Genomic DNA, 144,179 nt, shown 5'->3' with positions numbered 1-144,179 from the left:
ACTGTATCTGCTATTTCCTCACCAGGAAATATTCTTCCCCATTTTCACCTAAATACCTTCTTTGAGGTGGCCTTCAGATTTCAGATAAGATGGCTTTTCCTTAGTGAAATTTTCCCAGGCCAGTCTTCTATCTCTGCTGTGTGCTCTCCTTGGGACAGCTTATTGCAATTGTACTTAAATAATTGATTGAATAACTTGTTCAGAGTCAGTTCTTCTACTAAAATGTAAGCTTCAGAAAGCCTTAAAAATAATGCCTGACTTCATTTCCATATGCAAGGAATTCAGTAGTGCTATTGGCTATGATAAGTTAAGGGGTTTTACTTTGAGTTGGATGTTAGCTACATGGTGTTAGTCTTCGAAACCATCAGTTCATGGTACCTTTCCCTGTGTGGATGTCTGGTTAAGTCCAAGTGTTTGTTACCTGGAGAGTACACATAAATTTCTTTGTAATTGAAAAAAGAGCATAATCTAAATATGGTGTCCATTTACAGTTGACTGCTTAATGTTCATTATGATTTTTATTGACACCAGATTGAAAATAACAAAGAACACCATTCTATTATTTTTAATATAAAAATGCATATGGAAACCAATAGTTTTATTAGATCAAGAATTTCAAAACATTCTATGTCTATTTTATTTAAACATGATTAGTTTCTCCTAGTGAAAAAATTATAGATTTGCAAACAAAAAACTTGACACCTACTACTACATCCCATCTGCAAAATATGTCACATCTGTAAAAATCTTTCCCTACAGGCTTATAGTGACGATTAAATGGGTTACCATGTTTGAAATTTCTTCATATACTCTAAAAAATCATGCTGTTGTTAGTCACTATTTGTATGTCCATTACAGAGAAGACATGAAATAATTATATTTTATGTTCTCAGTGGACATGGACTTGAAACACATTTATTAGACTGTCAAATCTTCCATGGGAGTTATGCTACATAAAAAACACAGTGGAAATGCATTATTAGACCCAAAGGAAATCTTTGATTCTTAAAGCTCATGTGCATGCAGCAACTATAAATGTGCTTGACTTTTCCATGTATAAGGTATAAATGTACACGTGTACAATGCCACAAGTTTAATTGCTTAAATTATGAAATCTTTATGTGACACACTGAAATTTCACACACATACACACACAACCTCTGACAGAACTGGATCATGTCTATTTTTCATCTTCAAGCTAGAGAAAGGGTGCTGATTGGCCTACCCATAAAGTTCAGGTTTCAATCGCACTGTGGGATATTTAAATTGCCTGGTTAATGAGAGAGTAACGCCTATTAGTGCAGAATCTAATGATTCTAACTATTATTAATATAGACTGCTGCAGCAGATTAGAGAGTATAGGAACAGCTAACTTAATCACCTGTGCTATGCCCTTTGAAAACCAGGAAGATCTGTTCTCCAGTCTCCCCCAGGAGTGTATCCTAGATGGGAAAAGAAGCATAAATTTAGCAGGACTATGTCCTTTTCATAAAATGCCCGAGTCACCTCATTTTTGTCTGAACAATGATGCAAGACTAAGGCTCTGGCCAGCCCCACAGCATATAGAATCACTGCAGGAGAAATCTTCATTTCACATACCTGTGACCGGTCTCTGATTCTTTATTTAAGAGGCACCCATTCATTTTGTATAAATGTCGATGATAAGCTAAGCTTCAGAAGTTATTTGGGGGAAATAAGGTTTGGCATAGCCCAGATGAAATTAATGAATATCTAACCTGTGAGCAGCAATATCAGAGCTGACAGCAGCAAAATTACAGAATCAGAGAAGCCAAAAACATTAAGGCGTAAATGGATGACATCCTTACGCCCAGGATTTTAAAGGGTGGCATGGAATTGTGTGCATATCAAATTAGTCATCAGGTCAAATTGCAAGTGAATTCACCTTCTGTGTAAAACTTTGGAATTCCCACAGAGAGGACTTGGAAGGAAAATGTATCCCTAGGTGAGCAGTCATAGCACCTGATCCTGTATAATTACATGGAATGAGAATTTGATACATGACAGTAATTACCTAGCTGAAGGTGCAATTAGCCATTTGTGACCTCATTCTGAGTGGCAACTAATTAACCCTTAATGTCAAAAATGTCAACCTTCATCAAGACACCAAAGAGAAGTACTACATGATCAGCTAATACTTGTTGCAACCTATTAATGGCTGGATCTGTCATTAGAAATGTGAATATATCACTTTTACATCTGCATTTATATTAAGATGTAGTATATGTTTCATTTCTTTTATTTTGCTGCTGCATTTTCTTTTATATCCTTGTATGGGTATAAATCCTTTTCTAAAATAAGAGTAAGTCTTCATATGCATATAAAATCATCTCTCAGTGAGATAAAACCCAGTCAGTAGGTATAAAAAGAACTATAACTTGTCAGTAGCATGTGATATCTCAGGATTATGGAAATGGTACTGAATCTGAAAAGATTTCTAACTATGCTATCATTGTAATTATCACTTCTTTTCAACTCAAATATTGGCCTCACTGGAAATTGATTCTGGTACTTTGTTTTGTTGTAAATGATAAAGATAAAAGAAATATTCTCCGGGATTGTATGGAGAAGACTAAGATCAAGATCTTTTTTAAACCACCCAATACTGGCCCATAGCTATTTGCTGTCTATTTACTTCTATTTACTTCCAACTAAGGAAAAACGCTGTGTATTTTCTTTTTTTTTAATATATTTTTTAATTTATTTAATTATTTTTCAGGTACAGTTTTCTTCACAAACTAAGGTTCAGAGAAGTAACCTCAAAGTCAGTCTTTCAAATAATTAGCATGGAACTGTACTCACTTATTCTGAAATAAATCAAATTATTAAATAAGATCAATGTGACAAATATTTGTATTGCAGATTGAAAACAAAATCTACCAGTGATGTTTCATTGTTTGGGACTCAATACTGGAAGCTGGTGTGTGATGCTAAAACTCTGTAGACTGTGTGATTTGATTCTTTTCTTTCTTCAATATTGTTTTAAAGGGTCTAAACTCAATCCCAATAATTTCATTTTTAAAAAAGAAAAGCAAACTGTTTTCTCAAGCACCTTACAAACTCGTGTTTCTGAAGCAGCAAGTGAAATATGATGAAAAAGTACACAAGTCTGGTGTCCTGTTCTTTGACTGGGTTGTGTGGCACGTTCAGAAAGGGTAGCCAATTATAGCTTGTTTGAAATTACATTGATATTTTTTATTATTTCAAATCACTCTAAAGACCTATTTTGGCCTTATAAATAAATACAAGAGCAAAGACATATTACTTCAATTCTCTTAAATAAATTCTAAACTAAAATATTTCTTCATGTGTGCTACATATAGAAAGGTATTTCATAGTGTATCAATTTGTCTGAAGCTGCCACAGGAACCTATGTATAGATGGGAGGTGTTATGTTCACCTCTAAAAATTCAGTAATCTTTCAAACTAGAAAGAAGGTAAAACTTCTTATATAGAGAGAGAAGCAAGGAGTGAAAACAAAGAACAAAAACCAACTATGACTTACTAATCAATGGATTACAAAATTCCTACTCAAAAATCACACACAAAGTCATTTAGTTACAGGTGATGCTCTACTTCCAAGGAGTTACTGAGTTTTTTCCATTTTTATATTTGTTCACGTTAGAAATTAAAACCATGTAATACAGATTGTAAGCTCAGCCACCAAGGTGGCACTTGAACCAGCCATTTCCACTGACTATTCAGCTTTCACCTCCTCATCTCCAAGGCCCACACCAAGTAGGTCTGCTGCTGGACTGCTCATCCATTCTGTTCCTTTTCAATGGAGGGGAGCCATTCTGGGCTCTCTGAATGAGTGCTAAACTCTGCCACTCAACAAGTGTGACTAACCACATATTCCAAAGTATACTTGTTTATTCAAAACCATATATTTTCATGTAAGAGTATGTGGGCCAGTAGAGAAGTTTGCATGCCAAACATGTATCTTAGCAATTGATTTTGGCTTTTCTAATTGAATCACACATAATAAAATCTGAGAAGCTTGCCATAGCCACTTAGTTTATGTGTGAATATAAGTCATTTTTTCATCAACAAGGTTTTCAGTGTTATTACATTTAATGTAGATTTTTAAATAATCGTTATTTCTGAGTATATATATTACAAAAATATAAAATATTTTAAACATCTGGCTAGATATTTTGAAACACTGGCTGTGAATTTGTTTTACCACTGCAAAAAATTATTGCCAAATGTACAACTTTATTATTAGTAAGAAATTATAAATTATTTTTAGATTCACATAATTGAAGAGCATGTAAGTTGTAAAAACTTACAAATAATGTCTTCATTTATCCAATTTTCAAAATATATAGCAGCATTTTTTAATTGATAGTTTAGACATTTCTAGTCTTTTTTTTTTTAAATAATGTTCAGGTTCAAAATAGCAGGATAGGTAAGCACGCTCACCTGTTCACACAACCACATCAAAATTACAACTCAACTATAGAACAACCATCATTCAGAACTGTCAGAAATCAAGCTGAAAAGAAGTCCTACAACTATGCAAGAAACTACAAGGTGACTCGTAGGAGGGGTGGAGATGTGGAAGAGGCTGGTACCACACCCACAAATAGCAGATAAAAATCGGGAGGGATATTTTGGGAGTAAAAGGTCCCTGACCAACACCAGGCCCCTAAGCCCAGAGTTCCAGTACCAGCAAGATAAGTGATAATTTCTGGCTATAAAAACAATCAGGGATTGAGGCTGTAGAAGTTGAACTGCCAAAGTCTCAGCCAGTTCCTCTTAAAGGGCCTGAACTCAGACTTATTCAGACTCACTCCCCCTGAGCCCCAGCACAGAAGACGCAGCTTGAAATGCACCAGAGATAATATCTGGGAAGGAATTGAATTGTCTAGCATCAAGGTGGGGAAGAGCTTTCTCCCAGGCAAAGTGCTAGAAGAGGCTGCTTTTCTGAGCACACCCCCACAGAGCCACAGAGCCTGCAGGTGGGCACCATATCTGAGATTCCATCGACCTGGCTCACACTGTTTGCCCCACCCTGGTGATTTCCTGAGGCTCCACCCCAACCAACATTTGGGTCCACCCAGGCTGTTTCCAGTGGTTTTCCATACAAATGACTTGCCTTGACTGGTGCTTCAGCTTTTCCTAAATTCTCTCAAACAAATAGCATCTGGCCTCCATGTGCCCCATGCCTATTGTTTAGTGGCCCCAAGCCCACCACTAGCAGCAAAGCAGCTGGCCTTGGCTCATAGCATGGACTCATTTAGGCACCTTCAAGCCCAGCATAAGTATCAGCCAACTGCAGATTTCTTTGTAGCTTATTTGGATGGCCCCAAATAGAACACAAGGATTAGCTGACTTTGGTCTGCATTTCCCAAAAGGCCCCAGAGCCTGTGAGCCCGTAAACAGCTACAGACCAAATCAGAGCAAAATCACCCCATCACCTCACCAAGTGACACACTCAAGGGGTGAACTCAATGGATACCAGAGCCCGGCTGAAGAGAGTCTTTCTGTAGAATAGATCCCTGCACAGCTAATCATCCACGGTACTTGAAGGTTGGTGGTCAGTGGTCACTGCCATATATCGCAGCTGATTGGTCTGGCTAAATCCCTCTGTTGACCTGCCAATAGCACTCAAGGCTTGGCTGGGGAGTGTGAGTGTACACAGCCCACATGATGGGTGCACTTCAAGTGCCCAGCCTGGGTGATTAGGGAGGCTGTGCTACTGAACCCTATAAGACAATCACTACATTAGGCCGCTCTACTAAGCTAGGGAGTGATAGCAGCTCTACCTAATACATGGAAAGAAATGCAGGGAAACTGCCAAAATGAGAACATAAAAAAGCATGTCCCAAAAGAAGGAATAAAGTGAAACTCCAGAAGGAGAACTAAATAAAATGGAGGCGAGCAGTCTGCTAGATACAGAGTTCAAAACACTGGTTATAAGAATGATCAGGGAACTTACTGAGAACTTCGACAGCATAAAAAATGGCATGGAAACAATAAAAAGAACCAGTCAAAATGAAGGATACACTAACTGAAATGAAGACTAGTTTACAGTAGAGGAAATGGTGCTGAGAATCCAATCAGTGATTTAGCAAAAAGCAAAGCAAAAATACCTAATTACAATAAGAAGAAAAAAGAATCTAAAACAAATGAAGATAGTGCAAGGAACCACTAGGACAACTTCAAGTGTACAACTTAGCATCATGGGGTTACTGGAAGGAGAAGAGAGTGAAAAGAAATCCTCTATCCAGCCAAGCTATCATTTAGAATAGAACAGATAAAGAGCTTCTCAGCAAAAAAAAAAAAAAAGATAAACAAGTTCATCCTCACCAAACTATTATTATACAGTTAAAGTCTTGAAGTCTTATACAGTCTTGAAGAAGAAGAAAATATGAACAATAAAATGGTAATAATCACATATCTCTTAATAACTGAATCTACAAAAAATAAATGAAAAAGAAGAACAAAAACAGAATCATAGATACAGAGGATGTTTTGATTTTTTTTTAATGTTTTGCTCGGGGGTGTTTCAAGGGTATGGATGAAAAAGTTGTAGGGATTAAGAAACAGAAATTAGTTGTTACAGACTAGTCATGGGGATCAAAGTATAGCATAAGGAATAGAGTAGCCAAAGAACGTATGCAGGACTCACTGACATAAACAACGATATAACGATTGCATGAGGAAATAGGAGGGGATTAGGGTGGAGTGGGGCAAAGGGGGGAAATTTGAGAAAACTGTAATAGCATAAATAATAAAATAAAATTTAAATAAAAATCTTCACATTTATTCATTGGATTAAACATTCAAATTCTGGGTATATAATTTATACTTATAGCACATATTTTAGTAAGCAAAAGATCTGGATTTCAAATGCAGGTGGCTGTGATTATCTCATTTGCAAATAATAATATTTTAAAAAACCCAAAACTTAAAAATAAAAAGTCACCCCTACACTTGAAATGCAGAATTTGTTATATTGTGTTTCTTATGCAGAATATCCTACAGCAATCTACTTTTTTATTACTTGCAGGCAAATCAATGTACCATAGAGACAGTTATATGCAAAAATTATATGGAGATGTATGAGTTTGGAGATGCATACCTCTAGCTAAGATATTCTCATCAGTTGATATTCAAAAGGGTGAGGATGTTTACTATTCTTAAACATATTATAAGTGTCTTCCAGATGGTGAGAGGAAAAGATTCAAGGAAAAAATTGCTTTTGAGAAAGTCTTGATTTTAAAGTTCATCTAGATTTGAACAGTATTATCTGCATTAGAGAAATGGAAAAAGAATGTTTCTACAGGGAAAATAACGTGCCTGTATATATGTGCATGGATGTGTTTTGTATGTGTGTGTTGGCATGGAGAGTTGAATACAGAGGTGAAGTTCAGAATAGGTAAATCCATAGAGCCAGAAAATAAATTAGCGTTTTCCAGAAACAGATATTACAGACAATAAGAAATTTTTGCTAATGGATAGCAAACTTCTTTTTGGCATGAGGAAATGGTTAGGGAATTAGGTAGTGGTGATGATTGTGTGACCTTGTGAATATACTAAAACCAACTGAATGGTACACTTTGAAAATATAAATTTTATGGTATGTAAATTGTATTTCAAAAAATAGATATTTGATTATGTACTGATAGAAATACATAATTATATAATTTAATTAGTGGAAAGCAAGAGAGCTCTTCCCTACAGTGCAATTCCAGTTAATAAGTGTATAGGGAATTATGGAAGCAGGGACTCATTACTTGACAAATACCATGGTAATAAAAATTTCAGGAATATAGTAAAAATATACTATAGCTAATAAGCAAGTTTATGATTAGACACATGATTACTTGCACTGTGGAAGTATCTGCCCACTAAACAAATCTAAAAGTAAAATAAATATTTTTTAGATGTTTCAAGGGACATCTTCTCCCAAAAATGTATAAAAGGATCCTCTTCAAACAACAACAAATTTACTCTTAAGCTAGGCTTATCATATGTCATAGCTAAAGATATCACTACATTTAAAATTTATCATCTTCCATCAATTATGAGAACGCTCTTACACAAAATTATTCCTATCTTACTGTATTATAGTGAAATTCATGTTTTCAGTTCCATAAGACTTAGTGGAATTTCTTCTCATTTTTGAATCACCACAGGCATAATATTCTCTTGACTGGAATCTTCTACTTCCAATTGTAGAAGCATGTATTGGGCTGGCCCAAAAGTCTGTTTAGTTCTTTTTTTTTTTCATAAAGCAAAAGACATATTTTTTTTATTTTTATCAATAACTTTGTTGATATTTTGAATATGTTGGCCTTCTTCCACTATTGGTTTTTAGAGACCAACAGTGCTGCTAAATATCTCCCAATGCATAAGACAGTCCCATAGCAAAGAATTATTTGGCCAAAATGTCATTAGTACCAAGAAACCTCTCAAACCACTTTTGAGAGGCTCTCTCCTTATATTGCACAAATATAGCCACAACACTCTCTCCTTATATTGCACAAATCTTTTTTGTGTTTCAGTTGCGTTTTTACCTTTCTTAAAATAATAAAGCATAATAATTTACCAATTTTAATGTTTTTTAAATGCTTGCTGATATGACAGCTGTCACAATACAATCTAACAAAATTGTCTCACATGAATTTAAAGATAACTAAGCACTACTAGAGCCATCGTATAGGGAAACTAAATGAACTTTATGGCTAACTCCACATTTCCTTCTGCTGTATCTAATAGCCCCATTCACTCAGTGGTTTAGATATAAAAAGTCCCCAGTACCAGTTTGAAGATTCTACCACATTCTTTGTTACCTGGACTTTGTTTTTACAATTTTTATATAATGTACAAAGAAAACATTTAAAATACTATATTATGTTATCAAATGTCTATGATATAAGAGGAAAGCAACATGAGCAATCTTTTTTATTTTTTATTGATTAGGCTATTACAGTTTCCCAACTTTCCCTCTTTACCCTTCTCCACCATGTCCCGCCAACCCTCCAGCCTTCCCTCCTCCTTAGCTCATGTCCTGGGTTGTACATATACGTTCTTTGAGTTGTCTGTTTTCTATACCATTTTTATCTCTCCCTGTCTATTTTATGCCTACTAATTATGCTTCTTCTTCCCTGTATCTTTCCTCCCCACTCCATTCCTCCCTTCCCCCTGCTCACTGAATTCCCTCCAGGTGATGCTCATTTCTCTGATTCTGTTCCTGTTCTAGATATTTGCTTAGTTTTTGTTTTCATTGTTTTTCTTTTCTTTTAGGTTTATTTGTTGATGGTTGTGAGTTTGTTGTTATTTTACTGTTCATATTTTTATTTTCTTTTTCTTAGATGAGTTCCTTTAATGCTTCATATAATAATGGCTTGGTGATGATGAACTCCTTTAACTTAACATTAACTGAGAAGCACTTCATCTGCCCTTCCACTCTAAATGAAAGCTTTGCTGGACAGAGTATTATTGGATGTAGGTCCTTGTCCTTCATGACTTGGAATACTTCTTTCTAGTCCCTTCATGCCTATAAGGTTTCTTTTGAGAAATCACCTGATAATCTAATGAGAACTCCTTCATAGGTAACTGTCCCATTTCTCTCGCTGCTTTTAGGATTGTCTCTTTATCTTTAATCTTGGGTAACTTAGTGATGATGTGCCTTGTTGTGTTCTTCTTTGGGTCCAACTTCTTTGGGACTCTCTGGGCTTCCTGGACTTCCTGGAAGTCTATTTCCTTTGCCAGTTGGGGAAGTGCTCCTTTATTATTTGTTCAAATTAGTTTTCAATTTCTTGCTCTTGTTATTCTCCTTCTGCCACCCCTATAATTCGGATATTGGAATATTTCAGGTTGTCCCAGAGAATCCTCAACTTCTCTTCATCTTTTTTTGGATTCTTGTTTCTTCATTCTGATCTGGTTGGATGTTTATTTCTTGCTTCTGTTCCAAATCATTGCTTTGCATCTTGGTTTCCTTCTTGTCACTGTTGGTTTTCTGAATATTTTACTTTATTTCATTTTGTGTATCTTTCATTTGTTCTTTCATTTTTTGACCAAGCTCAATCAGTTCTGTGACCATTTTGATTACCAGGACTTTAAATTCTGCATCCAGTAGGTTGGAAATCTCCTCATTGCTTAGTTCTCTTTCTGAGGTTTTGCTGTGTTCTTTCATTTGGGCCATATTTCTTTGTCTTGGAGCAGCTGATAAGTTGTAAGGGGGTGAGGCCTTAGGTATTCACCTGGGCAGGGCAAACTTCTCTGTTGCCCTTTGGCACTGCTTATGTGGGAGGGGTCAGCAAGGGGACAGAGCAGGTGGCCTGCTTGTCTCTAGTGTACTTTTCAAGGAACTCTTGTGTAAGACTGGGAGAAACTCCTACCTTGGCACCTACAGCAGTAGCCCACAGTAAGCTCTGAGACTAAGTTTTCCTCTTAAGTAAGCCTCTCCTGTGCAGCCTGGGAGTTCAGCAGCCAGCCCTGCCCCTCAGCCACTTCTCCAGCTGTTTTTCTGAGTTGGTCTGTTCAGTACTTTGCCCTACCACTCTGGTTGTTCTGGTGTTGGGAACTGCTCTGCCTGGTTTTAGGAGTTGTAACTGCCCCCCATGGCTAAGGCTGAGTGAATGACCTCCAGAATGTGAGCCACTAAGGAGAAAAAGCTTGTCTCTGGCAGCAGTGCTGCTTCTGCTTCATACCCTGCCCTCCAAAGCTTGGTCAGTTAGTCCATGACATGTATGACCCCTCAGAGGGGGACAACCTAAGCCAGACATGATCACTTGGGAGGCCATCAAGAAAGGACTTGGGGGGCTGCAACAAAGAGGGAGTGATGGACTTTTGCCCCCCAACTATTCTGACATAACTGAGTCTCTAGTTCCATCTGGGAGAAGCACTCCCTGGTTCTATCCATTTAAACCTAAAAACCTGTGAAGGGGGAGGTAGTGCAGCCTCTTTCCAGCTAGAGTGGGGATCTGAAGTGATCAGGCATAAGAAAGAATCCCTAAAGTCCTCTGAAGCCTGCTTTGCTAAGAGTGCTTCCATTCATATGATAAGGGTCTGAGCAAGAAATTAGTATGTTTCCCAAAGTTTATGCAACCCCCTTACCTGACAGACACTGACTCAGACTAAGCCCTTAGATTTCTTTGAAATGTTATCTACTGTTTGATCCTTGTCACTTGTATTCTGTGTATTACAACCCAATAAAAGCCATTGAGGAAGGGGCTCTTGGCCTTTCTTCTCTGAGAGACTGGCCACCTCTCCTCCTCAAGCATATCACATCCTGGTAGTGTTGCTTTCATCTGTGGTGGACAGTGGGACTTGCTGGCAAAGTCGCCCCCACATTGTGGTTGATTTTTTTCTTTAACTCCTTGGTTGTTGGAGTTCCATGCAGTTTGATTTTATGGCACTTTTGGTTGCTTATTGATTTTAGATTGGTTGTTGTCGTCCTTTTAGTTATGCAAGGAAGCAAAGAGTTTCTACCTATGCCTCCATCTTAGCCAGAATTCCAATATGAGCAATCTTATATTTATTTTTTTCCAATAATGTCTATGGAAGAAAAAAGAAAAACTCAATCAAATGAAAATTCTGCCTTTATTGGATTTTTCATTTTTATGTTAATTTCTTCAGTTCAACTTCTATTTCATTTTGTAAACAAGCCAATACATTAACATGTACTTGTGATTTTAATTATGAAAATAGTTATAATACAAAGATAATAGTAAAATTTGATTATTGTGATTAAATAGTTATTCCATGAGCACTTCCACAATCAAATTTGATTAATTGAATTCAATTTCATGTGTTTTATAATGTTAAAATAAAACACAAGATAAGATAAAAATAAGATAGTATTCACATTTTAAGGATTTTGTAATGCAATCAAGAGCAATAAGAAATAACTAACCAAAATGGCAGATACTGTTAGTTGTATGTCATTTTAGGTCTATTTCATAAGCAAAAGAGATTATCCTGTTATTGCTTTATCACTAAAGCTAGGTTCTGGTGATATGATTAACTATTTAATAGTTATGATTAACTATTTATTTGGGTAGATATCTGGATGGCATACAACAGATAAAATATTTTTCAAATATATACATTCTGACAAGCAGTTTGCATTTAACTTTTTTATTGTTGTTCAATTACAGTTCTACCACCTGTTCCCCCATTGCTCTCCCCTCCCCCACTCATCCCCCCACTCCCACAGTAAGTTTGCATGTATTTTCAGTATTCCACAGCATTCAAAATGTCTAATAATATTTACTGCTGAGGCATACAAGTTTTTCTTAGAATATACCTATACAAATACTAGTCACATTTAATAATATTTAGTTTATAATATGAGATAATATTATAGTCCAAGGCAGCATAGTTCAGGGCAAAATAAAACTATAGAAAAATAATTGAAAATCAAAAACCCAATGAAATTTAACAACTTCAGATCTTTAAATAGAAACTTTCAATAAAAAAATTCAGAGAATAAAAAGTAGTAGAATTTTATATACACAAATATATGTTTGCATATATATTATATATACATATGTGTGCACATAAAATACATATATTTATATAAATTATATATAAAAGGTTAAAGGGGGAAAACGGGAGCATCCATATGTTGCCTAGAGTTTTCAAATCTCTGCATTCCTGTTGCAAGTCACATCACCAATCAAGTAACCTCCTGCCCCACAAGCAGAATCTCTATTTCAGCTTGCTTCATTATTTGTTTATTCTCCATTACAGTGGAACTCCTCTACACTTGTAATATTGTTCACAGATTCTTCTTTTTATGTCCATAAACCTCCCTTTCAACTTCCTTTACCTTTCTAATAGTTTTGGACCATATTTAAAATATATTTTCATTATCTTCTGGAATCATTCTCTAAGGATATCAACCAATAGTGATTTCTAGAATTGTTGATCTCCCATAATAACAATTAAATATAATTTCAATTATTTAGTAAGTTATATCTTCCTTTTACACTTATAGTATTTTAAGGTTTATGTTTCATTCCAACATATTTTAAATTCTTCAAGAAGAGTGAATTTTATTTTATTTTTTATGTTCCATACAAGGTATATACCACATAATGCTATGAACAAATATATGCAAAATGAGTGAATGAGCACTTCTGGCCAAGATGGAAGCGTCAGTACTTACACTTTGCCTCCTCACACAACCAAAAGGTGGACAACAACAAATTTAAAAATAAAGAACAACCAGAATATCCAGAAGATAGAACTGTATGGAAGCCTGACAATCATAAAGTTAAAGAAGAAACATTGGTCAAGACTGGTAGGAGGGGCAGACACAGGCAGCTGGGGAAGAGAGGACACCAGTAAGGCAGCAGCTGGAGGAGCGGGCAGGGGAGATGGTGGTTGGCAGTCCCACATTTTCATTTAGATAAACCAAGAGGAACAACTGGGGAATGAGACACACCAAGTGACCCATGGTTCTGGTGCAGGGAAATAAACCCCAAAATCTCTGGCTGTAAAACCCTGTGGGGGGTGAGGCAGCAAGAGAAACTCCCAGCCTCACAGGAAAAATTATTGGACAGACACACAGGGTCTTAGAAGGTACACAAACCCACCCACCCAGCAGTCAGCACCAGAAGGGCTCAATTTGCTTGTGGGTAGCACAGGAAGTGAATTAAAGTCAGCCGGCAGCTGAGCAAGCAGCATTGTTCCCTCTTGAAACCCTCCCCCATAGATAGACCACAATACAGAGACTTGGTTTACCCAGCCCTGGTGAATACCTAAGGCCCCGCTCCTTATTATGTAACAGACCAGTCAAGACAAAGAAATATGGCCCTAATGAAAGAACATATTAAAACTCCAGAAAAACAACTAAGTGATGAAAATATAGCCAACCTATCAGAGGCAGAGTTCAAAACAATGGCAATCAGGATACTTCACAGAAATGGTTGAGTATGGTTGCAAAACAAAGGAAAAAGTGAAGGCCATCAAAAGTTAAATAAAGAAAAATATACAGGGAACCAAGACTGAAGGGAAAAAAACTGGGACTCAAATCAATGATTTGGAGTAAAAGGAAGAAATAAGAATTCAACCAGAACAGAATGAAGAAACAATTCAAAGAGATGAGGAGAGGCTGAGGAACATCTGGGGCAATTTTAAAGATTCCAATATCAGAATCATAGGGGTGCCAGATGAAGGAGAGGAAAAGTAAGAAACAGCAAACTTACTTGAAAAAATAATGGAGCACAATTCTGATCTGGCAAAAGAAATCGACTTCTAGGAAGTCCAGGAAGCCCAGAGAGTCCCAGAGAAGTTGGGCTCAAGGAAGCACACACCAAGGTACCTCATAAATACCTGAGCCAAGATTAAAGATAAGAAGAGAATCTTAAAAGCAGCTAGAGGAAAGGAGACAGTTACCTATGAAGGAGTTCTCATAAGACTATCAGCTGATTTCTCAAAAAAAAACCCCTTGTAGGTAAGAAGGGAAATGCATTGGTCTGGATATTCAATTATTCATCTAAATGTGCACCATCATGTGTAGTTTACTGCCAAAGAAGTTAGTTGTGATCAATTCAACATATCTGCAACTGTGCAGTTACAAAGAATGTGTGCTGACCCTATCAATCAAGCATCATGCAGGCAATTAGTGTAACTACAGTTTTTAGCCATGAGTTGCTTACTTGTTGTCTAACAGTTTAGTGCTGTAAGAGAATGGAAAATTAATACTGTGTCAGATGATGTTACTGTTTGTTGGCTGAGCAGTCTATAAGAAAATGTAAATGTTTAACAATAAGCACATTATAAGTAAGAACTCTAACCTACTTATTCTCTTGTGTCTGTTACACATTTAGTAAACTTCAACTTGCAACAATGCAGTTTCACAAATAAATGAAACTGGATAGAAGGCTAAAGGAATTAAGTTTTAAGGCTTTTCTTTTCATCAGTATCAAGCAATTTAACAGATTAAGAAAATTACACTATTGAAAATATGTGTATAACTTTCAAAGGAATAAAATACCCAAAACTAAAATTCTTAGAAAAAAGTTGTNGTTGTCTAACAGTTTAGTGCTGTAAGAGAATGGAAAATTAATACTGTGTCAGATGATGTTACTGTTTGTTGGCTGAGCAGTCTATAAGAAAATGTAAATGTTTAACAATAAGCACATTATAAGTAAGAACTCTAACCTACTTATTCTCTTGTGTCTGTTACACATTTAGTAAACTTCAACTTGCAACAATGCAGTTTCACAAATAAATGAAACTGGATAGAAGGCTAAAGGAATTTAGTTTTAAGGCTTTTCTTTTCATCAGTATCAAGCGATTTAACAGATTAAGAAAATTACACTATTGAAAATATGTGTATAACTTTCAAAGGAATAAAATACCAAAAACTAAAATTCTTAGAAAAAAGTTGTCAACAAATTGCAATTGGTACCTTTAAAGAAAAGACAGATTTTGGGAGGTTAGGGGGGAAGGGGGGAATGTTCCCTTTTGTAGTCTACATATTAAACGTTAGTATGTCAACGGCATTGAATGGTGGTGAAGACCATAGTCTCTGAAGCCACACCATCTCGGCTACATCCTGGCTCTACCACTGATAACTGTAGGGCAACTGCCGTAGTTTCTTCAGCTGCAACATGAGAACACAATACTACTTATCTGTGGCAAAATCTTCTGCTTCACACCATCTATTTTCTCTTTCTTTATTTTAGTAACAGAAACATTTGGATTTCAGCTGGTCACATAGCATTCTACAGAGTTGAACTCCAAGCCTCCCTTGCAACCAGGTGCGGCCATGTGTTTGAATACTGGTCAATAGTAGGAGTGTTCTAGGTCTTCCCTTAAGGACAGATACATTGTTCAGTTTCTTTGTTTGCCCCATATCACTAGCTAGTAATTGTCAATAATCAGAGTATTTGCACTTTATACAAAGGTAGAAGTGCCTATTGAGGATGACAGAGCCATTACAGTAGTCTGGTTCCTTGCATAACACCATAGAATAGAGCTTATATGCCCATCACAAACTATTAAACAAGAGGAAAGTAGAATTTTGTCTTCTTTAAGTGCTACAACTTTGTTCTTTTAGTAGCTTAACCTATGTTTGTGGCATAACTACAACACAGCATTGTGATGAGAATTAAATTATCTATTATGTGCAAAGTACATAGAACAGTGTTAGGAAAACACCAAGTTCTATAGAAGTGTTTGCTATAATTATTTCAATTATTATTATTAGTTTTATCCTCAAAGCAATAATAAAAATACTACTGTACTAATAACTCATGATAATATACAAAATTAAATAGAATCCCAACACCTAAGATTAAACTACTCACCTTTAACTTATATGATATAAATAGAATAATTTTATATCTCACCATGACATGAAAGGCAGGAGAAATAGATGTGATACTTAGAAAAAAGCATTACATTTAATTTATTTTGTTTGTTTCTAATTAATGCATAGAATGAGAAAAATGAAAATAGTGACTTGATTAACAGGGTGATCTTTGGGAACTTAGCTTATGTCTTAGCTTTGAAATTTACTGCTTTGTCAAATAATTTGATTTTTCTAACCTTCAGATCTGCACCAATAAAATGATAGAAACCATAGTAAGTAAATAGCAGGCATTTCATCCCCTCTTCGCATTTTGTGCTTTCCTGTTCCTTTGTAGCAACCTTCTCTCAGGTCCAACAGTGGGACAGATCAGTCTGAGCCAATATGAGTTACAATTATTTCTTTGCCACAGTGATTAATTCATGCAATCTAAGCCAAGAAGCATATGGGTTGTGTGTATGTGCATGTGTGTGTATTTGGGGAGGGGAAAATCAATGAGAAGGCTGGTATTGTATGATGGTGTGCAGAGAAGCATTGCCTCTCTTTCCCCATGTGACTAAGAAGGTTAGCGCTCCAGTGGCAGCTTGAAGTCACTTCCAAAGCTACTGCAAATTTAAAATCCCCACAAAAGCAGAGTCTAGAGAGCCTTATAATAACAAGGCCAAGTTGCTTATTGACCCAGACAGCCTTTGGACTTTCAGTCTTATAAATTGCCTTTGAGGTTTGAACCAGTTTAATCTTGGCTTTTTTGTTAGACAAAATCAGAAGCAGTTTAACTGTTTTATTGTTTATTGTGTATAAATAAACTGCTATAGGAAGTACAGTGATCTGCATATTGTATAAACCCATTTACTACTAGCTTTATAGTGAAAAACAAGAGTAATTACATTTATATTCCCAAGATATTTTTTAATGCTATTATTCTTTGAAAGAACATTCACCAATATAGAATGAAGTTGTTACATGTTTTCTTTAAAAAGTAGCATATGCACTTTCTAAAACACAATATATTATATCCATTTCATGTTTTCTAAAAGAAATTTCATACACTGCCTAGGTCATAGGACGAGCTCACCCCCACCAAATGGTGCTTTTCTATTTTATACATTAAATTCCACTGAATCCTAAATCAAACTAAATCTAATTTCAGTTCATCCATTTTTAGCTGGTATTGGCAGTTACGTGTATCTCAGGAAACCTCCTGTCTAAACATGGAAGGCTTGAAAGTGGCCAGTTTGAAACTCCACTTCTGAAACTACTCAAAAACAACTCACATTGTGTAAGTAATGCATAGGATAGAAGTAAATGTATTCCATATAATGGTGAAATATAAGATGAAGAGCAGAGGAATACTAAAAGAAAGGAAGCTTGACTTTAATAAAATGGAGCTTTAGAAGTTAAAATGTTTTAAAAGCTATTTCTGAAAAGACAGATCCAGAGGGTGAAATTTTATTGAGGTACAATCACAAACTTTGCTGAAAAGCACACTGTGAGATTGCTTGCACAGATGTGAGCTCACGAATGACAGATACCTATCACATAGAAGTACAGCCACATCCCCCATATTATCTTCCTGGCCCCACTTAAACACAGAGTAGAAAAATAAATTCATTGTATTGGCTATGCATTTGTTGCCTTTTCTTGTTTGATAAATTGACCAACTCTGTGACTGCCACAGGCTAGTATGTAAAGATAGTGTATAGATACTGAGTTCCACAATTAGGAATATTTCAGGTGGAAATTAGGGTGGGAATATAAGTACCATACATGGAAATAGAAATATTACTTTGTTTAATGAGCTAAAATGACAAGTAGAGCAGGTATTAGTAAAGGACACATTGAGAGAAAAAACACGACACAAGAAACTGATATTTTTGAAAGAAATAAAAAAGTGTAATGTCTTGAATTTCAGGTGTACAATCAACCATATCTATGTTCAGAGCAATACTAAAAACACCATGGGGTTTGGGTTTAGACAATTTAAAATTCTCTTCCAGGTCTTTAATTTTCTGGTTCTGTAATAAAACCTCTCCTAGTACATTCACAAGACAATAGAGATCTCTCTTTTGGGCTTGCTATAAAGACTAAGTAAGAAAATGGGAGTATAATGGTTTGGAAATTAAAAGTCACTTAATGTCTCTATAAAATCCTCTCTCATTGAATAGGAAAAAATGTCATTATCATTATGTTGGTTAGGGAAGGACTGACTCCAGCAACAAAGAGTCCAACATTGCAGCGGGTTAGCATCGCTATTTATTTCCAACTTATAGTCTACAGTGGATGTTCATCCTGTAGAACATCCTCTACATAAGTACTCAGGATCCATGTTCATAACAGCTCCACTGTGTTCAACACTTGGTTTACAAAGACATTCAGGCATCTACAACTCAATAAAGCAGAGGGAGATAAAGAGTATGAAGCAGCTCCTTGCTTTGCAGGATATTTTATAGAATAGGCTGCTCTCATCCAATTCTTAAGTGGACCACCTACCACCTCCATTTGCATGGGATATGGGATTCTAGCTATATGCCCAGAGGAGAGAGGAACATGATATTCTTGGACAGTGACTGATCTTTGCCACGGCAGCCTCTAAAGTCAACAAATATCTATGTGTAGTCTTATTTCTATGAAAAGCACAGATAGTCCCGCCCAAGGGAGATAAGACAAAGTCCCTTTCCTTAGTCACATCTACATTCTAAAGTCTCTGAGTGAGTCACAATCTTTTCCATAAGGTCTGGTCAAGGTTCTTCATGAAACAACAATTTATAAAATAAAATGCAAACATTTTGCTTTACTCTACTTTCAACATGCACATTACAAAGGATGAAGCAACTGTGAATAAGAGCAGTAAATACATTCATTCTGAAAAGGGAAGATCAGAAAAACTTAGTAGGTACGAGAGTCTTTTTAAAATTTATTTAGTTCTTGTTCAAGTACAGTTTTCTGTCTTGTATTCCCAGCCCTGCCCCCCAGTGCTCCCCACCTCCCTCCCATTTCCGCCCCCCACCTTAGTTATTGTCCATGTGTTCTTTATACTTGTTCGTGTGAGTCCTTCCCCTTTTCCCCTGTGATTCTCTCCCCTCTCCCCTCTGGACCCTGTCGGCACGTTCTGTATTTCAGTGTTTTTGGTCATATTTTGCTTGCTTGTTTGTTTTGTTGTTTAGATTCCTGTTAATGGTGATATCATATGGTATTTGTCTTTCACTGCCTGGCTTATTTTACTCAGCATTCCATCCATGGAAGTTTTCCAGTTCCATCCATGATACTGCTCCTTCTTCCTTTCTGCAGCATAGAATTCCATTGTGTAAATGTACCATAGTTTTGGCCCATTTATGATAAAGGTACTCAGAAACATGGGAATAGAGGGAGCATTCCTCAATATAATAAAGGCTATATATGAAAGACCTACAGCCAATATCGTACTGAATGGGCAAAAACTAAAAGCTTTTCCACTAAGATCAGGAACAAGACAAGGTTGTCCACTTTCACCACTTCTATTCAATATAGTATTGGAAGTACTAGCCACAGTGATCAGACAAGAAAAGGAAATAAAAGGCATCCAAATCAAAAAGGAGGAAACAAAACTGGCATTGTTTGCAGATGACATGATAGTGTACATGGAAAATCCTATAGACTCTACCAAAAAACTGCTCGAACTAATAAATGAATTTGGCAAAACAGCAGGATACAAAGTCAATATCCAGAAATCAAAGGCATTTTTGTATACCAACAATGAAACAGCAGAAGCAGAAATCAAGAAAAAAATCTCATTTGATATAGCAAAAACAAAAATAAAATATCTGGGAATAAACCTAACCAAGGAGGGAAAAGACCTGTATGCAGAAAACTACACAACACTGAAGAAAGAAATCGAGGAAGACACAAACAAATGGAAACATATACCGTGTTCATGGATTGGAAGAATTAACATCATCAAAATGTCCATACTACCCAAAGCAACTTACGGATTCAATGCAATACCTATTAAAGTACCAATGGCATATTTCACAGACATATAACAAACACTTCAAAAATGTATATGGAACCATAAAAGACCCTGAATAGCAGCTTCAGTTTTGAGAAAGAAGAACAAAGTAGGAGGGATCACAATACCTGATATCAAACTGTATTACAGGGCCACTGTAATCAAAACAGCCTGGTACTGGCATAAAAACAGGCACATAGACCAATGGAATAGAACAGAGAGTCCAGACATAAACCCAAATCTCTACAGTCAGTTAATATTTGACAAAAGGGGCAGTAACATAAAATGGAGTAAAGATAGCCTCTTCAAATAGTGTTGGGAGAACTGGACAGCTACATGCAAAAAAATGAAACTCGAGCACCAACTTACACCATACACCAAAATAAATTCAAGGTATTAGAGTCTTAATACAGATGGACTTCTGCTGGGTAGCTTCTGCTTTTAAACCCTTCCCCTGACAATGGGAAAGAACCCTTGATTAAATCCACATTCTACTCCATGCTTCACCATTGCTTTACTTTCTCTCATTCTCCAGAAATTTATTCAATCATGGCTACCTACAGACTGTCTGAGGTATGGATGCAAAGAAATTACATTTATTATTATCTATCCTTATGCTTGCTACATAATAATAGATAATATGTTGAGTCTCTTTTCTAAATGAAGGTTCTTCAAAGCCTTTGTTTCTCAAGCATTTTTTACTTATATTTCCTGACACTGCGGTGTATTCATCATAGATTTTCTAATAATTTGAGGCTCTTTGTCGAAAAATATTTCACATTTTGAATCTTTGCAATTACTGGCAGAGCCTCTCCTTTTTTTGCATTGCACTGCTAAAAGGTGCAAGTTTTTTCAATAGTTTCCTGAGTTTTTCCACCCTCCTTTCATAGAGTCTTGAAAAATACTTAGACCACATTCCAATTTGTCAGAGGCTCAGTTTTGCCAAACATGTTGCCATAGGACATGGGTCACCAAATTTCCAGCCTGCTATAAATGTTTTTGTATAGCACAAACACTAAGCCAATGCAGGGCATGTTAGTATTTTTTACACTTTTTATTACAATCATTTTCTGCTTCCCGCTATAAATATCATCAAAATAGTCAGGGTTTGTTAGCCTCTAAACTTCAGTAGACTCCAAAATTCCATTATCTTAATACCTTATAAGTTCATTCTCTTCCCATTTAGTCCTTGTGTGGATCAAGTGCAATGGAATACTTTTCTTAGCACAAGGAGACTAGAATGCAGTCTGAACTCCAATGGACTAAAACAAAGGGTGTTTTAAAAAATGTGGGTGAGGGGGAGCACATAGGCCATCTGTGTTTTCTAGTTGACTTTACTCAAAGGAAAAGTAAACTTTTTCTCATCTTCATGGCAGGAGGCAGTTTCAATACTTGGATGAAGGCACCTCCTCGAATCTGGTCAAATCTGGCTCTGCCCTCTTTTAGAAACTGGGAGATAGTAGCTCTCCCTTCCTCTATGATAACATTTCAGAAAGAGGGCCTCTGAGTCTTGGGGAAAGGTATTCCTGGATTGTAAAACTGGCAAGAATTTTTTTTAAATTTACATCCTGAAGGGCCAGAAAAAGAGCTTCCTGCTACAAATTTTCTAAAGTAAATGCTCTAAGAAAGAGAGGTCTGGAGACTAAAGTCTGAAATAAGCTGTCTAGAATTTAGTCAAGTTGAAGAGAACTTTAAGGCCTTCTTGAACAAGAGTTACTCAAGTCGCCAGGCTGGTGGCCATTCTACCATCTTTAATACAAGGCTGCCAAGGTCATTCTGGAAGGTCAACAAAAATACAAAAAGCATAAAGAACCTCAATAAAGATTTTTCTCAGTTCTTCTGTTGGCATGTCATTAAATATATATTTCATCAGAGATAATTTACTAACTTCTCATACCTAACTTCAGGGAGGATGGGGGTGCATACTTTATAAAAGGGATTTTGATAATGCAATTCTCTGCCATCATAAGTATGGGGGCAACTTTACCCACAAGTTCCCCCATTTGCCACAAATGAAAGTGAAACTACCAAAACATGGTCTGCTTGGGGAGGAGAGGTGGCCAGTCTCTCCGAGGAGAAAGACCAAGAGCCCATTCCTCAATGGCTTTTATTAGGCTGTAATACACAGGAATACAAGTGAAAAGGATCAAACAGTAGATAACATTTCAAAGAAATCTGAGGGCTTAGTCTGAGTCAGTGTCTGTCAGGTAAGGGGGTTGCAGGAACTTGGGAGACATACTCATTTCCTGCTCAGATCCTTATCATGTGAATGGAAGCACTCTTAGCAAAGCAGGCTTCACAGGACTTTAGGGATTCTTTCTTATGCCTGATCACCCCAGATCCCCACTCTAGCTGGCAAGGGGCTGCACCACCCTCCCCATTATAGGTTTTCAAGTTTAAGTGGTTAGAGCCAGGAAGTGCTTCTCCCAGATGGAAATGGGAACTCGGGATATGACAGAATAGCTGGGGGGTAAGGGTCCATCACTCCCTCTTTGTTGCAGCCCCTCCAAGTCCTTCCTTGATGGCCTCCCAAGTGATTGTGTCTGGCTTAGGCTGTCCCCCCTCTGAGGGGTCATACACATCATGGACTAACCTACCAAGTGTCGGGGGCCAGGGATGAAGTAGAAGCAGCATTGCTCCCAGAGACAAGCTTTGTCTCCTTAGTGGCTCACATTCCAGAGGTTGTTCACTCAGCCTTAGTCATGGGGGACAGTTACAACTCCTAAAACCAGGCAGAGTGGTTCCCAACAGATAAGAAACAAAACAGCCAAAGATATAAAAAGCTGTAAAATTGTTTCCTCTTTCACATGAAACAGCAGCCAACCTGAGGAAATTAGTGAAAACTTAAGCTAGAAAGGAATACTGTGTGATTTTAGCCACCATCAATAGACAAATCAAGACAACACGACACCTTTACAGACAATAGACTTCAGGATGACACTGAAGAAAATAGTACATATTGAAGATTATCTTAATTTTCAAAAAAATCAGTTTTAGGTAATCTAAACAAAAAGGGAAACTATTTGTTTTAAAATATTAGATAGCGGTAGGGTAAATGGAGGCAGTCTGGCTTCCTTACAGTCTGGAGGTGTCTGGGTAACTAAGGGGAGCAGTGTTCCCATACCCTTGGAGGGGCCTGATAACTAGTGCTCTCATAGCCTTGAGACTGGGTCCAATAAACTGTTCCCATAACATGAAGTGGACTCACATGCACCGAATTATGTTATGTTATGTAAGGTTCTGGCAGTTTTCTGGCTTTTTCCCCTCTAGTACTTACACAGGTAGGGACTCCTTGCTGGGGGCAATGATGATGAGAGACAGGCTAGGGGACAGGGCCATGATGGGTGCCATGATGGGGAACAAGGGCGATGACATGAGACAGGCAGATAGACACACTGCTCGCAGCATGCGTGGCTGGCCCACCCATGAATAAAGGCATGTCAGACATCCCAGTGGCTCTGTGAATATTTTTCCAACTGAACAAATACCATGAACCTGCCTGGCCTTGAGCAAATACCCTGAACCTGCTTGGCGTTGAAGTAGCTTATTCAATCTATAGAAGTCTTAGAGAATATTCCAGTAAGAATTATTCCCTAACTACAAACAAAAGTGGGTCAAGGAAGAAATCTGCCAGAGGCCATGGTTTTCCTGCTGATTTTCTCTGCACAGGTGGCCCTATAATGAATGCTCCTACTGAATATGGTTGTTGGATATTGTTGTTGCTACCTCACCCAATTTTAATGTTTGCTTCGTTGTGTGATAAGTGACCCATTCAAAATATGGAGTGGATGTATCTAACTGGTAAAGAGCAGATCACAGTTTCATATTTTAGTTGCAAAGTTAGTCTGTGAAATTAAGTACCTGGCATTTTTATGTATGTATCTGCAAGATGCAGAAAAAGATGATGTGGTAAGATCAGCAACCTTCTCCTGGGAAGAGGAAGGTATAAGCTATAGGACCCTAGGACCCTCAACTGAGGGCACCCAAGCACAGGTGATGACATCTGAGTCAATGAGAATCGCCTCATACTTTCTAGAAGCTGAAATGCTACTCTGTGAGGCCATTTTCCTATCCAGAATCAGTCCTGGTCACAACCTTTTCTGGATAACAGCTAAAGATATCAGTCCTGGGCAGGTACACCTCATCAATCTCAGTGTTAGGCAATGCTTGATGTAATTTCTAGGTGCTGTGCACAAAAAAAGCAAACCTGAACAAATTTCCTACACATCACTTCCAAGATGAAAAAGCTCAGGTAAGCTCAGAATCTTCACAAATTTCCCGTGTTAGGATCAGAACACACATAACAAAGGAGTTTCTTAGAGTTATGTGAATGAGCACTTCAACCACCTATTTGGGTGGTAGAAAGATAGAAAATTAGTAGGAAAAATGAATAGTTTCAATAAACTAAATATTTTAAGTATCAAGGTAAAGCAAGGTAAACTATTTACAAACTGACTATATACATCTAAATACTTAAAAAAAACTAATAATATAGTGCTTTGTGTAGTGATTTACACTTTTCAAAATATTTTTGTGCAGCAAATTTCTGCATAGGAATTTATTTAAATTGTAGAGCAAACTTAATTCCCTACCTGGTGGACAATGCACTATAATGCATAGTACTTGACATAGATTCCAGGCTAGCTAGCAATCGAAGGATTCATAGATAATTCTGAAGCAATATTAGAATAATGAATCTCAGGATAGTTATTATAGTTACATTTAACTTATTCATGCTATGGTATAACAAGTAGAATTTCATGGTTTCTGACTATACGTAAGAAGAGTTAGAACTATTTCACCCCAAAATAAACTTGTTTGTTATTAAGTGGGTGGCACATCTAGGTTTAAAAAATGTCATTCATCTAAACAGAGTGGATAAAACCTATGCTAAGATGACTTTTTAAAATGTAAATTTGTATACATTTTAGCACAGATAGAAATCTTGACTACATTTTTCCCAGTAGAACTGCTATGTGGAAATTGATTAAAAAGTAAACTTCCCAAAAACAGCTACTAAATAATTACCAAGCAAATTTTCAAGTGAAGAGCCAACAAAAGGATACTACAATAAAATTGGTTATTCTTCCGTAGTTCACTACAATTAGGTTTATCCATGGGGCCCTTCTACTTTCCTATTAAGTGCCCTCTCCTCTGCCTCCTAAATTGTACCCAGATCAATATTCCCCAGTGACTCTAAACTAATACACAGTCAAGTATTATCCCATAAAGGTCTAAAATATTAACACTAATACCAAAGGGTTGGGCAAAAGTAGGTTTACAATTGTGAGTATATACATCACAGTTTATTTTTGCATCATTATATATTAATTACTGTATTATTTTCCATATCAACTACTGTAAGCCTACTTTTTCCCCATTGTGTATTTGCACTTAATAAGTAGAGGCTATATAATGGCAATTAAACAAAGAATTTTTAAATTTTTGCCCTTTGAGACCTGGGTTTCATGAAACTGCTTTTGCTTAAAAGTTCCTATTAGCACCCTTAAGATTATACAACCTAATAGCTTACTAACTACTTATAAAATTGTGTTACATTTGGAAAACAAAGAGAAAAGGTGAGCAAAGAACAGAGATAGAAAAATAAGACTTTAAACAATAAAATACATAGCTATACCTTAACAAGTTCCATTTAGATGGGCTTTCACACATTTATTAAATTTTTTACAATGAGTTTGTTGTTTCGTCCTCATGTAAAGACTATGGAAGAAATAGGAAAAGAAAGAAGACAGACCCATGCTAAGCAGGTGTAGGCGACACCTACAAGGAATAATCATTCCCATTTTACACCTGATGAAACTCCACTTCATGTTCAACAAGCTCCTACTGGGAATTTATTGCATATCTCATGCTGAGTACTTTTATATGCATTGTTAGTGTAAACCTTTATGACAATCTACAAGTTAGCCATTATTCTCTCTATTTTACAAATGATTAAGGCAAAAACATAAAGGTCCTCTTTGAGAAAATACTTAAAAAAATTTGATCTTGTATCTTCATTAACCAAATTTCATGAACTTATAGTCAGTCACACAGGTTACAAATGAATCAAGGAAAAATTTTAAATCTTCTGACTCTATAAACAGTGCTCTTTCTACTACACTTTGTCAGAACAAGTCAAACATCTCAGTAAAAGGAGAAAAATTAGTGAGGCCCCTTGCCTGTAAGAAGCCAAACATCTGGACATTTTAAACCAACTGGATGAGTAACTGAATATTTTATATTTTACCCAAATATAAAAAGTGAGTTTATATCTTTTATATAGAGAGTTATAACAACAAAGACAAATATAACCAGGATAAAAAGCAGAGTGAAGAGGCATTTTATACTGTTTTAGCTGAGATAAAAAAATATCATGCATTTAAGATCTAATTTATGATACTGTTAGCCAACATTTTAACACACAAATAAACAAACTAAAGGCCATGTAAACATCTATTAGGCAAAATTAGAACTGATAAATAATATTATAAACTCCAACTCCTATATGCTTTTTCACCAACATAATTTCTACCTAAAACAAAAAAGGAGACTTACTAAGGACTGAGCTTCAAGGACAAAAATGAATAAACAAGAGAAATAGCCAGCATTGGACAAGTAATCCTGCCTAGTTCTCTAAAGGATTGTTTTCTCATTTTATTTTAATGACTACTTAATCAAGATGTATTAATTTTTCCCTGAAATGGTCCAAAATTCAGGACTAAAATTAAAGCAATTTGAGATCAACTGGAGAATATTTTAAGAGTACGAAATCTTAATAAATATGATTGATGAGGTGACAAATTCTGCAGCAGCTGAGGTAAAGCAGAATATGAGAAAAATTTAAACAAAATATGCATTTAGGACTTCAAATAACAAGTCACCCACATGTGCACTGTGTAATAGCCAACCCTTGGGCTTATGAGCCCAGCTCACTGGGACTCCAGGGAGCTCTATGTTTTCCCGAGGGAGGCAATGAACCCCTCAAAACATTCTTAAGATAAAATTAATGTTTGTAGATATGTATGTTGTAATAATATGAAATCATAAAATAAAACAAAGAAACCATTAGTCATAGCATATGAGTAATTATATTACTTGGCACAATACTAAAAACATAGCTGCTGTCAATTAAAATAATTTTCAATGAAGATATTAAATGTCCAAAACCCTCGAGTATACCTAACCCATATCAGAAATACTACAGGCTGACAGTGACCAGAGGGGAGAGGGGAGGGAATTTCAGGGGAAATAGGGGAAGGATTTAGAGGAACATATATAAAGGATACATGGACAACAACTGAGAGGGGTGGAAATGGGAGTGAGGGGGGAGTACAGGGGGTGGGATGGGATGGGAGTAATAGACAGAAAACTGTACTTGAAAAATAATTAAATAAAAATTTGTTAAAAAACTAAAAATAAATAAAAATAAAACTTCTAGACAAGAAAAAAAGAAATACTACATCACCTTTTATTCAGTACTTATAGGAAACTGTCTTGACTATTTAAGAATGATCTTTACTGCAATCTGTTTGCAATATATTATAATGTCATAGAAAGTAACTCCTTTTTTAGGAAACACTAAGAAAGCTAAGCTTCAGAGCAGTGAAAGTTCTTTTGAACATTGCAGTTAGGCAGAGTAATCCAGCAAGAAATATTTCATACAGGTCTTGGTCTCTTACATCAGACAGACTTGACCGCAAATCCTAAGTATACCAGATATACCTCAGGTCCATGTTTTTTTTTTTTTTACCTAAAATCCTCCAAGAATATGAAAAAGAAGAAAATATGAAGTAGGAGAAAATGTTTTCCTAAATACAGGTGAAGACAAAACTTAATGTGAACTAATGAACCTAGTGAGGTATGCTATTTATTGTGAATACTCATCTACTAATGTGTTTGATTACAGGGTATACTGAGAATATACTAGGATGTTTGATATTATAAAGCATATACTCTATTAGCTTTCTGAATGGTGAACAATTTTGATTTCCTAAACATATTGATCCACAAAGGTACATAGTAAAGGGCAGGACCTTTCTTGGTGTATGACTGTTTATTAACGTGGTGATCTTGGATAAGCAACTCTACTTGCTTCTGGGATAACAGTAGGATTTGGGGAGAGTGGACAAGGTCATGTTGAAAAGTACCTGGGACACACTGTGGACTCATTACATGGCAGCAATTACTACTAACTGAATGCTTGAAAGTATGGAGGCCAAGAGTTACTTTTCCTCCATAGACAGAAATTCTTTCCTTTATTCATACAAATTATATTTCTTGAACTACTGAGTTGCATTTTGGAGATACAGTATAGCTCTCACAGTTTAGAAATGGAAGATGGATGTTTATGACCCATGCCTTGAAACTACATGCAAAGGATATTTTACGCCAGGTGATTTGGAAGCTCAGAGACAAGATTCTGGAGGTTCTGCCTGAACTGAATTTCAAGAGAAGAGTTAGTTGGTAGGAAGAATGCTCTAGATGAAGAAGAAGCCATGTCGTTTCTCAACACTGACCAAGTATCAGCAATCTCCCTGACAAAGAAAATAGGGTAGCATTGGGGTGATCAACTTTTCTTGTTTTTTAAGGACTGTTCTGGGAAATCCCACACCCCTGAGCAAACTGAGATGGCTGGTCTTCCTAGGTGGAAGCAGGACATGATTAAAGACAGTGAGAGACTAAACTGGAGAAGTAGGTGAAAGGTAGATAAATATGCAAACTTTTATTTGAAACCATTTTAACACAGATATATGGCTAGAGAAAAAAGTCATGCATGCCCTCTTAGGGCTTAAAACAAGAGAGTTTACATACTCTGCTTAAAAAGGAGAGCCAGTGTTCGTATCTCAGAGCATCACAGTTGGTAATCAGAAAAATAAAAAGCTACAATAGGGCCAGAAGAATAGAGAGAAAGCAGTCTCATAGACTACAAACTCAGAGAGAAGACATGAGAGAAATTTGTGCTTTAACCAAAAGATAGTATTAGAAAGGTAAGAAAATACATTACCAGTCATAGCTTGGTTAGAATGTTGTATTTCTCATGTAAAATGAAGGGTTTTAGGATGACATCACAATTTTCGTTCTTTCCTTTTTTTAAAAAAATGTTTTTGGTCCAACAATTTGTATACAGAAGAAATTATGGTATATTGAATACTTAATTTGCACCATACATTATTTTCAATTATGCTATGTGGAAACTTGATAACTGACACAAAAAATAAAAACTATAATTATTCAGGAACATCAAGAGATATTAGTGGTCATAATTAGGAAATAAAATAAAAGTTCCATGTTATGTGTAAGAAAACTACCACATTCCTCAGAAATATAGCCTAAATGTTTATCTAATGAGAAAAGCTTCAGTATCTAACCACTAGGTCACAGATGAATTTGAAAGATTTTTGGAAATGTACTTGCCAGATTTAACCTGCTTTACTATTGAAAGTATCTCTAGGATCACATATGTTGCATGTTATTAGGAAGAATTTGTAATAAAAACTGTAGTCCTGGACTAGATCTAACCTAGGATAAAAAGGTGATGTTGAAGTACTTTACTCTATTTTCTTTATACATAATTGCTTTACTCTATCTACTTGACTTGGAAAAATGCCTACCCTTTCTATATAATCCAATTTAAATAATTCTTAGATCAACACATTTCACCATAATCCTCAATGTTACTCCCCATGCAGAGGGTAGACCCCCCCAAAAAAAGAAATTTAAAAAAGAAAAGGAAAGAAGCAGCTCAGTGTGGCATGTTGTAGTGACATGAATATAACCAATGAGAAACCCTCGACCCAAACTACTATGTACTCTCTTACCAAGCTAGGATGTATGTGTATGTTTGCTCTCCCTCAACAGGAAAGCAACTAAAGGTGTGAAGCAGGACCATAATTATTATCGGAGTTAGGGCAGTAGTATGGTAAAAGAGAAAAGAAAGGATTAATTTAGAAGACATGAGCACAATATAATCAGTAGCAACAAGGGGCAGCCTGCATGTGGAGAGGAAAGCTAAGGTTTATTCTAAATACTAGGGCTAAGTGCCTAGAAAAACACCTATTTTTCTTTTAGAAGAATATAGAAATGAAGAGTTATATTAACTTAAAAATGTATCGAGACAGGGATTTTTCCTGTTGGATTTTAAAAAGTTAAAAACAATGGATTCCATTTATTGAATACTTTTTAAAAAATACTAATAACAAACAGTAATGATTTTTGAATGTCAGTTGGTGATCAGAAATCCCTAAAGATCTCAAGAAAAAAATACAGATTCCTATGCCTCAATGTCAGAGATTAAAATTTAGAAATTAGGTGAGAGCTCTGGAAATCTGTATTAAAAACAAACCAGAAAAACCCTCAGATGATTCCAATATGCAGTCAGGAGCAGAAAACACAACTATGGTGCCTCTGCCTTTCGCCATGCATTTAAAAACTGTGAGGCTGTTTTTCATGAGTGAGGGTGCTGAATTATGCAAAATAAAAATAACAGCAAACATGTGGGTATCAATAAAATTTCATGAGTACAGTATGATTTCGGAAGAAAATTAGATTTGTCTTGACACAATTAGAGGTATAATAAATTTAGTTTCCATTTCCTTTTTATTTTGAATTTGGAAAAAAATGATTCATTCTTATTTCTTAATACCCTTTTAGTCTGAAATATCTGTTCTTTAATGAGTTAGAGCTTTTATTCAAAATTTTGTAAAATAGCTGGAGGCAATTCTTTGTTCTGAAAAGGTAGTGACTCATGAAATTGTCATTTTAGTAAATGCTACCATTTAATATTTATTGAGTACAAACTATATGTTAGGTGCTGACAAACTCTAGCCCCTGAAAATATAGTATAGTTCTTATGCTTCAACATAAAAGTCTTCAACCCTTGCTTGGTAAGCCAAGAAATCTTTTGGTATTTACTCTAAATTATTCAGTCCTGGAATCCTATTTGTATTCATCATGAAAAACTTTACACTTAAAAATAAGATGATATGAAAATGGAATAAAACAACCTTTTAATTTCTTGGAACATGGTGTAAAATATTAAGGAAATGAGGGCAGTTAGAAAAGGCATTAAGAACAAATTGTATTCATTATATCCTCTGGCGTTATTCCAAATGGAAATTCTTTTGATAAGAACAATCAATGTGATTATTAACCAAGAATAAAGAGTAGTCAGCTGAATCCAGGGAGCTGTTATATTTTAGAATGCTGAAACAGGCCTGCCTGGGTAGTTCAGTTGGCTGGAGCATTGTCCTGATACACTGGGGTTATGGGTTCAATCTCCATCAGGGCACATACAGGAGTCAACCAGTGGATGCATAAATAAGTGGACAAAAATATCTCTTCTATTTCTCTCTTTCTCAACTTTATTTATTGTTTATTATTTTTATTTTTAATTGGTTATGTTATTACAGTTGTCCCACTCTTTTCCCCTTCAACCCCTTTACCCATCTCACTCCCACTACCGTATCAGTCCCTCACCACTGTCCATGTCCATGAGTTCTTCATATATGTTCTTTGACTAATTCCTTTGCTTTCTTTCAATCAATCTTCCCCTTCTTTCTCCCAGCTTACAGCTCTCAGTCTGTTCCATGATTCTATGCTTCTGGCTCTATTTTTCTCATTAGATTCCTCTTATAAGTAAGATCATATAGCATTTTTTTTTCATTACAATGCTGGGGTTTATTTGAGAAGAAAACCCACTTCTGATGTCTACAGGCTGCATCCATTTAGATATCTTGACATTAACCAAGATTCTACCAAGCACAAACCTCTTCAGCTAACACAGAGAAGTCTTCAGGGCGAGGAACTGGAAAAGGCTCTCAGCTTCAGCAGAAACTCTGACAGGATCATGACAAGAACAGTTAAACTCATGAAAGAAGAAAATGACCCATACTCACCCCAGAGCCATTTCAAGCTTTCCAAGTATACATTCAAAATTACATCTATTGATCTACATTTTCAGGGGCAGATGACACTGGCTTTCAAGAACTCCTTAAAATTTGTGGAGTAACTGTAAACAATATCTTATAGATGTATTTTCTTTTTGAATAGAGTTTCTAAAATGGAACAGGAGGTCTTTCACCTCTGACAATGTGAACAAGCAGACAGACACTGTATTACTCTGTTGCCAGTGGTCATTAGTTTTCCTAGTCAGGATGACCAACTGGTCGGACTCCAGTCTGAAGGTCAGGTCATAGTCAAGTCTAAATTTTAGCATTCCCTATGACTTTTCTATTAACCTTAGACAAAAAATGTAAGCCATAGCAGAGTGGCCCAGCTTAGGGTATAAAGTAGAACCCATGCCTATTTCCAGACATGTTGCAGACTGGTAGTCTATTACTTTTTGACTGAAGGAAGGTCAAGAATATCCTAAATTTTGTCAGGAGAATAGAATGGTTTGTGTTTACTAGTTAGACTACAGGACCAGATATGTCATTCTATGGACAATAAAAGGCAAAGGGTAAAGCTGACAGGACCATTTTTACAAGGTGACAGAGAACAGCAGGAAGTGAGTAAGAAGAGAATTCTCTTAACTCTGTGCAGAGTTCAGTGGCAATGGTCCATGAACTGTCAGAGAACTGGCCTCTCACAGAAGCTGCAGGGGAACTTTTTCCAAAAGTTTGAGAGCATCAGTTTATAAAACTTTCAGAATGGAACAACTTAAAACAATGTTGAGTGGTCAATTTTATAACATCCCTGAGTATTTCTAGACTCAACCAGCTAGATTTAGTTGGGAAAGAGATTGGTCTTTAATAACAGAGATGGGGTAAGAAATTAGCAATGGATTTCATTATTACTTACAACGGCTGAGGCCCAGAACCAATTTGGATTGTGAAATTTTCTGGATGTCATCTGTCACTGTAATAATGATAATGATAAATTTCTCATTACAATTTTTAAATAAACATTTTATTTTGGAATAATTTTAGTACAGATTTTCTATGTAATGTCAGACAGTCTTCCCTACTGCTAACTGTTAACTTCTCTAACATTATACAACTGCTATATCTGTCAAAATTAAGACAATAACATTGGCACATTAATATGACCATGAACTTTATTCAGAAATCACAAGTATTTTCTATTAATGCCTTTTGACTGTTTTAGAATTCAATCCACCATAATACACTGCATTTAGCATTTATTTATTTATTTATTTTAAATTTTATTCTTATTCAAGTACAGTTTTCTGTTTTATATTCCCTGCCCTGCCCCCCAGTGCTCCCCACCTCCCTCCCATTTCCACCCCCCACCTTAATTATTGTCCATGTGGCCGTTATACTTAAATAACAGAGTAATTAATACAGAAATAGATATTGTGTACCTAAATAGTATGTGAGACAAAATCTCTGCCTTCAAGAATATCATAGTCTATAGTGTTCTATATAAAATAGTATAAAGTTAATATTTTAGAGCATCTGTTTATTGTCATCAGGTATGACATAAAGTATGCCCTCTAAAAATTAGAGCAGGGACACATACTGAGTGTATTCACCATCAAAAATGGAAAAAAACTCACTACATTAAACGAGAGAAGGAAATAACACGAAAAATCTACATTTTGAAATTTGAAAATCTACACATGAAATAATTTACATTTGTGCCAGTTGAAAGCAGATCAGATATTGTAAAGCACAACTTCAGTGGCAGGTTGTACACACTGAACAGCCTGTCCAGAACATGGTAGGAAGAAAAAGGAATGAGAGCCTTGGGAAAAAAAGGGACACTTCTGACACAGTTAGAACTGTGTCCCAAATTATAAAATGTACATGTTTTCAAATGGAAAGAAGAGGAAATAGACTAGAAGCAATAATCAACTATACAATAGGAAATAAGGAAGAAGAATTTTAAATTTACAAGATAAAGGATTTTAATATTATAAAAGCAAAGTTTAAAAAATAATCAGGTAAAACATGTCCTTGTAAAATTTCAAAATTAGGAAAACATATAGGTAAAACAAGCAGAAAAGTCAAATTAATACAAACAGTAAGGTTTTTCTCATAATTATTGCCTGGAATATTATCTTTTCTAAAAAGAAAGCATTGTTTCTGAAATTAGCTTGATTTTTTTATCTTTATTTCTTACAGATATTTAAATGGAAATAATCTGTACACACATTAAGAATTCACACTGTACATTAAGGAGTAAAATTAAAATTGAATTCCCTTATTCATTCTCTGGTCCCCTGGTCCCTGAACTGAAGGTAACCAATATTAGCAGTTACTTAGGTATCCCCCACTAAAAACAGTTCATACTTACCTGTAAGATAGAGAGATAGATGCAGTTCATATGCTAATATATGCTTGCATAGCATATACTATTATCTGAGAACTGTTACAAGCACTTTAAAATTATGTGGAAGTGGGGGTGGGCAGGGCAGTGGAGAGCAATGGTGAAAAATGGGGGAACTATAATTGAACAATAATAAAAAACTAAGTAAAATAATCATCACAAGTTATATTATTCTCTTAGACTATTTTGCATTGCTTAAATATAAATTTACAAATTTTTGTTAGCGGTTTGTGTTATGATTTAGATTCTATAGATTTTTATCATTCTTTTTAACAGTTCCAGAGTATTTTATGCTCACAGAATTTTCAAAGCCAAATATTATAAACCTAAATGTTATAGGTAGTCAGCTTATTATCATTTAATTCTGAGGTTAGCAGAAAACCTTATTAAATATGCAATTCGAAAATGTGTCACTCATATAAACTTCTTGAGAAAATAATTCATATCTTCAGCAAGAAGTAGTCATTTCAAAATTAAGAATGCAATAGTGAGGAGACCATATTAACAAAGATTAAAATGATTATTCATACTAATTAAGTTATTGGTGCCAATAATTTAATAAAACAATTACAGATAATTTATTGTTAATGTTGCAAAAATAATAGAAGTCATGATATATTACTATTTTATTTTAATAGGACAATTCTTATGTAATATGAAGCTCTTGGCTAAATTAATACAATCTCCAAACTGGTATACTGTGCAAAATTACTTATAAATAAGAAGAAAGTGTCAATTGTTTGAATTTCTGCAACAATAAAGAAATACAGGTTTAACAATAAAGTTGAAATATTTCAACCTAAACCACAGGAGAATTAAAATTATAAATAAATAAAACATGTCAGTTAACCGAAAAGTATTTATTAAAGTAAGCATAAGAACAATGGAAATGGGAAGCAAGTACAAAAAATAAAAGCAAAAAAAGATAAAAGAGAGAGAGATTATGACATAAATGTTGAAAAATATATTTTAAAAAGTTTGGAAGTGAATATAAAAGTTAAACTTTTATATTAAATTTTTGAATCACTTAATTGAGTATGAAACAAAACTCTCCATANAACCGAAAAGTATTTATTAAAGTAAGCATAAGAACAATGGAAATGGAAAGCAAGTACAAAAAATAAAAGCAAAAAAAGATAAAAGAGAGAGAGATTATGACATAAATGTTGAAAAATATATTTTAAAAAGTTTGGAAGTGATAATATAAAAGTTAAACTTTTATATTAAATTTTTGAATCACTTAATTGAGTATGAAACAAAACTCTCCATATATTATCATAAGAGATGTACATAATACAAAATAATGTAGTAAGTATAAAAATTAAAGCATGTGCTAACCTATAGCAGCCTAGCACAAGTAAAAAAGAAAAGTAACATTATTAATATTAAACAAAATATAATTTAAAATAAAAGAAAATGTGAAAGTATTCTATAAATATATAATAATCATAAAACCATATGTTCTGAAAGCACAGAATTAAATGTATCTTTAAAAATTACTCAGAATGTTAGACTTGGGAGAAACACAATTTGGATAACATAATTGATAATCACTGACAGATCACTTAGGATATGAGCTGAATACACACACACATATCATCAAGAATACTTATGTATTATTAATTCTCTTTGTAAGTGCCCTCAAATAGGTAAGAAATGTGGAACAAACATTTTCTGAATGCAATGCCATAAAACTATGACTGCATGATAAAGAGATAACATAACTCAGGATTTACTACATATGCCGGGCATTGTTCTTGGCACATTATATATATATATTCATTAAAATCTAACATACTAGTAAGAGGAGACTGACAATAAACAAAATAAGGAAAAATATATAATTTGTTCCACAGAGATGAGAACCACAAAGAAAAAAGGCAAAAATGAGTAAGGGGGCATAAAATTCTAAATGATGCTAATCTGAAACATTTTCACTGGGAAGTAAAAAATAACTTTTTGAATTAAAAAAAAGTTTGAGTAAAATAAATTTACATTTGAGTAAAAAATAACTGAAGAAGGTGGAAGATTATTTCAGGCAACAGAAGTAATTCAGGCACAGTTAAGAGAAATGGAATAAAACACATCCTACAGTAAAAACTGAAAAAGATATTGAAAATTTATGACTTTAAAAATTCTATGTTTGGACAATTTATTATTTATAAAAGCACAGTTGTTAGATTTCTTGGCACCAAAAGAGAACACTATAACTAAAAATTATATATATGGTTAAAATGTAAGTATTATATAAAAGGAGGAATTATTTAATTCTGCATGGTACCATTTAAGCTGGCTTCCAGACAGGTGATGATTTAGTCTAGAAATAAAATACAAATAGGAATCTCTAAAGAAGATCGGGAAGTAATGTCAACTTAAACACATGATGTTGAAACATGAAGACACAGAGAAATAAAAATGTATGGACATGTCTAATGTCACACAGCACAAGTTACATATGGTGGATGTCAGTCTACATTTTGTAATCTACTGAGGAATGGAAAGGAGCATTTTAAGTAAAATTTCCTTTTGTATGCCAATTATCAGTTATTTTATGAAGATCTATGGATTTTTGATTGAAGAGAGGGAAATATGATTGAAAAGGTTAGATAAAAAGATAAATATATTGTCTTGGTGAGAAATAATAAAATCATGGCCTCAGTAGTAACTAGAGGAATATATTCATTAAAAACGACTGCCAACCTCTTCACACCTGAAGATCCACCTCTGTCAGCACTGTTGGGATCTCCTTGTGTGAACATAGCCACTTCCACAAATCACCTTTCTATGGGGAGTCTTCCTTTACCAAACTTGGAGATCAAGACAAACCATGATGAAACTTCCAGATGTTCTGAAGCCATTTGCACCACCCTCTTTCATTTAGTTGGTTTAACATCTGATTGATTTCTGGCAGAAGAAAATGAAATCCTGTATGTCCATTTGAATAGGTCTGGACAACTATTGAGAGCCCACCAGCACCTGGCTAAAATTCTCATTCTTCCTATTTACTTAAACAAATGCCCTAGATCTATGATAGGACATCCATGAAAACTCTTTCTGCCCACATTATGTCTAGTCAAGGAAGACAAGTTCATAATGTCAAAATATCTGCAGTCATGGAGTGGGAGTGTCACACTACAATCAAAGAAGTGCAGGCATACTTTGGATTACTGATGATACTCATGAATCACCTTTCTATTTAGGAGGTCTGTCCAGATAATATCCAGCCACTGTTAGTATAATGAGAACAGTTTGCATAATGTCAGTGTAAACTCGAAGCCAAGGAGAGTGGACTGGAGTGTGCGTGTATGAAAAATAATAACATCAAAGTAACAGTCAGTGAGCATGTGTATTGTGTGACCATCACATTCAAAATGACTGAGCAAGTAGAGCAATGAATCTGCATCAAATTTTGCATTAAGCTTGAACATTCCTTCATGGAAACTGTTCAGATGATTCAGAAGGCCACAGCTATAGGCAACTGGTGACTGGCAGCTTCATCATGACAATGTGCCCACTCATTCATCACATCTTAGGCAGAGTTTTTCAGTGAAACATCAAATCACCAGGTGACTCAGCCCCACTACAGCTCAGATTTGGTGCTCTGTGACTTCTGGATTTTCCCAAAACTAAAATCACCTTTGAAAGGGAGGAGATTTCAGGCTGTCAATGATATTTAGGAAAATACAACAGGGCAGCTGATGGCAATTGGGAGAATGGTGTAAGGTCCACAGGTGCCTACCTTGAAGGGAGCTGTGGCATCATCGTCCTATGTGCAATGTTCCTTGTATATTCTTCAATAAATGTCTCTATTTTTCCTGTTACATGGGTAGATATCTTCTGGACAGACCTCAGGCACATATCTGACAATCAATCTGTTCTAAAAGGACCATACCATGGCCAGAATCCTTCCATCATGTCCCTAAACAGTAACTGGAGAGAAAATTTTTCAGATACGTGGAAGATTCTTCACTAATTTGGAATAATGTGTAGGAAATTCAAGATTTAGAAAAGGGTAGAACAAGATAACTTTTAATGCCATTTCCAATTCTCTGATTATGTGATAAGCTGTCTTATAAAACAGGAAAATTTACTCTTGGAGATGGTTGAAAATATATCTACATACATCACTGCCATTATTTTATAGGAAATAGAAACTGCACAAGCTGTGACCAACTCAACATGCCAAGGGATTTAATGTGATATATGGCCCAACTCATTGGTCTAGACTACTTTATTGCATTCCCCAATATCAGCAGGCTATCAAGAGCTGAGAGTATGTTACAGCTACTTTAGGCACAATGCATTAAAGAAGCAGAAACATGTTAAATGCTATAACCTCTTCTCTTATTTTTCTCCTACCTGCCCCTTGACATGCCTGCATCCTCCAATGCTCCCCACCATATACAAAACTTTATTTACTCTACCTTAATTTGGACACTTGTTAACACCTCTTTTAACTTTTTTGTTGTGAGAATTTCCATTCCTACTATACAAAGGCATTCTTTTTCTTTTTATAAAGGTTTTTTTAAAAGATTCTATTTATTTATCTTTAGAGGGGAAGGGAAGGAGAAGAGAGAAATATCAATGTATGGTTGCCTCTCGTGAGTCCCCTGCTGGGAACTGGCCTGCAACCCAGGCATGTGCCCTGACTGGGAATGGAACCTCGAACATGTGGTTCACAGGCCCGCGCTCAATCCACTGAGCTACACCAGCCAGAGCCAAAGGCATTCTTCTTTTAATGCAATTTTATGTCTATCAAAAATATACATCCATATGGTTTTAGATAAGTCAAATAGTTCTCCAAGGCTTCAAATAAAAGGTAGCTGTTCTCTTTGTCCCTGTCTCTGAACTTACTATCTACTTCTATGTTTCTAAATAACAAGCTTATTGGGCTGTTTCTCATTTTTGTCCCATTTTAGATATTATCCATTGATGTCCCACTATGTAAAATGAGGACTTTACCCTGTTTTTCTCCTCCCTTCTCACACACAAAATCCCTATACTTTGTCACTCAATGTTGTCATGTCTGTGTTAATAATCAATATTAGTATTCACTCTGCCTCTGCTTTACCTTTTTTTTGCTTTTCTTGGCTATATCTTCTCATTATTACATATAATTATAGTTCTATTATCCATTCCTAAACTTTCAGAAATAGGTAGATTCTGCCTAAATACATTGAAAAACATCAGTTACTTTAGAGATTGACTTTCAAATAACCATGCTTTTAACTATCTGCACCTTAATTTTCTTAAATAATTGGTATTTCTGATTCTTACATTTTCTGGCATTCTGTGGTGTGAACCCACATGCTTCTGAATGCCTCCTACACCACCAAGTCTTCCATTTACCTGCACCAGCTAACTTTTTTTCAGTTTCTTAAATTTTGTTGCTATCATCTCTTCCCTCTTTTCACCTCTCTTTTCTTGATTTAACCCTTTATAAATCCTTTTAAAATATCAAAGTTTAATCTTTTTCTTTTCTTTTTAATTGCAAATATTCTACCCAGTCTTGGGCATGCCTCTCTCATGCAATAATTGTCCATTGTCTATTGCAAATTTAGATTGAGCATCTTAGACACTCATTTGCTTAGAGCAAAGTTTAATTTACTGTTTCTTGATTTTTTGTGAGCATAGGTTATTAGGATAGGCAAAATAATGCAATTGTTTTAGTGCCTACAATAAGTGAAGGTTCTGTTTACAAAAAGAGATAGATAAAATTTGGTACCAAAAAAGGTAATAATAGCAGGTAATATTATCAAACATTCACTTTATTGTAGGTATTTTTCTTAACTGCTTTATAGGTTTAATTAATTAATTAATTCACTTGATCCTCATGGCAACCTCAGGATCTCAGGGTTTACATTTTTTGTCATTTCCATTACTGTAACTAATTAATAAAACTCTGACGTATATTTCAGACCTGATTTCAAAACTTTTCTGCCTCTGGGAAGTTTGAGACCTGCTTTTTCATGTATTCATGGCCAGCCTTGTTCCTTCTTTTGGACAACAGAAGGCTCCAACCTGACCACATCCAACCACTCAAGGATTTAGTAGTGAACATTATTTGCTAGCTTGCCACAAGACATAAACAATATTTCAAAACATCTGATAAGCTAACACATAGATTTTCTACACAAAATATATCAGCCTTAATAAAAACACACAAATTCAACTTACAGATACTGGATATCTCTGGTGAGAAACAATTTATCACTACTATTCTAGTATGTGCCATAGGCAATACAGTGATGTGGTTCAAATCTCAGCCCTGCTATTTCCTAGTTGTATCAGCAGCAGCAATTTATATAGCCCCTCTCTGTTTCAGCTTACTCATCTATAAAATGGAGTTAGTAACTCCTATCTCATACAGTTGTATTATGAATAAAAGATGTTAATCTTACATGACTAACATTTAAAACAGGATTTACCACCTAGGGAGAGTTTAGGCTTTTACCTAAACTATTGGCAAACCTCATAGTAACTTCTGCATTTCTTTCTAAATGAGCCTTAAAGAGAGTACACTCTGCCCCCTAACTCCATGGTTTCCAAGTAGTAATTTGTTCAGAGCTGCCAGTATCAGTTAGATGAACTGAATAATATATCGCTTGTGAAAGAAAATTATCTTCTCATAATATTCTAAGTGGAAGAACATGGAAATGATGAACTATGAAGGTTTAACAGATCCTAAGTTTTTCTGTTTTGAACAAAGATTCTGAAAAAATGTAACTCTGGAAAATAAGGACAGTTTATGTAACAATGCTATTACTCAAAACTGATTTTCAGTATTAATACTTGAGGACATTTTCTGAAATTGAAATGTTAATTTTTAGTCATGCCAAGCTATGCTTAACATATGCTCTTTTCTCAAACTGGAATGTGTTCCCTTCTCACTCTTCACGTGGCAAATATTTGAAACAAAGGGTCCTGATATAATATATGATTTTGATTTAATATGAAGCCCCAGATCTTCTATTCAGTTTCTTCAAAATATACCCTGCAAGCCTTAGCCCTTTCACTTAAAGCTCAGAAGTTGAAGCCAGCAAAACAAACTGAATAAAGAAACAGACAACTCCTATGTGGTTCGTGTACATAGAGCAAGAATGAACATCAAGAGATGAGACTAAAGGACATCGGAGGGGCACAACTGAACATGACTGTAGTGACAAAATGTGTGTTTAATAGTCACTAACACCTGAAGCAGCAAGAAACAATGGTCATTCCTTTACTAAGGGTCCCAAGCTATAAGTTTCTGTTAAGCTACAAATAACATCTTGACCTCAGTTAAATTTCATCTCCTGAGCCCTAAATGGATGACCCCCTGCCTCCTTTCTCATGAAGTCAGATAGAAAGATGCCAGAAAAGACCTCAGAGCTGTTCTCAAGGCCTGAAACAATAATTCATTACCCTAACTTCACCTCCAACCAATCAGCTGTCAGCACAACATTGGACCCCTCAACCCACAATGTCTGGGATTTTGCCCCATATAATATATAATATACACTTCACTGAGGAGCCTAGTCTTTAGGGCATAAGCTTCTCATCTTCATATTGGCCAATCCAATAATAAACTATTTTTCCTAGACTGAAAAATCCTAGGTTAGTGTACACAGGCAGATGGACTAAAAAAAAATAACACTGGAATTCTAATACATTAAGTTTCTTGGAAGTTTTGTTTATAAGGCTAGGTTTAAGTTTTACTCTCCACTTACTGTTTTGATTTTATAGAAAAAGAAAAAAATCATTTGCCATTAAAGAAGTCAAGGTGGGTTTCTATTTAAAATTATTTTTATCTATTCTCCAATCTGTTTGAAGCTGAAAATAATTCATATTTTACAGAAATATGACTGAAAAGATCTATGTACTCTGCAAAAGTTTTTCAAAGTTCCAAGCATCTCTTCCATAACAAAAACCCTTCAGGTAAATGACCGCCTTTTCTGTGTGCCGATCTGACTCTGTAAGAAAATATTTTACTTATTAATGCTTAAGGGAAAAGTCAGCAACACTGGGCTTTCATGGTTAACCAATTGTCCCTGTTATACAGACGTGTAAACATGCAGATGAGACAATTGGGATTCATTTTAGAGATCATTAGAAAAGAGGTGAGATCGACTAAGTGAAATTTTAAAAGTCACTACTCAATCAAGAGCACACTTGCCAAAAGACAGAATAGAATTTTTATACGACACACTAAATATCAGCTCCAGGACTATTACTGTAAAACAGAGTTGATTCTATAACTCCCAGCACACTCAGACAAAATTTACCACTAAAGTCTAATTTGATTTTCTGCCCTGGCAATTAGTATATTATTAAAAATTCATGTCAGGATCAATCTCCTGTTGATTTTGGGAATTAAGGTATGTTCTCTCAGTTAAACTAAGGGAGTTTTATTCATTTCTAGGGCAAAGTTCTTAGGGTGGAATATTTTTACATAACAAAACCAAGGTATTTATTGCCATATGTGTGTGTGTCTGTGTTTATGTACTTTTTTACTTTTAATCTTTTGAAAAGTTCAAGCTAAGAATCTAGCAATAGATGCCCAGTTCTTTCTATTAACTTCTCTGCTCACTCATTTTTTCAGAATTATAGTAAATAAAGTTATTTTTATAACATGCTGAAAGCTTAGTGTTTCCTGAGAAGGTACTTGTTGCCTGTCACCAAGGAAATACACGTTAGTGAAAGCCAAACTTTAAAATGTTGACAAGATTGGTTTAAATAAAGAAAGACAGAAAGAAATGTTTTCTAGATTGTATTTAAATTTCCTGAATTCACAAAATTTAGCTAAAGACTTCCTCTTTAGAATTTTTTGTGGGGGCAGTTAATACTTTTGCAAGTAAAGAACAATTGCTTGTGGGAATCCTGCTTTAGATTTTAGATCCAGAAAGTTCAGAAGTATGAATTAACATTTTTAAAGTTTAAATTTAGTGATTATAGAAAAGTGTAAGGGAGGAAAAAGTTTTCCTTGACTCTCTTAGGTCTCTTAGGCTGGATCTGAAAATTAAACTGAAAAGACAGATTATCAGGAGAACATATAGATTTCACTGAAAATTTACATGCACATGGGGATCTTCACAAAAGAATGAAGACCTGAAGAAATAACCAGAAAAGGAAATTTTTATACTTTTTATATAAAAATATTCAAATACATTTGTGAAGAATTGACAAGACAAAGGGATTTGGGAAAAGGTAAGGAATGATGCAGAGATAAGCAGGAAGACAAGGGACATTTTAACAAGGTTTGTTTACATAGCCTTCCAGGCCCTAAATTCCCTCTTCTGTGGTAAGGATGCCTTATATCCTTCTGATATGGGGAGGGGACCTTTCCCATGGGAAATTTATCTCCTGCTTTTAGGGAAATGGACAAGAATATGGGCAGAGTGGGGAGGTCAGAGTGAACTTTTTGCTTCTCTTTCGCAATTCTTTCATCAGAAAGTATTCCATATGCCAAGGTGTCATATTTTGGGGTACTGTTTCCTGAACCTTATTAACAGGCTCTTTCAGTTTATTCTTTCTGTTTATTATCCAATATTTACTAAGAACCAAGCAATATAGAAGACAATGAAGTCAACAAGTTTACTACATAGCGAGCCAACTAAATAAAATAGATTATATATTTAATAAAGAGTACTTGAATATAAGCCATGACACCATTAAAGTCCTGGAGGAGAACATTGACAGGAAAATATCAGATATTTCACACAGCCACATTTTTACTGATACGTCCCCTAGAGCAAGAAATATAAAGGAAAGAATAAACAAATGGGATCTCATCAAAATTAAAAGCTTCTGTGCAGCTAAAGAAAACAGCATTAAAATAAAAAGACAACCAACTGTATGGGAAAACATATTTGCCAATGATACCTCAGACAAAGGTTTAATCTCCAAAATATACAAAGAACTCACACGATTTCACTCTAATAAGACAACTAACCCAATTAAAAATGGGGAAAGGACTTGAACAGACACTTCTCCAAGGAGGACATACAGAGGATCCAGAGACACATGAAGAGATGCTCAATATCGCTAGCTATCAGAGAGATGCAAATTAAAACCACAATGAGATACCACTTTACACCAGTCAGAATGGCTATCATAAACAAAGCAATAAACAACAAATGTTGGAGAGGGTGTGGGGAAAAGGGGACTCTGGTCCACTGTTGGTGGGATTGCAGACTGGTACAACCATTATGGAAAACAGTATGGAATTTTCTCAGAAAACTAAAATTGGACTTGCCTTTTGACCCAGCAATTCCACTGCTAGGATTGTATCCTAAGAACCCTAAAACACCAATCCCAAAGAACATATGCACCCCAATGTTCATAGCAGCACAATTTACAATAGCCAAGAGTTGGAAGCAACCTAGGTGCCCATCAGTAAATGAATGGATCAAAAAACTATGGTACATATACACAATGGAATTCTGTGCCACAGAAAGAAAGAAGGAGCTCCTACCTTTTGCAAGAACATGGATGGAACTGGAAAGCATTATGCTGAGTGAAATAAGCCAGATGTTGAAGGACAAATACCATATGCTCTCACCTTTAACAGGAAGCTAAACAACAAAACAAACAAGCAAGCAAAATATAACCAAAGACACTGAAATAGAGAACAGGCTGACAGTGACCAGAGGGAAGAGGGGAGAGAATTTCAGGGGAAATAGGGGAGGGATTTAGAGGAACATATATAAAGGATACATGGACAACAACTGAGAAGGGTGGAAATAGGAGGGAGGGGGGAGCACAGGGAATGGGATGGGATGGGAGTAATACACAGAAAACTGTACTTGAAAATTAATTAAATAAATTAACCTCCCCCCCTCCAAAAAAGAGTACTTGTAAGCCCAGATATTCACCTCTTGGGGACAATAAGATGAGATAGTATTTTTTTCTAGGTAGACTATTTTTTCTAGGTAGAATATTTGGTAGAATATTTAATTTTTATGTCTGGTTTTTTCCAAATCACCTGCAATTCATCTCGAGGAAAGTGAAAAATGCAAGAAAAACTATTAACAACAGCATTCATTGCTTAACGCTACTTCTGTTTAAATCTGTATCTCTTCCAAGATTTGGGGTGAGTCCATGTATTTCTATCAGCACATAGTAGGCATTTAGTCTATGTTTGTGGGAGGAATGAAAGAAGAAAGGAGCAAAAATTAGTATGCCTTTGATTTTTTTAATTATTTCATTTTATTAGGACTCAGAAAATTAGTATATAAATTATACACTATTTAAAAAGAAACGGGACTCTCTGAGCTTCCTGGATTTCCTGAAAGTCTATTTCCTTTGCCAGACTGGGGAAGTTCTCCTTTATTATTTGTTCAAATAAGTGTTCCACTCATGGCTGTTTCTTTCCCCCTTCTGGTACCCCTATAATCCAGATGTTGGAACGTTTAAAGATGTCCTGGAGGTTCCTAAGCCTCTCCACATTTTTTTGAATTCTCATTTCTTCATTCCTTTCTGGTTGGATGTTTTGTTCTTCCTTCTGGTCCATTCCATTGATTTGAGTCCCAGTTTCCTTTCCATCGCTATTGGTTTCCTGTACATCTCCCTTCATTTCAATTAGTTTAGCTTTCATATGTTCCTCCAATTTGTGACTGTAATCAACCAGCTCTGTGAGCATCCTGATAAACAGTGTCTTGAATTGTGCTTCTGAGAGGCTGGCAATTTCTCGGTCGCTGAGAGTTATCAGCTCTGTGACTTTGAGTTCTTCTTGCGCCATCTTTTGGGCTGTTTGTGCCTGTTAATCCAGGAAGCTCAGAGAGTCCCATAGATGTTGGACCTAAGAAGGAACACACCAAGGCACATCATAATTACATTGCCCAAGATTAAAATGAAGGAGAGAGTCCTAGAAGCAGCAAGAGATAAGGGGACAGTCACCTACAAAGGAGTACCTATCAGACTCTCAGTGGATTTCTCAAAAGAGACCTTACAGGCAAGAAGGGGCTGGAAAGAAGTATTCCAAGTCATGAAATCCAAAGACCTACAGCCAAGATTGCTTTATCTAGCAAAACTTTCATTTAGAATGGAAGGACAGATAAAGTGCTTCTCAGATAAGGGCAAGTTCAAGGAGTTCATCATCACCAAGCCCTTATTATATGAAATGCTAAAGGGACTTATATAAGAAAAAGAGGATGAAAAATATTAACAGTGAAAGGACAGCAAACTTACAGTTATTAACAATCACACTTAAAACAAAAGCAAACCAAGAGGACAGCTAGATCAGGAGTGGAACCATAGAAATGAAGAACACATGGAGGGTTAGCAACAGGGGGGTGGGAGGAGGAGAAGGGGGGAGAAGGCACAGAAAATAGCATAAATGGTAGGTAGAAAATAGGTAGGGGGAGGGCAAGAATAGTGGGGGAAATATAGAATCTAAAGAACTTGAGACACGTGGTTATAAACTAAGGGGGGGAGAATGATGGGGGAGGGAGTGTGCAGGTGGAGGGGAATGAAGGGGGGAATAGAACAACTGTAATGGTATAATCAATAAAATATATTTTTTAAAAAATAAATAAAATGAAATGGATTTTCTCAATGGCAGTTAATTAATGGAGAGTAAAAATATTTTTGTTTCCTTAATATAATATGCTCCCCATTTTACATAATTACTTGATGTATCTCCAGAAACAATTTTCTAAAATCAACACCTACTTTCTCAAAGTCAAAATTTGCATTTAGACCCCAGTAATAGTCACTGATACATCATTTAGTATGGACTGTAAATGATCATAGCTATTATTTGATTTGTTTTAGAATCCTAGTAAACTAAATAATTTTTCAGGGCTATTAAGTAAAATATACTATAACTTCTGTTTATTCCTATTCTTTATATACCAGCTCTGTCTGGAAGTAGACCATCTATTGTTTACATAACAAAAATGGTTTGTGTTACATGGATGTAACCTCGCAGTGAAGGAGAGTGAACTGGAGTGTGCACCTATGAACAATATGTACCAGTCAGTGAATGGGGCAGTAGCCCCTGTTGAGTGAACATGTGTATTGTGTGACCATCACATTCAAAATGACTGAGCAAGTAGAGCAATGAATCTGCATCAAATTTTGCATTAAGCTTGAACATTCCTTCATGGAAACTGTTCAGATGATTCAGAAGGCCACAGCTATAGGCAACTGGTGACTGGCAGCTTCATCGTGACAATGTGCCCACTCATTCATCACATCTTAGGCAGAGTTTTTCAGTGAAACATCAAATCACCAGGTGACTCAGCCCCACTACAGCTCAGATTTGGTGCTCTGTGACTTCTGGATTTTCCCAAAACTAAAATCACCTTTGAAAGGGAGGAGATTTCAGGCTGTCAATGATATTTAGGAAAATACAACAGGGCAGCTGATGGCAATTGGGAGAATGGTGTAAGGTCCACAGTTGCCTACTTTGAAGGGAGCTGTGGCATCATTGTCCTATGTGCAATGTTCCTTGTATATTCTTCAATAAATGTCTCTATTTTTCCTGTTACATGGGTAGATACCTTCTGGACAGACCTCATACATGCTTCCATTTTTAACTTTAAAAATGAAAGTTCCTCAATTTGATGTAGATTTTCAAAGTAAGTAATTATCCACATTTTATAGAAGCACATGTGGGAGAGGGCAGAACAGTAAAAGATAAGCAACCATGCTAAGAATTTATATAAAATACTAGAAAACATTATTAAAAGTGGTTCATTGTTACTCACAATTGGTCATTTTTACCCTGTCACATATTCACTACAATGGAGATTTCCACAAGATAAAATAAAGGTAGAAATAATTTTTGATTTAAAGTCAGGGCAAACAGATTCCTTTAAGGTGCTCTTGGAAGAATGCTCATCTGAACAGGCAGAGAGTGAATGATTGACACTCTGCATGAGGGCTCTGAAAGTCAAGACACTGGTGTGTCATTAGTTAGAAACCGTATTATAGTAACTGACAGCCATACCCAGCAGATGCACCATAGAGATGTTGTGCCAATTTCTCTCCTAAAAAAACATTAAAAATTGTGAATTTTAATATGGAATATTTGGCAGCAGAACCCAGTAGTGCTATTTCTTGTTGACAAGGTGAGAACTAAGCATCATGCACAAAATTCTAAAAGGTATAAAGGTTACAAGTGAAGAAAATCATATCAAAGAGTTACAGGAGCTCCACTAAGCCAGATGATTTGAGAAGTGGAAAGAATAAAAATTTAAAAGTACAGACTTCTTTTATGTATAAGAACATCATTTTGAGGGACAAAACTTGAAAATGGCATTTAAAATTTACATTAAAATACCAGATTGCACAAAATGTTTTATCACACATATTAGGGGCATCTAAAGAATGGATGCATTACACAACCCCAATTCACTGCTGAAACAGAGATTTGCTTAATATTCAAACTCAAGATGGTAGCAGCCAAGAAATAGTGTTTAATCTTTCTCCTACTTGCTGAAGTAAAAAAAAAAAAAAAAAGATCCCAAAGAAAAGATGAGAGAGACTACACTGAGATTTTGTGAAGGAGAATTGAGCAGCCACACTGATCACCTTTTATCACCTCTTCCATTTCCAGAACCTGTACTCTATACTTACGTAATTTGCATAGCTTTGAAAGTGATGGGTTTCCGAAAGTGGTACATAAATGCTGCTGACTGCTTATCTTTCCATTAAAGGGAAAGTGTGGGCATGCAGACAGGACCAGAAGAAGATGAATGAAAAGAGGGCAGTGCTTTTCAGCTCGTACTGGGCAAACTGTAAAGGTAAGCCTATTAGAATACATACTGTAATCTTCTTCCTTGCTCCATCTGCACTAACTTAGGGTGACAAGAGCAGCATTTGAAACCGAAGTGGTTCTGAACAGGCGTCCTCCTCAAGCTGTGCCACTTTTGTGTGTCACTTATTTTGAGCTGGAGGAAACCATACAGGCTCCTGGGAAACTTTTACCTATCTCTTCAACAACTTAAGTTTGGAGCATTGACCTTAATAAGAGTCATCACCAGAGATAACATTTATGACCTATCTATAGGGCAGGGCAAATTATTAGTTAATGAACATTTGCTCTTCCTATCGTGCTGGGAATAATGTTCCTCACCTATGAAGCCCCAATGTGCTTTACTCATCCTTGGCAGACATATACACCATATATGCCATATACACCCAATTTTAACTTTGTCTCTCAACATCTCATATATGTAGGGTTTCCATTATAAATTTGTAACTAAATTTGGTTGTTTTCTGTTGTTCATCTGCCTCATGTTGATTTGATTATGAACCCCTGGAAGGACCTAGATGGGTATAGGAAAAATTCTTCCTTCTCTACAGCACACTACAAATGTTCAATAAATATTTGTTGAATGAATAAGTTAATTTAATACTTTGTTTTAAAAAATGGTATCACTGCTCCCTGTGGCTTAATCCAGTGATATTTCTATGACATTAGTTGGAAACTGAGTCACATTATAATTGGGTGAGTTCTGGGACACACTGGGATAACCACCCTGCGAGACCTTGCCTGCTAATTTTTTTTTCCTCTAAAAGTAGTTTTCCACACCACACCCTTTGGTTTATATAGGGGAACATAGCATCTGATTTAATATCAATTTCATTTAGCTAATATCAATGCATGGAATAACTGTCTGGGAAAAGTCAGCCATTTTCATTTCATAAGACTACTAGAATGTTAAAAGGTAAAAATTAATTCTTGCCTATCTGATAGCAGCAATTTAAATTGATACTTGGACATTGAGAGGAGGGAGTTTCCTAAGGTTGAAAGCTCGCCTCTGATCTAATTACAAAGCTTTTTAAAGGCCTCATTGTGGTTTTCACTTAATGGCTTATTGAAGCCATTATGCCCAGTAAAAGAATCCTTAGACACTAGCACCCTGAATGCAAGCCTAGAAGGCATGTATCCTACTGATTAACTAATGAATTAATTAATCCAAAGAGCTTGCCTGTGATCCTCACCTAAGATCTATGTATTTTAGGCTCAGATAGTGGGGGGACACTCAAGAGGGAGACAGACTACAAATGTATAAAAATATAAGTATAAAAAGTCAATTTTTTCTACGAAGCCTAACCTGCACAGACAAGAGCATAACCTCTTTGCTGCAAAAGTGTTAGAGGTGATTTTGAGAACTTTATTGCTAGTCCTTGTGCTCCTCCTATCTGCATGTAACTTTTTGATTAGGGAATTAGCTTACAATACCACTAATTAATGCTAATTTATGCTCGTTTAGTGACCATAAAAATGTGTCACCAAATTTTAATTGCATAGGGAGGGTCGATAAATGAAAGTACTAAAGAATTAATGTGTCATTTACTGAAGAGACCTTTAGGAACAATGAAGACCATCTGCCCTGTCAATCTTCATACCTTGGAGACAACCCTACACCTTACGATCCAATGATAAATAAAATTGTCTGCCGTGGCAATGAGGGTAAATGTTGCTCTTCTTCATTATTTGTGTCAAACCAGGATAGGTGGAACTTTTAGAGAGACAGCTTGTTGCAAATGCTGACTGTTCATTTTAAAATTAAGTTTTACGGGTAGCAAAGCATTTTTATAGAACAAAGGTGACATCTATTATCCACTTAGGTCTCAAGAGTACATTTTTCATAGGTTGTTAATTAAATAGTTCAGAAGGCAGTTTTTGAAATGCATCAGGTGAATTCTTTATTTATGTATGCCCCAGATTCCCAATATTCATGTACTTAAATGAGAATTCCATGTCAGTAGGTTTTGCAGACTGCAGCAATGCTATTTCTAGGTATCTCCTAAACTTTTCTTTATATTTAACACTTTTGGCTTCGCTAGCAACTGACTTCAACAGATAACAAAGCACACCTGCTGTTCCAAATTTCAAGGAGGTTCAGCAGGCAACAGAAAGCATGTTTTATGCCTTGCGCCTAGTAAAGAGCCTGACATGTGGTACAGGCTCACTAAGTATTTGCTGCATAAGTGTGTGATTGGATGGATGGATGATTTCAACCATCTGCTAACATGAACTCTATTCTCCCTAATAATTCCCGACAATCTGACAGTTCTACCAGGCTCCTCTAAAAGCAGGAAGAAAAATCAATGAATATGTTCGAAGTAATGATAACTGCACCCAAGACGCTCACAAGTTCCTATTAGGTTACACCAAGTTAATAATATAATTGCTGATGTCTTTGGTACTTTACCCCCAAACTTTTTTTTTAATTGGAAGGATTTCAGATGATTCAAAAGTTTTTCTAGCTTTAGTTATTCACAGGGAACCAATAATATCTCCACTCGTAATCTCACAGCCTATATTCCCAGGGACAACTATTCCTGAAGCACTCTTTTCTGCGCCTCCATATCATAGCCCCTACCCACAAAGAGTGGACTCAGAGCCCTGGGATATCACAATGCTCCTTTCCACAGCACCAACACCAAGAGTTGACCTCTCTGTCCCCATCCAGGGTGACTCCAGGCATCATATGCAAGCCTGTGAGTCTCCAGATTTGGGGATGTAGTCCTGAATGACAGAATTGTCTTTTTGATGAGTGAGGAAGCATTAATCTAACCTAGTGCTTGCTTGTATTGAAGTCTGGTGACAGTCTCACAGTAACTGGTCAGGGAAGAGATTTCCAGATGCTCAAAACCAGCCAAGGAGTTCCAGAGAAAGGGCAGGAGCCAGGGCACCAAGGGCATTACATTTTTCTGTTGGGGAGATCTGCTAAGGTGTGACTCAGAATGGCATAACATTTTTTAAAGACCAGCTAAAAAGAGTATGGCTAATATGAGCACAATTTTGTTTAAAAATATGTATGCAAATATATATTTTTCCAATTTTTATTCTATCTATCTATCTATCTATCTATCTATCTCTAAGCTTATGCAACCAAATCATAGAATGGTTATTTCTGGGTCATAAAAATAGAGATATTTTTATTTACCTCTTAATATTTGAAATATATAGAGAAAATATATATTTTAAAAAACAAAAAGTGTAACATTGATATCAGTGTCTTGGCCACAGGGAGCAGAGAGGCAGGGGTAAAGGAGTGACCCCCCAGAGGCAGGGGCAGCATCACATTGCCTGGGTAACCAAGATAGCACTGCACATATGTACAGATTACTTGGTGCAGGAGGTAGTCATTGCGCTCAGCCTGCATGAGAATAACAAGAGTTGCTGACAGAGGGAAAAGCCTGCTTACCCACTTCTAGGCCCTGATTGAAGGGGAGAAGAGAAAACATACCCACACATGTACCATAAAGGTTAACATGGTAACAGGGGGAGGTGATGCCCTATCAGTCTAGCCTGGGAAAAGGATGGGATTAGCCAGGGGATCTGGCCCCTCCCAGAGCTGTGGGGAAGTTTGGGCTAGAAGATTTAAATAGGTGGAAGGGAAAAACACTCTCTCTTCCCCTTGGACATACTTCACAGACATGTGGGCCAGGGCTAGAGGGACCTGATCGTCCTACAAGCTGTGGGGCCCATGGCGGCTCTGAAAAGGAGGGGAGCCCCAGGCCCAACAGTGGCAGAGAAAGAAGCTGAGCTGCTTGGATGATTGTGCAACAAGCCACCTGCGATTCTCAAAGGATGAAACTTTGAAGGGGAGAAGGAACTCTGGGTACAGCCTTGAACCGGTCTGGCAAGGGATGGCTGGGTTTTTGTCTGGCTGTTCTAGAGGGATGGGATTGAGGCAGAAATCTACCATTCTTCCAGATCATGCAGCTTTTGAATAAAAGACTTCTTTCCTTTTTACACCAAACCTCTGCTTTCTGAATGTGCCCAGGGGTGACGGTGGGCATCTAAGCCCCACTGTCTCTTCAATGACAACATTATTCCTCCACAAATGTTTTTACTACTTTGAATAGCACTAATAATAATTTTTAAAAAGTATTTGGTGATTAAGATGTTTGGTGATTCTTGGCAATGATCTCCCTAATTTTCTAACTTTAGAAAATAAAAGTCTTTATCTGGAGGAAAAGGAAAACAACCCCATCCCCCCCCCCACTTATAACCTAACATTCAGAAAATACAAATTTGTTAATGGTGCAAGTAAGAAAAAAAGATTTCACTATGTGGTTTCTTGGTATCACTTTAGAAGCGCCAAAATTTTATCAAATCAATTGTCTAATGTACATTTACATTCATGTTATTTCTGAAACTCTGTCCTGGTTTGGAAAACTACTTTAAAACCCTCAGTGGGCACCTATATTACCTGGCTTTTGGAATGCCAGACCCGACTGACAGCACTGCTGACACAGGAGTGCCTATGAAACACAAAGAGCAAATTATGCAACTTTACATGTCTAAAACCAACGTCTCTCACTTAAGTTCTTTGACACCTAGGCATTTTATAAAATATGCTTTCTTTTCCAAGCATTATATTCTTTAAACAAACTGGCACCATCATTTCTGTTAAAGAATGTGATCAAAGTTATTTTCTCCCTATTTTGAGGAGTCCTTTTTCTTAAAAGTTGAAGTCATGCAATGGCACACATTATCATCAGGAATTTTAAGGCCATTTAGCCTATTGTATTTAGTCCCATATGACTCTAGAGCTGTATCAAAGACATAAAAAGAGCAGAAAATGAAAAAGGTGAAACAAAACATGATCAAGGTAATCTCAAAAATAGACAAGAAAAAGAAAACAAAGGAAGATTTTCTTACCCCTTTTAACCAAATTCCCTTGGGTACAGTCTTTAATGCTCTAGAAGGTCTTAGGAAGGAAGAAAGGTTATCTTATTGGCATCAGGAATGCTATCCTGGGGATATTATTACAGGGGAAGTGAAAAGGAAGCCCTGATTCTTTATCTGGCTCAGGGTCACCTCTGTCTGTGCTGTTCCTTATGGCTGGGAAGAAGGAAAGCACATAGCACCTCTCAAACTACTTGCACTAGTTAATGACATGAATAGTAACTTAAACTTTAAGAAATAAACATCATATTTAACTGATTCATAAATATTTAGAGGACATTTCACAAATTGTCCTCCAATAAAAAAAACTTTTCATGCCTATAAAAATTGTTTGTTTGTTTTCTATGTGCTTACTTTTATTCTTCCTTTTCTAGCACAAGGTCATTTTTATGCAGACAATATATTGTTTCTCATAAAAATGAAATGGTCCTTCTTCATACATGTAAGCTATAACTAAAACACATCAAGATATGTACGTAGCAGCAAACTTTAAGACACTGGAATATGACTGCCTGTAACAACTCTAATCACCCTGTGAAGAGACTGACAACTAGAATTTCACAGTTGCTGGCATATGGAGATTGTGCTGAGATACATGTGAGAATACAAGTAACAAAGAAGTGGCAAGGAATCTGAGTTGTGGGGCTGAGCTATCTAGCTAACCTCTAGTTATCTGGACAGGAACCACATGCACTCAAATTGTTTATGGCTCTTAAAGGATTAAGTGTTTGGAGACATATGATAACACTGGTTGTCACATAGAGTCAGTAAGGATATACTGATGAAATAATATTACAAAATGGCCCAATAAGCAAAAGAGATATTTTATTTATTTATAGTCATGAATACTCTGAAATTTGCTTTCTGGCTTGCTTGAAATTAAAGGAAATACTACTAAGTATATGAAGCAGAGAAAATTCAGGCTGAGATAAGAAAACATAAGAAAAAAGTGAAAGGAATGGTTTCAAGTACAGGGAATAAAACAAGAACACATACAAACACAAGGACTTTCAGTTCATTATGTATTTCATTCTTTATGAAGATGGATAAAGGAAAATTAGAAGACAGTTCAACAGAAATCCTTCATTGTAGATTGCTGACCACAAAAAGAGACAACTGAAAAGATCTTTTAAAGATCAGATATATGGTGTGCAAACAAAACAGGTTTAAATGATACAGCCCAGGCAAATATTAGAAAATAAAATGGTAATAGCTGAGAGCCTGTTGTTAAGGAACGTTTATGCAGTTAGCTATTCTGTACTCTCTCTCACACACACATATACACACCACAATTAATTAACATCTTGTCCTTTAAGCTATTTTTGTTGTGGAATAAGGAATGATATCACTAGCAAATAAAAGAAGAGAAAGAAAAAACAGTAAGGTCTTACAATGTACTAAACTCATAGATAATTCTCTAAATAGAAGTTTGAAAGTGTTAGGAAGTTTCTTATAAGTTACTATAATACTTTCAACTCTTGATCATGCACATGGTGGATCATGCACATGACATACTCTAAAATGTTAATTTTATTTTTTTATTATATTTTATTCTGTATAAGTAAATAAATAAATAAGTACTCTGTATTTATTTCTGAAAAAAAGAATCCTGATGATAAATATGCTTCAATAACATGCAATGCTAGACTTAGAAAGAGAATGGGGAATATTTAGTTTTCTTGTCAAAATTTTCTGCAGCTTAATCTATATAGGAAAAGAGAATATTGCCTCTTGGATTACTGTCAAACATCAATCTAAAATGACTTGCCTTTTTTCATTGTCTAACTTTTTCTGGAAAAGGTCTAATACGTTTACATTTCAAAGATATTTTCCTTCTAAGAAATAGGCAGGTAAGAGTAGAGAGGAAAAGTGCAAGAGGCAAAGGGTGATTTAGTCGGAATGAATGATACTATCGTCAGCCAAAAAATGGTTTCTGAACACCTACTAAATATCAGCAATGTTAGTACAACAAATAAACATTCTCTGGGTGTTCAAGAGAAGTAAAAACCCATTACAATAATTAGAAAAGTATATTTAAAAACCATATGATAAAGTATAGTAATTTGAAAAAATGTGTTCAGATAGCAGATCTGAGATATGTCATGCCTGATACAGTTGATTTCAACAAGTAGAGCAAGAAAGAAGATAATTGTAGGTAAAAATAAAGTACAGATTGCAGGAAACAAGAGAAATATTTGCATAATACTTAGAAGTCTAGTTGATTAAAGCATTGGAATACATACAGGAAATACTATAAAGAGAGAAAAGAAGCTAGAAAAACTGATAACTGAAAACTCTTCCAGAAGACTTGATGATACTGAGGATGTCCACGATAAAATAAGTTTTGCTTTTCTCATACTTCTCTGATTCTGCTGTTTTTCTAATAATCCCCATGGCTATATCATTGGCCCAATATTCAAGATATTCTCCATGGCTGCATGGATTAATACTCTTTACATTCAATCCCAACTATCAATGACATCCTGATGACTCTCAAAGTGTTTTTTTTTTTTCATTTTGAATGTCCAAAACCCTCTTCTAAGCTCCAAATTCATGTTTCCAACTACATAATAGATTATTTATCTCAAATACTCCTAACACATTTCAAAATCAACATGACTTGGTCCCTTCCCTGGATTTTGCAAATAACACTCTCATTTTCCAATTAGGACAGCAGATTCCCTATTGAGCTTATCATTTGTGCACTGAAGGAGACTAATCTATTAAAGGAATAGGCTGGGAAAATTTATTAAGGATAGAGGACCATTTTTATCAACCCTGTAATCTCCTCCTTTTCTCACAGGGGATTAAATCAGTGGTTATCTGCCAAAGGGTAGCTCTTCTGTCTGGTGGATAGTGGCCTAAGTGGGAAGTTGGTGCAAAGCATTGAGCAAATAGAGAAAACATTGACCAGATTATTTAGCTAACTTTGCAGGAAATGAAATTGGAAGTTCGAGAAGAGCATTAGAATGTTAAACAAGTGACAATTTTAGCTGAAGAACAAAGGGCACTAAAAGGCAATGAAAGAAAGGTGGTTGGTTGAGTTATATTAATGGTGATACACTGGAGTAAAGATAAAACAAGGTTTATGGCCAATCCTTATGTACCTAAGTCTAGTGCAGTGCATGGCACTCAGTAAGTATTTGATAGATACATGTTGACTTTGTAATTTTGCAGGAGAATATATAGTCACTAGAACTTTCTGACTTTCTGGGTCTACTTATCAGAGAGAAATTAGGGAATAAGGAGGAATTAATAGATAAGAAGTAAACAGACCTTTGAACAGTGTAAGAATCAAGAGGAAGAATAGATCTTGGAGAAAAATATCTCATAAACTTACATAATATAGTTAAAAATTTGCTTCAACTGATTGGGCCTGAATTTCCCGAGAAAATGCTACATCTTCAATAACATTATGAATTTTGGAGGAGAAGTTGTTTTGGTGATGGCGTGGATGAGTTTGGTTTTGGAAGTCAAGACTGGACACAGGTTTATGGAGCATATCTAATAAAAATATTAATGGAATGATAGTATTTTTGTGATATTTAATATTATTTAGTATCATGTACAGAATATGAAAATAAATACTATTAAGCATAATATAATATATTTTATTCAGTGCTATATAAAAGGTGCATATTGCCTTTCATACATTTCCTATGTTCCCAAACAGAGAATCTGGGATTATTTATGAAATAAATTAAAATATTGTCATAAATTCTACATCATAGAATTATTTTCTCTGGTAAGTCTACAGTTACCTCATTGATTCCTATATTACAATGCCCTACCATTCAGCTGTGTTTTTCTATCAAGATAACATTACGAATTAACTTTCTCAGCTTAGTTGATCACCAAGATCAGTAGCACCTATTTTCTATAATAAATAGTTGAAATAATTTTAAAATTTACTAAAAAATCATATTTATTTTTTATTAATTTGGCATTGAGTACCTAAATTAGCCTCTTGCCTTAATATTTGCAACTTATTTTAAAATTAGAACATAATTTTTCCCTTGAATCTGTTTTCTCACCTAGGAAATGAGGCAGTGGGGGTAGGTAACCTTACATCTCTGCAGATCTAACATTGATTAATTCTTCAACTCTTGTAGAAGAGATGTAACAATGTCTTATACTAAAATTGCATAATAACTCTGTTATCTTGGCTCATTATATTACATTTGCAATGTCTTTAATATTAAACATTGAGGCAGCTTATGTAAATAACTTAGTGCTACCACCTACAGCACTTGCACAAAATCTTCTGTTATGGATATGATAGTCTGCCCTTCCCCCAGTTAATGCCTGAGGCTGTGGATGATACTAGACCTTAATCAACTTCTTCAACTCTGCTGGAAATATGACAGCAGCTTCTTCAATGGTAGACACAGCATCTCATATAATTTACATATTTTTTCAGTCCAGACTTATTCCTGAATCTGTTTAACCAGGCCCTGCTTGAAGTAAATGACTGTATGTCACTGGTTTCAGGGTACACTTTGCTGAAGTCTTTGTATGGGCCCAAAGCCTCTGGCACAGCATGCTGCTGTCATTTGGAACATATTTTCTGTCCATGTCTTCCATCCACAAACTTAATGCCTTTTCCATCTTAACTAAGTACTCACCACACACAGTGGCCATAACTTTTGCACCTCAAGGTAGAACAGTATAACCAGCACACACTTCTTTTTTTCCCCCACAAATTCACAAATAGAAGATTTGTTTAGTGTAGAGCATAGCAAACTTAACATATGATTTTTTTCTTATTAAGTCAAGAATTTTCATGTTTTCACTTCAAGAAAGCACTTTATAGTTTCTCTTTGGCATATCCAAATTGCCGCTATCAGTATTGTTGTGCTTTAGGGCCATTATTAAGTAAAATAAGTATTACTTGAACATAAGCACGGTGGTATCTTGACAGTCAGTCTGACACTGAGTCATCTATTAAGTGACTAATGGTTAATGAGCACATATTGGGAGAAGATACTGGACAAAAGCATGAGTCATGTCCTGGGTGGGACAGTGGATATGTAAGGATGAAAGATTTCATTATGCTACTCAGAATGGCCCACAATTTGAAACTCATAAATTTTTCATTTCTAGAATTTTTCATTTAATAGTTTTGGATCATAGTTGATTACTGGTAACAAACAATGGAAAACAAAACTATAGATAAAATGAGGGGCTACTAGATTTTTATTTCTCTTTTTAATATTTGTAATTTTTATACATATTGAAGAAAATCAGCTGAGAAACAGAGTAGGTAGAGAAGAATAGGGGCAGCTTTATTGTTTTAGCTTGCAAAGATGTCCCTTATGAAGATGTCAAAACTGCAAACTTATTTTATTTTTATTGCATTTCTATCTATTCTTGCTTGAAGTGCAAACATGTAATTTTTTTGCAACTATTGGCCTTCTTGAATATTTATATTTCAGGAAGAATGGCATGCTCTCTACAAGATACGTTATATTTTCCTCTATGCACCATTTTTAAGTTGCTGATTTATACTGGTTGAAATGTCATCATTCACCATTTGAGAATGATGCTGCAACTATAAGGTTATTGAGTGGCTATATCCAGGATCCAACTGAAGAAAAAATTAACTTGACTCCTCATTTTTAGTCAACATTATAGAAGGCTTTTAGATTCATTTGGAAGCTTATTACACTGCCAACCTTTGTTATTTTTACTCCTCTACCATTTTTACTCCTCCACCAAAATAATGCACTTTTTATTTATAATAAATTTATAAATTTGATTCTAGATTTTGGCAATCAAATGCAAAGTTTCAGTTTCTATTTTATAATGATCACTCCACTGGATTATGGGATGGGAATAGGAGGAGAACAAATGAGAGCGAGAAAATGAGAGAAAGAATGGAAATGAGAAATAAAAGAGATCAATGTTAGAAGTGACAGATGATCATGACCTGAACTAGGGGAATTTAAGTGGGGTTGAAAAGATTTAAACGGATTTTTAAATATTTAGATAATATATCACTAGACTGGAGGGGAAACAAATCAAGGTGATTCCAGGTTTCTGGCTTAAGTAACTGGGTGGATAATAGTGTCACTTGTTCAGATTGAGAATATTAGAAGAGAAGTAAATGGTGGGAGGTTTGACATAATGCAAAGCTTCAGTAGCAATGTAATGGCTTGTTTATACATACTAAATCTGAGGTACCTATAAGATAACATAATGAACACATACTTGGAATTGGACCTTGTTATATCCAGGCTCCAGAACTATGCAGTGATTCCTCCCACATTTCATTGGTCTGTGTGACCAGTAAGAATACATGTCACTTTAAAAGCTAGATTATAAAAAGCCTTGTGGCCTCTCTCTTGTCTCTGTCTTGTGTTACCCCAAAATAAATCAGCAGCCATGTTTTAAAGACATTCAGGCAGCACTAGGTACAGGTCCATATGACAAAAAAATGAGATCATCTGACAAAGCCTTGTGAGAAAAAGATCTTCATATTACTGAAGCTCCCATCAACAGATTTCCTGTAATATTTATTACACATTGAGCCATAAACACCCAGTTAAGCTGCTCTCAGGTTTCTGACTTCAGAAACTGTAGGAGTATGTATGCTTCTTGTTTTAAGTTGTTATGTTTTGGAGTAATATGTCATGCAATAATAGATAACTAATGCAGCCTTCAATTAAGACAGGAAATTGAGATGAGAATCTTTGGCATGGATTTCATAGTTCTGGATGAGTTTTACTTCAGTGTTATCTATAGAAAACAAATAGAAGGGGAAATCTTAAATATGTCAATATCTAAAGGCCAGAAATCAGGGGAATAATCCAGAAGAGGACAAAAAGTAGTTAGAAAGGCATGAAGAAAATACTTATTAATATTTTTAGAGAGAGGAGAAGGAAGGGAGAAAGAGAGGGAGAGAAACATTGATTGGTTGCCTCTCGCGCAACCCCCAAATGGGGACGTTGTTTGCAACCCAGGCATGTTCAACAGGGAATTGAACTGGAAGCCTTTCAGATCACAGGCTGGTGCTCAATCCACTGAGCTACACTAGCCATAAATATTTTATTCATTTATTTTTAGAGAAAGGGAGAGAGAAGGAGGGAAAGAGAAGGAGGTAAAGAAACATCAAGGTGTAGTTGTCTTTCACACCCCACTACTGAGGACCTGGACTGCAATCCAGTCATGTGCCCTGACTGGGAATCCAACCAACAAACCTCTGGTTCGCAAGTCACCACTCAATCCACTGAGCCACACCAGCCAGGGCTGGCATGAAGAAAATGCAAAGGGACAATGTTATAGAAGCCACCAGAAGAAATTTTTTTTTAGAAAAAAGGAGAGGAAGGGGTTACAAAATTAATGAATTCTGCTAAGAGGTCAACTCAAAGAAAAACAAATATAATGACAGTCATAAGATAATCTATATTGAAAGCAGTTTCAGAGAAGAGTTAAAAATAGAAGCAAAAAAATATCATCTGAAAGTAACCTTGAATTGTCCTGAGGACAAATGCATATTATGGACATTGCCACAACTTAATGCTAAACCTGGGTACAGCAGAAAGATTTAATTTTGGGAGGGAACTAAACTTATCTCTCATGTGTATCATATTCTTTATTTCTCATCACAAACAACATGTGAGTTTTCAGATTTCCCAGGGGAAAGATGTACCCACTATGAGATCATATGAAAGAATAAAAAATATATACAGGATGCTAATAACCATGAATGAGCATTAAAAAAACTGATTACATTCTCAAGAAATTCAGATATTGATATTTTCAGAAAAGAATAAACAAGGATTATATCTAAATGTACATAAATTAAAATATAGTCTCTGGCTGGTGGTTCAGTAGACTGAGTGCTGACCTGCAAACCAAAGTGTTAATGGTTCAATTCCCAGTCAGGGCACATGTCTGGGTTGCAGGCCATGTGCCCAGTAGAGTGCTCAAGAGGCAACCATGTATTGATGTTTCTCTCCCTTTCTTTCTCCTCCCCTTCGTCTTCTCTAAAAATAAATAAAATTGTTAAAATATGAATTCACCAAATGACCAGGTGTCAAAATAATTCCATAAATAAATAGGCAGAACTTAAGAAGAATGAAACAAGATTCTAAAAATAAAATCATTGAAATTAAAATATTAAATGGATAAGTTAAACAGCAGATTGTATATAAATAATAAAATAATTAGTTAATTGCTATAAGCTATTTCAGTAAAATACTGAAAATGGAGAACACTCACATATATATGCACTCACATTCTTATTTATGTCTCTCTACTAAACACTGGATCAATCTTTAGAAATGATTCAGAGTTCAGCAGAAACACAAATATGAAAAAATGAAAAATATGCATCAAAAATATGTGAGACATGGAGGATAGAATGAGACCAGTAAAAAAATAATAACAGAGCAAACTTGTGGTGATAACATTTAATATCTATTCTCTTAGCACCTCTCAAGTATACAATACATTATTGGTAACTATAGTCAAGATAATCCCCAGAATTCAGTCATCTTAAAACAGAAACTTTGTGTCTTTTCCTCCATTTTTTAATTCATTGGGGTGACACTGGTTAACAAAATTATACAGATTTCAGGCACACAAATTGACAACACATCATCTGCATACTATATCATGTGTTCACCACCCTGTCAAGTCAGCTTCCATCACCAGTTACCCCTCTATACCCTCCTGTAAGTTTTACCTCTTTTTCTCTTTTTTCCTTAATCCCTTCAGACCCCCTTGCCCAGCCCTCCAACCCCACACCTGACAGCTGTCAGCCTCTTCTCTTTAAATCTGTCACTATTTTGCTTGTTAGTTCATTCCATTCATTTGATTCCACATATGAGTGAAATCATATGGTACTTGTCCTTCTCTGACTGGCTTATTTCACTTACATAATGCTCTCCAGATCTATTCACGCTGTCAAAAGGGTAAGATATCCTTCCTTTTTACATCATCTTTTTTATATCTTAAACTTACACATTATATGTCAATTACCCCTTAATAAACCTGGAAAGAAAGGAAAATAAAAGGAGAACAGACCAACCTATACGTAAAGTAAAATAATATATGACACAAGTGACTTTGCAGATTACACAGAACAATTCCATAAATGATACTGAGACAAGTTATACTCACATAGGGAAAGATAAAAGTATACTGCTACTGTGACTATACAAAATACAGTCAACAAATCTTACTGAGCAATTACCATGTGAGGGCAGTACATTTCTATTAGGCATTCAGCAATGATAGTTACAGTATTTTTTCATCAATATATATTACACCCATGCCTTCCTTTTTGTCTCTTGTCCTATTTGGATTATTGAGCCATCCTTCTAGATGATATTTCACTCTTCCAGTGTGGCTTTATTTTCCAAACTCCTTCCAGAATAATTTTTCTATAAGGTAAATCTGGTTACGTGTTTCTTGCTTTAGTAACTTCTACTCTCCCTGGAATACAATAAATACTCCATGGGATGGCATGCCAAGTACTCTTTCATCTCTATCTCACCAGCTTCCCAATTTACCATTCAAATGTGGCACGTAATGTCCTGAATGTTCTACTACTGTCAGTTTCTAAACCCAATACTCTCATATTCCCTCATTCCTCTATGCATTTGTCTATACCACTTCCCATCACAAGAAGTACCACCACATCTAGTTTCATGCCCATGAAGAAGTTTTTCTGCATCATTTTTGGGCTCAGACAAGGCATTGTGTCTCCTATGAAGCAGAGATTTCTTCCCCTTACTTTCTGTCAGAGCACATGAAACATTAATTTACAATGTTTTTTTATTTTCTATCTCCCCTCTAAAATATAAGCTCATTGAGTTTGGAAAAGTGTATATATCACTATGGTTTAGAACAATGCTTACACATTTTTAGATAGCATCTACAATAAATAAATAAAATATGTCTTAAAAGCAGCAAAAAAATCACCAAAACCAAAAATAAACACAAACTTATGTATTGATTCTTCCTGAAATTAGTTTAAATCACATTCTGGATGTGTTAATGGTATTGTATTAGAGAAAACTACAGGAAATAAAGGCCCAAAATACCAGAATGGCAATATGAAAGAAATTATTATAATGACAGCCTCTGCCTTTGGCTCTGGTCCTATGGTTTGCTTTAGCCAGCAGGATGTTAGCAGAGAAAACACATTGGAAGAGCCTGGATGTGCTAGAAGAGCAGGTGTTAACTTCTCTTGCTACTTCTGCAACCAAGAGAAGAAAATGTCCCAACTAGCCCACTGGAGATTTTTTATTTGCTTATTTTGTCCTTTGAAAAGGCACATGCATATGTAATAATTCCTTGCAGGTAATAGGATTCTCATTAAAAGGCTCCATTGAACTGTGACTTATCTCTCTACTTAGAGTTTACAAATTCTAATGAATTTACCTATTATCTCATGTGAAGCATGGACATCCAGTTCACTTTGTTCCCACTTGACTTCCATAAAAAGCAACAGTCTAGATCCCATGAGGGTCCCAATGTACGACTTATTTACTTATCCAAAACTGTTCACCTCTGATAGTCACACATAAATCCCAACCCAAAGCCATGCCAATGAAGATCCTAACTGAGGTACACTATTCCTCCTAGACCAGCACCAGATTTGTTTCCTATTGAGCACAGTTCTATAGACAGGCAGAACTCTTCCTGAAACTATTTGAATCAGTCTTTAAAAAATTTAAAAAGTTTTGCCTGGCTCACAGAGGCGGCATAAAAAAAGAAGACCACCCTGAGTTGGGGGCGGGGGGGATGAGGTCACAGCAAGAAAGCAGTACTCAGGTTACTCAAAAATCTTGAACACTGTAAAAAGTAAATTAAAGAGCCCTAACAGAATTTCTGGAGACATCAGTGCTTCAGTGACTTTGCAGCTCAGTTTATTAGACTACAGTGATAATGAGGCCATGCTTTAGGGTCCTGAGTGGACCACTTTGGCTGTGCTCCAGGGACATACACTTCACCCCTAACCCAAATCAGTAGCAGTTAAGCAATCACTCTCAGCTGCAAGGGACCTGGGAGAAAGAGTTTTGATAGGACAATGCATATCCATCACTGCCCACTGAAAAAGCAGGTCAACATACAGGTCCCATTAAGGGAATATGTGAGAGATGGAGGGGATTCATCTCAGAATATAAATACAATGTTGCAGAACTAAAGATTTATGGATTGTCAGTTTTTGGCACGTCCTTAGTTAATGTTTTCTTTCATAATTCATTACCTAAAAAATGAGCAAAGGGTAGTTATGGTAGTGGGTAACTTGGTCTCCATAATCCAGATCAGATGATATCTGGGCTCTGACTTGCCCACAGGAAGAAAATGATTCTAATATAAAATACATCCTTGAAAACAGTTCTAGCAACACTACCTTTGTTATTGTTCTACTAAAAATCTATGTTTTAGGTTATTAGCTGAATAAAAAAGACATTGTATGGAGGAAGTACAAGGAAATGCTATTTTAGTTTAATATGTCTAAAAAGTTGGTTTTTATTATTTTTATTGACATTTTTACTAATGGTTTCTGTGTAGACTTAATGACTAAGTTTCCTAAGGAAAGCAGTCATTCATATTCTATTTACAAATTCTCAAAAATGGCTATTTAATAAGAAATACTTTTTTGGTTGGGTGTTAACCATGAAAAATGTTAATAATGAGCTGAATAGGCATTTTATATATGAATTAAATAAGTATACATAAATTCTAAATATTTTCTACTTTGCTACTTTTATGCAGAACCCCATAAATAAACTACTACCTGGGGCAAAATATAACCCTTTGTTCTAACAAATGGGCCAGTAGTAAGTATGAAGTAAAACATGATACAACCAGGTAATGTCACTTGGTAGACTCTGAAAATGTTGTTACTCCTTGTAAAACTAGCAGTGATATGACTGAAAATTTAGTGCAAATATAAAGTTAGTCACTAGACATTGATGATTCTGAACAGAAATATTTGTCAAAAGTTACTAAAAAACAGTACTACAGAAGGGGGGAGAAGAGAAAGAGAAAAATTGCTAAGAGTTTTAGTAGCAGTAATATTAAAGAATTCAAATTGCTGTCTCAAATATTCTTCCTTCAGAATGGTACAGGCCTGACAATCAATCACCCAAATCTGGAATGAAGCCCTATACCAAGAGTGTATATGTTCACATTCAAGTGGATGACACACAGTTTCAAGCTCTGAAGGAGCAAAATGTGCCCCAAGGAGAGCAGACCATTAAAGAGGTAAGAGTAAATGATACAAATTGGCATTATGAAGTTTCACAATTGAGAGCAGTTATAAAATCAAATTATAAATTAGAAAAAGAAGATTATTCTAGAATAACATAGAAACAAATAATGGCTATCAATGAATAGCTAAAATTACCATAAACAACAAGTATCTCAGACAATTAAGAAAAATGTTTTAATAAAACTCTAAAGGACAAATATTATAAAAACATTTACTTGTCATAGTTAGGATTTACCTCATTCTTTACTGTAATAGCTTGCTTAATTTCAGTGAGAACCAAATAATGAAGAACCAGTAATTCAAGAAACATTTTCATCATTAGAAAATGACAATGTCCAGAGACTTAGTGTGGCTATTTAATAAATGCTTGGTAGAAGACATATGACATAGAAGCCTGAAAAACAAAGTTGATTTTTAAAAAGTCAGAAAAAGTAAAAAAGACATGAAAAGCTTTTTTCGATATAAAAAGAAATGATCAAATAGATCATTTCTGGCAACCCTATCATGTGAATATTGTATCTCTTGAAGTTGTCCCAGAGGCTCCTTATACTATGCTCATTTTTTAAAATTATTTTTTCTTCTTGTTGTTCTGATTGGTTGTTTTTTGCTTCTGTATGTTCCAAATTATTGATTTGAACTAGGCTTCATCCATTCTACTGTTGTTTCCCTGCAAATTTTCTTTATTTCAATTAATGTATCCTTCATTTCTAACTGGATATTTTTTATGCTGCTGATGTCTTCACTAAGTTCCTTGAGCATCCTTATGACCAGTGTTTCAAACTTTACATCTGATAGATTGCTTATCTCCGTTTCATTTAGTTCTTTTTCTGGAGTTCTGATCTGTTCTTTCACTTAGGCCATGTTTCTTTGTCTCATTTTGGCAGCCTCCCTGTGTTTGTTTCTATATATTAGTAAGGGCCTCTTTGACTCCATGTCTTGGTAGGATGGCCTAATATAATAGGTGTCCTAATATATAGGGTCCAGTAGCACAGCCTCCTCTTTCACCCGTACTGAGTACTCAAGGTGCATCCTTTGTGGGGGCTGAGTACACCTTCCTCTTGTAGTTTAGCCTTGGCTGATGTTGCAGATCAATGGGAGGAATTTACCCAGGCCAGTCAGCCACAGGTATTAGCTGTAACCCTCTATGGAGGATTAACTCTACAGGGTCAGTGTGGTGGTGCTCTGTTGTGGTCTGTAGCTGCCACTGGGTACACCATACCTGGGGATTTGGGGGTGGTGCAGGCAAAGGTTAGCCCCTGTTGAGGGCAAAGGGGAACTAGCCAGAACATAGCTGTAAGGAAGCAAAAGGTGTTTTACTAACTAACGCAAAGAGGCTCCGGGACACACCCAAAGAGCGGGGTGTGTCCCAGGATGTGGTGTAAGAGCAACAAGGTTAGTCAGGCAGATAGCCATCTGGACAGTCACTAGGGAGGGAAATTTTGCCCCTGTGGAAGAGCTCAACTGACCAATCAAGTAAAGGAGCACAAGCCAGTGCACGAGTTAACTCACCAATAATCAGTAACCCTATTGTGCCCCTGAGCCAACCGCTAACCACCACATCTGCTTCTGCATCCAGCTTGCTTTCGCGCCTCCATAAAACCCTAAGCCTGTAAGCGTTTGGCTCGACTCTCATTTGCATCCCTTACGGGCACCGTGTCTCCAGACACTTTAGAGAGTTCGCCCCTGCACAGGTTAAACTTGGCCAATAAAGTAACATCTTTGGAACCCCGAAAGTCTCCGGCATTTGTTCTCGCGGTTGGTGAATGCAACAGCCCCCAACTGTGTTTTGCCCAGGGCCACCCTGCCTGAGCTATGAAGCAACCTGAGATAGTTGCTACTTGTTCTGGGCTTGGAGACTCTCAGATGAAGCCAAAGTGTGAATCTAGGCTGGCTGGCTGCTGCTAGTGCCAGGCCTGGAGCTCACTGAGGCCAGCTGTTGCTTGTTTGATAAGACTCAGGAAGTTGTGAAGCATGATCCAAGAACAGCCATTCATATGGAAAACTCCTACTATGGGCCTGTAGTGGGGCGGGGCAGAGTCTCTGGAGAGCTCCCAGGCAGGTCAAACAATGTTAGCCAGATTGATAGAGTCTCAGTAATGGCACCAGTTTGCCAGTTCTGTGGGGGAAAAAATCAACAAAGGGACAATGGCCTCTGCTCACCCCAATGCCAGACACTTCAGTTTCTCCCTGTCTACCACTGGTGCCCTTCAAGCTGCTACCCCAGTGCTGGAGCTCAGAGGGAGTGAGTCTGAGTAGGTGAGTCTATGTGTAGGGTCTTTAAGAGGAACTTCTTGGGGCTCCAGAAGTTTTTCACTGACTCAATCTCTGCTGGACTTTGCAGACAGTTGTGGAGACTTACCTTCATGGCACTGGAACCTTGGGCTGGGGGCTTGGTGTGGGTATGGGACTCCTCACTGCTGAGATAGCCCTCCTGAATTTTTATCTACCACACCTAGGTGAGGGACCATCCTGTTCCATAGCTGCACCCCTACTACCAGCCTGGATAGATTTGGTTTCTTTAATTTCATAGTTGTTCTATTCAACTCAGTTTCTGAATGATGGTTGTTCTATATTTTAGTTTTAATTTTGATGTGGTTTTGTGATGAGGGGAGTCATGTTTACCTATTGTGAAATTTTGCCTGGAAGTCTGTAATGTTCCATTTTAAATGGTTTAGCAACTAGTTAATGAAAAAATAAGAAGAAAAAGAAACATTTTTATCAAGATTGTTCTCTCATTGAACAATGAGGCTAAACAATGACTTGTGTCTATTTTTTCATCTTCTTAACATTACTTTCCTCATTTCTATAGAAAGAGGTATGGTATTTTAAGCTTCTTCAACAGTTTGGTATAGACAAAGTTGAACGTATCATGTATTATAGTTCTCAGAGTCTCTAGGGTCACACGGCCCTGTGCTGTCTGGCTGCCACCCTCTCAGGCTTGCCATGGTTGCCTAGCAGCTCTGCCTTCCTGCCTCACCCAGAAGTATCACCTTACATTCAGCTCTCACAAGGGGGACTCAGGATCAGGATCTCAGAGGGTGTTCTGAACTGAGTCATAAACTGCTCCAGTCTGAATGATCCCTTTACAACAAGAGTTGAAATGTATCCTAGAGGGACTCCTAGAGGGACTCCTAGAGAGACTCCTAGAGGAGTCTGTTAGGACCAGAGACTGTGCACTAAGAAACCCTTTCAAAAGTCTGGAGAGAAGGGTTCAAACAAGTTGGCTGCCACTAAAAATATTTGTGCAACAAAAAATGTCCAAGATTTTACTGCCTGTGTTTTCTTCTAGGATTTTTATGGTTTTGTGTTTAATATTTAAGCCTCTAATCCATTTTGAGTTTATTCTTGTATATGGTGTAAGAAGGTGGTCTAGCTTCATTTTTCTGCAGATATCTATCCAATATTCCCAACACCATTTATTGAATAGACTATCATTTTCCCATTGTATGTTTTTGCCTCCTTTGTCAAATATTAGTTGGCCATAAAAGTGGCAGTTTGTTTCTGGGCTCTCTGTTCTGTTCCACTGAACTAAATGCCTATTTTTACAATAGCCAAGATTTGGAAGCACCCCAAGTGCCCATCAGTAGATGAGTGAATACAAAAAGTTATGGTACATTTACACAGTGGAATACTACTTGGCCAAAAAGGAAGGAAATCTTACCTTTGTGACAACAAGGATGGACCTGGAGAGCATTATGCTAACTGAAATTAGTCAGTCAAAGAAATACAAGTACCACATTATTTCATTCATACATAGAATCTAATAAACAAAATGAACTAAAAAGCAAAATAGAGACAGACTCAAGATTGAGAGCAGGCTGACAGCTGTCGATGGGGAGAGGGGTGTTGAGTAGGGGGAGATGAAAGGATTGAGAAAAATAAAAAGAAAAAAAATATGTGCAAGAAAAGGTGCTCAATCAGCAGTATTAAAATAAAAAAGAATCTGCCTAGGGGTGTCATAGCAACATTCTTAGAATAACACATCTACACAAATTCAAAAAGTCAAATAGTTTGGCCTCATTTTATATGATTTCTCTGCAAATGAAATGAAAGTGACCCTTTTTCTTTATTCTTCACTTTATAATTCTGCTCACTCTGTCCTAGTGAAGAATATTAAAACAGATCACTCTCCTTCAATTTGTGTAGAGATGAGACGGGATGGAAGTGCCACATAGCTGACAGGTCATACTTTAAATTAAGTTTCCCAAATAAGAATTTAATCTTGTTTCAATAACAGAGTTATTAACCACATTTAATTAGGAAAGGCAGGCTTGAATCTGGGGTACTTCCTTCAGCTCCCAATGCAAGGAGTGATCATTAGTGAGTGATAATGTCAGGGCTTGCCTTCAAAGGACTGTGATACAGAGGCTCACCAAACAAACCTCGAGAGAATGAGGTTTGTACACTTCTGGGGATATTCTAGAGATCTGTTTGACTTGATTTGCAATGACTTTGCCTTAATATCAATACACAGTCAGTCTCTTTCTAAATTGACTAAAACTTTTGGCAGTCACCAAATAAGGCAAACCAGGACAACTTACTGCTAATAAAATATTTGAGTTCATCATCACCACAGGAAAGAAAGCTGTATTTACTTATATATCCATGTATATATATTAGCAGACCAGAAAATTTACAACTTAATTATGTTTTTCAAGGCACCTGCTTGATATCAACTAACACAGTTCTGCTTCTATTTGTTGAATTACAAATCAATGGTAGATTTAGGCTAAAATGGGATCATGTGACCACAGACAAGCAACCTTTTCTCACCCGCTGTACCTGACTCTAAAACCCTGATAGGTGTGACCAAATAAAATACAAATATGGAAAAGAGCACGTATTAGTGAAAAGTTAGAGTGATAACTACCATTCTCATTCTATGCACCTGAAGGCATTTCTTCCAGATTAGATACAGACTGAACTGAAGTTAGGATAAAAGAGCAAACTTGTTTAATTAAAGAGCCTAGAAAGTTAAGGAGGGGGAATCTTGATAAAGACTCACAGCTACTTCTTAACTTGAAAGAGAGAGCACACCACTAATGGACGCCGGCATGATGTCAAAACTTTTTATTATGTAGGCTACATAAAATGAACAGAAAGCCACATAGCAGAGCTTCTTCTTAAAATGACAGAATACCAGTTCCGTAGGGAATCCTTCAAATCAGATAAATAGCAAGAAGTCTACATTGTCAAACTTCATTTTGAGAGCTTGCAGGTACAAGAAATCTTTCAGAGTCCTGATGCCTTTCTGACATGGGCGATGGTTACATCCATGAGCAGAAAAGTGATCAAGCAGAAAAATCATCAGACCTGTGAAAAGGTTTAAGTTAAAAGAGGCCACTCTGAAAAATCTGAATACTATAAAAAACGTCACTATCTAAAGTAGATATGCTGCATAGTATTCCAGAAATTACTGGTTTTGGCTTTTCAAAACTTTTACACGTGACAGTGAGGATTGATCAAAAAATCAGGAAACAGTATTTAAAGATGATAATCATGGTTTTGAATTAAACTATGTTACACACAGTAAGAAACACCCGGATCACTATAGACCTAAGTGAACTGAACAAAATACACAAAGAATTTACCCAAAACCTGGAGAAATATTAATATATGAAAAAATGGCCAGACATGATAGATTCAGAATTGCCAATATACTGATAATTGGAATTCTAGAGAGAGGAAAACAAAAGCTCCAAACAAACTATAAATAAAGAAAATATAAGGGGAGACACACATACACACACATAAAAAATTTTTCAGAGTTGAAGAAAAAACTGAATATGCACAAAAATTGAATGAGTTAACTAAGCATCAGGGAAACTGAAAAAGAGGCTAGTGTGTACCAAGATACAATTTAGAATCTCAATGATAACAGAAAAACAAAAATCCAAGGAGAAGAGAAATGTAAAGATTCCTCAAAAATTTTTTAAATAAGGTTTACTTTACATGTTTCAAGATGTCTGAAGATGTTGTAGAAGAGTCTACAATAGTCTTAGAAAAGAAGAATAAGTTTTTCTCAAGAATTCTCTAGGAAGTTGTGTTTATATTTGATCACTAGGTCAAGATAGCCACAGATATAAAGGAATAAGAAAAAACATCACCTCTGTATATACTTTAAATGTATGTACTTACAGACTGAACAATCAATTAAAACAAATAGGAAAGTACCAATATAAAACCATGATAATAGTTAACAAAAAAACTCTGAAAATATTAAAGGTATATTTGAAAAGTATTGCCATGTTGGTTATAAATCAACAAAAATAAACTTTGACTTAGGATAAGTAGTATGTACCAGTTATAAAAGTCTCTAACAGCAGTCAGAATATAAATGTAAATTAGATCAGTAAAAACTCTAAATTGAGAAGAAAGTTTGGAAGAAATTGAACATCTATAATCTAAAATAGAAGAAAAAATACATGCTGTTGTTTATAACTAGAAAAATAGATGCATTTTCTAGATGTTTGAAGGCAACTCTTAAATCATATTAAAAGAAGGAAAATAATAGGAAATGGGAGAATGTATGAAGCAAGCTAACAGGACAAGCATGTCTATTTCCTCAACACTACTACATTGATTCTCCAATCACAGTAAAAACACTGACTCTCAGAAGATGAAAAAATCTAAATTTAGTGATATATTCTTGACAAAATGTATAACTGAAATAAATTATCAAAGAAAGACTAATGAGCAAAACAAATTATATGCTCAAATGTTTATCACTATGTAACTGATAATTGCAAAGTTATACAATTTTAGTAAATCTATAGGACCTTGCTAAATAATTTAAGACATTTCCATCTGAGAGGGCATTTTCAACATATTATTGAGATGTAAGAAAGTGTTTAAAATGTCAGAAAAGCAGATGACAATCATTCAGATTGCTGTTAGCTTTACACAAGTTTCTACTTCTTCATATTTTATCTGGATTGTAGAAACATGGGTAATTTTATTGTTTTTTATATTCTAAGTGTTATGTAATATATTTAGAACATACATTCATTTTACTAATAAGCAAAGAAGTAAAGGAAAGATGGATATATGCATTTTGTCCATTCCAGAAAATGTAAAAGTTCCTGGTTAAGGTTTCTGTAATGAGTTGAGCATCTTTTCCCATGAGTGCAGCTTCAGAGAGAACAAATATTAAAGTTTTATTCATAGGTTTGTAAGTTCCAGTCTCATTTTCTCTCTCTTCATTAATGTTATATTCAGCCACTAAAAGTAAAGGAAATTGAGTAAAGGCAAATTTGAAATATGCAATAAGCTCACACAAAATAGTTTAAGGACAACCTTAGAACTTGCTTTGCATAAATATAACACCCGACACTTAATCGTCTCCTGCTTTTTAATATGCAACTTGTACTATTAAAGCCAATTGCTTTCTATATCCCTTATAAAACAAAAATGTTGCTTCTCCTCTCCAGAGACTAACCTAATAGAACTTTCTAACCTCAAAAGTCTCCCTTTATCCCTTTCTTTAAAAATGCCCCTTAAACCATAGACAGGGCTAACTACATAGTAGAAATAGTAAGAATCAAAACACCAACTAAATATAAACTGGATCCACACCAACTAAATGTATCTATACTATTCAAAATAGAGGTGGTAATGAGAAGAGATAATGCAGACCAGGTGCATACAGTTATATACTCAAAAAATCTTTTGCCGAAACAATTTTGGTCATTTTTGAGACTATGATCATTTTTGTAATGTTTAGAATAACACAAAACATCCATCAGTTGATGATTTTCTCATAAAGTTAGCATTTATATGACAACAATTTTGTGAAATTCAGAAATATCATCATTTGTATTGATTATGATGTTTTCAAATTTTATAAATGTATATATTTGGGTAACCATACTCTTAGGTGACAGTACTTGCTTGCACCAATTGGTAGTTGGTACATGCCTTCTTTTTTTATCCTTCTTTCAATGTTCATCCATACCCCCTCCTTGGTAAAAATCAATCTAATATATTTGAGTTATTTCTCTAAATATCTAAGATTACTCTATCCAGCAAAGCTTTTATTTAGAATGAAAGGGTAGATAAAGAGCTTTTTAGATAAGGTCAAGTTAAAGCAGTTCATCATCACCAAGCCCTTATTATATGAAATGTTAAAGGGACTTACCTAAGAAATAGAAGATCAAAACTATGAACAGTAAAATGACTGTTCATTTTATAAATAATGAAAAGAGACTGACTGTGTATTGATATTAAGGTAAAGTCATTGCAAATCAAGTCAAACAGATCTCTAGAATATCCCCAGAAATGTACAACTATCAACAACTGAACCTAAAAAAGAAAAAGAAAAAAGGAAAACTAAGCAAACAACTAGAACAGGAACAGAATCAGAGAAATGAAGATCACATGGAGGGTTTTCAGTGGAGAGGAGGATGGGAACAATGGGAGAAGGGAAGATACAGAGAATAAGAAGCATAGTTGGTAGGAATAAAATAGTTGGGGAGAGGTTAAGAATAGTATAGGAAACAGAGAAGTCAAAGAACTTATATTATTTTGTATGACCCATGGACATGAACTAAGGAGGGTGATGCTGTAGGGTTGGGGGGCATAGGGTGGAGGGGGAATAGAAGGTGAAAAATTTAGTGGTAGATATCTCTAGTTCCTAACTTCTAAACCTCAGGAACAATGCAAAGATAAATGTAATCGCATCTATCAATTTAGAGATTTGTGGGATAATAATAAATATAAATATAAAAATTATAAAAGTTATAAAGTACCATAATTATATGTATATATAAAGTATGCACAGGATATTGATTGTCAGGCAATAAGAGACATTCTCCATTTCACTAAACACTGCCATATGACCTAGAAGCATATGGATATTATTTGCAGTCACAAAGAGGGATAATGAATTCCTTTCTCTCTAAATGCTTGGAAATAAATTCTAGGACCTGTCTTTCTAATTTTGGTTACTCCAATAGATATAAGTGATGGTTCAATCTGCATTTCTTTGATCATGAGTGAGTTTGAGCATGTCTTCATATAGCTATTAGCTTTCCAGTACCCTCCTCCATGGATTCATATCTTTATTCACATCCCTCTTCATGCTCTGCTGGTATTCTAGCTACTGTATTTTTGTCTTGCCAGCATTCCCTACATATTCTAGACAATGACCTGCTTTATACATGCTAATATTTTATCATGGTATGTCATTCAGCTATAAAATTAATGCAACTGAACATTTTAATTGGGATATAGTAAAATTTATAATTGTAAAACCTAGTTTGAGCTTTTTGTATTTTATTAAAAGAAGAGTTTTTTAAACCCATACCCATAAAAATATTTTTCAATATTTTCTTCAATTAGCTTTACTGTTTTACTTTAATTCATTTGATGTCCCGCTTTTTACTTTCAGTGTAATAAAGTTTTCAAGATATCATCTATTAAGTTATCTTTCCTTCATTACTTCATAATGTAACTATATGTCCACTTCTTATGTTTAGACACATGCAGTTCTATGTTTGAAGTCTATATTCTGTAATACCAAGTTCATCTGATTTTATGCCAACAAAATACTAATATTTACGGCAATGACTTTGTACTATTTCTTAAGATAAGGTAAGAAAAGTCCTACTCTTTTTATTCTTTAAAAAAAAGGCCTAGCTCAAGTGGGCCTTTATTAAACACAAAATTTTGGAATGATTTTGTTGAGTGCTTCTAACAATCCAGGTGGACTACTTTAACAACTTTCATAATATTTATTGTTATCTTTTCATTATAATCTTCCTTTAAGGTCATTAATACATTTAAAATTTATATTTTATGTATAGTTTGTGCATTCATGGTTAATTCTTAGAAAAGTTTTTGGTTGTATTTTCTATCACAAATGGTGCTTTATTTTACTCTGGTACTATTGGTACTATTGTACTTTCTGGGTGTAAGCTATTATTTTTTATACTTAATAAACTTACTGAAATACTAATATTCTGTTTGTATCTGTTAGATTATCTATTAGACAATTACAGCATCTGAAAAATGAGATTTATCCCATCCAAGCATTGCAGTTGTGTTCTTCTGGCCTTATGTCATTCACCATATTTGCAATTCTTTAAGAGAATTAATATAGGCAAACATCATGTTCTTATTTAAAATGAAAATGTGCTAAAGTTTCTTGATTAATTATTTTGGCAATAACTTTAGGCAAATTAAGGAACTTACCTTTTATTTCTAGATTAATTTAAAATTAATAAAATATTTTTTTTACTTTTATTGAGATAGTCATATCATAGTTCTCTTTTATTCCATTCATGTAGTAAATTATAATGGTAGTTTTTCTAAAATTAAATCAACCTTGCATGCATGATAATCTCTGTTTGATCAGGATGTATTATTTAATTAGCTAAGTGGATTTCATTAGCTAGTATATTGAATTCTTGCCCTAAATTCACAATTGAAATTTACTCTTTGGTCTTTGCTGATTCTTGTTGCTCACTCATTGCTGGCATATTTTCCATCAAATTTTTTAACATATTTATGAAAGGTACTTTGAAATCTTTGCTATATCCAATATCCAGGCCTTCTTAAATTTCTACTCACTGCATATTTCCTGTGTGTAGATCTTTTTCCATGTCTTATAACATTTGATTGAATATTGAACATTATAAGTAATATTTCAGCAACTCTATATTCTGTTGTATTCTTCTGATGATTTTTAACACAAAAACTTTTAGTACAGTGGGCTTGCCTGACTCAAACTGCAAAAGGGTGTCTTTTGCTGTATGTAGCTACTGATACTTCAGCACTATTGCTATGGCTTCTAACTGCTGCCATCTTACCCTGAGGCCCCTGTACTATTGTGCCTGAAAATTTTCTTACCTGAAAACCACCAGAAATAAATAAACCCTCTCTGTGGTTTCCTTGCTGCTAGCACTCTCCACGCCTTCAAATTTCTAACTATTCACTGTACTTCAATCTTTCTATATATCAGGATTCACCCTTCTTCCATATGAGCTATACACTTTTCAGGAATATAATTATTAGCATCAAACTCACAAATATAGCTCTGTATGGTATTATCTTTCAATAATCAAATGTTTTCTGATTTTCTGATCTTTTCATGTTTCTCACAGTGCTTCCCCACTCACATGCAGTTTAGCTGTCCACCATGAATTAAGGGCTGTTTATGCATTGAATTTAGATCTCATTTCTTCTTCAGGTCTCATGCTGTCATAATCCCACTTTAATTTCCAGAGGCTTCCAGTGTCCTTCTCTTTGACCCCTGAAACTTTAGCAGAGAAGACTGCAATTTTGTTGATACTACTTTTGCTATACACAGCCATGGTATTTGGCCAGCACTTTGACTATGAAGTCAGGAAGCTATAATCCTATTCCTTCTAGTTGCAATTTAAAAAATTCAAACTGTCTCTGGTTCTACCTAGTTTTTGACATTTTCCAATGTGCAGATAGTTTTTGTTCTTTTGTTGTTGTTGTCTTATTTTTTATTTCATTGTTCAAGTACAGTTTTTAGTTTTTGTTCTTAATCTAGCTTTTTCATAAATACTCTCTGAATTGAGTTTTTTAACTATGTCACTGTTGCTCTTTATAGGGCTAGAAAACAACTGGGACAAATGCCAGTGGTGCAGCTACAGGGTACTTGATGTCACCCTGATACAGGGTGCAGCCAAGGGGGGGCCAGAAAGGATTTGGAGTGGTGTCCAGAACTCAAAGTGTACAGGAATATTGGAGGAAATATTAAGATGTCCTCACCCCCCCCCAGGTGTCAGTTAGGGGAAGGGAAGAATGGAGCAGGGCCATTGAGAGCTGTTTTGCATAGCAACAGTTTTGCAGCTAACCTCTGGAATGGTCATTTAACATATCTATAACCTTTAACTGGTTTCATAGATATGTTAAAGAGCTGTGGCCAAGTTTTGGGTGAGGGAGAAGTGAGTGGCTACCCAGGCTAGAATTGGGAGCTGCTTCTCTGAGAGAGGGCCTGCTTGAGAGCCATGTGGCTTTAGCAGAGTGGGGGCTAACCAGGTTGGAATTGAAAGCTGCTTCTTGGAGAGAGTGCCTGCGAGAGATGCATGTGGCTTTAGCAGAGTGAAGACCCCCTTTTGGCCAGGTGAAAGGGAAGACCACGCAGCTTTGCCAGAATGGAGATCCCTGCGGCCGGGTGGAGAAGAAAGACGCGCTTTCGGTGGAGTGCGGCTTTGGTAGAAGAGGCCCACGCAGCTTTGGCGTGCTCCCTTTGGCTGAGTGGCCTGGAAAGCAGGAGAGACTTTGACTGGAACTTGGTACAAAGAACTCTTGCCAGTGGAAGGTGCCGCATGACTTTGGATTAATTGGAGATCCTGCCTGGACAGGCAGGCGACACAGCTCACGTGCCAGCGACCTGAAAAACGGACGTGTGCTCTTTTCCTGATTTACGGTACCCGGAGTTGGGACAGTGGGAGAAGGGAGCGCTGTGTGTGTGTGTGTGTGTGTAGGTGTATACCCTTAAAGACTTTAATATTTTAAGGAAGGCATTAGGCCTGAATAGCATTAAATAAACATTTTGTTTCCTTTTCACAAATCTCTGGCATTGAGAGACGTGTTTCCAATTGGCGGCGGACAGAAGAGCCCTATAGATATTAGTGTATCGTCCTTGGGAGGGGCCCCTGTTTTCTGTAGCAGTTTTTGGCACCCCTCGGTGGGCCAAGTATTGACCCCCCCTCGGACCCTTTGTTCGGTAACAACCCTTGGAATCATGCAATATTACAAACCTGCAATATAGTATCTTATGTAGGAGACCGTTCTGCGTGGCGTGGGCCCAGCTCCCACTGGAAGATTCACAGGACCCAGGCCCATGGATAAGTTCTCCAATGGGGGTTCAGGTCTGCTACCTACCTAGGCCGCTTTGAGTCTTGCTTTTTGCTAAAAACTCCCTCACCTGGATTTCTGGCAAACATTTACTGCAAAGTAACTTGCTAAAAAACCATGCTAAACCTTTCAAGGACCAGTGTAACTGGTTCAACCATTCTTGCCTTTTCATTTGCAAATGTCTCTATTCAGTGATGTGATTACCAGCATCCTTTCCTTTGCTTTCTGCAAAAGTAACCACCTAAAGTGAACCTGTGCATAGTAAATGGGGACCATCATATAATGTGCTGACAAACCCAATTAAGGCCAGTCCTGGCAAGGGCCTTGGCCTTTGCCTTCCTTGAGAGAAAGGCCATGCCTGCCCTTTTGCTCCACCTGTGAATGTCTCATTTCATCCATAATGACATGGACACTGTGGACTGGTGTCCGCATTAATCTTCCCTCCCAAAGTTTACTGGGAAAAATGAGCTGAATGGCAGCCCTAGCCCTGCCTCATAAGAGAAGAGATCTCCCATCTTTACTGATGGTTGTTGATTGGGGTTGGTTCGCAGTACACAGGATAGTGCCGTGCAGAAAAGCAAAAGTACTACTTAAAAATACCCGGTAGGTGAACATTTTTTACTTTGGCACAGAAACTGAGTGAGTTCAAAAGGGCTTACTTAAGGAATTTTGCATTTAGAAACATGTCCTTGCCCATGTTTTCTTCCAGACTGGCAACATGAAATTGAAGCTATCCAATCAGCTATGAGGTTTGGGTTGTAAGAGCCACAGGCTATAATGAGCTATCTCATTATGCTGCACACCTCAGAGTCTCAGACTTAAATCTCAAGCGGAAGGATTTCTTTGGCCCCCACCACTATTTCATACCTAATTCTGCATTTTCTTTGTCTGTATGATGCTTGCTATTCCATTACTTGTATCTATTTCAGTTTGAGTTAAAGCTTCTATAATTGCAATATTTTCCTAAAATTCACTTACAAAATTCAATTTAAAAGAACAGGACAGTACTACCTTCTAGATGTTAGAGCAGAAAAACAGAAAGTCAGAAACCAAAACATTTGTGACTAGGTCATCTCTGCTTCTCTCACCCGACCTAAGGTATTCCATTTACCTTCTCCATTCTCTCTTTTTCCAGGCAAGATTTGCATGCCTTAGTCTTCTAATAAGGACATATTACATCAAATGCTCCATAGAATAGATTTATCAACAATCTCTCAATACTCTATGACAAATTATACAGAGCATATGGAAAGTAGGGGAGCCTCTTTTAATTGTCTGGGCAAAGATGCTTGCTCCACCAGACAGACTAATAGCCCCAGAAATAGAAAATGTGCTTTGAAACACAGTATTGATTAGATATTTTCTTACAGAGATCACTATTTATAAATTTCCTCTTAATGTTAAGAAGCTTAAAAGAATAATTTAAATTCTAATTTAATTATAAATTTGTCCTAACATATACAATAATTCCATTTTGTTGACTTCAATTTACTTTTATGCTCCTTTTTTAGAGTTGCATATACCATCCTCTATCTATAGTGTAGTACTTTGTAAAACAAAGACACATTACATAAATGGGAGAAGTCATTATTATGTACTTACTATTCAAGACTGTACAATGCCCAGAGCAGTGAAGGGAAGGGAATTCTCTGTGCAGAGCAATTTTTTGTATGTTGCTGATACATTTCTCAAATCACAATCATTTCCATGGTAACACTCTGTGATACTGAAAAGACAATCGCTGTCTTTTAAGATCCAGCAGAAATGTAATCTTGTTTCTAAATGCAAAATCTTCTTAGTCAATCACAAATATTGTCAATAATTAGCAATAACAGCAAGGGGAATTAAATTACAGGCAAAGCAAATTGCTTATTATTTAAATGTTCTCTTTTTAATGCATCTCAGTATGAAAGTCTCTCTTTAAATTAGTGGAAGCATGTGTAATTTCAACACCTCCACTGGGGGTTGTAGGAATAGATGTAGTCTTGCTCTTTGGCTGAGTGTTTAGAAGCTTAGGACAAAAATTATACTGCTGTTGGTACTTTGTAATGATAGATACTGATAGTAATTTAAATAATTAAGTGTATTCCAGCTTTATTTCAATTTTATCCAGCTTAATTTAGTTATGTAAATTTAAATGAAATTATAACCATTATGTAATCGTTATCAAAACAGGTGGAGCCATTTCCATTTCATTTTTCTGATGTATTTTAACCTCATACAAAGGTCCAACAAATGTTCTACTAAAAAAGAGCAAAGAGGACTCATCTCATCTTGGTTCCTGTCAATTGGGCTTAATTTTTGCAGTAGGTGTCACTTTAGCAAATAGTAGAAATGTGAAAAATTTATGAACAGGAACCCTGACATCTGGAGAAATAACCTGAAATGTGTTCCCTTCAGTAACTTCATTAAAGAGACAAGAATAAAACGATTTAATTTGGGCACCCAGGAGAAATTTGCCTTGAGGTCAATGTTTATCAACTGTTAAGAACTTTTTATTATATAGTCCTTTGTTTCACTTCTTTAAAAAGGACTTCCTAAAAATAGCTGTTCTGCCCATTGATTTGTAATTTGGCACAGAAGCATAGGATATGTAAATATAAGCATAGGATATCGCCAGCAGGGTTGAGAAATTTGAAGTTTGGAAAAAATAAGCTATAAGCAACATTCCCTTCTGAGGTGTGAATGTCAGTATTTTCATGTTATCTTTCAGGGTGACATATCTTAGTTGATTTAATCTACGTTTATGTGAATTTGGATTGTGGCCACAATGCAGGCAATTTATGTGATGTCAACTATAAGCACTCAGGTGATTTTTATTTTATTTATTATTTTTTAACTTATTATATATTGTATCTCAATAACTACAATTCTATCAAGTCTATAAACTGTTGCTGAAAATTAACCCATGATCTAATTTGGGGTACACTGCACAGAGCAAAAGATGAATGTGCTAAATTAAATGTAGTTAAGTATACTTTGATACTATCCCCACTGAGAAGCAGATTCCAATCCCTGTCGCCCTAAAACTTGAATTTGTGGCTTGCTTAACTAATAAAACATTGTAGAAGGGTTGTTCTGGGGCTTATAAAACTAAGACAAAGAAGTCTTGCAGCTTCTGCTCAAATCTTTTGAAACACACTCTCTGGAATCCTGAGCTTCCAAGTAAAAAGTTACTTAGCAAGTACAAGAATGGCATTTTGTGAGATCTGCAGTTGACTGTCCAGGCTGAGTCCAGCTTCCATTCTATTCCAGCCAATGTGTCAGATATGTGAAAAAGCATCATAGACACCCCCCAAACCAGTCTACTCACTAGGTGAGTACAATCAAGTTAACTTGATTGATGCTACATGGAGTAGGAAATTCTGCCAGCTGACTCCTGATTGAATTCTTGAGATAAAAATCACAAAATCTGGAGACATAATAAAATGGTTGATGTTTTAAGACTCTTTGTTTCGGGGTGGTTGGTTATGCAGCAATAGAGAAACCATTACAAGAAAAAAATGTGTCATAGTTTTGGGGGTTTGTAGAGACTGCAAAATGTTTTTTCTACTAACCAGCCAGAAACCTATTGTATCTGTTAATCTCCATTACAAAATATAAATATTCCAAAATATAAATGCAAACTTTATCTAATGATCATACACCATTTTCCCCCTTGAGCACCATCCTTATCATGGATATACTATATTTTTCTGTCTTATCATTCTACAAACTGTATTTAGCCCTGGTTGGTGTAGCTCAGTGGGTTGAGCTCTGGCCTGAAAACCAAAGGGTTGCTGATTCAATTCCCACTTGGGGCACGTGCCTGGGCTGCAGTCCAGGTCCCTAAAAGAGGGTGCATGAGAGGCAACCACACGTTGAAGTTTCTCTCCTCTTTCTCCCTCCCTTCTCCACTGTATAAAAATAAATAAATCTTTAAAAATCTTTTAAATTTAAAATAAATAAATAAATAAAAGTTATACCCAAAAAAGTTAGTAATGATCATTTCTCAGGCAAATAGAAGTGTTTTGAAATCACAAAGATCCTCTGGTACAAACCTTAGAAAGTCACCTACAACACTATATTTACATACTGGAATGTTATAAATTTGTGAAGAGTGGAGAACTTGTAATAAAATTTCTTATAGTGGAATAACAAGCTCAGTATTTTTGAGGCAACACATTATTATAAAATACAAGGAACATCAAAATGTGTTATACTTTACTACTAAGATCAAGGAAGAAAATACTTTGAAATCATGAAAAAAATCAATCAAAGGAAAGTAACATCCTAACTTTAAGCTGGGGTTTCTTACTTAAGGAGGTAAGTATAAGCTTAGGAGTGCTTTAGTTAACAAGTGATAGCACATCAAACCCAGGTGTGGCTGCCTGCACCTTGAAAGCCAGTAAGTGAGAGACAAGGACTGGTGGAAGGAAAGCAGGCTTATGCAAGAGATGTCGGCTCAAGAGGATGGTGGACCCTCTTGCAAAGACCATCTTAACAGCTGGACACAGGTAGAGGTTTTTGTAAGGAGGGGAAAGGAAGACAGGAAGAGACAAAAAGAAACAGAAAAAAGGAAATGAGAGGAGAGGGGTTGACAGTTCTCTGTTGAGGGGACTACATGTAAGCCAACCCAGTCCATTCAGATAACTAGTTGAAAGTCTGCAAATCTCCCATAAGAGGAACGTCCGAAAGTCAGAGTGTGCTTCTTCTGAAGTCAGCTCCTAGGATTCTTCAGCAAACAGGCTGTTAACTGCAATCACATATTAGTTAACAGGTCATCATTTACAGAAATAATGTTAAAAGAATGGTGGGGTAGCCCTGGCTGGTGTGGCTCAGTGGATTGAGCACGGGCCTGTGACGCAAAGGGTCGCTGGTTCGGTTCCCGGTCAGGGCACATGCCTGGGTTGCAGGCCAGGTCCCCAGTGGGGAACACGTGAGAGGCAACCACACACTGATGTTTCTCTCCCACACTTTCTCCTTCCCTTCCCCTCTCTCTAAAAATAAATAAAAATATTTAAAAAAAAGAATGATGGGGTAGGTTAAACAAGCACAGACCCTAACACATACTTCCGCATACAAAATCACTAAGCTAATAAATTAGAATCTAAAAGATTTGTAGACTGAAGAGAAATATATTTTAATGGGCCATAATGAAAAATATTTGAAAGTACAAGGAATTCAGAACTGGTATCAAGAGGGTTAGAAAGTAAGAGGACATACAAGAAAGCAAACATAACAGAAGAAATTCAATATAATCCAATCCTTACTAACACATAAACAATTTCTCCCAGGGAAGAAATATAAATACTACCTAAAGAAGCAGCATTCTACATTCCACATTAAAAAAAATAGAAAGAGTAACATAAGCACAAAATAGAAAGAAGCATTTGAACTTTTGATAGAATAAAATTGTCATGGTACATGTAGATAGGCCCTGAGGAGCCAGGTTGGAGTAAGGAACAAAAAAAAATTGAAGTCAGTTAGATCCACGTTCAAATCTCCAATTCCCTACTTTCTCAATTCTCAGAAAATTACTAAACTTTTTAAAGATTTAATGTTATCATCTCCAAATTAAGATAAAATCTCTCGTTAATTAATTACCTTTTAGCTTTCAGTAATATAATAGGTAAGCACCCAAGAAATGTTACATTTTTTTTTAAATTAAGGGGTATGGAGAATACCTCTAATCATGTGGTATGATTCTAGAGTCATGGAAAATAACTCTAGAGTTATTACTCTAACGTAGAAGTAAATTTTTTAAATTTAATCTTTATTGAATTTTTTCTATTACCACTTAGTCCCCTTAAACTCCCCTCTTCCCAGCAATTACCACACTGCTGTCTATATCCATGAGTCCTTTTTCCGTTCTGCTCCATCCCTCCACCTCTTAACTGCCCTATCTGTGTCATGTGCTCTCCATCTATGAGTCTGTCTGATTTCCCTGTTAGTTCAGTTTGTTCATTGGATTCCACATATGAGTGAAATCATATGACATTGGGTTTCTTTGGCTGGCTTAATTTACTTTGTACAATGTTCTCCAGGTCCATTCATACTGTTGCAAGGATAAAATTTTCTTCTTTTTTATAGACAAGTAGTATTCTACTGTGTAAATGTCCCATAGTTGTTTTATCCATTCACCTACTGATGGACACTTGGGCTGCTCCGTACCTTGGCAATTGTAAATAACACTGAAATGAACATAGGGGTGCCTATGTTCTTTTAAATTAGTGTTTTGGGGTTCCTTTTGATATATTCCCAGAAGTGGGATAGCTGGGCTGAAAGGCAGATCCATTTTTAATATTTTAAGGCATCTCCACACTGCTTTCCTCAGTGGTTGCACCAGTCTGCATTCCCACCAACAGTGCAAAAGGGCTCCCCTTTCCCCATACCCTCACTAGCACTTGTTTGTTAATTTATTCAGGATAGCCATTCTGACAATTGTGAGATATCTCATTGTGGCTTTAATTTGCATCTCTCTGATGATCAGTGACATTGAACATCTCTTTATATGTCTATTGGCCATCTGTATGTCCTCTTTGGAGAAGTGTCTATTCAGGTCCTTTGCCCATTTTTAATTGGATTTATTTTGATGTTGAGTTTTGTAAGTTCCTTATAAACTTTGAATATTAGCCCCTTATCAGGTATATTAGTGCATATGTTCTCTCATTCAGTGGGTTGTCTTTTTATTTTTTTATGATTTCCTTTATAGTGCAAAAACTTTTTAGTGTGATGTAGTCCCATTTGTTTATTTGTTTTTTTTTGTTTCCCTTGCCTGGGGAGATATATCCAATAAAATATCACTATAAGCAATGTCAGAGATTTTGCTGCCTATGTTTTCTTCTACTATTTTTATGGTTTTGAGTGTAACATCTAACTGTTTGATCCAATTCAAATTTATTCTTGTGTGTGGTATAAGAAGGTGACCTAGTTTTATTTTTCTGTGTGTATCTGTCTAATTTTCTCAACACCATTTACCGACTAAACTATCTTTACCCCATTGTATGTGCTTGCTTCCTCTGTCAAATATTAACTGACTATAAAGATGTGGGCTTTTGGGGGGCTTTCTGTTCTGCTCCATTGATCTGTCTGTTTTTATGCCAGTACCATTCTCTTTTGATTATTATAGCTTTAATAGTATAATTTGATATTAGATAATGTGATTCCTCCAACTTATTTCTTCTTTCTCAGGAACGCTGTTGCTATGTGGAGCCATTTGTGGTTCCACATAAATTTTTGAAATATTTCTTCTAGCTCTGTGAAATACTTCGTTGGAATCTCAATAGGAATTGTGTTGAACCTACAGATTGCTTTGGGTAGTATGAACATTTTAATGATGTTAATTTTTCCAATCCATGAGCATAGTATGTGCTTCCACTTCAGTGTATCTTCTTCAATTTTTTTCTTCAGTGTCTTACTATTAATTTTCCAAGTACAACTTTTTTATATCTTAGATAGGTTTATTTGTAGGTATTTTAGAAATAAACATTTTTATCCATCCTGAAGAAGTTAAATTAAAAATTTTCTCTTTTAATTATCTTTTTCTGATTATTTATATGAAAAAAGACAGCTAAAACAACAACAGCACATATCTGCTACGTATTTCTCTCTTTAAGTCTTATAGAAGGTATAGTTAATATTTTCCTCACTTCAGCCAACTGAAGAGTATGACTTTGGCAAATAATAGAAAATATGCAAAGTAATTGCATCTCGCCCTGGCTGGTGTAGCTCAGTGGATTGAGCGAGGGCCTGCGAACCACACGATCGCGGTTCGATTCCCAGTCAGGGCACATGCCTGGGTTGCAGGCCAGTTCCCGGTTCCTGGTTCCCGGCAGTGGATGCATGAGAGGCAACCATACATTGATATTTCTCTCCCTCTCTCCTTCCCTTCCCCTCTAAAGATAAATAAATAAAATCTTTTTTAAAAAAAGGTCCATCCATGTTGTTAAAAAAAAGTAATTACATCTATTTATTTGTCTATTAAAAAATAAATTCCCGGATTCTAGAAAAGAGCCTTTATTAAATAATCGGAATGGGAAAGACAATTTTGCATCAGTAGTGACTATCAAAAATAGTTTCAAATAATGTATTTCTGAATTCAACAGATGTAATTTAGAAAGCATCATGGAAGTATTGTTCACGAATTCTTAGATCAAAAACAATGAAATGTGAAGGATGTATGGTCTTAGATATTTGAATACCTTTGAATAATAACAATCATAGCTAATATTAATTGAGCATTTATAAATACAGAGTTACTCCTCAAAATTATTCATTTTTTTAATTTAATTCTGAAAGCAACTCTAGGAAGTAGATACTATTGTTTTCTCCATTTTTCAAATGAGTAAGCCAAATCACTAAGAGGTTCAGTGATTTCTCCAAGTTGTACAACTAATGAAAGGTACAGATAGAAATGAACTTGAAAACTTAACATGAGGAAGTAAAAACATAGATATTATCTATTTTTTGAAATGGAATATTGTATAAAATGTTATGGTAGATGACTCAAAAGACTCAGATCACAAGGAACTGTTACAGAAAACAACTCAGCCCCTTTCAGGTGTATGGAGTGGAACTTTATTTAGGTGCACGGACCCAGAGGAGGCAGTCTCCAAATTCTGGGCCCCGAGCTCAGACAGGGGCTTGCATAGTGGCATGCGGAAGTGGTTTTGCTAAGCTATCATGGCAGAAGCGAGTTTACAGAAGCAAGAAAGCAGGACTGCTATCAGGAGTTAATGTAACCTTCTTTTGCTCTCACATCCTGGTTACTTAGTTACTTGCCCTTCCTAATGTTATTGACTCAGCTTCGAGCCCCCTGGGCAGGCCGCTACATTTCCCCTCTTTTGATGCTATAGGCCGTTGTTGGCTACTTTAGCATCACCTATAGCTGGCTGTTATTTAGGCTTCTAGACTTCAGTAAGTTTTGGTACCTATATTGGTATTGCTGGAGGGCAAGGACTTTTGCTGTGGCCCGTCTAGTCACTGTGGCCTCTAGATAATAGACCATAATCTATTATCTAGATTATGGTCCGCAATGTGCAGGGCCTAAAGCTTATTCCTAGGAAGATAATAATAATTAGGCTTCCTAGAAAGGGAAGCAGCCACTGGAGCCAGGCTTAAGTATTTATTCCCCAATTTCTCCAATTCCAACTTTCTATTTCTTTGGCATGGTGGTTTATGTTCTCTCCGATTTCTTTAACTTTCTTTGCTGTGATCTCTGATTTACACAATAGTAACATTCCTCTCCTAGGAACATGCAGGTTCCCCCCTTTCCCTGGATTCAGAGCATTAATGAGATTTCTTTCCTCATCATTTTTCTCCTCCTGTGATTTACTATCAGGGAGGGGTTCTGAGACCCCTCTCTCCTTCTGGAATCATATAAAGGACAATGGATGAAGGTCTCATCTTCTTGTAACTACTTCCGTCTGGACATGGACGTCATCCTACCTACCCTGGGGTCAGGGGTACCCTGAAAGAGGAGAGGGGCATAGCACAGAGGGAGTCCTTCCTGCAAGGGAAAGGGCCTTACAGGATCCTGGTCAGTTGACTGTCACCAGGAAACCACAGGCTTGGTGTTCAATCGCAGGTTGGCATTACTGGACCATTGGCACCCTGGTTGTATTCTGGAGGTGACAGATTAGGCAAGAAATTGGAAGCACAATTAAATCGTAACTATTAAATGACAAAGGCAGGGTCTAAAGTAAAGAATGGTTTATCTGGAGGAAGGTGTACGAGGCATGCTACACCTATCCAAAACCCTTGTGGCCCACTATACTTCACTCGGGCCAAGGGGAATACATTAGAATTTCCCTCCTTTCAGATTTCTGAGCCATTTCTGTCCAATCCATCAAAACAGAAAAGGGAAAATCAGTTCTAAAGTAAAGCCCGCAGACCACCCAAACCCTTCACCAACCCAACTACTTAGCTCAATCAAACCATTGAGTCTCGGGTGGGGGGTGGCGATGACGAAGATGGGCTTTTTAAGTGAGGCCTATATTGTAACCAATCACTCATAGGCATAGTCAGACAGGCATACACCCTATGAAAGCAGAAGAACATACAGGTTCATTCATACAACAATCTCCAAACCAGTCTCTGCACTTGTGAGACTGTCTTTTGGGAAGACATTCCATTGCAAGGTCCTTCCTGCAATGACATTTAACAGTGGCAATTTGAAAGGTCCTTTGCACCTGTAAATTGTACATCTTTGCTGATATCATAAACCTAGTTTCAACTCCTAAATGAAAACAAACTTTCAAGATAGTTAGCTGCACCATTCTGTTGTCCAACACTGAGCATCATGATTTTCCTTGAACTGTAATTTTTCTCTTTAAGATCACCCTCACTGTTATTACAGGCACTACTTTCGGTCCCACTTTTGATTTGGACTGTTTGTTTGCATAAACACACTAAGAGCGGCCTGGAACACCTATAATATTCAAGTCCACTTTGCTGGAACTCACAAAGGGAACCTTCAGATTGACTTCTCAGTCTGCCCCTCAGGGCACAGAAGCAGAGCCACAAACCTGCCATCTGGCTTGGCCTGTACCAGTCGTTTCACTCAAATCCTTGAGCCTCCATTGTGCCTACAGGTTCCTTTTAGCCATCTTTCAGGAAAGCTACCTTCATTTTTTCCCTGGAAAGACTGGCACAAACTACATAACCAAAGTACCAGGCTTTTCTTGTGGGCTTTCACTAGCTTCACAAGTCAATCCCAGTTCCTCGGGGCTTTCTGGTAATGACCAGAGCCCATGCATGCCACCTTCAGGGGTGACATTCTAGTCAAAGTCTTGGTTAACAAAACCACTATTAAAGACTGGTCTTATTGGTTTTATGTAAAGAAACATTATGTCATCCTTTATTCCTTCAGAATGCCAAATTCTGGAGGGATCAGGTAGGGAGAAAAACACAAAGCTTGAAGGAAAATCTTTTTCCTTCTAATACCCATCAAGATGCATCTCCCTGCCTTATACCTTCTATTACTAACACCAGATAATTTCTTTCCAAAACTTTCACATTTCCATCTATCTTTATAGCTTCCCACAAACCTTCTGCAATATTCACAAACCTTCTATAGGCTTCTTACCCATCCAGATTTATCCATAATTCACTTTCAATCCCTGTTCCTTTCCCCCACTGGGAAGGACTGTACTTAAACTCAGTATCTGTCAGCTAAAAGTCCCTAGCATGATAGGCATTTTCCACTAAAAGCCCCCGGGTTTGCAGAGACATCCTGCAGCTTTCAAACACCCTATAAATCACATGGTCACCCTTGGACCCCAGTTCATAACCTCCCAAACTGGAGCCATTCTATCAGAACCAGTTACACAGAGAACCTGACTGGTGCAGCATCCACACAGCAGCAGCATACAGCTCCTAATCTGAAAAGAAGCCTTATCCAGTTCCAAGATGGCAATGCCCATGAATGCTCTGTCCTTCATGGTGGGTCACTCACGTGGCTCATCCATTTTACCCAAAATGGCAGCACCCCGACTCTGGCCCCACCCACCTGAGTTGCCAGTCCTGAGGCTCTGGCTCCAATCTCCAGAGCAAAGGAGGCCCCAGAGGCCCCCAAGGCCCCTTCCACCTGCGCGGGCATGGAGGCACCTCAGAGCCACCTTCCACCCATTAGGGATGGTGCGCTGAGGCTGCAGTCACCAATTCAGGTGGAGAGCAGACTCTGCCCACCTGTGAAGGTGGGGGCCCTGTGACTCCATTTTGGGGGAGCTAAAGAGGCCCCTGCCAACCCCTGGTACAGCAGGTGAGCAGAGCCCACTCTCAGAGGCTGCAGTTTCATGGTGGAGACTTCTCCCACTTGCAGGGCAGGAGAAGCCGTAGTGGGCCTCACCTCCCCAGAAGGCAACGTCACCAGGGGAGTCCTGCTTTCTGAGGTCCCCCTTCATCTATTCTGAGGATGGGAGGAGGTCTCCCAAAGACTAACTCATATGGGGTATAGCCTAAAGGGTTAGGGCCATTCCTAACCCTAAGTAGTAGCAGTGGCAGCAAATCAGTCCGAGGTAGTCCAGTCTCCTGGTGGAACTTAGCTAGAGTTTCCTTGAGAGTCTGGTTCATGTGCTCTACTGTTCCCAAGCTCTGGGGTCAGTATGCAGTGTGCAATTTCCATGTGATATGGAGGAGCCTTGTTACCTCCTGTATTATGTTTGAGACGAAAGCCAGACCTTTGTCACTCCAAATAGTCAGGGGCAATCCGTACCTTGGGATGATTTCCCTCACCAGGGCCTGGCTTTCTACCCACTCAGAAAAGGTGCAGACGAAGACTAAGAGGTACTTATACCCCGACTGGGTCTGACTTCAGTAAAGTCCGCTTGCAAGTCCTCAAACGGCTGCCTCCCTGAGTGCTGCATTCCTGGCTTTATCCCTGGATGCCCTGCCACATTGTTCCAGGCACACGTAACACACTGCATCACCACAGAGGTGCAGAGCGCAGCCAGGTTAGGGAGGTAAAAGTACCTTTTTAACAGGTTTTCTAGGGACGTCTTGCCCATATGAGTGAGGCTGTGGCACTGCCTCACTAGATTGCTGGCTTGCCCCTGGAGGACATGTATTTTCTCGTTTGGCAACTTCCAGTTCTCCTGAGCAGTTTCCTGTCCTCCAGCTTGTCATGCCCACTCTGTTTCAATTTGTGCCCCTTCTATAAGGACACCCCGTACCCTGTTTTGGTTAGCAGTTCGAACAGCTGGCAAGGGCCCTCCCAGCACTGGCCTGGGGTTGGTGCGGCCGGAAGGAGGTCATCTACACACCGCAGTAACACTGGGTCAGTCTCCTTCTCCGTGAATGATTTTAGATCTCTGGCCAGGGCCTCTCCGAGGTGAGTGGGAGAGTTTCTGAAGCCCCATAGCAGTCTGGTCTGGGTCTAAGCCAGCTAGGCTGAGGACTGTAGGCGCCTGTAACCCTGGTCTTTGTCGCCTGCCAGTGGGCTTTTTCTTTTTCCTTTTGGGGCACTCTCTCTTCTAGTTCCCCTTCTTTCTTCAGTAGGTGCACTGGTCTTATTCCATGCTCCCGTGTGCTGGTCTATTTCCTTTCTTAGACGGCTGTTTTTCCTCTGCTTAGGCAATCTGGTGGCCCCATGCTCCCGGGAGGTATCTGGTTTCCCGAAGGACCTACTGCCAGGGGGCCGCCAGTGCGGGCCCAGGAGGTCTTCACAGGTCGCTCCTGATTCAATCACCGGGGCTCGGCTTGGGTAGCGCTGCTTGTCTCCTTGGCGACCCCTTCAGCAGGACCAGGTGCAGGGGGCCATGCGACCTCAGCCACCTCCTGTCCCTCAAGCGGGGGGTGGGGGTGGGGGGTCACTGCCTGCCACCTTTCTGGGTGACTGCTCTGTCACACTGGGGCATATTTTAGAGAGGCCGGCCCCTTTGAACAGGGTCTCTACTCTGCTGCCAGAGACCTGCTGGAGCCGGAATCTAGGTCGCAGAGGAGGGTCTTTGCCTCCCCGGGTCTGTCCGAGAGTCTCCAGAGCATATAGGGGAGGCAGATCAATAGGCGGCTCTTCCTCTGGCTCTCTTTTGAAAATAGGGGAGGGGGGTGCGGCGTGTGTTTCTTGACTGGGCAATTAAAACACTGGATTGTGCCACTTTTCGCCTACCGATAGCCTTTCCTACTGTCTTAGGGTTCTGACCTGCATGCACACTGCTGGGGCCATGACGGCGTGTCCTGCGCTAATTCCTGCCAGTGGTCTATGTGAACATACTGATCGGGGTGTCCTGGCTTGCCTGTTACTATGAGGTGAACTGCCCTAATTACACCTAAGTTCAGTGTTCCCTCGGGAGGCCAGCCTGCTACAAATGTTGGCCACTCAGAGGTGCAAAGGACCTCTAACTGACGGGTGTCCATGCTCGAGTCCCGGCCCCGGAATGGGTCAGCGTTGTGCAGCAGGCAGTCTAACGCAGTGGAAGGTCCCCCGCCCATGGTGATCCTCATAGAACAGCGCAGACAAACAGAGGGATGGGGTTTTCAGTTTCGCCTGCCTGGCCTCTCCTCTCTCGCGGTGCTTGGGTCTGTCTTAGCTAAGGCCGTCCGGGTAGAATCCAGGTTAAACTCCCAGCCGTTATGCCGTATGACAGACCGAGGAACCGCAGGTTGGAGCCCACTCTTGCTCCGTAGGTTTTTCACCTGTGGAGCCACAAACACAAGTACTCACACACAAACACACAGACAAACATCCGAGAGTTTATACAGTCCCTCCGAGTAGGACTGACCAGGTGGGGATATGTTTCCTTTTCCAGATGGCCAATTGGCCTCCAGAGGACTTACGGCTAATTACCTGCCTGAGAGGTGATCAGTCTCTCCTTCCACCCCAAGGGGTAGGCCTGGTCTCGGGCTCTGGTCCCCATGGCACTTACCAGTTGGCGCCTTCCCAGGTCCAGATAGTTCCAGTCCGCACCCCACCTGCCCGGGTCGAAGAGCAGTCCAGAGGATGACTTCCACGGAGCCCGGGGTGTCCGGGACCCCAAATCACCGGACCTTTGGCGATTTCGGCCCACTGGGCCCCCTCTCAGTCACTCTGCTGCCGCCTTCACAGGAGGCAAAAAGGTCTGCTCATGAGAGTCGTTTCCCGGCGAGGGAACCAAAATGTTACAAAAAGCAACTCAGCTTCTTTCGGGTGTACGGAGTGGAACTTTATTTACGCGAGCGCGAACCCAAAGGAGGCAGTCTCCAAATTCTGGGCCCCGAGCTCAGGCAGGGGCTTGCACATATAGTGTGGCATGCGGAAGCGGTTTTGCTAAGCTCTCATGGCAGAAGCGAGTTTACAGAAGCAAGAAAGCGGGACTGCAATCAGGAGTTAATGCAACCTTCTTTTGCTCTCACATCCTGGTTACTTAGTTACTTGCCCTTCCTAATGTTATTGACTCAGCTTCGAGCCCCCTGGGCAGGCCGCTACAGAACCAGCAGGAAAGCAGCTCTGTGATCAAACACATGCTTCAGGTTTGTCTTGAATTACATGGTCCCTCTCCCATTTCTGCAGTTTCACTTCCAAGTTGTTTTGGAGTCACACACCAGTTCGAGTCTGCCAGATGCTTACTAGAGCTAATACTAGTGCAATCCACCAACACTAGTCAATACTTGTTAGTCGTCTAGCTGTACCCTGTCTCCCCTACTCGCAACTAGTGTGTGCAGGTTGTTCTTCATAAAATGACCTACCTCCTATTTTTAGCTTTTTAACCGTTAGGTGAAAGTGACCAAATTCTTAGTTATAGTCTGGTTTGGGAATGGACATGTGATACAGCTTTTTGCTGGCAGTTTCTAAAGAGAAAGTTCCCTCTCTTTTGTGAAAGCTACTAGAAAAATAGTTTTCTCTTCAGTAGATGGCTTGTTACATAAATGTAACAAAGTGGGAGTGTGGCAACCACTGGTGCTATCATGAGGAAGAATTTGAGAATCGAAATGATGGAAGAGCCAGACAATTTCAAGGAAGTGCTTGTGGGGTGTGTAAGACTTTGCAAATCTCTGGATCAGATCATGCTTGACACCAGGTCTAACACTGTATTTTTCAGTTATGCAAGTCATCCAAGGTACTTTTTTAAATTTAAACTAGGCTCCATATGGTACATTCTCACAGAACAGGATTTCCTACTTCAGCCCTGTTGATGTTGGCTCAGATAGACCTTTGTGGACTGTTCCATGCACAGTAGGATATTGGGCAGAATCCTTGGCCTCTGCCCGCTAGATGCCAGTAGAACATCTCCAGTCATGACAATAAATGTTGCCAAATGTTCCCTGCAGGGCAAAATCCCTTCTGTAAGAATAACTATAATAGAGACATTTTGGGTATCTTCCTACCAACCAGTCCCTGTCTTTAACTATCCTGATGCTTATTCATGCATCCACACATTTCTTTCTTTGATTCTTTTTTTTCATGTGCCAAATTCTTTTTAAACATGTTTTTTTGATTATGCTATTGCAGTTGTCCCATTTCCCCCCTTTCATTCCCCTCCACCCTGCACAACCCCCCCATCCCATTCCCCTCACCTTTAGTTCATGTCCGTGTGTCACAAGTTCTTTAGATTCTATATTTTCCATACTACTCTTGCCATCCCCCCTGTCTGTTTTCTACCTACCTTCTATGCTACTTATTCTCTGTACCTTCTTCCCCTTCTCCTCCTCCCACTCCCCTGTTGCTAACCCTCCATGTGATCTCCATTTCTATGGTTCTGCTCCTGATCTAGCTTTCTTTGATTCTTAAACTAAACCATATAATCCTATTTTTTTAACCAAAGATTTGTTTTCAGGTAAGAAAGCAATGAAATTTGAGCTACTGAATTTCAGGAAAGGTTTGTGATTTTAGCTAAAGGAAAATATTTCTTCTATCTTCTGATAAAATTGGTGATGTTGTTAAATTTGTAGTACTCTGTAGTCCTGGAAATCACAAGCAGAAACAAGTGACCGTATTGAGCAAACAGCCCTTAGACAAAAACTGACACAAATAAGAACAGAAAGACATATTTTTTAAAAAACAAGTTTTTGGAGAAATCTATATGCAGTTGAATCAACCCCCCAGCATAAATGAGCAAATATATTGCCTTTATTGATGAACTTGTTAGAATTATGTTAGCTATTATTTACAATCTATGTGCTTTGTCTGATTCAAAGAATTTGCTTTCTCTTGGGATATTAAAAAAGTTTCAAACAAATAAATAGAGTTTACTGTTTCTAATAGAAATTTCTATAATGATGACAGTGTTCTAGATCTGTGTTTTCCAGTCTGGCAGCCATTGCCATACATGGCTATTGAGCACTTGAGAATGTGCTAATGGGACTAAGGAACTGAATTCCTTTTATTATTAATAAGGTAAGGACATGTAACATGAGATCTAACCTCTTAACAGAATTTTAATTGTATAATACAGTATTGTCAACTACAGGCACAAAAATGAACAACAGAGCTCTAGAACTTAATTATTGTATGTAACTAAAACTCTATACCTTTTAAGTAGCAACTCTCTATGTCTCCCTCCCCCAGACCCTGACAACCACCATTCAGTTCTCTGTTCCTATGTGTTTTACTATATATTAGGTACTCCATAAAAGCTAAAATTTTAATATTATTTAACTTAAAGTAGTTTAAGTAGCCATTTATGGATAGCAGCTGCTGTATTGGACAACACAGGTCTAGAATACATTAAAATAAAACATGACCATGCAGTCATATTTTGGAGTAGTAATAAGTCACAGACTATAGGGATGGTTAGGAGAGATGGGGCTTTTAGGAAATCAACATATCAGAAACTATAAGACTTGAAATTAAATCATGGGATGGACAAAACAAAGAAACAGGACAATTAGGAAATAATCAATGTTCCAGGCAGGGAGTACCGAAGTTGGCATGTTGCTCTGAAGGTTGACTAAAGTAGACATGGAATTTGAAATTGCATAAATCCAAAGCATAGTGTATTGGTCTTATGTTTAGCAAAATGGTAAACATCTAGATTGAAGATCTTGGGCCAGGTGGGTAAGTTTCAGTCTCCTATGGCCAGAATAGCAGGCAGCTTTTCTGTGTAATTTCCTAAGTGGACATTGTAAGTATTAATAACAATATATACCCTTGTCTTTTTATTTCGATTTCTTCAGTCACATGAGGTGCATGTTATTATCCTCTTTCTATTAGGGAATGAATACAGCAATAAAGCTCTTAAACAAGTGCTATTACTCCTGCATATATGAGCTCTCAAAACTCCTTTATTTCCTATTTAGTCCGCTTTCATCACCCCAGGAAACAATTCTAGAGATACTTAGATCAATTTCAAAATGCCACACATTGCTTTATTTAAATTGTTGCTCTCTATGAGGCAGGTTCAATGCAGAGACACAGCTTGTATTGTGCAGGTACCAAATCCCACCATCTTTCTATCAAAATGCGAAATGTGTGCCTGAAATGAAGCATTGAGTGCTCCAGAAATCATGAGCAACAGCTGTCTTGGTGTCTTTACAGGGAATGTGTGGTTATGTAACTGGATTACAAAATAATTAACAATTGTGGGAAAGTTTCTTAAAACTTTTTCTTACAGAGCTCTCTAAGTCAGAGCTGTTTCAGAAGTTCAGAAACCAAAGGAATCAGTGGGTGGGTCCTACTCTGTGTGTATTCAGCTATCTTCAAGAGCCTCAGTACCATGGGGTTTTGCCAATGATTCTCAACAGTAAACTCAGTGGGCAGCGCCCTAGATGGGGTGAATAGCCAACAGGTGGGGCATGGCACAAACAGCGAACCTCAGTACTTGTACAGGAAGAGTTCCAAAGTCAAAGCTGTGTCAGCAGGTGCAAGCTCTACATACCAAGCCCTGCGGTGCTGTTCCTGGTACATTTCTGCCTGTGGCATAATATATAAAAATCTAAAACCTCAAAAATCTGCAGTTTTTGAGACAAACTGACTGGCAGCATTTATTTCTAGGTTTATGGTAAATGTTGCTTCCTCTTTGGAGAAAGAGGAGAAGATAAAATACACGTGAAACAAAGTTTACTGCAGTCTGAATTTATAATCTGCCATGTCTGTTGTGACTTACTAAGTGGGCTCTACGACGATCTTCAACAAAATGGCCGAAAGGAAGAAATATAAATATCTCTGCTGAGAAAACATATTGTGCTTTGTCAGGATTATCAGGACCTTTGGAGAGACTATGAGCAAATATTTAGGTTAGAGAGACATCTGCCAAGGTAAAGGTCTTTCAGTAAAAAGGACATTAGAAACTTCTGACTAGAATATAACACTTTGCCAAATGGAAGTGTCAAAAGTGAGAATAAAATCATCAAAGGTTGGTCGTTGGTTTGTGGGGGATGAGGGAAAGGATTAAAGAAAAAAATTGTTTGTGTTAGCATCCAAATATAAATAAAAATTTTTAAAAGCAACCCTAATTAAAAATATCTATTTTATAAAATATAAATATATAAAATGAATGAATAATTTAATAGGGAGGGACAAGACAAGACATGAGTTGCCTGGGGAGGTAAATTCCAACCTTGAGCTAAATATTCTTTTCAGACTATTCTCTTTGGAAATATTTGCAGCCAAAAGTATGCTCGGAGGCACACCTCGGGTGATGCATTGACATTCTGAAAGCTTTTACCTAAACCAATCAGTGAAACTCCCTGATTAGCTATAAGCCCTGTAGACTCAGTAACTTTACTCATTAATTAACAAAGGAACAAGTGAAAGAAAGGAGAGATGTGTAGGGCAAAGAAAAAAATCTTACCATTTCTATTAAGGCTTAGGATAACAATAGAAATTAAAATTATGATTTATGGCCACTGTTTTCAGAGCAATTTGTCGAAAGAGCTAAATTTTGGATTTAAATAACATAAACTAGCTGATCAGTGATCTGTATGTGTTTGGACTTGAATGTGTGTATACAGTTTTTCACATACAATCACCCAGAATGCTTACAAATACATATAAATATTTATGACACATTCGTAAATTCTATTTAAGGAAATGTTGTTATAGATAGTTTCAATTGAAAATTGTGACTCTGAGACTTACAGAAGATTATAAATGCATTTTCTTATAGAAACCAAGTACACATTTGCTAATAAGATGAAAGGCCTCTATAATGATTTCCCTTTCTACTCAGAAGTTAAAATGATGGCTGGATTTTACAGATAGAGAGGATATGTGGCAATGAAATATTTATTAACTTAACCAGAAATATCAGATAGGCAATTTGTTTCTTTATAAACAACTGATCTGTTTGGATAGGAAAATGTCACATTGAAATACGAAAGTATAAGGAGTAGGGACAGAGAGAAGATTGGTTGCAGGAATTGTAGATGAATTTCAAAGTAACAGCAGCACTGAGGAGCTTGATGGTATAAAAAGTGCAGAGGTTATGCTCCAGTGTGGACAGGATTTAGAAAAGTGCACTGTCAATATCTAAAATGAGTTTAATATAAAGTATGTTTGTTCTGTGCATAGCTCTATAGAATCACCAAACTTAAAACAATAAACTTCATCTGCACTAACCTGATAATTTTTTCTCTACAAGATGGCAGTCTTTCTTAAGAATTGTTAAACTGAATTCCAGAGTAATCATAAATTAAAATTAAATATGCTAATATGGTTTTAATGTACAACTATGTAGGTATCAAAATTTACATAATCATCACTAACTGAATATTTAGTGATTATTATCTTTACAAGAATTAACAAATATATTAAATTCTGAGTTTTAATTCAAATATTTGACTAAAAATCAAGACATTATATATGATAGTATTATCAAAGTAACCTTTGAAAACAGAAAATTTTCAATTAGTCAACAGGTCATCTCCAAGAAAATTTGTAAATTTGTTTGTTTACAAATTTATATTCATTGTGCTAAGTCATTTAGGAACTATCCCAGATTCTGAAAATATGTCTCTATACTTATTAAACTATATGTAAACATATGAAACTGCAAAGACAAAATTAAAGAAAAGAGTAAATATGGATGGGGTGGGGTAATATCAGTACATTTTATTAAAGAAATAGAACTAAAATATGCCTGGAAAGATGGAAGTTTCTTATAAACTATAAGATGTATTATAACTTCTTCTTCCAAATATAACAAGTATTAACTGTTCTGGTTGTGAAATATGCAAAATTTGAAATAAAGAAAATATATTAATTTCTGAGCATCAGTCTTAGAGACAAACATCTAAAAAATACAGCGAATGGCACAATGATTTTTGCCAGATCCCAATGTGTTTGAATGTATCAATATATTTTTAAAAGAATGTATTTTCTAGGTTGCAAAGGAATCCTGAGAAAATACATCAGAGGATAATGGCAGTGCCTGTGTCCTTGCTTCCCAGGGAGAAAAGCCAAGTTATTCAGTGGTTACCAAATATGTGACCCATTCAGCTTCCCTTAGTGGGAATCCCTGATCTCTACACAAGCTTCCAGATCCATGCTGTTCTTCCTAAGACAGTGTAATGGACATTAAAGACCAGAGTAGCACACAAATTAAGTGTTGCCTCTGAAGACAGCCATCCAGACTCATAACCTGGCTTAACCTGGCTTATTACCTGTACAACTTGCATAAGTTACATGAACTCTTCATGATTCCGTTTCTATATCTATAAAATGGGTCTGATAATGGTGGATACCTCAGAGTTTGGGGGTGAATTAAGTAGATGTGATACACTTAGAGCACAGGAGGCAAACACAAGGTCTCTGGGCGGAATCCGGCCCTTCCACCTTGTATTATCTGGCCCAGCACCTTGTTTCTACCCAGTGACAGTGCCAAGCTCCTTGCCCCTAGTTAAGGTGTAGTTACATTTATGCAGTCCTAAAATTACATCAGCCTTTTGAAGGCAACCACCAGGCTGATGTGACCCCCAGTGAAAATGAGTTTAACAACTCTGACTTAGAAGAATGACTAGCATACAGTAAGCAACCAAAATCTTAAAGTACTCTGAAGGGGTTTTCAAATATTATTTAAACATGAAACCACTTCAATTTGGCCTTCATTTCCACCCTTTAGCACAAATCCATAAATACTGAAGTTCACCTGTGTTACCAAACCCAAAAGAATCCTGCTCTGTGCTCATCTGATGCAAACTCTGCATATTCAACCAAGGTGGCAACCCTTGCCTCCTGGAAAAAAGCTGCCTTGCAGATTTTCATGAATCCCTGTTCTCCTCACTGGATGCTCTTTCAGTCTCTTATTTGCATCATGTATTTTAGTTCACTTCTCAATGTTAGTACATCACAGAAGCTACAACATTTCTGTAGCTTCACTCACTTTGTAAAAATTGGATGTAGGCTTCAGTTTCTAATAGCAGTTGTAGGGTGATAAATTCCAATCTCACATATCAAAATGATATTACCCTCTGGACTGCAGACATCCAATAAACTGATATTCCTCCTTCGTTGATGTAAATAGCATCACAATCATGATGTTGTTCAAATGACACTGTTTTCTCTTTGAATGTTTTACTTCTTTAATCATCTCCAAGAGAAGATAAGGAATTAACTCCTACCAGGTGATCAAGTTAAAGGCATTAAAAAAATTACCCTTGATGAACTTGTTTCTTTTATCTTAAACATCCAGGACATAAAGATGTCCTTGCTTTTACTTCCAAGTATACCTGAAATTCATTACCACTTACCACATCCACTTTCAGCATAAGAATCCAAGCCACCAACCACCACCATAAAGACCACTCTCGTGTCTCATGTTTTTTTTCTCTAAAGGTTATCTTGTTCCTATGCTCTCCCATTCTAATCCAGCCCCCCCATAGCAGCCAGAGTAGTCTTAAAAAATCAGTTCTGATTACTTCCCTTTGAAGACAATGTAATGGTTTGTTACTGCACTTAAGATAACTTTGAAGAGAGTCTTCCAAATACAACTTGCTATATTCCAACCATATTGCTTTTCTTCTTGCTGTTAACAAATTGTTGTGCTTTTAATATGTGCTATCATTATACTAAGCAAAGTCCCCAATCTCATGAATATACAGTCTAATGGAACTTGGAACCAATGTATATACACATACCTGTAATTATGTATTTTAATACTGTTGTATAGAAAATAAACACAAAAATTTAGAAATTGTGGGGGAAGGAGTAGGTAGAAGGGAAAGAGGGTGTGAGGGCATAAATGGTAGCAGAAAATACAATAAAATAATTATAATTTAGGACAAATTATCATCATGATTGGTGGAAAGCTAAGCTGAAACCTAAAAGATGAGTAGTTATTTATACAAAAGACAGAGAAAAAAATTCCAAGCCTAGGAACACCATACGGAGAGGCCCAAAAAGCTTGATGCAGATAAGCATCTGCTGTTCAGGATGAACTGAATGTAGTAAGTGAAAGGGAAAGGGAAATAAGCCTGAGACATGGTTGGAGGAATATGGTATCCTGACCATGAGGGTAAGTTTCTCAACCTCAGCACTATTAACAAAGCAGAAGTCTGTGCTGTGGGCCACTGACCTGTGTAACATAGGATGTTAAGCAACATTTCTGGCCACTAGATTCACGTAGCTCATGCCCCCAGTGGTCAAAACTAGAACTGTCCCCACATGTTGCCCAGTGACCCCTAAGGAGCAATCAATCACCTTTAGTTAAAAATCACTGGAATATAGTAAGAAGTTAGAATTGTATTCTAAATGTGAATCATGAAATCTGTGTAATATATTGACTCATTTAGTGATTTATTCATTTATTCCATGTATATCATTGAAAATCTAATATATGTCAGACACTATGACAAATGTTAGCGATAAACAGTGATCAAGACAAATCCCTTTCCTTGTGGACAGGAATCTGATTCACAAGAGAGTTTCTAAACAAATAATAATGTAATTATTTACTTACATTTGTAAGAAGTACTACAAAATACATTTTCAGTTGCACGGTCACAGTTGAAAATAGAGGAAAATAGATTTAATCAATTAATAACCCTTTATATATGAAAATCTCCTTTGTCTAACATATAACTAATGCCTAATGCTTAAATTCAGTTTTTAGTGTGTTTGTTAATATTTTTTACTTAAAAATGCATTTTTAAAAGTTTTAGATCATAGTACTTTTGGGTACTTTAGGTTAAATGATTCACACTGACTGAATATGTTATGAGAAAACAATACAAGGCCTAAATATAGGATTTGATAGTAAGGACCTAGTGGGATGAAGATTCAGCAATTTTCATAAATGAAAGAAGACATTGTAATAAATTGTCTAGTGAAACAAATCAATGAAATAAAAGATGATTTAAAAAACTATAAGAAGAGACAGTAAAAATAGGTTGCTATTAACAGATAGGATATATCCAACTGAGTGAAGGGGATACATTTCTCTGAGTCATATGGAGTCAACAGTTATTCACGAAGAGCATTTAAGGGAAGTCCCACAGATCAGTGGAAATATATAATCATGAGAGATCATCACAATCACCATCATTATCCTGACCATTTTTCATACGCCTAATTGCACAAAGTGCTAGGCTAAATGTAGTGCAAAGAGAGATATACAAAGTGATATGCCTAATTTCCATATAGAACAGGTTATAACGAGCAGGAATATTGTTGGTGCTATTTCATATGTCCAGCATAACGAGCATTTGGAGTTATTTTTTGTTAGGACCCAGAATGCAACGTCCACGCAACTAGTTTTTAGCCTTTTGTACAATATTACAAAAGGATCCCTGTAAGAGGCCATGCTAAAAAAAAAATGAAAGCTGACAAGTGTATTGTGCATAACGACTGGTCTCTGGGCATGATAAGCAAGATTGTCCTAAAAAGCAAACGTGTTTGCCTTCAGTGCTAAAAGTAAATGTTTCTATTTTTTATGTTGACAGAGAAACAACCATTTACTTTATAAAGCTACCTTTTAACTATCAACCTGTGTCTAAATAAAGGTCTGTTTACTGACTACTGACAGACACTAAATCTCTCCAGGAACATTGCCAGTGTGAAGTGACTGCCCCAAATAAGCAGTATTAGATAATGTATGTGGCTTTGGTTATTACCACACATCCCATGAAATACTTCATATTTTTAGAATGGGAAGATAACTGTTTTATAAATCATTAAATTCATTTGACAATATTGGAACAATCTAGCTACACTAGAACAAAACAAAAATATTTACTGTTTGCCAAAACCTTATAATCTATTAAATTGTTTGTTATGGACTGAGTTGTGTTCCTCCAAAAGTCATATGTTGAAGCCGTGATCTCCAATATAACTATATTTAGAGATAGGCCCTTTAAAAAAGGCCCTTAAGGTTAAATGAGGTCTCCCAGGTGGGGCCCTAATACAATTTGTGTTCTTCTAAGAAGAGAGAGAGACACCAGCTATGTGAACACACAGTAAAAAGGCAGCCAGCTGCAAGCCGCAGAGAGAAGTCTCAGGAAAAACCAACCCTGCCAGCACTTTGATCTGGGACTTCAAGCTTCCAGAATTGTGAGAAAATAAATTTCTTTGGTTTAAGCTACCCAGTATGTGACATTTTGTTATGTCAGTCCCAGCAAACTAAAACATTGTCCAACTTTAACAACACCATTCTAAATTAAGTTTGGTACTGTAATTTCTAACTTCAATATAAGGGAAGTTATTTGCTCTAAGTTATAGACCTGGCCAGAGACAGAACTGGTACTCATCAGAGATTATCTATATTATAAAAAAATAAAACACCCTATGGCCAAATAGTGGGATGCCATTTTATACATAATCAAAAAATAAATAAAACTTTACAATTTAATAATAGAGGAAAGCTGGTGCTTGTATAAAACATCACATTTTGATATAATTATTCAAAAAGAGGCCCGGTAATATAAATAAGCCAGAAAAAACCTGAAAAAATAGAAATTCACTTAAAATGTTCCTTTGATAGAGCTATTTATAGGAATAGTCTTGTTTATACTTAGTGCTTATATTATTTTCAATTTTAAAACTTAGTTACCTTCTAAATATTAATGCTTATATTTTAAAACAACTTTTAAAGTCCAAGGCACTGCAAAATTTAGAAAGTTCTTCCCCATCTATCTTTATATATGTACACCCATTTCTTGATAAATGAGATTCATATAACTTATTAAGAAACTGGTGTTATTGTAGTTATAAGTAAATAAAGAACATGACACCGAAACTCTTATTTACATTAGTGATTAGAGATATCTAATCACTAATCACCAAGGCTATCTAGGTGTGTGTTCCATTTCTTTAATGAGCAGTTTCTCCTTGATGAAAACGATTTATCCTCTTGTTATAGGTGGGTTATAGTTATAGTTATGGTTTCATTATTACAATAGGAAAATAGAAATGTTCAGACCAAGTTTAACATTGCTGTATTTAATTTATGTTAATACTTTAGACCCTAGTCTCTGGAAGTTTCAAGTGACAATAGAATTGTATAGGAATTTGAGCACTTTCACATTCCATATCATACTATCCTTTTCAAAACTGTAGTATAGCCACTCTTTATTTATAGGATAGTTTATAAGGCTACCATTTTAAGACATATAATTCTAATTATGACTGTAATTACTGACTTTGAGAAAAAACATGTAGAAATGTAAATTACTCAGTACAAATTTTCTTTCTATTACACACTGCTTTCTAAGAAAGTAAGTTATCAAAAATATGCTGAGCAAAAGAAGTCAGACATAGAAGAACCTCTTGTATAATTCAATGAATATGACATTCTACCAAAGGAAAGCCTAATCCCAGTGACAAAATGCAGCTTCAATAGTTGCTGGAGGCAGGGGACTTGAGTGGCTATGATGGTTGAGACTGACTATAAAGAGAAATGAAAGAATTTTGAGTGGCAACAGAAGTGTTATATATATTGATTTTTGTAGAGATTACATGAATGCACACATTTGTCAAACCTTACTAAACTATGAACTTCACATGTATTAAATATAAATTATGCTTCCAGAAAGTTGATTTACAAATTAATTGAAAACATTAATAAATAAATAAAAGACAGAGTTTGTTTGAAACATTTTTTATCCGTACCTGAGGATATGTTTATTGATTTTAGAGAGAAAGAAAGGGAGAGAAAGAAAGAGCAAGAGAGAGAAACATCAGTGTGAGAAAGAAACATCAATCAGTCACCTCCTGTATGTGCCCCAAATGAGAATAAAACCTGCAACTTAGGTATGTGTCAGGATGGGAGACCAAACCCATAACCTTTTGATGTATGGGTTGACATTCCAACCAACTAAGCCACTCATCCATGGCAGAAAGTAACCTTTTATTTATTGGTCATGTGATAGTTGATTTTGCCCACATATCTACTACTAAACCTTCACTAATAAATATTAACTGATGTTAGATTTATTGTGGTGACTATTTCATCATACACACAAATTTCAAAACACTGTGTTATACACTTGAAACAACATAATGTTACATGTGAATTATATCTCAATATTGTTTTAAAATTAGAAACAAAAATATTAACTGATGATCTTAAGAGTTGGGAAAAATTAAATTAAAAAGCAATAAAATTAACATTCCAGTGTTGCCTTCTGATGTGCAAATGGCAAACTAAGAAGCTACAGGTCTTTCTTCTCCATAGGAACACCAGTTAACAATATACACACTTTAGTGAGACTCTAAAGACCAGCTGAAAAGCTATAGCATTAGGCCATTGTAAAACCAAGGATGGATCACAGTGAAAGGGGTAGAAATTTTTTCACAGCACATTCTATGCCCATTTATGTCCCTCATGCCGTGTGTCATAGCATGGAAGAATGAGGAGGATCACCTCATACTGAAGCTCCTACCTTCAGATAGAAACTAAAGAGTTCAAATAACCATGCATCCAAAATCTGGCTTGTCTTGGTTGAGGTGGGAGGTGTGCGTGAAAGTCTGGTTTCTGCCTCACGTGTCCCAAAGCATTACCCATATTAAATCCAGAGTTTGGAATCTGCCGAAAACAGGGGTCATCAAGTTGCAATAACCCCAGTTTCATAGGCAGATTCTAACAGAAGAGACCTCATAAAAGGTTAGAGAGGTCCTATAACCCCCAGTTGGCCTGTTTTGTGTAGGTCTCCCCCTACACAAAGTCAATGTTCATACACAAAGACTAGATGAGGTAATTTTTACATGCTCAAATGTCAACAAAAACATTTGTAAGTTATATAAGTAAACAGGGAAATATGTCCCCAATTAAAGGAGGAAAAATATACCTTTATTTACCTCTTCTAAAGAGGTGCAAAACTATGAGCTGCTTGATAAAGAATGTATAAATGTAAAGTTGCCCAGTTAGCTAAAGAAAAAAACATAAACAACTAAATAAAGTCAGAAAAATATGCATGAACAAAATGAAAATATCAACAAAGAGAGAAAACTTATTTTTTAAAAAATCAGAAATACTGGAGCTGAAAAACACAGTAACTTCTCTAAAAATTATTAGAGGTATTTAGCATCAGATTTGATTAAGTGGAAATGCATCAGTGAACATAAAGTTCATATGAAACCAAGTCAGAGGAGCAAAATAGTAAAAAAAAAAAGGAGGGGGGGGGCAAAAAAAGGAAAAAAAATAAATGAAGGAAACCAAAGAGAGCTTGGATTTTGGGCCACTATCAACAGAATAATGTAAACATTATGAGAATTCCGGGAGGGAGAAAAAACAGAGCTTGTTTTTAATAATTAATGGCTGAAAACATCCCATATCTGAGGATATAACTGGACATGAAAATTCAAGGAGCCCAAAAATCTCCACCCAGAAATAGACAAACCTTACAAACCACTTTAGAACCAAACTGTATAAAATGAAAGAGAATCTTTTTTCATATACATTTATTTTATTAAAGATATCAAAATATTCCAAACATAGGAAATAACATGTTTTTTTTGTTTTTTTTTGTTTCTACACTTGTGTTTATTTTTTTTCTCCAATTTTTTTATTTAATTATTTTTCAAGCACAGTTTTCTGTCTATTACTCCCATCCCATCCCACCCCCCATGCTCCCCCCTCCCTCCCATTTCCACCCTTCTCAGTTGTTGTCCATGGTATCCTTTATATAGGTTCCTCTAAATCCCTCCCTTATTTCCCCTGAAATTCCCTCCCCTCTCCCCTCTGGTCACTGTCAGCCTGTTCTCTATTTCAGTGTCTTTGGTTATATTTTGCTTGCTTGTTTGTTTTCTTCTTTAGCTTCCTGTTAAAGGTGAGATCATATGGTATTTGTCCTTCAACACCTGGCTTATTTCACTTAGCATAATGCTTTCCGGTTCCATCCATGATGTTGCAAAAGGTAGGAGCTCCTTCTTTCTTTCTGTGGCACAGAATTCCATTGTGTATATGTACCATAGTTTTTTGATCCATTCATTTACTGACGAGCACCTAGGTTGCTTCCAACTCTTGGCTATTGTAAATTGCGCTGTTATGAACATTGGGGTGCATAGGTTCTTTGGGATTGGTGTTTTAGGGTTCTTAGGATACAATCCTAGCAGTGGAATTACTGGGTCAAAAGGCAAGTCCAATTTTAGTTTTCTGAGAAAATTCCATACTGTTTTCCATAATGGTTGTACCAGTCTGCAATCCCACCAACAGTGGACCAGAGTCCCCTTTCCCCCACACCCTCTCCAACATTTGTTGTTTATTGCTTTGTTTATGATAGCCATTCTCACCGGTGTAAAGTGGTATCTCATTGTAGTTTTAATTTGCATCTCTCTGATAGCTAGTGATATTGAGCATCTTTTCATGTGTCTCTGGATCCTCTGTATGTCCTCCTTGCAGAAGTGTCTGTTCAAGTCCTTTCCCCATTTTTTAATTGGGTTAGTTGTCTTCTTAGAGTGAAGTCGTGTGAGTTCTTTGTATATTTTGGAGATTAAACCTTTGTCTGAGGTATCATTGGCAAATATGTTTTCCCATACAGTTGGTTGTCTTTTTATTTTAATGCTGTTTTCTTTAGCTGCGCAGAAGCTTTTTATTTTGATGAGATCCCATTTGTTTATTCTTTCCTTTATAGTCCTTGCTCTAGGGGACATATCAGTAAAAATGTTGCTGCGTGAAATATCTGAGATTTTCCTGCCAATGTTCTCCTCTAGGACTTTAATGGTGTCATGGCTTATATTTAAGTCTTTTATCCACCTTGAATTTATTTTGGTGTATGATGTAAGTTGGTGCTCGAGTTTCATTTTTTTGCATGTAGCTGTCCAGTTCTCCCAACACCATTTGTTGAAGAGGCTATCTTTACCCCATTTTATGATACTGCCCCCTTTGTCGAATATTAATTGACTGTAGAGATTTGGGTTTATTTCTGGGTTCTCTATTCTGTTCCATTGGTCTATGTGCCTGTTTTTATGCCAGTACCAGGCTGTTTTGATTACAGTGGCCTTGTAATACAGTTTGATATCAGGTATTGTGATCCCTCCTACTTTGTTCTTCTTTCTTAACATTGCAGCTGCTATTCGGGGTCTTTTATGGTTCCATATAAATTTTTGAAGTGTTTGTTCTATGTCTGTGAAATATGCCATTGGTACTTTAATAGGTATTGCATTGAATCTGTAAATTGCTTTGGGTAGTATGGACATTTTGATGATGTTAATTCTTCCAATCCATGAACACGGTATACGTCTCCATTTGTTTGTGTCTTCCTTGATTTCTGTCTTCAGTGTTGTGTAATTTTCTGCATACAGGTCTTTAACCTCCTTGGTTAGATTTATTCCCAGATATTTTATTTTTCTTTTTGCTATATCGAATGGGATTTTTTTCTTGATTTCTGCTTCTGCTGATTCATTGTTAGTATACAGAAATGCCTTTGATTTCTGGATATTGACTTTGTATCCCGCTGTTTTGCCAAATTCATTTATTAGTTCCAGCAGTTTTTTGGTAGAGTCTATAGGATTTTCCATGTACACTATCATGTCATCTGCAAACAGTGACAGTTTTGTTTCCTCCTTTCCGATTTGGATGCCTTTTATTTCCTTTTCTTGTCTGATTGCTGTGGCTAGAACTTCCAATACTATATTAAATAGAAGTGGTGAAAGTGGACAACCTTGTCTTGTTCCTGATCTTAGTGGAAAAGCTTTCAGTTTTTGCCCATTGAGTATGATGTTGGCTGTAGGTCTTTCATATATGGCCTTTATTATATTGAGGAATGCTCCCTCTATTCCCACTTTGCTGAGTACCTTTATCATAAATGGGTGTTGTACCTTATCAAAAGCTTTTTCCGCATCTATTGATATGACCATGTGGTTTTTGTCATTGCTTTTGTTTATGTGGTGTATTACATTTACTGATTTGTGGATATTGAACCATCCTTGCATCCTTGGGATGAATCCCACTTGGTCATGCTGTATGATCTTTTTGAATCTTGAAAGCAGCAAGAGCAAAGTGACTTAGAGCATACAAGGAGCTTCCATAACATTATCAGTGGATTTCAGTAGAATATTGCAAACTATAGGGGAATGGCTTGATACCCACATGCTGAAAGAAAAAAATATTCTCAACCAAGAATCTGTATCTGTTAAAGCTATCCTTCAAAAATGAAAAAGAAATTAAGATTTTCTCAGGTAAAGGAAAGTTCAGAGAGTTCCTTACCACTAGACCTACTCTATAAGAATTGCTAATGAGATTTCTTCAAATTCAAATGAACCAATGGATGTTATTTGAACGTTTATCATGATGCTACATTAATCAAGCAAATGTAACATCGACAAAAATGTCCATTTAAAAGAATAAATTGTTTTAAAAGAGAAAAAAATGAACCAATGAGGGACAGCAACATGAAGCTATACTAAAATAGGTTCCTCAGTAAAGGTAAATGTATGGGCAAATATTCTAGCCTTTACTAGTGTAATTTTGTGCATACAGTTTAAATGAGAAAAACATACCTGGCAGGCATAGCACAGTGGATTGAGCACGGGCTATGAACCAAAGAGTTGCAGGGTCAATTCCCAGTCAGGACACATGCCTGGGTTGTGGGCCAGGTTCCCAGTGGGATCCACATGAGAGGCAACCACACATTGATGTTTCTCTCTCTTTCTTCCTCCCTTCCCCTCTCTAAAAGTAAATAAATGAAATCTTTAAACATATTTAAAAAATGACAAAAACATAATGAAAAACCACAATCTATGTAAGAGTACACAATATATAAAGATGTAACTTGATATTTATAATCCAAAGGGTGAAGGGTTCTAAAGAAGTAGAGGTTTGTTCTGCAACTGAAGTTAAGTTGTTAACACATTAAAATAGAATCCTATAATTTTAAGATGTTCTATATCATTGCCATGGTAACCAAACTTAAAATATCAATCACTACAAAAAAATCAACAAAATACAAAAGAAGGCAATAAGAGAAAAAAGAAGGGACAAAAAAGACATACAGAAGACAACAAAATGGCAACAGAAAACCCTTCACTATCAGTAATTATTTTAAATATAAATAAATTAAAATCAAAATAAAAGTTTAGATCAGCTAAAATTTTTAATGGGATCGATTTGCTGTCTATAAGAGATTTATTTTATACATGAAAACATACATAGGATAGGAGTCAACAAATGAAAAAATACATTCTATGCAAATGATAAAAGAGAAACAGAGCTATGCTAAAATCAGACAAAATAGACTTAGAGACAAAGAATAACATTACATTGATAATATGGTTGGTCACCAACAGGATATAACAATTATATTTATGTACCAAACCTCAAAGCTCTTAACTATGTGACACAAAATTGACAGAATTAAAGAAAGAGGTAGCAATATAACAATAGGAGAATATTTCATACTTCACATGTATTTCATACATTCAAAAGTAGATAAGAAAATCAGAGAGAATATCAATAAGGAAATAGAGGACTTGAACACCATAATGGATCACTTGGACCTAACTGACATAAAAGAATACTCCAGCCAACAACAGTAGATTATATATTTTTGTCATGGAACATTTTCAGTGTAAACTATATGTTAGGACATAAAACAAATCTTAACAGATTTAAAAATATAGGAATAATACAAAATATTATTGTAGAAGTATAATAACTTTTACATAATAAAAGTAAATCAATAGCACAAGAATGTTTGTAAAAATTTACAACTATTTATAAAAAACAATATATTCTAAACAACCAAAGAGTTAGAAAAAAGACAGAAAAAATGTAAAGTACCTTGAAACAAATGAAAATGAAAACATAACATACTAAAACTTATAGAATGCAGCAAAGACAGTGCTAAAACGAACGTTTATAGCTGTAGGTATGTGCATTAAGAAAAATAATAAAACAATTCAAATCAACTGACCCTAGACCTCAAAAACTAGAATAACAAAATAATCCAAAGTTAACACAAGAGAAAAAATAAAGATTAAAGTAGACATATGAAAATTGAGAATAGGAAAGAATAGAACAATCAACATATATGAGTTGGTTTTCTAAAAAATAAAAAATTGGCAAACCCTTTAGAACAGCGGTCCCCAGCCTTTGGGCTGTAGACCAATACTGGTCCATGGCCTGTTAGAAACCTGGCCACACAGCAGGAGGTGAGCCGTGAGAAAGTGAGCATAGCTTCACTCAGGTAACCACCTCGGCCCCACCTCCACTATTCCCCCACCCCTACCACCTAGACCCCTGCCCATGGAAAAATTGCTTTCCACAAACCCTTTCCTGGTACCAAAAATGTTGGGGATGACTGCTTTAGTACATTAACCAAAAATCTAAAAAGACAAAGAAGGTTGAAATAACTAACATTAGAAATAAAAGAGGAAATATTATAATCAAGGACACAAATACTAAAATAATTATAAGTGAATACTATGAATAATTGTATGCTGGTTAATTGGATAACCTAGAAGAACTGTATGAATTCATAATGTACAGGAAATACATAATGTACCTAGAAATACATAATGCACCAAAGCATAATTATGAAAAATAGAAAATCTGGACAGATCAAGAATGAGTAGGGAGATTGAATCTGTAATCAAAAATCTCCCAACAACAGCCCAGGACCAGATGTCTTCACGGGAAAATTTTCCAAAAATTTAAAGAAGTAATTACACCAATCCTGCTGGAAACTACTGCAAAAGTTTGAAGAGGATGGAAAACTTTCAACTTCATTCTATGAGACCAGCATTCTGTAAGCCCATATTACCAAAGCCAGACAAAGACATTACAAGAAAACTACAGACCAATATCCCTAATGAATTTCATGTAAAACCCCTCAACAAAATACAAGCAAATGAAATTTAAAAGCATGTTAAAAAATACATCATGACCAGGTGAAATGTATTTCTGGAATAAAAGGTTGGTTCATCAAGAGAAAATCATTCAATGTAATGTACCATAGTAACAGTATGAAGGACAAAAAATAGCATTATCTTCTCAATTAATTGAGAAATATCATTTGAAAAGACTCAGCACTCATGTGATAAAAACACTGCATAATAGGTGTAGCCAAAAACCATCTCAATATATTAAAGGCCATTTATGATAAGCCGACGGTGAACATGATACTCAATGGTGAAAAACTGAAAGTGCTTCTTCTATGGTCAGGGACAATCGATAATGCCACTCTCACCACTTTATTCAACATTGAATTGGGAGTCCTGGCCACAGTAATAAGGCAATAGAAAGATAAAAATACCATCTAAAAGGGAAGAAAGAAGTAAAATTATCTCAGTTCTCAGATAACAAAATCTCATATTTAGAATACCTCAAGGATTCCACTTAAATACTGTTTGACCTAATAACTTCACTGAAATTACAGGATAATATAGCAAAATCAAGTGTGTTTCAGCATACTAATAATGAACAATCAGAAAGTAAGGGAACAATTTCATTTATAATAGCATCAAATAGAAAAAAATACCTAGGAATAAACCTAATCAATAAGGTGAAACATTTGTACTCTGAAAACTACAAAAACATTACTGAAAGAAAAAAATTTAAAAAACAAAAATAGGGATTCAGAAGATGCCAGCTGAATAGGTGGAAGCTGAGCCCATTTGCTTGTGCCCCCAGCATGGATTTTGGCTGATCCTTCAACAAATGACCTGAACAATCAACGGAATCTCAGCTGTTATGAATTTCTGAAGCCAAGTAGTATAGAAAATGCTTTGCCTTGTCCACTAAGAGATTTTGTAAGTTGAAGGGGAAATGCCCTGTGCACAGTGCCTGCAGCAGAGGAGACAACAGACAGAAACACAACTTGCTGGCTACCTGCCTTCCCAGAGCAAGTCCCTGGTCCCACACAGGGAAACCACCAACTCCAATCAGGAGAGACTTGGAAGTATATACAAGGTTTGGGGGACTTAGGCTACACACATGCAGTAGGCAGCACATCCGTAGCTGCAGCATAAACCTGCAGAGCTCCAGAGAGAAACTATCTCCTAAAACCTTCAGAGGCAGTGGCAGGCTGTGGATAGCTCTGACTGAGAGAAATTTTGTGCTTTTGGGGGAGATGCAGTGTGCAGAGAACTGCAGAGCTCTGTGCTGCAGTGTAGGGGCCACATAGAGACTCTTTTGAAAGAGGAGCTGAGGTGAGACTTGGCAGGTACCCTGTGGTTGTGTGTGTGTGTACAGCAGCTCTGCCAACAAAGAAACCAGAGTGCAAGCACAGTTCAATCCCACTGAGTCCACTGCACAGGAAGAACAGAACATGTCATGTTGAACGGACTGTGGGACCTGACCCAGCATGGCTGGTAAACAGTGGGGAGTTCAGGCCTGAGTCTCCTGCAAGAGTGGCAGACTGAGAAATGGATGTCCAGCAACTGAACACCTGACTTTGCAGCCAGGCTGGTCCCATCACAGGCCAGTGTGCTCAACCCCCACATCTTGCAAGCCTGCAGGATTACAGGCTCTGTAGATCAGTGTGACCAGGCTCAGGAACCCCTTGCTTGGTACATGTCTCCAAGGGAAAGAAGGAGAAGCTCTAGAAGTTCTAGAATTTCTGAATTTCTATCAGACACTGCAGGCGATGCTATTTTCCTCTGGCCCTGGTCCACTGAAAACAGCAGAGCAGAGAGATTAAAGGCAAGGACAGGAAGGGATGTTCAAGGCTCACCCAGCCTTGGCTCTTACACAGAGCTGCCATCAGCACCAAGCAGGAAAGCCCTGGCCCTTTTACACAGATCTGTCCCTCAAGAAATAGACAGATAGCTCACCAGAAACTATACATTATTGGAAATAATCTGGGACAGACCAAGAACTGTGGTGAGGGGTTGGGGAAATACTCCCATCCACCTTCCCTGAAGACTGAACTGTGCCCCTGGGGTTTCCAGGGATTCCACACTCTTACTATTTTTTGTTTTTATTCCAAATGTTTATTACTTCTCCCTCTTCCAGCCTCTCAAAACCATTTTTCTTGCCATTGCTCATCTCTCATTCTTTTCCCCTTTTTTATAATATCCTTATTTTCTCCTCACTTTTATTAATCTTTGCTTGTTTATTGTTGATATGGTGATTGTTTCATTTTTTTCAATCCTATTCCTAAATGTTCATTGTTTTTGTATTTCAGATCTCAAATTTTACTGTTCCTCTCTCCTACTCCATTTGCCCTCCTCCTGCCCTTTCTTTTCTTTTCTTTTTCATTTTAAATTAAAATTTCCCTCTCAGCCTGGTTTTCTTTCCTCACTCTTATTATTTCTTCTCCTTCTATCCTCTAAAAATCACATTTATTTCCTTTAGACATCTCATAATCTTTTTCTTCTTTTTTCCCTTCCTATTCCCTTTCCACCTTCATTAATCTTGCTGATTTCTCATTGATGTTGTAGTGGTGAATGTTTTTCTTCAGTTTTGTTCCTATTTTTTCACTATTTTTATTTTTAACATCATATTATACTCTTCCCTTTTCTTACCCCATTTTGCCTCACCTGTGCCTTTTTTCATTTATAATATAAATTTCCTTTCTTTTTTTCTTTGCCTTGTTTCTAATCTTACACTTATTTACCCTCCTTCTACCCTCTCAAAATCATTTTTCATTCCATTAGTCATCTCATCTTCATTTTTTCTTATAATAATCTTAATCTCTTTTCATCTTCAGTAATATATGCTCATTTGTTGTTGATAATGTGGTTGTGGGGGGTATTTTTGTAGGTGTGTTTTTTGTTTCCTGGGTTGTTTTGTTTTGTTCTGGCAGCACCTGTGCAACAGCACACAAAATGTGCTGGGCAATGTCATTCGCAGTCAGCCAGCTGGAGGGAAGAACACACCTAAGAACATCCCAACAACCAAAACCAGTTACAACAAGAGAGCCCACATAAACAGCATAAAGGGCACCACAAGAGCATCCAGCTCAGGAGATCAAGGAAACTGCACCACTAAGTCCCACAGGTCTCCTACCACAAAGACAGTGAGGCAAAGTAGATTGGTCTAATATGCAGGAAAAAAAGAGTCACCTAAAATGGGGAGACCAAGAAATAAGCCCCAATTGAAAGGAAAAGAGGAATCCCCAGGAAGAGTGCTAAATGAAATTGAGGCAGGCAGTCTACCAAGCACAGAGTTCAAAATGGTATTTATAAGAATGTGTAAGGACCTCAATGGGAACTACAAGGAACTCTATGGAAACTATATGAAACTTATTGGAAACTACATCAGCATAAAAAAGGACATAGAAACTGTGAATAAGAGCCAGGAGGAGATAAAGAATACAATAACTGAAATGAAAAGTACAGTAGAAGGAATTAAAAATGGGCTAGGTGAAACTGAAGACTGAATTAGTAAGTTGGAGGATGAGGTAGAAAAAAACACCCAGAAAGAACAACAAAACAAAAAATGTCTCAAAAAATGAAAATAGTTTAAGGGAGCTTCAGGACAATATGAAATGTGATAATATTTGTATCATAGGGATGCCAAAAAGAGAAGAAAAGGAGAAAAGTGATAGAAAATCTGTTTGAAAAATTGACAAAAAACTTCCCCAACTTGCTCAAAAAAAAATTTCTCACAAGTCCAGGGAGTACAGAGGGCCCCAATCAAGATGAACTCAGAGGCCCACTCCAAAACATATCATAATTAAAATGGCAAAATTTGAAGAAAGATAATTTAAAGGCAGCAAGGGAGAAATGGCTAATAACACACAAGGGAGCTGCAGTAAGGCTATGAGCTGATACCTCAACAGAAAAACTACAAGCCAGAAGGGAATAGCAAGAAATATTCCAAGTAAAGGAAAACAATGACCTGCAGCCAAGACTACTCTGCCCAGCAAAACTGTCATTTAAAAAGGAAGGTAAAATAATGAATTTTCCAGACAAATAGAGGCTAAAAGAATACATCTCCATCAAATGAGCAATACAAATTATGCTAAAGGGACCATTTTAAGAAGATGAAGAAAAAGACGGAGAGAGAGCAACACAGGTAAAAAGGGAAAAATGGCAACGAATAAGTACCTATTAATAATAACTGTAAATGTCAATGGGTTAAATACTACTATCAACAGACATAGGGTAGGTGAATGAGTAAGAAAACATGACCCACATATATGCTGAAGAGAGCTATCTTAGAAGAAAAGATACATACAGGCCAAAGGTGAAGGGATGAAAAAAAATTAAGCAAATAGACATGCATAAAACAAAGCTGGAGTAGCAGTATTTATATCAGATGAATAAACTTCCAAACAAAGGTCTTAGCAAGAGACAAGGAAGGTACCTACATAATACTTAAGGGAATAGTCCAACAAGAGGTTTTGTAAATATATATGTACCCAAAATAGGAGCAACTAAAAAGATAAGGAAAATCTTGGAGGATTTCAAGAAAGATATTGACAGCAACACAGTCATCACAGGAGAGTTTAACACTCATCTGTCAACAATGTATAGATATTCCAAACAAAAATCAACATGGATATTGTGACACTGAACAACACTCTATATCAAAAGAACTTTACTGATATATACAGAAGATTTCACCCATAAAAGCAAACATGCATTTTTTCAAACAAATATGGAACACTTTCAAAGGTTCACTACACAGTAGGATACAAAACAAGCCTCAACAAATTCAAATTGAAATCACATCAAGCATCTTCTCTGTTAACAATGGCTTGAAACTAGAAACCAACCTCAAGGAAAAAACTCAAAAATATTAAAATACATGGAGACTGAATAACATGTTATTAAATAATGAATGGGTTGACAATGAGATCAAAGAAGTAATAAAAATGCACCTGGAAACAAATGAAAATAAACATACAACAACCAAAAATCTATGAGACGCAATGAAGGCACTCCTGAGAGAGAAGTTCATAGCAATGCATGCCTATGTAAAGAAGATAGAAAATTTTCAAATAAACAACTGACATTACATTAACAAGAACTAGAGGAAAAATAGCAAAGAAAGCCCAGAGCAAGTAGAAGGAAAGAAATAATCAAGTTCAGAGCAGAATTAAATGACAGAGAGACTAAAAAAAAAAAAAAATTCAATCCAGAATCTGGTCCTTTGAAAATATAAACAAAATTGACAGACCTATAGCCAGACACATCAAGAAAAAAATGAGAGAGGACCCAAATAGATAAAATCAGAAATGAAAGAAGAGAAGTTACAACTGATACCACAGAAATACAAAGGTTTGTAAGAAACATATGAACAACTATATGCTGAGAAATTGGACAACCTGGGTGAAATAAATAAATTTATAGAAGCATACAATCTTCCAAAACTGAATCAGGAAGAAGCAGAAAACCTGAATAGACTGATAACAATTAGTGAAATTGAAGTAGTAATAAAAAAAACTACTAACACACAAAAGCCTTAGACCAGATGGCTTCACAGGTGAATTTTATCAAACATTCAGAGAGGAACTAACACCTATCCTTCTCAAACTATTCCAAAAATTTCAAGAAGAGAGAAGATTCTCAAACTCCTTTTACAAGACCAGTATTATCCTAAGTCCAAAACCAGTTAAAGACACAACAACAACAACAAAACTACAGGCCAATATGTCTGATGAACACAGACACTAAAATCATCAACAAAATATTGGCAACCCAGATTCCACAATACATTAAAAGATCATGCACCATGATCAAGTGGGATTCATCCAAGGATTGCAAGAATGGCACAATATTTGCAAATTAATAAATGTGATATACCACATAAAAATAAAGGACAAAAATCACATGATCATATCGATAGATGCTGAAAAAGCATTTGATAAAATCTAGCACCCATTTATTATGAAAACCCTCAGCAAAGTGGGAACAGAGAGAGCATACCTCAACATAATAAAAGCCATATATGAGAAACCTGCAACTATTATCATACTCAACAGGCAAAAACTAAAAGCTTTTCCCTTAAGATCAGGAACAAGACACAGATATCTGCTACACCACTCTTATTCAACATAGCACTGGAAGTTCCAGCCACAGCCATCAGACAAGAAAAAGAAATAAAAGGCATTCAAATTAGAAAGGAATAAATAACATTTTTATTACTCACAGACAACATGATAGTGTACATAGAAAACTCTATAGTCTTCACCAAGAAACTATTTAACCTAATAAGTGAGTTTGGCAAAATAGGATACAAAGTCAATATAAAGAAATCAAGTGCATTTTTTTACATCGACAATGAAATATCAGAAAGAGCAACTAGGAAAAATATTCCATTTACTATAGCAACAAGAAAAATAAGGTGCCTAGAGATAAATTTAATCAAGGAGGTAAAAGACTTGTACTCAGAAAACTATAGAACACTGAAGAAAGAAATTAAGGAAAATACAAATGAATGGAAACATATACTATTTATATGGATTGGAAGAATTAACATCATTAAAATGTGCATACTATCTAAAGCAATCAATAGATTCAAGACAATTTCTATTAAACTGCCAATGGCACACATATCACAAATCTGGAATGAATATTCCAAAAATTTATGTGTAACTCATAAAGACCCCAAATAGTCTCAGGAATCTTGAGAAAGAAGAGCAAAGTAGGAGGGATCACAATACTGATATCAAACTATAGTATAAGGCCACGGTAATCAGAAGAGTCTGGTACTAGCATAAGAACAGACACATAGATCAATGAAACAGAATAAAAACCCCAGAAATAAACCCATATCTCTATGGTCAATTAATATATGACAAATGGGGCATGAGCAAACAATGGAGTAAAAATAGCCTCTTCAATGAGTGGTGTTGGAAGAACTGGACTACTACATGCAAAAAAATGAAACTAGACCACCAGCCTACACTGTACACTAGAATATACTAAAAATGGATTAAAAAACCTAAGTATAAGCTGTGACAAACTTAAAGTCCTAGAGGAAAACAGAGGTAGTCAATTTTCAGATATCCCATGTAACAATATGTTTCCCAATATATTTCCTAGGGCAAGGATGATAAAGGAAAAAATAAACAAATGGCACTACATTAAATTAAAAACTTCTTCATGACTACAGAAACCATCATCAAAATAAAAAAGGAAGCAAACTTATTGAAGGACATATTTGAACATGATATATTGGACAAGGGTTAACTCTCCAGAATATATAAATAACTCATCTAACTCAACACCAGGATAACAAACAATCCAATTAAAAATGGGCCAAAAAAAGGGCAAAGGGCCTGAATAGACACTTCTTCAAGGAGGATATACAGATACCCCCTAGGCATATGAAAAGATGCTCAACATCACTAGGCACCAAAGAGATGCAAATTAAAACCACAGTGAGATATCACCTCACACAGATCAGAATGGCCATCATTAATTAATCAACAAACGAGTGTGGTGAGGATATGGAGAAAAGGGAAATCTAGTGCACTGTTGGCAAGAATGCAGACTGGTGCAGCCAATATGAAAAACAGTATGGAATTTCCCCAAAAAAACATGAATGTAACTGCTTTTTGACCCTGTGATTCTGCTGCTGGAAATATATCCTAAGAATCTCAAATTACTAATTCAAAAAAATGTATACACCCCTATGGTCATAACCAAGTGCTGCAAACAGCTTAAGTGTCCATCAGTAAATGAGTGGATCAAAAAACTGTGGTACATTTACACAATGGAATACTACATAGCAGAAATAATGAAGGAATTCTTACCCTTTGCAACAGCATGGATGGAACTGGAGAGCATTATGCTAAGTGAAATAAGCTAGAGAGCAAAAAAACAAATACCATATGATTGCACCTATAAGAGGAATCTAGTTAACAAAATAAACTGATAAGCAAAATAGAACCAGAAGCACAGAAAAATGTAATGGACTTACAGCAACCAGAGAGGAGGAGGCTAATGGTGGAATGAAGGGGAAGGAACTAGTCAAAGAACAACAATGATCCATGGTCATAGACAAAGGTATGGGATTGACTGTGTGAACAGGGGTTGGACTGGGTGGAGGAGGGAAAAGGGGGAAAAATTGGGACAACTGTAATAGAATAACAATAAAAAATTTAAAAAACAATAACAAAAACCAGAATGTATTGCTTAATGTGTATATGTAATCAAATATATATTTTTTCAAATATATATCACATCTATAAAAAATAAAAATAAAACAAAAATAAATGGAAAGACATCACAATGTTCATATTTTGCAATATTTAGTACTTTAAAGGTACTCTTGTTACCCAAAGTGACCTACTAATTTAATGCAATCTCTCTCAAAATACAAATGGCATTCTTCTTCTTTTTTTTTGCAGAAACAGATAAATTTAAACCAAAATTCATATGGAATCTAAAGGGCAGAAAAGTCAAAAGAACATTGAAAAAAATTTAGAGGATTCAGACTGTCTGATTCAAAAACATATCACAAAGCTAAAGGAACAACAGTGTGTTACCAGCATGAATACAAACAAACAGACCAGAGGAATAGAATAGATAGCCTAGAAATAACTTTTTGCATATATAGAGAAATGATTTTCCACAAGGATGCCAAGCCACTCAATGAATACAGGACAATCTTTTTAACAAATAGTATTTGGGTAACTGGATATTCACATACAAAAGAATAAAGTAGATTCCTTATTTTAGACCACATTAAAAAAATTAACTCACCATGGCTGATGTGGGTCAATGGATCAAGTGATGGCCTAGAGAACTAAAGGGCTGCTGATTTGATTATCAGTCAGCACACATGCCTGGTTTGCCAGACAGATCCCCAGTAGGGGGCACATGAGAGGCAACCAAACATTGATGTTTCTCTGCCTCTCTTCCTCCGCCGCCCTCTCTCTAAAAATAGATAAAATCTTTAAAAAATAACTCAATTAAAAACCTAAATGTAACACTTAAAACTATAAACTTCTAAAAGAAATCATAAGAAATAAATTTCATGATTTGGCAATGATTTCTTGAATATGACACCAAATGAATAGGAAACAAATGCAAAAATAGACAAATAGGACTATAACAAACTTAATTGTTGTGCAGCATAAGACATGGTCAACGGACTGAAAAGACAATCTATGGAACGGAAAAAAAAACATTTGCAAACTATATACCTGATAAGGGGTTAATATCCAGAGTACATAAAGAATCCCTACAACTCAACAACAAAAGACCAAATAATTCAATTTGAAAGAGCAAAGGACTTGAACAGTTATTTCTCCAAAGATGGTATACAATGACCAAGGAGCAGATCAAAAGATGCCGGAAGCATTAATCATAAGAGAAATATAAATCAAAACCACAATGACACATTGCTTCATATCCATTAGAATGGCTAATATTTAAAAAAAAAGAAAGAGAGTAAAAAATAAATGTTGGCAAGGATGTGAAAACATTGGGCCTATTTTGTACTGTTAGTGAGTTAGTAAATGGTAAAACCACTATAAAATTATGAAAATTCTTTTACAAATTAAAGTTATAACTACCATGTAATAATTCAACAATCATAAGTCTGGATATGTCCAAATATTAAAGTCAAGGTCTCGAATGGATATTTGTACATTTATGTTCAGAGCAGTACTATTACAGTGACCAAAATGTGGAAGTAATCTAAATATCCATGAATGGATTAAAAAGTCTGGTATAACACACAATAGAATATTACTTAGCCTTAAAATGGAAGAAAATCTTGTCACATGCTACAATATGGATGAAATAAGCTAGTAAAAAAAGTATTTTTTTGTAGAATTCCACTTATACAAGGTATTTAAATTTGTCAAATTCATAGAAACAGAAAACAGAATGGAAGGTTCTGGGGGGAGGTAAAAAGGGTGAGTTGTTACTTAATGAGCACAGAGTTTCAGATTTACAAGATGAAAAGTATTGTGTGAACATAACACTATTTAACTATCTACTTAAAAATGGTTAAGATGATAAGCTTTTTGTGTTCTTTTAACACAATAAAAATGAACATCTTACATGGTATCTAGAGCTGTGGTTTCAAATGTTTTGCTTTCACCTTCATAAATATGTATATGCATATAGATGTATACACACATGTATGTATCTATGCACATGTGTGTGCAATACACATCACGTTCAAAATTATATTCATACACTACCATAATTAGCTAATATTTCCAGGTGTAATAGGCACATAGGATAAGGGTCATGCTTAACGATAATGCATATAAATTCACATTTTTAAAGCATTCTCAATAATATTAATTTTCAAAATTTTGTCATCTACCAAGTCTAATTAGTTCATCATTTTAGATATTTTGTAATGGGACTTATAAAGAATTCATACGGAAATAAGTGGCAGCTCTGCCATTTCCTTTTACTTGGTTCCTTATGCTTGTATAATTAATATTATTTCAATTTGAAATTTTCTTTGCAGGAATATTTTAAGACACTTCCTAATTTTTTAAGCTGAACTTATTACAATTAAATAATATAATCTATAAATTCACTTAAATGATCACATATAAATTACAATGAATAGCAATATAAAGAAAGTAAATAAATAAGTAAAGGTATTAATGTCAATCACTCCATACTGTAAAATTCCCCATTACCTGCAGGATCTCTCAGGTACTACTATTAGTGACAGATGACTGATTGTCTGACCCAAGGACCTTTGGGGACAGCAGGGCTAATTAATGTATTAAACAGTGTTAAGGCTTAATTTGTTTCATTTTTTAGGTGGAAAATAAATATAAGTAGATACTTTAGTATTTCATTCCTGTGGGAGTTTGGAGGTCCACTTTTTAAAAAATCTTAAACAAAGTCATTTTTAGTGCAAGCTCAGTTTCTTTAGCAAAGTGGTACCTAAAAGTGAATAGGCTTCTTATCTATTTGATTACTATCAGTTTTATGTGTTAGTAATAGCCCAGAGTTCTTTCCCAGACAGAGTTCTCAAATCTGTTTTCTTTGTTCACAAACCACCATTCCCCTATTATGCCCTTTGGGTTCTCAACTTAATAATGTCTGAGATCTTAAAATCATATGGCAATCAGTTACTATTGACAAGGTGGTACATCCCTAATCTTACTTTGCTTCAAAGTTGAATCGGTGCAACTGAGATATTTTAGTGTGTGTTTATCTCTCAAAACCATTTTAATTCTTCTCTCTCACACTTTCAAGTCCGGAAACAACAGCCTCGTCAACCCTATCAGGCCCTTGATATCTGAACTCCCCTCTATCCACTCAATCTCTGCGTGAAACCACCCCTTTCTTGCCCCTCCTTATCCTTTGTTACACTTTGGCAAGAGGCAGCCAATAATGGTCAACACATCCTAACCCTTCCGCCTTTTCCAATTACTTCCTAGAGCTCCAGGCTTGGATGCATAGGGTTTGCCTTCCAAGTATCTCCTGAGGGAGTTTTGCCAAATGTTTTACAGCTAAAGAACATGAACCATAAGCCTCTCAGCCACTGATACAGTTTCCTTGCCATGCCACCTGTCTCCTAATTGCTAATCCAATGCCATGCGTCAAGCAAAACTTCACTTCAATGTACACAATTCTGTGTTAGACTAATTCTAACTGCTGTAAAAAATAAGCCCCAAATTTCAGTGGCTGAAATGGATAGAGGTTTATATCTTCCACAAATTATAAGTGGTGGTAATGCAAGTTTGTGAAAGTGAAAACATCTACTCCATGTGATCAATAAGATATTCAGGCTCCTTGTATCTAGTAGTTTTCTTTTGGCATTCCCTCCATTCAGCTGACAGATGGGGAGGAAAGTGATTCATCACACATTTTATTTTATATGCCAGATACAATATGGATATGTATTACTTTCACTCCTGAGCCATAGCCACAATTAACTGCAAGGGACACTAAGAAATGTAGTACAGCTGAGTGTTCAGGAAAAAAAGGCAAACAACTTGGAAAACAACCAATCTCTTCAACACACAGGTGACTTAAAATAGCCTCCCAGTTGGTTCCTAGCTTTTACCTTTGCTCTTCTATAATTCTATTCTCAATACAACAGCCAGCAATTTCCTTTAAATATAAATCAGATATTTTCACAAAGTTCTTCAACACACCACAATAATGCCCCATTTTATTTGTACTAAAGGCAAAGTCATCACAATGGCCTATAGCACCTAGCATGTTCTGATCCCTGTATATCATTGTCCTCATCTCTACCAATCTTCTCTTACTCAATCTGCTCCAGCCACAATAGCCTTCTAAATGTCCTTCAATAGGATGAGTGCAGCCTGGCCTCGGGATCTTTGGGCTGGCTTCTCCCTCTGCCTCTAAGATTCTTCCTACAAACATCTGCATGACTAAGTTCGTTATTTCATTTAATTTTTCTCAGATATCACCATCTCCACGAGACCTTTGTTGTCCAAAGGAGCTAATAACTCCAGGATCCAATCAATATACCTGCTTGGTAGCAATTAGTAGAGCCTCCCAAATAGTTTCTGTTCTCCTCACTAAAGACAATTGTCAGAACTGCACTTTCCGACTGGCCCTTTGATGATTGGATGGAACCACATAACAAGCTCTGACCTATGAAAGGAAGTCCCAGCTGGCTGGGACGCTCTGGGCTCTCTTTTTCTCTGGCATGGCAATGGTACAGTTTCAACCATGGTACATCTACCCTTTCTACCATGCGGATTGCTTATTTGTTATACTTACTGCTCATTGTCTATCTCCTGAGGCAAAATATAAGTTTAAAGCACAGGAATCTTTATCTATTTTATTTATTACTGCATCCAAAGATCTTATAATAATGTCTGTTGTATAATAGATATTCACTAAATATTTATCAAATTGATTAATGAATAAAAGATAACTTCAAAATTGCATTCTACATAATGAAGAAATTAATAAAATGAAAGGGCACAAAATGGGCAAGAAAAGACTCCAAGGAATAGTTGGTGACAATGAAATATTAAAGCATGAAAAGGCAATCTAAAATCTGAATTATCTCAGAATGTATGTACAAACATATTTTATAAAGAACAATGTAAATAAATATATTACTATGCATAACCATGTTTATTTTTGTGTATGTAATCATTTTTTATCTTTCTATCTTTTTTCTCTAATTATATTAAATTCTATACAATTAATACATAGTATCTGTATAAACCTCAAAGTTTGGGACTTAAGAGTCTCCAAGTGCAAAGTATCATCTTCCTCCTTTTTGTAAAGGAATTCCTCTGCTTTAGTTAGATCTCTACATATAGTATTTTTCAGTTCCTATTATAGTTTGATTTAACCATGTGCTTAAATTTGGACCAAGGGCTATGAATCGAAGCAGTCGGGGGAGTTCAAGATTTCTGCCTGAAAGGAGGTTACCAGAACTCTCTGTAACCTGCCTCAGTACTGGGTGAGAAAGGCCAAACTCTGAAGCAGCCGGTTTCAGTGACAGAGCTGCCCTGCATGCCTGCTCAATTACCCTCCAGACTGTGATATGAGACAGAAATCAATTTCTAACTTATTTCACTCTCACTATATTTTACAGTCTTTTTATTATGGTGACTTATATGTTATTATAAATACCACTAAATCCAAGTAGGAGGTGATACAAAATTAGTTCATGCTATTTGTTGTTTGCCATAAAGGTACAAAGATTTTTTCTCATTTCTTTCTTAATGGATGTGAATATTTATAAAGACTCAATTATAAAGTGATTCTCCCTTCTCTGAAGAAGAATATTGGCTAGAAATAAAACTAAATTTCTACATTTTTAAAACCTTGTCTTATTATTAGGTATTTTTATATCTTAATATATATGACTATTTATATAAATTAGAATGTTACCTTCAAGAATTGATGCAAAAATGTCTAGGCAAAATTTTATATGTAGGGAAATATAGTATGAAGATATCTACCCCTCACTCATGTAAGTGCTCTTCATCAACACCCAAAACAAAAATAATGAACGTTTGCACAAATAAAAATGACACTTTTTTATCACAAAAGAGTAACTTTTCAGGCAATGATATTTTACTTAAAATACATACTTTGCTACACTTTAGTACAACATGGAAAAATGAGTATGAGAAGCATTCTGTAGAAGCATGGTTAATCTATATTTTGTATGATTATATTTGTAAATCTTTATTTTAGATCAATTTGGTGCAAGTTACTTTGACTTGTCTATAGTCTCCCTGTCTCTAATACACAGAGGTACTAAATTCACAGCCCCCAAGGCTGTCAGGTTAAAGATTAATGAGCAGACTTTACCCAGAGGCTTGGAAAGGTTAGGCATAATTACAAATGGGTATTTTATGCAATGCTGGAGATGTGCAAGCTGGTTTTTTTAAAAGGGCAAGAAAAAAGGTAATGAAACTTATGGGATTTATGTCAACTATTGTATCTAAAAATAATGTCTTGTTAAAATGAGACATTAACATATTAACTAAAAAGGACTGTTAAATTTCACACTTTGTTTTTTTCATGATTAAAACGCACACACTAACACTATCAACTACCATGTGGCAGAAATTTAGTATAATCACCAGCTTAAATTATCATAGGGTTTTAATTTTATCTTTTTTTTACTAAAAAGCACTTCTTCATGTTTAGAATAAAAAGAAAAGTTATGATTGAAAATAAACACAGTAGCCAAGGAAAATTAAATAGTATTTAGAGAGGAAATATGTAGTTTCCACTTGAAATTTTATAGCTCACCATGAAAAGACCTACTTTCCACGGAAAAATAACTTAAAGCTTCTTTAGAGGTTCAGTTACACAATTATTGTTAAATATAAACTGAACATCTGGCCATTCCAGCACCATGGGGATGATATTAGGATTAGAGTAATTAAAAGAAATCCAGTCAGTATTTCACTAATTGTAAAGTGTTATCAGGGTTAAAACATCCTTGTTTAAAAGTTAGAAAGCTGTTGATCTAATTGGAGGTGTTGTTTCAACAAATGTTTCATAACAAGGCAATGTGTTGGAATTAACTTTGCTCAAAAGGAAAAAATGAGAATATTGATCTCTAAATGTTGAGTTGAGAAGTGAGGGTTTTTTTCTATTTTTGTTTTGTTTTGTTTTTTTGTGACAGAGATTAGACATTAAACTAGTTAATTCATTAACTTTCAGATGCCTACTAAGGGCATCCTGCCACTTTTTTATATTTCTCTACTTGCTCAACTCAGTAAATTTGCATTGTAGTCACTCATACATGCATTAACATTTTTCTCTATCAAATAATTTCCAATAATATGAACAAAAAGTTTGTCACTCATTTAAAAGTGGAAAACAGCAAAATTCTTTTAACTCTATTACCCTCCTATATATCACCCCATTTTACTCATTTTTCTTACAGCAAATATCCTTAAAATACTTGTCTATTTTTCCTGTCTCTAATTCCTTGCTTCCCAATCTCTTTTAAATTCACTCCAATCAGACTTTAAATTCATACCAATGACCTGTAATGGTTATTGCCAAGGTTATGGATTACCTTCTTAAATCCAAAATTCAATTACCATTCTCCTCCTCCATGGCCTATTGTCATTATTTGGCATCTAATTCCTTCTTAATACATTTCCTTCACTTGGCATGCAGGACATCTGTAAGCAACTGGCTTACACATGCCTCCCTTGTTACTTCATCTAATTCTCCTTGCTAGCTTCTAATCTCTTTTCTAAGTTCTCAGTGTTGTAAGAAATGGCCCAAGATAGTGCTTGAACATTTTCTCTCCTTTATCAAAACTCTCTCCCAGGGTGAGTTAATCCAGTTTCACGACTTTAGATATCATTTATAGGCTAACGACAGATGGCCAAGAATTTCTACTCTTGACTACATATCCAAGTTCTTCCTCACATAACCCAGACCCCTTGTAGTTAGGTGATGATGATGTTGCTCTATGGTTATGGTGGAGACCTCACATTGAGATTGTGGAGTCTTGAAATGTTCTCAGCTTAGATGTCTGAGTCAGGTGCTTGGAAGTGAGCTGCTCTGGAAAGAATGAGGAAGAAGTAAAGCTTTTTACTTTAAGCATGGGGTTAGAATTTTTTTCTGCAAAGTGATAGATAATAAATATTTTAACCTTACAAGTCATACTCTCTGTTGGAACTATTCAACTCTGCTATTACAGTGAGAAAGCAGCCATAGACAAACTGTAAATTAAGGAATGTAGCTGTGTCCCAATAAAACTGCATGTACTGGAAAGGTGGAGGACTGCATTCAACCTGTCAACCATTGTTTGTGACTCCTGCTTTAAGCCACTGAGGTATGGGGGTTTCTTTATCACAGTACATAGCCTAGTCTAGATTGACTAATATGGCTTTTGAATTTATGTCTTCATTCCAGACCTTGTTCCCCCACTGAACCTAATGCCTTCAAATAGTAGGTATGCTATAAATAACTTTTGAATGGATAATATCTATAATGCGAAGTAATTGTTTAGGTCCTAAAAGGGGTAGTGTTTCTCTTCAACTTCAGTAGTTTTCAACTGACTTAGGGATGATCTATGTCTCAGCCTGTATCTCCTAGAGCAGAGGGTTAGTAAATGAATAAGAGATGATACTTAAATCTGGAAGGTTTAAATCTTCAGTAAGAACAACAGAAAAAGAATCAAGTGGATGGAAAACATTATGAGAAATGAGGTCAAGTGATGCATCACAATGCTAGCCATTGCTTCACACATGAGCTGCTGAGAGACCCAGGAGATTCTTGCACAGGTGATTTTTCTCAGGCACATGAAATATCTCTTGGAAGTCCAAATGGGGAAACCCTGCCATGGATCAGTCTATTAGAGGGAGAAAGGAGAGCAAATTGATCACTCAACTCACTTTTATTTCATGTTTTCCATTGGCCAGAATTAACTGCTGGGGATTTAATGTCCCTGAACTACCTGGTTACATTATTTGGCTCTTCTGCAATTTCTTGGAAAGCCAGACCCTAAACTTTATGGTGTGGCATTTTATTTAAGTTTATTTGTATTTTAATGAGCCAAAGACACCAATCTGCCTGGCTTCAGGCAGAAAATTTGTGAACCCATGCAAAAATGGGCGGTCAGGGTAGCTGCTAAGGGAGCAAGAGGTTGCATGTCTAGGAGTCAAGGAAGTCACAGAAAATTTGAGAGGGTACCTAGGATGTATGTTTTTTAAACTGTTGTTTTTAATTTACCACATTCATATTTTAAGGCCACAGTTGGTATGCATATATGCACCTCTTTTTTTCAGGGAAATACACATTTATTTAGTTTTCTTCCTTTTATATTTCTTCTTTATATATTTCCTATTGGCAATATTATGTTAATTTGTTGAAAGATTAAGAAGATATGAGGGAACAAATTCTCACAACTGCCTAGACTGAATGTTCAGCTTTGAATAACAAATTATTAAAGAACAGACACACTAAAAGTATAGGAGAAAATGTTATATACTTAGAATATGACATGCAGAGCACTTGAAAACTGACTTGTACAAGCTGCTCTATCAAAGGCTAAACTGTGAATAAGGAGGGTGTGGTCTGGTAAAGAGTAGATAACAAGCTGGTCTATTACTAGCTTCTCAGGGTACAAAATTGTCAATGTTAACCTCTTCCTTCCAAGGGAAGGCTGAGGTCTTATTCTCATCACAATAGTGTTGGAATTGAAGTGGAGCGATGACTAATATCGAATCCTTCAAAAGTAAATGTGACCTAGCATAGAGAAAACAAATTCTTCTGAAAAGTGTGCTACCCAAGCTTCTTTCAGAGGCATGTGTGTTGCTTTTCTCCCCATAAAGTAAAACAAAACCTGCTTTTGCATTCTTAAATTACTGTGCAGGCCAACCATTACTAACTCAGTTTAGACACAACTCTGGACAGAGAGCCAACCTAAGAAAAAAATAAGCAGATTTCTTGATGGCTGGGTATTCAAGGTCCCCTCAAACATGTGAAGTCCAAAGCAGGTCTCCAACTTTCAAAATCCATACATACTCAGGAAACAAAAATTTTCCTAACACTTCTGTATTAAAAATGTAATATTTTAGGGATATATAAAGGTTTTGGCTCCACATTTTTAAGTCATGCATCAGTAATAGTCAATCCATTGTTGACACAGGAAGAGATCCTAAACTGAAATCATAACATCACTACCTAAGCTACACATTTAAGATCATTCAGAATCAAATGGAGAGTGTTACATAGTTTAGTTATGTTTTGAATAAGATGGCAAGTGTAATTATTAATTGTTTGTAACACTATCTCATAATTTCAAAGATAGATATTAAATTAGAAAATATTATCTAACTTTTTATATTTTGAAGACAAAACTAATTAGAGACAAAAATAGAAACTTCTTTCACCCTGAGGTGTGGCTCAGTTGATTGGGCATCGTTCCACAAAGTGAAAGTCTGCCAGTTCGATTCCCAGTCAGGGCACATGTCTGGGTTTCAGGCCAGGTCTTCAGTAGGGGGCGTGTAAAAGGCAACCACACGTTGATGTTTCTCTCCCTCTCTTTTTCCCTCCCTTTTCCTCTCTCTAAAAATAAATAAAGTCTTTTAAAAAATGAGCAATAGTTTGTTTTCATCTTCCTTTAAGTCAAAGAGCACATGATTATGTAGTTCATCCTTGCATTTATTTTCTGTTTCAACAGACATTTATTGTGCATGTTATTTATAAGTATTTCTATTTGGTATTTTGGGTCTTTCAGAGATGAACAAGAAGTTATCCTGCCCTCACAAAGTTTATAACTGGTTTTAGTGAAAAAGCAGTAGCCAACACATTCACTACAAAATAAATCACCAACACTATCCAACGAATACTTACAACACAGATGAAGACAATCGATAAATCCATTTCAGCACCAAAGACCAGAGCAGAGAACCAGTCAAGACATTGGGTGAGGGAAGATCAGAGACAGACCCAGGGGTAAGTATAGGGACCAGGATTCGGAAAACAGATCAGAAGATTTGGGGACAGAAGAAAAGAGGGGAATAAAGGAAAACAGTGTACAAGAAATGGGTTTGCAGATAGAAAAGAATAATGTGCATGAAGAAAAACACATCTGTTTTCCTGTAAAATGTAAACAGGTTCTAAAATGTTAGTGCATACGAAATTGATGTTCAAAGCTGCACTAAAAAAAATCCTCAGAAAATAAACCTGGATAATATCCCAATTATTTGTTGAATTGATAATGTTATGAAGCAATACTTTGTTGCTGCTTGTTGTGAATTGGTATGCATTCACAATTTAGTATGACAACTAAGACTGGAAACATCTGGGTTCCAGTTCTGACTTGTCAAATGCTCTTGCATGTACATGTCACAGCTCCTTTGATATTTAGTTTTAGTAACAGCACCAGGTAAAGGACAGGCTGGCATAGAGTCCGGTGAGGAAAGATTCCAGTTCCAGTATTCTACGACCTGGTAGCATCTATTGTAAGGACAGAACAGAAAAACAGCGTGAGGATGGCATAAGGGCATTATGCATAGGCCACAAAGCACGAAAGCAGAGAAAAAGTTTGTGGTGATACTTCATGCAGGAAGAAAATTTAAACCAGTGTTGTAACAGAACTTTTAACAGTTTGGGGAAAATGCAAAGGGAAAGGCATGAGGAGAGACAAAGTGAGAAAATATGTGCTTAGGAGGTGGCAGTGCTCCAGCTTGGCTTAAGAAGAGAAAAATTACAGGGACGTGGGAGAGAAAAAGCTAGTGATGATTCAAAGAGTGGGCATGAAGTGAATCTTGTAGTTTAGGACTATGTGAGTTTTCTTTTTAGCATGATTGTATCTGTGTTTAGGGTAAAATCTCACTTACATGACCCCAGCATCAACTCTCCTTTCCTGTGGCCCCCTAGCCAATTATTCAAGGCTTCTCCCACCAGCCTCTCTAAATCCATGTGAACATGGGCAGCTTTACCCAACCCAAAAATAGGAACATAAAAATTAAACCCCATTTTCTAGTCTTACTTTTGAGATACTAAACTAGTAATCGAGGTAAAATGGAGCCAGAGTTATATCACTGGTCTGGGAACCTGGGAAGTAGAAGGAAGTAAAAGATGAGACTCACTAGAGGGGCTTTGTTTCCTGCAATGTGAGACAGGTATAAGGGGGTGGGAGGCCACTGACAGGATGCTGAGGTGTCTGCCAGGAACCTTGCAAGAGTGATAGTGCCCATTAGGAAAAGGACAAAGACTATAGAAGGATGTGAGAGGCAATCTGATTAGGGCTCACTGGAGATAGGTGTGGACGGGGCATATTTACCAGGAATGGACTTTATAGCACGAGAAAGAGTCAAATAGAGTGGCTAAAGAGCAGCAATGTTTCATATTAAAATAAAAATATAATCAAAGGTGGAAATTAGCTACTGTTTGTAGAGACGTGAAGCCAGTAAACTCTGAGAACACCCTTCCCATTAGGGAAAGAGGCGATGAGAGATTGCCTAACAGGGTGGAACTGATTATGAGATGCCCCATAGTATCTTCCTGTTCTTCCAGAGCTTGACTGCTTTCCCTTCTTATCATTATATTCAGTGTGGCCAGGGCAGCAGGATCCCTATTTGCAATCTGCATTTTCAAAAATTATGGAAACACAAAAAAGCCAGCATAAGTGTGAAAGATAAGAATGCGCACATAGAAAAGGTCATAAATAATTTCATAGCCCTTATCAACGGATTTCTTTTTGGCATTTGTGTTTGATTTGTATAATATCTGCTCAGTTATGCTTCAGTAAAATGTTCCACACTACAACAGGCATTATGCAGGATACAAGGACATATTCCTGAATGGTGTGTTCTGGTTCTGGTTTTGTATTTAATCCTCACGTGTATAACAAACCTATGGCTTTCTCCAACACTCTGCAATCAGCGTCTGCTACCACTGTTGTTGAAGACAAAGTCATTATGGTTAATGACTCTGATTTTTTCAATCTGAATTTACAGGAAGGAAAAGAGGGGTTCACCATATCTATGGGAGGACTAGCTATCCAAAAGCATTCATATACTGAAGGTGCAGAAGTTTCCGCAACTCTCACCTGAATTGAACACTCAGATCTTACTGAGGCCATCTCTGGCTAAGGTGCTATATTAAAGCGCAGAAAAGGTACAGCTGGTGCTAGAGTTTCTAATTGATTTTAATCTTCATATTTGAGTTTGTTTAATTGTCAGGTCATGTAATAAGAGTAAAGAAACTAACAGCAACTATAATTAATGTACATTCACCAGCTAAGGTAGGTATTTAGCAATGCTCAAATGCCAGTGCACTAAACTTATTTTTATCACACCTGCCTTTCTGAGGGGGAAATACAGGGAAGAAATAAAACACCATTGCCATAGACCTCTATGGTCGTACCTAATATTTCAAATATGGGTGATCTGGGTCAAAAGGTTTCAAATGTCAGACATGGAGCAAGCTGTCCTGACTATGATCCTCCCTATGGGAGATAGACAATGACTGGCCTCCTCAGGCTACAAAATGGGTAAATGGGTTTGGATGCTATTTGCTAAAGCAAGGTCACCACAGCTGAAGAGCAATTTAAGGTACATAACAGTCAGAGACATTTGGTCCTTTGTGGTCTATAGTCTGAGTTATTAAATTTGTACGATACTGTTTTTAATTCGCAGTTTTGATATAATTGTGTTTTTTCCATTGAAGTTGTTGGACATTGTAATTTCTGAGTTCTAATGTTTTTTAAAAGGCAGAGCAAGCATTGATTGTCCTCATTAAAGTTTGAACAGCAGCTATAAAGCAGCATGATGGAGCTGAACATCAGCTTAAAAGAAAAAAGTAGAGAAATGATGGAAACAGGCCTTGGAACAAGAGAAAAACTCAAGTTTTCACATCTGTTCTACATGCCTTCTTTCATTATTTGATATGGGGAGAAAGGCTCTGCAAAGCGAACATATGAGAAGATGAGGAATGAAAAGTTGTTGACAGCTAGAAGGATTTATCCCAAAGAGTCCCAAGGCGGCATTAGAGAGAGCTAGGAGTCTGTAAGCAGAAGCATTATTAGGATGAATATGTTGAAGTGTCACAAAAGTTTAGAAACCTAGGGAAAAATAAGAAAGCAAAACAAGTGTTGGCATCTGGAAAGAACTTGAAGGCTGAAACAAATTTTAATTTGCATGCTTTTCTTCATCTTTCTTTCAAAACACCCTTTTTCAGAGTTTTATTTTATTATAACCTGGTAATTTAATGTTCTTCACTTTAAAAAATCTCCAGTTAGCAAATGAAATAACTGTTGTAAACTATTGTGTTAAAATGCAATTAGACTTATGGTTAGTCAATAGCCTAGGATGAATGGGATATTACAGCTCTTGATAACTTTGGGATCTCTTGGACAGTTAATCGCCTTTGGAAAGAAATACTACTCACACTTCAAGTTCCAGCTGAACTCTGCATGCTGTAAGGGCAGGGGAACTTAGACCAGCTGAGTCCCTTTCACAAGCGCATGCCATGCTGTGTGGATCCGGCTGTGTAAGCAGTTTGCCAATCTTATCTTCAGAAACACATAGTCGGTGTTCAGCCAATAATGAATGTCAAAATAATACTTAGCTTCCCTTTGGGTGATTCAAAGAGCTCTGGCCAGAAAATAGGCATAATAACCTTTCTGCTATATTTCTCATTAATTGTCCTTCATACTGAGATTTTTAGAAGATTGTGTGCTTGTGCTGAAAGATCAGGGAGCAGCGAACAGTGTGAAAAGAACTGAATTGGATAAAATCATTGTGAATGATATACTGTGTGAATAAAAATTGAAGTCCAATCTTGGCACTGGGATCTGCATAGGAATCTGTGAAAACCTTCTGCATATCTAATACTATGTTAGAATAGATAACTGCTCTGTTATGTCTAAAAACCAAAGATTTACATATAATGAGTTGTATGTGTTTCCCCTTTTTCCCTCTCTCCAATCAAACTTTCAGTCCTAATTTGAGACCAATAAGAAAAAAAGCCCCAAAGTCTAGAATCAGAGAAGAAGGCACAGGGAATGCACAAATCTTGTAGGGACATACGGAATCAGCACTAAAAGAAGGGTCACTTTCCAAAAGGGAGCAGTTGGTAAATATAGGCCCAATCTGGGTTTTACATGCACAGCCTACTTCCTTCCTAGACAAAAGAAAAACACTGGTAGAGAGTAGAGAGAGACTGTTGTAACAAAAATAGTTCACCAAGGAAAGTAGATGCTGGCACTAGACATGAAAGTTTGGATCTGGAAAAACAAGAGGAATGAATGATAGGCCAATGTCTCATAAAATAAGCATAGTGGAGGCCCCTTAAGGGAGAAATTAAATCAAGGCCAGTGGGAGAAAACAAGGACTGGCCTCTGAAAGTTGGTAGGGCCAGAAACTGAGGCAATGAGGTAATGCCTCAGTGAAATATTCAAACCGTGTTTTTCCCAAGCTCCTTGTGCGAGAATAATTTCATACAAGCTGTTAGCGATGATACCAGAAGGCTCTCCAGAGAACACATTTCATTGAACCCTCTAGATTCTTTGTTCCAAGAAAATGTTTACAGGGTGTTTTCTTATAAATCCTAATATTCCCCTTTCACCTTTGGTACTAGGCTCTTGTTGGTTTATACTGATTTTTATTGGTTTTGGTTGCATTGTAACTATGTGGATTTTTTATTGTAAATGACTTCTTGAGATCCTTTTTGGGAAACAGTAGGATATAAATCACTAAGTTTTTAAAATACTGTCCAATCTTGGTCCTCACTAGGTTTTTCAAACCAAAGAAAATAAAAATTAAAAGAATATATATATATAATAGATATATTTTATATTAGTATAAATACATCTACATATTATGTGTATATGTATTCTATGAAAGGAAGAGGGTAGATGTATAACTCATTTTTAAAAAACAGATTAGTTTCATGAGTCTTTTGTTTAAAGTTAGCAACTGCTTTCACGTGAAGCTTACTTTCGGGAATATTTACAATGTACTTAGTTGAAGTAAAAATTGGAAAAATGTTTGCAACAATTCAGAGTCTCAAAATTGGAATGATGAACAACAATGTAAAAATTTCAGAATCAGAGAAGATAATAAAGATGTTGAGACAAAAGCTATTTTTATGCCAGTGAAATAAAGCCCAACTATGCTAAAAAAATGTCACCAGGTATGCACATTTTTCAGAAGCTTGTAGGATAAAACAGTTTCTTTACTATAGACATTATGTAGAGAAGACTGCACTTTGCCAAAACAAATGTATCTATGAGGAAAAGAAAAATAAGTGAAAAAAGTAACAGAAAACAGAACAACCACACTCTGCAGCAACTCTGTAGGCTCACTACAAGCCCAGTCTGGTTACATACTTCAGTGCACATTCACTCATTAAACCCCCAACTGCCTTATGAGGATGCCCCGAGAGGTTCTGTTGTTTGTCACAGACTGTACACCTTATCAGTGGCAGAGCCAGGATTGAAACTCCTGATTCTAGAGCTCACCTTCCCCATGAAATACTTTAAAAAATAAGCAGAAAGGGAAAGAAAATGACAAAGTGAGGAAACAGAACAGTTTTCCATTTCTAACAAACTTTATGAATGAAGTTTATGAAGAAATTCATGTTGAGAAGATTGAATGAAATATGCAGTTATACTTCTCAGAGTAACCAACTTATTAATCAATATCCATTCAATAGCTAATATTTTCAAAACACGGTGACAGTTGTTTGGTAAGATACAAGAAATCTTTCTGACTTCATCTCTCTCCTTGGGATTCTCAGAGGCTCTCTGATGTCTCAAGGTGGGGTGGGGGGGAGGGAGAAAAACAAACAAAAAAGAAATAAAACATGAATTCTTAGTTTGACATGAGGCCCTTTGTGATCTAGCCTAGCCATCAACAGTGCTCTGATAGCTTATTCTTTTTTTAATTTTTATTTATTTATTTTTAGAGAGAGGGGAAGGGAAAGAGAAAGAGTGGGAAAGAAACATCAATGTGTGGTTGCCCCTCATGTGTCCCCTACTGGCAACATGGCCTGCAACCCAGGCATGTGCCCTGACTGGGAATCGAACTGGTGACCCTTTGCTTCACAGGCCCATGCTCAATCCACTGAGCTACACCAGCTAGGGCTGATAGCTTATTCTTAAGCCATTCTAAAACAGCCACAGTCATCTCTCACATCTCAGTGAATTTCCATAGTCTATTCCCTCCAACAGAAATTCTCCCTCACATGCTATTCCTGCCTGGGCATCCCTCCTTCCTCTTCTCATAACCTGTTCCATTACCATTTTCAGTTTATATTTCTCTAACACTAAAATCAGTAATTTTTTCAAGCAGGAATTTGCTACCTGCACTAAGGTTGGCCATAGAAGCCATGTAAAAATAGATGAATTAATTAATAGAAGAATTGCAAATTTTAAATAGTGAATATATGAAACACATGCAATAGGTAATTATCACATTTTAAAAATAAGTAGAAAATTCAGAGAAGTAAAAATAAAACAGTATTTGAGTTGTTCTTCAAGTCTCCTTTCTCACTTCACAAAGGGTTTGAAGCATCTTAGAAAAATGTTTCAACATAAGAGATAGAATGTATAGTTAAGGGAATTGCTACAGAGAGCAAACCATACCTCGGGTCAGATAAGCACACTGAGAAAGCATTCTATACTGTATTGTAGAGGAGCGGGGCACTAGGGTCCACAAATAGAGCTCCTAGTGACAAAGCAGGGTGTGTTACCGGATTCACAGGGGCCATAATATGAAATCAAATCAGTGTTTCAGTAGAAGCAGAGCTGTTCTTGATTGGTAAGCCTGAGGGAAATTTCTTCCTTGTTTTCTCATAAGGAGGACTCTGTGTGATAAAGAGCTCGATGTTTCCCGTGCTTCCTTATGCTTCCTATAATAATGCATTTCACACAGCTGCCGCAAAATAACGTCTTTCAATGTAGGTCAATGACCTAGCACTAAAGCATAATTCAGTAAGAGTAAACCTAAGAGGGGTCAAAATAATATTGTCCTACACAGTATAACAGAACTATTATGATTGGACTTCATCCAAAAGTAACATTCAGTGTGGCCAGAAGAGCATATGTTGCATCGCCTTTTGGGAAATTTTCCATAAATATTATATCTCACAATGGGAATTTAATAACATCCTGACAGCAAGAATTTCAAGATTATATTATTTGGCAAGAATCTAGAGAAGAGAACTTTTCTTCTTCTAATCAAAGTACATCCATATGCATTGCCAAACAATTGACAAGAATAAATATTAAATAAGGAGCCTAACAAAGATTTATGCCTGAGTTGATGGCCAGCTACCATATTAGATATTTATACCAGGTGAAGTTTGAACTTTTTTTCCTTAGAAATTAGTCCTGGGTCTACACCAAAAAATAAATAATTAGACAAATGATGCCAAAAGTTCTAGGACCCAGCATCATCAATGTTACTTCACTGTAAAAGTTTCCTGAAGTTAGTATTATCAACATACAAGCACTAGCTCAAATTTTAAAAAGAATGTGTCTGTGTCTGTGTCTCAATGGAATTTTCTAACAAAACAATCTGTCTTCCTGGTATATCCTCCAATATGAGTAATTTACAAATTAGAATTGTCTATTTGGGAATTATGTTTGAGAAGAAAGAATGAAGTTATTTTCTTTTAAAGCACCAAAAATTATGTCCATTATCAATAAGGATATGAAAGTGATGAAAGATTCTCTTTAAACACTAAGAATATCAGGGGTATGCAGCTCTCTGTCCTCTGAAATGCAGTAGTCCAAGTTCAGTGCAGTTTTATGATGAAAGTAATAAATAACAGCTTTTAGAAGCAAAGGACATATAACCTGAGAACATCCATACAAATACTGTAAATGAAATGTGTTGGGAGTTTATCAAAGCATCAACAATATCTGCAACATTCATCCTATCAATACTACTTCACAGATGTGAAAAAAATCAGAGAACTTACATGGTTGGTAGTGGCAACAGTGTGACCAAAATTCAAGTGCAGTAAACATTTATTGGTTGCCTTCTCAGCATCTACTCCTTCCTTACCTGACTTAAGAGGACTCTCACTTTCCCAATTATACAGATGAAGATGGGCTATAACTGGTTAGAGCCAATCAATATACTCCAGTTTTTTGGCAACAGTAATTGGTTCAGTATTGAACGCAATGGGCTGCAGGAGAAGTAAACTCTGTACTGGGCAGGATTACGGGATAGCCCCATGATCCCCATCCTCTTCATACCACCATGACATTGTTACGTTACACAGTAATACACAGCAATGTAATGACAGTTTATCAAATAAACTTTAAGATAGGGACATTACCTAGGTGGATCTAACTTAATATTACATAAGTCCTTTAAAAGAAAAGTTGTCTGAGGATGAGAGCAGAAAAGAAAATCAGAGAATAGTGGGAAAGATTTGGCATGTGATTTCTGTCCTAAAATCGGAGAACTGCTGTGATAAAGAATGTGGATGGACTCCAATGGCATGGGTCCATCTGACACCCAGCAAGGAAACGGCAACCTCAAAATTCTAACCACACAGAACTGAATACTTCCAACAAGAGGCTTGAGGACTATTTTTCCCGAGAGTTATATTTGTTTGTTTATTTATTTAATCCTCACCTGAGGATATGTTTATTTTTATTTTTTAATTTTATTGTTTCTGCTATTACAGTTGTCTCAATTTCCCCCCCTTTGCCCCTCTCCACCCAGCCCCCTGGCACACACACTCCCTCAGACAATCCCCACACTGTTGTCCATGTTCATGTGTCATGGACATATGTTCTTTGAATCATCCTTCATCTTTTTTTAAGCAGACCCAACCTCCTTCTTTCCCTCTGACAGATGTCAGTCTCTTCCAGGTTTCTATGCCTCTGATTCTATTTTGCTCATTAGTTCATTTTATTCATTAGATTCCATATTTAAGTGAGATCATATGGTATTCGTATTTCACTGATAGGCTTATTTCATGTAGCAAAATAGTATCTAGGTCTATCCATACTGTCACAAAATGTAAGAACACCTTTTTTACTGCTACATAATATTCCACGGTGTAAATGTACCACACCATTTTTACCTACTCATCTACTGTTAGGCACTTAGGCCATTTCCAGATCTTGGCTATTGTAAATAATGCTGCTATGAACATAGGGGTATATACACATATATTCTTTTGAATTGGTGTTTCAGGATTCTTGGAATTACTGGATCAAAAGGTAGTTCCATTTTTAATTTTTTGAGGAAATTTCATACTGTTTTTCATACTGGCTGTACTAGTCTGCATTCCCACCAACAGGTGTGGCAGGTGTGAAGTGATATCTCATTGTGGTTTTAATTTGCATCTCTCTGATGGCCAGTGATGTTCAGCATTTTTTTCATATGCCTAGGGGCCATCTGTATGTTCTCCTTGGTGAAGTATCTATTCAGGTCCTATGCCCATTTTCAAATTGGGTTGTCTTTCTGCTGTATAAAAGAATTTATATAATTTGGAAATTAAACCCTTATCTGATGTATCATTGGCAAATGTGTTGTTCCATACAGTGTGGTCCCTTTCATTTTGATGATGGTTTCTTCATCTTTGCAGAAGTTTTTTTTTTTAATTTGATGTAGACACATAGATCAGTGAAACAGAACAGAGAGCCCAGAAATAAACCCAGGCCTTTATGGTCAATTCATACTTGACAGATGAGACAAGATCATACAACAGTGCAGAGACAGTCCCCAATGAATCGTTTTGGGGAAACTGGACTGGTATATGGAGAAAAATGAAACTAGATCACCAATTTATACCATACACCAGAGTAAACTCAAAATGGATAAAAGACTTAAAATTGTGATACCATAAAAATCCTAGAAGAAAACATAAGCAGGAAAATTTTGGATATCTCACTTAGCAAGAATTTTGCCAATGTATCTCCTAGGGCAAGGGAAGCAAAGAAAAAAATTAAACAAAATAGGACTACATCAAATTTTCCCTAGAGTTTACAGGTGTGAACTCAGTCCAGCCAAAGTCTCAAGTTCAGTCTTGTGAAGTCCTGAAAGAACATCTGACTTACAGAAACTGAGATAATAATATTGTGTTATATAATCCATTAAGTCCGTGGTTATATTAATCAGAACAAATAAATTTCCACTGAAGTCTGACACACACCTACCTGATACTCACTCCTAGGAATATTTATTCAGTAGAAATAAGTATGCGTGTACACAGTCTTTCATCATTGTATCATGCCATTCCAAATTATAAACAATTCAAATATCCATCAATAATTGATATATTAAGTTAACCTGTAAAACTCATTAATCATAAGTAAAAAGGAACAAGCTATAAATAGTACAAAAATGTGAATAAATTTCCAAAGGTAATGTTAAATAAAACAAGCCAAAGACAAAATAATACATACTGTTCTGTTTACATCAAGTTCAAGAATATGTAAAATTAAAATTATTGTGATAGCTATCTAAATAACAGTCACCTCTAAGAGAAGATATTGAAAAGATATGGAGATATGGGAGTTTTGAAACAGGTATAAACCTATGTCAAAATCCATCTTGTTTTACATTTAATATTTATATATTATAAATTATGAATTAATTATATCTTACTAAAGTACATTCAATAGGAAAAAAGTAGTTGATAGGTCCAATTATTCATTTCAAACAAATCAAAAAACAATTTTTACCAATGTAGAAAGGATTACTTGCCTTAATCGTCTTTACATAACCATCTCTTTAAAAAAAATAAGATGGTGGTAAAACCCAAGAAATTAAAATATAGTTTTAAAAGAAATAGAAGTTAAAATATGTCCCTTTTTTATAAGACAGCTATCCTGAAGTTCGTAACCCTCAAATTTCTACTGAATTCAATTTTACATATTCCTTAGTATTAACAAATCAATAATGACTTCTTATAGAGTGGCACATAACTAGCTCTTTTCCCCTGCGTCAAGTAAGAACAAAGTGAACAAACAAAACAAAATGAAACAAACATAAATACAGAGAACAAATTGGTGGTCACCTGATGGGAGGGAGTACGTGGGTTAAAAATATGAAAGGGATTAAGAAGTACAAATTTGAGTGATTAAAATAGTCATGGGATGTAAAATACATTATAGGGATTATAGCCATAACATTATACTAACCATGTATGGTCTCAGATGAATAATAGACTCACTGGGGTGGTCACTTTATAAGTTATATAAATGTCTAATCACTATGCTGTACACCTAAAACTAATATAATATTATAAGTTAACTGTAATTGAAAGATAAAATTGTAAAAAATCTAACAAACTATAGATAAAAATTAGAAATTAAGTTATGTATTTTTATGAATGTTTAAATTCATCTCTGCTTTTTGCAGAGATGGTCCAATAGTTTATATTATGGTCCAATAGTTTATATACATTACATTTTTAGTTTTTTATTATTAAACTTAATAAACTTTTTATAATAAATTTTCATTATTTTTTATAATTTTACCTGCATTATATGTTTATGTATGTTTTATATTGTTTCATAATAGCCATAGATTCATAAAATAACTATTTTCATGTTATTGAAAATGAAATTTTCTCCCTATACCGTGTCTTATTTGTATTGCAGTACAATGTCTAAAAATAGTGCTTATGTAATGGAATCTGTGCTTTCTGGATATACAGGTTATGCTATCTGTCTAACAGAGTGACTATAAATTCAGACACATTGTCTTATGCTTCTTTTCAAAATAGGGAGACAAAAGCTACTATACATACTGGCTGAAAATCTTGAAAATCTAGTTGTGTTATGTACACACAGGTGAGTATGAACTTGCAGGCTCTGTGGCTATCACGATCCACGTGTATGTGTGCATTTGTGTGAAGAAGTATATACATGTGGTTTCTTGCTCTGGTAGCTGTAATTATAAACCCACTAAAGAATATTAGCTGATATCTATACTTAGGCACACCTTAACTATTCAACAATGTATTTTGTGAAAAAAATAAGGTTTTATTCTGTGTATAACCCATACATTTTTATCTAAGAGTATTTTTGTACTGAGTGTTCTTCATTCTATATAGTTTTACTCAGATGATAAATATAATTTTGACAATTACTGTTCTCTCTCAAGAAAGGTCAAAAGAATACAGAATGTTCTATAAAACATGGCAGCATTATTTGCTAACTAATACAAAGTATGACAAACTTTATATTCATTCCTTTTTGAGAGAAGACTCTACATCTCACACACACAGAGAAATAAAACAAAATACCACTGAATTTTCTTGCAATATTAGCCAAATCATAAAAGATACCTTTATTCTCTCCTCACCTCCAAAGTGTGATTAGCAGTTCAGCTACTAGGGCTCTATTAT

This window comes from Sturnira hondurensis, unplaced genomic scaffold (assembly GCF_014824575.4).
Source record: "Sturnira hondurensis isolate 20B ecotype Veracruz unplaced genomic scaffold, ASM1482457v3 Scaffold0001074, whole genome shotgun sequence".
Taxonomy (NCBI): domain Eukaryota; kingdom Metazoa; phylum Chordata; class Mammalia; order Chiroptera; family Phyllostomidae; genus Sturnira; species Sturnira hondurensis.
The sequence above is the reverse complement of the archived record's forward strand: the minus strand, read 5'-3'. Positions refer to the sequence as shown.